A 144179-nucleotide genomic window follows, 5' to 3' on the forward strand; every position below is an offset into this window, starting at 1 on the left:
GGTTTTGGCTCTATTTTACTTAAAAAAAAAAAATCCAAATAACTCTTTTAAACATTTGAGTGTGAATATCATTGAATTCATTTGTTGACTAAATACTGAAATTTTTTACATGGCTTATTTTTTAATGACCCGAATGAGTATGCAATTTCATTCCATTTTGTCTTCATTGACATCAGTAAATGGAGAAAGACAGACACCCCATGTAGTAAGAGTCCATTTTTTAAATTATAGCTGTTCCTATTAAAATTAAAAAGAAAAAGGGCAGTTAAGTAAAAGTTTAAGGTAAAATTCTTCAGCTCCTTGTAGCCTAAAAGTAACATTTGATCAATATTACTAAATGCTAGGACGATTCTTTTCCTGAAGCCCCTTCCAAGTAAACAGTCCTTCCAGGGCTTCAGTTTTCTATAGCAACATGCTTAGAAGAAGCTTAGTTTCTATGCAAAGGACAGCACTGTGACACCCAAATGTTTGCATAGGTAAATATGTTCAGATTCATATTCTACCTACATGCTAAACCTCTTGGTGTTTATACATGCTATTGTGACTGGTCTTCAACTTCTTGTTGGACAGATGTGTAAAACCCACAGTTTGAAGTGGGGTAGTAGGAGATAAAATAAGGAGAATTTTATTTATTATTAGCACTTAAAATCATGCTTAGCTCCTAAGATAAAATTATGAAAAACCAAAGACCCCAGACAGAAGTATTTGTCATTTCAATTTTACCTGTCCTCAGGTTCATATACCAAATTTGTTGGGATCATTTAATTTTCAGCAGGGGTGTCAAAAAAGATGCAGTACCCTGATAGAATATAAAGGATTTATTTTTCTCTCCAACTGAACCAAGCTTAACTCTACCTGTGTATGTGACATCAGGTCTAAGACACCAGAGTCAATGCATATGTGGTGACTTTAAACAGCACATAGACATATCTAATTATATCCAGCTCACCCTAGCAAAAATCCAAGTCCTGAATATTGGGGAACTTTCTAATAAGGTGCGATTTGGCTGTTGCAAATTAATTCCATATTACCTCAGTGCATATGAATTTCCCTGCACAACTACTTTATAAATGACTTACCTGCATAATTTCTTGAAAGGAAGTCATGAATAGCAGTCATTTCATAGATTGAATCATTTGTTTTCCACGGTCCCAAAGAGAGCAGCTATTATTATACATTCCCTGGCCCTTTTTCCAATGTTCATTTTTGGTTCTGTGTTCTTAAAACCCCTTAATTAAGAGTCCAGAGTTAAGACTTCTGTCTGACCCGTGGGCTTCTTTAGGGAAACTGTACCAGTAGGAGAGAGAAATCAGGCACCTCTGTACTTATGTTGGCATGAATTCCTCCACTGAGCTTTCTTCAAAACTTTTCCCTTTGACAGAAAAAAAAAAACCTAATTCTGTTTCTGTCATGCTTCAGCATGTTTTGTGCTGCATGTCTTACTCATTTTTTCATCAAGTATTTTTTTTTGAGCATGTACTCAGTGCCAGGTATTTTGCTGGTGTGAGGCATGAAAGAAAGGTAATATGCTCATCTTGTAAGAGCTTATGGTATGCTTAGATGTGCTAATATGTCTTACATTTATGAACTATTATGCATAATTTTAGGTATGAGAGCCTCCATAAGATAGCTCAGTGTCTTTATAAAGAAGACTTTTGATGTTATGATTTGCTTTTATACCAAATATAGTGGATGTGGCCAAATAAGTCATCCATGTTGACTGTGGAGATTCTGGTGGTGCTGATGGTATATACGGTGGTAGTTACAAATGTGAATGGCAAAGAAATAGAAAAAAAAAAAGAATTGCAGAAAAAGAGAAGTGTACAGAAGCCCTGAACAATCAAAGTGGTGTCTGAAAGGGATGCAGTTGTATTTTAAGGCCACTGAAACTCTTATCAGTCATCAGGAGAGAAAATAAATCGGCACCCTCAGTTTTTAATAGAACTCCTAAAAATCAATCAGTGCCTATTGACACCTGTCAACCCTTTCAAGTTTCCTTATGGTAGGAGTAAGTTCAGTTACAAGCTTAGAGGGCATCTATTGATTGAGTGTCTTTGAAAATGAAAGTTTAGATGGGCATGTTGGAGACCAAGGTTGAGAGGCATATGAGATGGTTGGTTCTATATTCAAAAGAAAGCCCTGTACTTCAGGATGAGTGTTATCTCCTTCAGGAGGGGAGACTGTGACTTGGCACAGCTTCTCTGAAGCTTGCTTGATTTCCAACTACTTTAACTGGAACCTATTGGAATCTGTAATGTCTAGGACCCTGGATTTTGAGGAGATGGCAATTTTCTCAGGAATCAAATAGCAGCCTCCTGCAAATTTAGCTTTTTAGGAATAATAATAGTAATATCCCTCATATTTATTGTACTCTTACAAGGCCTGGGTATTAGAAGTAGAGCCCTTATCAGCATTTTTTGAACCTTTAAACAGTCATGCATGGTTAGTATGATTATTCTTATTTTACAAATTAGAGACTGAGTTTCAGAGGGATCAACAGTTTGTCTAAGATTCCACAGCATCAAAATGTCAGAGTTGGTATTAAAATCCACATGTGTCTCTAAAACCTGTGTTTTCATCATCCTTCCATATTATCAATGATGAGATGAACTTTATGACACAAACTACATGGCTAGACAGTTTTAGACCTAGAGTTCTCTACTTCTGATACTGTCATGTCCCAAATAAACCTCAGTGGTAACAATAAACAATTTAAAAGCTTTAGATGACTGTATGGATAGCAGAGGGACTCAGGATGCCCATAGGGTGATCATTATTCATGATTGCACTTAGAGATTCTGATAGTGACTCATGCCTAGGAAATTTAGCAGCAAATCAAGGGCAGAGCAATTTGTTTGTCATGGAATTGTTGAAACAGAAGGGCAGCTGCAAGAGCAGAGGCGAATCTTCTGAGCAAAGGCTTTTAGCCATGTATTTGATGCTCTGATACCTTTGTCAAATGCTGTGTTCTGAGCGTCTAAGTTCTGGATGATAATTCGTGAGCTGCTGTAAAATGCTTTCAGTCAGAGCCACAGATCCCAGGAACTGTCATAACAAATAATACTGCTGCTACATTTGAAGCTATAAACACTTATATTTTTGATTTTGTTGTTCTTCCCTGATATTGTAGGGACTTAATTTTATCACACTTGCTTGTGCATGATGTTTACCATGAATTGATATATTAGTTATTAAGATTTTATTGTCACATAAAAATTCCCATGTACTCAAGAGGACTGTATATAAATCAGAAGTGCATAAAAAAATGGCTTTAGTGGATGTAATTTATTAGCATTAGGACTTTAATTAACTTGTTCACAATAATGAATATGTGAATTACCCATAGTCCCACATGACAGATGTATTATTCAGTATTTGCTTACCTTGAACATTTTCAATATATTAGACAACAATCCCAATTCAGCAAACCCCAGTATTTCTATATTCATGAAAAGATAGTTATACACAAAATAATTTTTAATTAAATTTACTCATGATGTGTAAGAGAATCATATTATAGTCTGTTATATGGCTTATAGTATGACTTTTCCCTCCCAGCTTTATTGAGCTACATCTTAAATATCATCTAATTCACCCATTTTAAGTACATGTGTACAGTTTGATATATTTTATAAATAGATATAACCATGTAACCACCACGCTGACAAATATATATAACAGTTCCATTATCATCAAATGGTTCTCAATTCTCCCAGGCCTAGGGAACTATTGATATGCACTAATATTCTTTCTGTCATTAACATTTTAATTTTTCTATAATTTTGTATAAATGGAATTTCATGATAGGCAGTCTGCATTAGTGAGGGTTCTCCAGAGAAACAGATTACACATACTTGTAATATACCTAATTCTACATCTTATCTATCTATCTAGATTGAGAGGAGGACAGAGATACTACTTTATTTTTGGAATTGAGTCATTCAGGGATGGAGGTTGGCAAGTCTGAAATGTATTAGGCAGGCCAGCAGGCTGGGTGTTCTGGCAAAAGGTGAAGAGTCAGTGATGAAGTCTGGAGTCCCAAGGCAGTCTGGGGGCAGACGTCCTTCCTCTTCCAGAGACCTCAGTCTTTACTCTTAATGCCTTCAGCAGATTAGACGAGGCTCACCCACAATATGGAGGGTAGTCTGCTTTATTCAAAGTCTGCTGATTTAATTGTTCATCACATCTAAAAAGTACATTCACAGCAACATCTAGACTGGAGTGCAATAAAATGATGGCACCACATCCTAACCAAGTTGATATACAAAATTAACCATCTTACAGCCTTTGTGTGTGATTTCATTCACTCAAGCATGGTATTTGTGAGATTTGTCCATGCTATTGAATGCACTAATATTTTATTCTTTATACTGTTCAGCTGTGTTCCACAGAATGAATATAACACTGTCATCTACTCATTTACCAGCTGATGAGTACTTGGGTTCATTCTGCTTTTTGTCTAGTATGAGAAATGCTATGAACTGTGACAGTAGGACTTTGGAGTCACATTAAAATGGGATCAGTTTGACTCCATATATTGCTGCACAGTGGATAATGGATATACATGGATAATGTTTACAATGTTCCAATAAGTGATCTCACAAAGAATTAGAATGACTGTTCCCCATGCAATGAAGGCACAATCAGTCTTCTCTCAGGATCTCTCTGTGCTTTCCTGAACTGATGTAAGTAAATCATGGCAAGATCACTGGTACATAGTGACGAATCATGTGGGACACGTTATACATTCCCTTTTCCCTGCGATTGCTCTCAGATGACCTACCTGAAGGTCCCTTTCCCTTGACATTACTGGAGCCTGCTTTCCTTCTAGGGAGGATTCCTTCCAGATACTGGAGGAGTTCCTTAGCATTGCTGTGTTCAGTCAGACAGTGGGTACAGACTTGGAGCAGATGACTTTGAATGTTTCAACCTAATTCAGTCTTTGCATGATTCCTTGTCATGGCTTAGAAATTCAGACTATTCATTCATTCAAAAAATACTTAATGAGCATCTACTACAGAGCAATCTATTGTCAGAAGCATTTATTGCTTAGCTGTTTTTTTGTAAGTTAATTTCTGGCAATGTGTTTAAAATTTTATAGAATTGCATAATAGTCTATAATATAAACAGTGTATGTTCATCTGACAGATGTTCTACGCACTGTGTTCTAGGCTTCAGCTTTGTTTGAGGTAGGTACTCATAGCTCCATTTCACAAATAAGGACAAATGAAGCTCACTGAGATTGAATACTTTGCTCCATGCGACATAGCTCACAGTGGTTGAGTGGCAATTAGAACTTACGTCTAACTCCAAAGCGAGTCCTCTAATGCAGGGGACAGCCAGCTTTCTTTGTGAAGGGCCAGGTAGCAAATATGTTAGGACTTGCAGGCTAAATTGAGGGTGGCATAGAAGTACTCGTGTCCTAAATCGTCTCTGGTCAGACTGCTTGGCTCTGTGGTTGCAGCCTGAAAGCAGCTACATGCAGTACACGTCAAGTGGCTTTGTTCGAATAAAACTTCCTCTACAAAATCCAGCACATTTGGCCCATAGACTCAGTTTGCCAACATTTGCTCTAAATTATGCTCCACTGTTCCTTTTATGTGGAGGAGGGAGGTCTCTTTTTTAAGTTAGTTTTAAGTCATTGGGTAAATAGAGGGTTTTAACTTGATGGTTCATTTAGAAAGTTTGATTAAATGCCATGGAATAAAATTACATTTTAGTGCCTCCTGCTCTGGACAGTGTGAAAAGATGGGAAAATTGTCAGTTTAGTGCTGGTAGACTTAAGACCTCAGAACATCGAGGTAGTTGAACAGAGAAAATGGTAACTAGAACACAAAGAAGAAACCTGGTACCATACTTTGGCCCTTAATTCTCTGGAAGAGGAAATATCTCAGTCCCTGTCTGGATAAATCTCTGGTTTGTGCTTTTATTCTGTGAACAGTACATCACTCCTATTGTGTGAGTTTCCTGGCATTGCTGTAACATTGCTATAAGCTTGGTGGCTTCAAATATACAACTTAACTATGTACAGTCTGGAGGTCAGAGGTCTCACCGGGCTACAATCAAGGCATCTGCTGGGCCCTGACCCTTCGGGAGGCTCAGGGGGAGAAGCCACCTTTCTGCCTTTTCCAGTTTCACAGGCTGGAGTCTCGGGGCTCCCGGTCCCTTCTCATCAGTTGGACATCTGTGTCTATATTCCCTTTCCTCCAATTCTGACGTCCTGCCACCCTCTTATAAGGACCCTTGAGATGACCAGCTGGCCTGGGGAATCTAGGATCCTCTCCCATCTCAAGATCCTTAGCTTAAACACATCTGCAATGTCCATTTTGCCAGGTGAGGTGGCATATTGATAGGTTCTGTGGGTTAGAACATCTTGGGGAGCATTATTCTGTCCACCACGATGCACAGTGGGTTTTGGGGGAAGACAATTTTTACAAGATGTTCCTCCAGTTTGAGAATGCCTGCTTAGTAAGATGTCCTTTCAACTGAGGCCTGTGATTTTTCACAAGAAAAAAAAAACTGCATTTCAAAAGAAAAAAAAAAGCATTTCTGAGGCTACTGTACCGCCCCACCGCATAGCAGATATGAAGTGACAGCCACACTGAGTTGAGTTTGAGAGTTTATCAGTATGCTGGCATAGTGCTTGTCTCCTTTAGCCAAGTAATTTGTACCATTCAAACTGTAGCTATTGTTAAGGAAATGATTTAAAGATGATTCACATGTTGATGGTATTCAGCACCTCCTGAAAGGATTTGCTAAATTCCCTTCTTTGCAGGGTTGCACAGAAATATTTAAAGGCTCCCTTTTAAAAGGAGTTATAAAAAAATGCCCTATATTATTACGACTGCATAACTCAAACTTTACGGGCATTATTTATTCACCCTTATAATTGTCAAGAAACACTGCCTTGTTGGTTGATATTAGAACTCTCTGAATTTTGTGGACAACACAAGGTAAAGATCTTTTTTGCCATGAAAAGCAACACTGAGTGATGCTAGCCTGGTCTACACCAGAGGACTTTAAAGCAAACAGAATGCTATTCTTTGCACAGGGCCTTTTAGATGAAGGGAAAGCAAAGTAACGGGCTGAACTCTGATTCCAGAGGCTTCCCAGGAGAAATTCTGGTGACTCTGCAGTAAATAAGCGTCTATACTAGTGTTCTGTTGAGCTCTGAAAAGATGTAAGCATCTCACTACCATACTGAGGGAATCAAAGAGGACAGTAATGAGCCCATATATACTATATTATACAGCAGAAATTGCTTCTCTGAATCACGCTGGCTGAACTGAGGTCACTGTGTTGGTTGGAGCTAGGGCTCTCGGCTGGATCCCAGAGCCAGACTGACTTCCCAAATAGGTTACAGTACAATCTTGTGGCCCTGTCTGGCTGCAGTGAGTTGAATAATGGAATCCTATTTTCAAAAGCATCAGGCTTCAGGTATTTCCAGTGCAGTCAATCACTGGCAGTAATACCTAGGCTGATGAGTTATTTTCTAACTGTAAAACTCCATCAAAGAAGGATGGTCCCCCAACTTAAACACCAGGAAGCAGGATTTAAGTTAGATTGAAGAGCTGGCTGGTTGTAAGGGTTATTAAATACTGAAACCAGCTATTGAAGGAGATGAAGTCTTCTCCAGAGGCCTTTAATAATGGTTTAGGCGTTGTCTTGCCTGCAGGGACAGGATATTTTTAATGTGTTGAATTTGCATATTAGGGATTTCAGGAGATGTGTGAGAAAACCCTAAAGATATCACTGGGGCAGAATGGATATGGCTGAGCCTCGTTAAGCACTGTAGCTCTTTGTGCCTTCTTGTTGAACAGCTGCTCAAAATTTAAAGATGAGCTACTCCACATCTCTCTTCTTAGTTTAGAACTACTAGAAAAAAATGTTCATTAACTTAGACCTTTTGAAGAGCTCTTGAGGTGTTAGGTATTAAATCTAAAGCTGAGAAAGGGAAATTCAGAAATTCCTCCAAGTTTAGGCTCTATAAGTAAGTCTAGGTTCTGGGGCCCATTCTTACCCACAGTTAAACTGGGGAATCTCAGTGTGAGAAAGACAGAAGCTTTAATTAAATGTGTAGAGATCTGAACTCCCTGGCTTGCAGAAAAGGTGTGGTTTACTCTAGAAGAGCACAATTCCAAGCTTCTCCTCGCTCCCCCTACACACACCCCATATTGGTAGGGGTTTGCAGGGCTTCTTAGGAATGTTCCAGCAGCAAAGGAAGTGTTATGGAACCTTAACCATACAGGTTTACTGATAGCAACCCAGCAGGAGGGAACAGCTCCCCCAAAGGAAAGGGTACTGATTGGGGACTGTCTCTTTGAAACTGGAGTTGAGAAGTTCTTTCACTCTTCAGTGCTTATCACCTTTCTGGGCCTTCCTCTGTTTGCTTGGGCAGAATGGCCACCTGTTGGTCTTCAGGGACTTTGGCTGTCCGTGGAGATCATTGGACTTGGATGTTTCCCACTCTTTTAGAGCCCCTGCTTAAAGCCAGGTGCTATTTCTTGCTCTTGGTAATGACTCTGATGAGGAGAGAAGCCCACGCTTATGTCTGTGGGTTGCACAAAATGGGCAGCATATATGTACTGAGGGGCTAGGTAGATGTGTAAATAAATAAGATGATCAGAAAAAGAAAGATTAAATCGATGGCATTAAATGTAATATCTTGTAATTCAACCTTATAACAATCAAGTACATAGCACAAGGCTCTCACTGCAATTTTCCCGGGAGGTGAATCCCAAAGGCATCAGGTGAGAAGCAGCACCTTACCTGAAGGTAAAGCCCCCCCACCCCCACCCCCACCCCTCACAAAGGAAGCTAATGGATTCCACAGTGGCTGGCAATCAGGTGATCAATAAACATTTATGCAAAGATTGAATACCAGATCTAAACTACAGGTTTCTGAAGATTTCTTTAATGTATCTCTTTTTTCCTCTCCAATAATATCTCTTTGAACTTGCAAGAGATTTTTCTCAGTCTGCATGTCCTTCCCTGAACCTATTGTGTTTTTGTGTATCTTCCATTTTTATGGAAGCACAATTCTCACTCGGAGTTAGCTTTATCTGTATTTCCCTGGTTATTAAATAATGTAATCACTCAGCTCCACACCACAGTTCTCTCCTGCAACCTCACCCCACCTCCAGAGGAAAGGAAATTGTTTTTCCCCAAGGAAAATTCTTTAGCTATAATTTTATTTTAATCTGATCAGTCATAATTTTCTTCAGTTTATACAGTTATATGTTCACTTTAAGCATAGTGACACTAATAATTGTTTAGTTCCTGCATTATCTTATTTTACACTTATAGACATATAGTTTTATAATGATGTTATGCTGTATGCTTAATTTTGTGAGTAACACAGTACAGAAGTTATATTTTGAGGAATATGAAATTAACATCAGTAATGTTAATCATTGATATTCCTCAAATTTTATTAATTCATACATTATTAATGTTCCGTGAAGTGTTACAATATTGGGTAGAAGAGAGGAAAGAATGATTCCAAATGGAATCACGTGTTTAACACAGTATTCTGAAGTTTGATAACATGATCTTGTTTCTAGAAAATCAGACTTAAGTGATGGCCATCTTTGGTAAAAAACAAAACTTGCCACAAATGTGCTAATTACAAACTCATGTGTTGGTTTATACAAATAACATATTGTAACTTTGCAGACTGTTACTGGTGCACTTATAAAGCATGTTATGCAAGAGCTCTGGCCTGCAGGCTTAGAATCTATCAGTCAACAAAATTTGGGTATAAATAAATATTGACAACAGGACGAGATTGTTGATTTCTAGGTTATTGCTAGGAATCTACAGAGGATTTGTGAAATTAGGTTCCTGCTTAAGTTAGATCACCTGTAATATGAGAAGGAAATCATTATTGTGTACACATATGTAAGCAAAGAAGGGAATGGAGAGAAATGAGACGTGGTTTGGGAACATTCAAAGAACCTGCGGAAGGATCGCTGCTGACCTCGGGGTACAGTCTAATCCGTGGTTTAAATGCTCGAGCCTGGAGTGGCTCCGGATGCGAGGTCTGTGCCCAAGTCTCGGGGGCCTGCGAGGCGTGAGGACACAGGGATGCACGCGCCGGGGCTTCCCGCGGCACACCGCGTGCAATGGCTCATTAGGCAGGGTCCCGGGTGCCGGGAGAGGCGTGAGTGCCAGGGCTTCCCGCGCCCATGGGCGCCCTGCAGCCCCAGCCGGGCGAGGAGCCCGGGAGTGGAGCGCGCAGTCAGGGAGGGAGCCGTGCCCGGGGCAGGGGAGCAGCCTGCACCATTACCCAGAGACGAGCACAAGCGCGAATGTTCACGCCTGCAAGTGGGGTGCGAGCTGTGGGCCCCGCGGTGATGGCCACCCCGGGACCCGGCGGGGGGTGTCCACGAGGGCAGGTGGGACGAAGGTGCAGGCGAGCAGGCCTCGCGTGGCCCGCGCGGGCCCGGGGGAGCACTGGCGGACCGAGAGGCGGCGGCGTCTGGTTCGGCGCGCCCCGCTCCGCGCGCGGGGTGCAGGAGGCGGGCCGCGGCCTCGGCGAGCCGGGACGGCGCGGGGGCGGCCTCTGTCCTCGGCCTCCGGCGGGAACCGGCCCAGCGGACCCCGGCGGGTAAGGTCACGGGCCCTCGGGGAGGGGCGGGGAGGCCGCGGAGACCTGAGCGCGGGGCGGCGGGGAGGCACTGGGCCCTCTGGGCTTTGGGCTGGGCCCGGGGAGGGCAGGGCGCGGCCCGGGTGGGGCCTCCAGGCCCGTCTCCTAGGCACCAAGGGACTAGTGGCTGCAGGCTAACGAGGGGCTGCAGGCGGGAGGGCGCTTCCTCGGGAAACCCATCAGAACCGACGCCGTTCGCCGAGTGGGTTCTAGGGGAGGGAGAGGACGGGTCGGGAGCGACAGCCGCGGGGTGACCGGCGGGAGGGAGTGGTGGCCTCCTGGAGGCCGGGGCCAGGCGCCGAGGTGAGTGGCCGCCCGGCGGCAGGCCACTGCTGGGGTCCCCTTGGTGTCTTGGGCGGTAGGAGGTGGAATTCTCAGCGGAAAGGGGCACGGGTTAGAGGTGCGGGAGAGCTCTGGGGAACGAGGGTGCCGCATTCCTGCGAGTGCTAATGGGGACTTCTCGTAGGGGCTGTGGGAGAATAACGGGCCTCTGCAGGCATCACCTCCTACACCTGAGATGGGGTGCCCCTATTCTCAGCCTGGCCAGGTACCAGCTTCTGTAAACCCCAGCCCTGCTAAGCTCTTCCTGGACGCCTGTTCGCCCTGTCTGTCTGCTGCTACTTCCCCCTTTTTCTGAACGTCTCTTCACGAATTAACGTGGGCCCTGAGCAAGTGGGCCTGGAAGTGCCCCCACCTGCTGGGCTGGTAGGAGTGGGGCGCCTGAGGAGGAACCAGAGGTGAATTGAGCCTGGAGTCCCCTCAGGGCCCTGGATCCCAGCCTGCCTGTGACATCTGCTTCATTTAGTTGGGGTTGCCTTCTGTCATTAGGAAGCAAAAAATGAATTCCCTGTGGCCTGGAATTCCCTTGCACCACCTGCCATGCTTCACCATTATTTGTCCACTTGATGTACTGGCTTCCTAGGGCCGCCCTAAAGTAACAAAAGCTGTGTGTGTCTTAAAAGCATACTCATATACTTATGGAGTCTAGAAGTCCCAAAGCCAAGATACCGACAGGGTCATGTCCTCTAAGGGGGGAAGCTCTCCACACCCTCCTCCTGGCTTCTGGTGTTGCCAGCACTGCTTGCTGCCCTCTGGCTCATCAGTATCACTCCTTGTTCACGTGGTGTTCCCCCAGTGTCTTCATGTCTTTCCTCTGCCTGTCTTCACCTGGCATTCCCCTGTGTCTGGGTCCAATTTAAGCTGATACCCAAATCCACTTAGAAGGCCAGTTATTGGCTCGCCCTACCTCAGTATGACCGCATTGTAATCTGCATCTTAATCTGTAAAGACGCTATTACCCAATAAGCTCACATTCACGGTGGGGTTAGAACTCGAGCATAGCTTTCTGGGAGACACAGTTTACCCAATGCTTGTACATGCTGTTTGCCGAGTTGTAAACTGCTGCAGAAAATGCATACATCTTCAGAGCTGTGCTCAAGGGCTAGCTCAGGGCCTGGCCCCCAGAGTTAAAAAAAAAGTAGTGAATTCTCACTGAAGCAGAAGGGAAAAGAGCATTTTCAGAGAGAGTGTGGTCAGCAATGGCACGTGCTCAGGATATCAGCAACTGTGAAGCTTCCAGATCAAACAGACGTGGTCTGTAGCATGAACAGAATAGAGCAGATGGAAAACTAGAAGTTAATCATTCAAATGTTCCCTGTGTGCCAATAGAACGATGCTTTTGGAAGAGAATATAGTTGTAGGAAGATAATGTGTAATGTGAAAAAAAGGTTACTGAGAAGTTTAAAGATCTGTGCAAAGAGAAAGGAAAACACGTGGACAGGTGGCTAGCGGATCTCTTAAAATTAAGACTGGATTTGCGGGGTGCCTGGGTTGAGTGCCTGCCCCACCAGAGATGTGGTTCTGGTGGCTGGGGCCCTTGGTCTTCCCTCAGTGATCTTATTCTGAAGCCTGTTACAAGATGGCCTTCCCTAGCATTTCGCTGCTCTCTTTTGTGACAGTAGGAATGTAAAAAGCATTTACTTCTTTCCTTTCCTCTCCGTTTAAAACATTTAAAAGACTCAAATGTGTCCTGTGGCTTTTAACTGATTACTCTTATTTGTCCTAAGACTTTTCTCTCATGTTTATTTCTTTGTCTTCCCTGTGATTTACGGAAAGGATTTTCCCTGGGGATGTTGTCCACTGGACTCCACCGGAGAACTGCTTGCGACCCTAACAGTCTCCTGCGGCCGCAGCACGCATGCTGGTTTGCCAGCTCTGCCTTTGGACACACTCCCCTTCAGGCTTTCTGTAGAAATCGGTAATCTAGAAGTTTGATGGAACCTTGGTTGTCTGGGCAAAGATAGTGAACTCATGCTCATAATGGGGAATACTGGAGTTTAGGGTGACTTCATCCAGACAAGTATTTGAGTTCTGGGTGCTTGGAATTGCGTGTCTACCATGCAGTCATCTCTGTTTTCAGATGGTTCAAATCTCTAGAAAGTTCATCCTTATATTGACCTAAAACCAACCTCTCCAATTTTCTCAAGGTGGTTTGATTTCTGGAGCAACAAAGAGAATTTAGTCCCTCTTAAGTCTGACAGCTGTGTTTGAAGACAGCAGGTATGTACCTCTAAATCTTTTCTTTCCTAGGCTAAGCAGTGTCAGTTTTTTAACATGACCAGTTTTTTTAAACTGTACTTCCAATGTCAAGCTTCCTTGCTTTCTCTATCTAGGCTGTATTTCTCTTAAAGCCCCATATATCTTTGTCTTGAAGTGTGGGAACCAAAGAGTTGGAACAAAGCCCTCCAGGTGTTTGGCAAAACAGAGAGCAGAACATCCTCTCCATTTTCTATAATCAGAGAAAATTGCTGGCAATTGCACTCCTAAGATACCCTTTTCTCTACAAGCTCCTCTTCCCAACCTCAGCTTAGCCTTCACTATTCTCACCTCACTCTTGGCACGATTGATTTTTTCATTCAATACAAATCTATTGTGCGTGTTCCTTTAAGTATTCTGCACATTGGGCTTCGGAATGATAAACTGATCTCTGCCATAAAGGGGATCAGAGCCTAGAGTGTAACAAATGGTATTCAGGGGAATCAGAACTTCACCTGAAGAAGGGAATATATGAAGGTTAGTAGAAATAGAAGGTATTATATTGGATTGATTCATCCCATGAATGTTGAAGTTGGTGCCAGTTCTTAGCGGTTTAAATAGAGTAGTGATCAAAATGTGCCTTTTCTCAGAGTTTGCAATTCAGTAATGGAGGATAAAAGGGAAACCTAGATAATATGTAACAGCCTTCATCTAGAATGGGAGTCTGCAGACTGGCATACTGGGCCAGTCCAGGCTGTGCCTTCTCATGTAGACAGTCCTGCTGGAGCAGAGCTATGCTCATTTATATATGGCCTGCAGTTGCTTTCAGGCTACTGTGGCAGCTGAAACACCATATGCATGGACCGTATTGCTAAGATATTTGCTCTGACCTCTTTAAGGAAAAAGTTTGCTAAATGCAGGCTAGAAAAATACGGCAAGTTGGGGAGGAGTGAAAGGGAGAAGGTTCATCTTTAGGGAGGTCGGTCAGAGGAAGCCATGCTGGTGAGGTGGCATTTGAGCAGAGACCTCAAAAATGGCTGTAGCTAAACTATGTGGATATCTGGGGGAAGAATGTTCTAGGCAGAAAGAAAAGCAAAACAGTGGCCATGAGGAGGGAGTAAGGATGATGTGCCCCACAGTGCCTGCAGCTGTGTAACATGAGGCTCACAGGGTGTTGCCAGGTCCTGATGAGAGCAGGCTTTTGCTTAGGCAACACGGGGGCCTCGGGCAGACTGGGAGCAGAGCAGTGACAGCCTCCAGGTGCTGTCAGAGGCGGTGGGGGTGGGCTCTGCAGAAGGGGAGGGGTTGGGAAAGGGTATGGCAGAAGGAGGGGTGAGGGCTGGTGGGCATGGGTAGAGGAGACGAGGTCGTGGGTGTTAGCTGGAAGTTCCATCAGCGTGATTTCCTGATGACCTGGGTAGAGGGTGAAAGTAGAGTCAACAATAATTCCATTTTTTTTTAAATTTAGGAAGTGTCAAATTTACAAAAAGCTGTACAATTTGTTCAAAGAACACAGGTTATATCCCCATTACCTAGACTGACTTGTTAACATTTTAACCTATCAGCTTCATTTGTCCCCTCCCTGTCTTAGCATGTGCACACGTGTGGATAATACACATGTGTAATATATCTTATCCTGAATCCACTGAGCATAAACTACACTTATTTGGCTCTTTATTCTTAAATATATCAGTGTATTTTCTAATAGGTATTCTCAAAGCATAGTTTTCCTTCCTCCCCTATATTATGTATGCATTCATGTGTATATACATTTATATATATATATAAATCAATATAAATCATAGTATGTGCCTGCCAATCCCTTAACATGGAATATGTACAGTAAAGAGAAGCAGAATTTACCCGATAGGCAGGAAGAAATTATGCTTTTGGTGTGTAGAATTGTTTACCAGACACTCAAGAATGTAACTTAGGCAACTGGATGAGAGTCCGAAGGTTCCTGACACTTGATATCAGGAAGATTAGGAAGAGAAGATGCTAGGAAAGATTGCTATGAAACTAAGCATAGAACTGATGGAGTAGTTGAGGTTGTGGGAATACTGGAGTTGATTCTAGGATGGCTTCACCCAGTGTGCCCTGATGGGAAACCTCTAGAGAGGGGATGGTTGGGGGGAGAAGTGCTCGCATGATGCCCTGGAGTAGAGAAGAGACAGGACCAAATTTCTGGTGGAGGCCTGGCCTTCAGGGTGCTCAGAAGTTCTGCTAACTTCAGGCAGTGAGAAACAATGTGAGCACAGATGAAGCCGGCTCAAAAGTTTGGTTGAGACCGAGTGGAAGCTCTCTCTTCTGTGTGCCTTTATTTTCTCATAGACATTAGACTCACTGGAGATGAGACTGGAGGGGAGGTGAATTGCTCTCCGCTGGAGGAGAAAGAAGGTGAAATGCTTTTAGGAGTTAGAAAAAGGGAGGGGCCAGGACAGGTTGCCAGTAGCACTGAGGGTGCTCATGAGCTTAGGGGCTGTTAGTGAAAACCAAGACTGGTCCCCATGCTTGCATTCCCTTCACCAGCCTCCGGCCTTCCTGGTGGGCACATCCCCTCGGACTGAGCCACGGCTGGGGTTTCACCAGCAAGTGTGGGGGAGGGCAGGAAGTTCTGGTTTAGTCAGGCAATGTCCATAAGGAAGGAGCTTGACTCTAAGCTGAAGAAGGAGACAGACAAGGTGGGGTGATTCAGGGGTCCTGAGTCCCTGGTTTGGGTGGGGGGCACAGCATTGAAGATGGGCTATTAGACATGGAAAGACGAGGTGTTCCAAGGCTGGACTCCTTCCATTGACTTGAGCAGGGGAGACGGCTTGGGTCACAGGGCAGGCCACAACCTCTGAGCACTGTGGTGTGGTGACTGGTATTGGGCAGGATGTTCTGAGCACATGGGGACAGACCATGATCCAGGTGGTGGGGAGGGAAACCGTGTCAGAGAAAGCTCCTCGCTGGGACCCACATCTGAGTTCTGAGGATGTCCTCATATGCATTTGACCTTGAGGTATTCCTGGATCTTGCTACTACCTCTGAAATAGTTGAAAAAATAAAGGAAGATCATTTCATTTTATCAAACAGGTTATTTTTTCATTTCATTCACTTTGTTCAATCCTTCAGTCTGCTGTGTGTCCTAACTTTCAGATTGTTATATGTTATAGTACATCTCTATTCAGTGTATTGCTGTTAGTGTCAGATTGTTATATTTTATAGTACATGTCTATTCAGTGTTTTGCTGTTAGTGTTGTGTGCCTATTGTGGAGGAATTGCATAATCCCAGAGATCTTTCCATCTTTAAGCATCCTACTCGACTAAATCCACATATTATTTTAACTTTTTAAGGTGACATCATAAATGCTAAAAAGCTAGAGACATGTCTTTAAAAGAAGAGCAGTAGATAATGCCTCAAACTTGAAACTATTAATGATACTTGACAACTAGGCACATTGACAGAGCCTCAGTAAACTTTTGGTCTTTAAGTACTTAATCTCAAAATTGGAGAGCTTTATGCTATTGGCCTGACCACTGAGAACTTTATTTCATAAAACTTCCAACTGAACAAGTGGAAAGAAAAGTAAGGAAGACTTGGTTTACCTGGTTAACCCATTTCAGAGACCGTAAAAGAATGTTACTGATTACAGAGAATAAAGACCAGGAGTAAGATAAGATAAAAAAAAAGATTACTTTTTGGTTTTAATTTAACTCGGTTCTCTGCTTGAAACCAAACTGTCCTAAAATAATGGATGGATTCCTGTGAAACTCCTAATTACTTAGTAGTTCTCTCAGAACAGAATCCGGTTCAGGGTTTTGCCTCGTCATCCCTGGGTGAAGGCAAACAGGATCCTCCTGAGAGAGGAGGCTTTTGAAGGAAAAAGCATGTGTAGTTGGTTGTGTGGTTTCGATGAGGAGGAAAGAAACTTAAAGTCGGTCGGCCTCATTTAAGGTTAAAAATGAGAGTTTTAATTGAGCACGGATCTCAAAAAGCAGCAGGGTGACTGCCAACGACAGGTTGTAGTACAGCTCAGAGAATGGATTTCAAGTGTTACATTATCTCCAGGGTTCTTTCCTTTAGCCAGGTTTAATGTGACTTAAGGCAGGGGGAAATATCAATTGAAACATCTATTCAGCTAAGGTGTTTTCTTTGCATACAAATGGAAACAACCCATTAATATCCTGACTCCTCTTAATATTCTGACTCTTCATTGCCTGTCTTCCCACTAAAATAACATACTCCTATAACTTTATAGAGTTATTGTCTCAAGCAGAAACTCTTTTGCAATCAACTGAGTCATTTTATTTCCTTTCATGAGCCTACAGTATCATGTATAAAGGATGACCTATTGATAGTTAGTGTCCTCTCAAGGTCAGATAGCTGATTCAGAAGGCTTTGGGTATCAGCTATTTGATAAACATCATTCAAAAAACATGCATTGAGCCCTTGTGCTTCCACAGCATGTGCTGGGGGTGACGAGCTTTAAGTGAGACCTGTAGTCTAGAACGGGTTTATTTTATTGGGTTGTAGCAATGTGAGTTACTTCTAGACCAGCATTTCTAAGCCCTCCTAAATAAAGCCTCCTCTTAGTAGAGGCTTGAATGTGGAGTAGGGATTCGCGGACAGGTGGGTTTCCTAGTGTCAGAAACTTCATATGCAAAGTCATAGGAGCTACGACATATTTGGGAGTGACCCAGTTAATACAGCTGGAGCTTAGATCCACACAAGAATGATACAAAATAAAGCTTTGCATCCAGGTGAGGGGGACACGTGGTAAAGAGCCTGGCTTGGCTTGTCTGCCAGTGGAGAACCATTCTGATGAGCAGGGCGACTGACACGATTACACCGAGTCTCAGGTCCTCTTGACAGTTGCGTGGAACATGGCCTGGAGTCATGATCCTCACAACCAGGTAACTGCCCAGAGCAGGTGAGAGATAATGAGGCAGCCAAAGAATCTTTGGAGATATTTAGGTCGCAGAAATAGAGTTCTGTGACAAATTTATTGCAATGAGTGTAGAGAAGAGAGAAGTTCAAAACATCCCTGATGCTTTTGGTTTAAAATTCTGAGCCCTTTATTTATTACATGAAATCAAGTGCTGAGAAAGATGGTTCAGGTGGTGGTTTGCTGCCTGTTGGTTATCTGGTCAGAAGTAGCAGGTCCGGGAAAGGAAACTACAGGATTGTCCCGGAGAGTGCTCCAGCTTGCTTCATGAATTGAGAAGAAGGCTTCAGTGCCGGGGATCCGGGGTGCAGAGGGCTCATAGGTGGGCCTGTGGAAGAAGCGAAGGACCGCAGAATTCGTGCGTTGGACTTGACCTCCAGTGTGGGAGTGAGTGGTTAGGTCGTAGGGAGAAGCTCTCCTGAATGGGATTGATGCCCTTACGAGAGGCACCCCAGAGCTTTCTTGCCGCTCTGCTGTGTAAGGACGCAGGGAGAAGACGGAAGCAGCAAGCAGGTTTTCACTAGACACAATATCAGCACCTTGACCCTAAAATTCCACTGTCTAGAACTGTAAGGAATTTCTGAGGCCCCCACCCCAGCCTATGACTTACAGCAGCCCAAGTGGACTGTCAGGGGGTCCAATGAGGACAGTTTCAGGGAGGGTACTTTCATCAGTGTCCCAGATACAGTGTCAAAGATGATAGAAATCAACTTGGAGCCCACTGAGCTGGGCATAGAGGTCACCAGGCATCAGTGGTTGAGGTGGGGTGTGTCCGATGACAGAGGGGTTGGGGGGGGTGAGGGTGGCATATGTGACACAGTGAGTGCAGTGCACTTTAAGAAGACTTGTCTGAAAATAGCTATAGAGGAAATAGCCACATTCAAAGCTGGGATTGGAGTGGGCGTGCTTAACTGATGAGATGCAAGGCCAGCCTTATTATCTCCAGGTTTTTTGAATGGTTTATTGCTATTTCTGAGATTATAATTGTTACTAAGACTATATTGAACCATCGACCTCTGCTAGACATACCAAAAGCATAAAAGGGATATAGATTTGATTGCAAACATACAACATTTCGGTCTTTTACAACAAAAGGGATATATTTTTAGATTAGATGAACCTTGGGTGGGAAAGTTGTTCATGGTGGGAGACAAGCAGCTGAGGAGTGTGGGTGCAGTTTTCCGTGAGGGGTGTTTTTTTTTGGGGGGGGGGCACTGAAGGACAAAGAGGTCGACAGTGAATTGTGCTGCAGGTGGTGAGATGGAAAGTACGTTGTCTGGCAACTTTAGCTAGTTTTAGCAACAGAGTGAACGAAATGAAAAGCAGACAGCCAGACCAGAAAGTCACTCCAGTGTTTGGCTGGGGGACTGTCGTGGTTTCATGGAAACATCTTCACCTAAAAGGATAAAGAAATAGAAATGGTTGCAAAGACTTTTGTGATTGGGTGCTCATCATGTAGTTGTTAGAAGGAATTGTGTTGTCTTCTACAATGTAGCTCTTACCCATCCTACAACATTGCTGCAGCTTTTCAGTAAGTCTTTAATGTTGTTCCACTGACTGCTCAGACTCTTATGCAATGCTTTCCCTATCCCAGTGATTTTCCATATTTAACAACATCTATCGAAGTGCTAGAGACATTAGAGGGCAGCCAAAATATGTTTGACCTGAAATATACTCACTAGAGGACGTACTAAATAATGGAGAAGCAATCCAGGTAAAATGAGGTCACTGGACACATTCATAAAATGAATGTACACATCTGGTATGATTTCAGTAAAACAAGTATCTGTGGGCTCATTTACATGGGTTGTCAAGAAAAACATCCAGGGAATCAGCATTTGGTTACTGGGTGTGAGTTAAATTCCCCAAAGAAACTAGTAATTTGAGGCTTTCAGAGTAGATTCAAGAGTAACTCCTGCCTGGTTACTCATAACATTCCCTAATTGGTTCATCTCTAAAATGGGTGAAACAGCACCTGCTTCACAGGGATGATAAAGTGGAAACCAATATGAATGTTTGCTGCTTTGAGGGGTTAAAGTTGCTTATTTTATAAGGTATTTTGGAAAACAGTTGAGACTGTTTTTGCATATTGATAGAGGAGCAGTGTTGACAATTCATTATCCTCAGGTGGAAAATAGCAATCTATGGCAACAGGCTAAAAGTGACTAGACATATTATAATTTCACTATATTCAGAATCTTTTAAAACTGGGTCAAACCATTTGAAGTCATAAAAAAAATCGAGTATTGGCAATTTCATCTAGTTGAATCTAACACGGAAGCTACGCCTTAGAAAAATCATATTTCAAGTTGTAACGTACTAACAGAAATGGTGGGCTTGTATGCACTCTCTCCTTAGGCCAAAAGTCACTGGCCTAAATGGCATCCTTTCAATGTGGAGGTAGGCATTTTATCTATGGCTTTAAAATAGTTGTTAGAAATTGTGTAACCCTTCCATAAATTGGGATGTGATGGGGACGACTCTTTTAGGTGGAGCTAAAGTTGGATCAGATTAACATTTGAGAATATATAAACCAGGCCACAGGTACTGTAGCAGAGTTCACCAGAAGGCCCAGGGCCAAGTTTCTTTGGGAGTTAGAATGGCTTTTAGAGTGGCACTAATTTAAAAAAAGACCAGCCTTATCTTAGTAGACACTGTCTCCTTTGAGAAATACTATTATTGTTTATTCATTAAATAGAACAAATCAAGTTCCAAAAGCCATATTGAAATGACTGCACTTTTGTTTATTATAAGAATAGAAGACTCTGTTCTCTCTCTTTGCCTTTTGAGTGGTACTTTATAGAGGAAGTTGGCATTATTTTGTTTATAATTAAAGACTGTACTAAAGCACAATTTGAATAAGCAACTTTAATTAAGGGAAAACCCCACAACCTTCTACACCCATATTTCAGTCTCTAAGAATGAGCAGAAAGGGTTTTCTTTTTTCCCCTCTGAGGTTAGAAGCAGGTCAGGTCAGTAATTGGAGCTGCCTAGTCATCGGCTGGTTTGACCTGCTAGGCTAGAATTTTCTTTACTATGGGAAAGTGTAATCAGAAAACCAGATGTATCCCCATCCTGAGGCTGGAGCGTAATGAAAAGCAGGCAGTTCATTTATTTTCTCCAAGCATTTCAAATCTTCATTCAGCCATTTGGGGCTTGGCTTTGCACTGGGCTGAGGAACTACAGTGGGAGGCATTATTTAACTGAATCACAGTCCAGAGATGTAGAAATTGAGATTCAAACACTCTCATTGTCTTGAATCCCCTATTTCCTTCAAAAGTTGATAGCTATTACGCGCTTTTCACCTGGAAGATGAGGGATGAGCTAGAGATTTCAAACAAATGAGGCTAGGGATCTGTCTATTATAGGCTTATTCTGATTATCAGCGTGTTCTCCTGAGGTCCTACAGATGATCTGTGATTGGGGTGCGGGGACGGGAGAGCACCCCCTCTGAGCAGGGGATGTGGGGTTGAGTGCAGTTTGAACAAGCCCAGGTAATGTAGCTCTTGTTCTCATGACATCCTCATTCAGCATTCAGCTCTGTACATTGTATTTGTCCTATTTTCATCCTAAAGCTTCCTGCATGTTTCCCAACTCCATTTTCTATTAAAATTAATCTGTGTATCCCAGTTTTCATCAAAAAGAGGTCATCTAAATTTTTATAGACATATATCACACTGTTGGAATGTCTTATAAATGGGTTTGAACTGTTTTGGGCATTAACTGCTCAAAGACACTGAAATACAATATTTTCTAGAATCATAAATGAATAAAGAAAATTCAGTTCATGAAGCTATTACTCTATAGGAAGATATTTTAAAGGTCACAGTTGAGGATTCCTTGTCACAAACTGCAGGAGGGACTTCTGTGTACTTCTGAAGGGCTTTGTCATGTAGGGTGAAAGCATCTACACTGTTAAGCATCCAGATGCTTAAGTATCATGCATGTATGAATTAAAGCTGGGATTTTGCCTAGGATACAGAAATCCCAGATTTCTTATATAGTCCAGTGGAGGTGTTGAAGTAGGTAAAGCCTGTTGGAATCTAGTCTTTTATGTGGCTTGGATATGATTTAATAGTTGAGAGAGATGGGATATATAGTGATCCAGATAAGAGATCTGTAGAAATAGATCGCAAAGACATGCATTCTCTTTGAAGTGTGCCATTGCAGATAGTTACTGAAATACTTTAAGCACTTGACACAGTGGATCTCTGCTCATGAAGAGGTGGAGATGATCTGTCTCACCTGTTGAAATACCTTGTCAGTAAACATCCCTGAAAGTACAGAAGTGGGGGTTAATGCCCCTCCATTCTTCCCATCTTTCTAGCATCAAAAGCCTGGCCGCTTCTCCCAGATCCAAGATGGGAGAGGGACTTTTTTTTCTCAGGACCATTTAAGTCCATTTTATCTTGTGATTGAAGTCTTAAATGGCACTGGATTGTGACAGGATAGAATCTTACCCCACCGAAGTCCTTCTGTGAAGGGAAAAATGGTTCTCCATGTGACAGAGGCATTTGGAATGAAGGGAGAAGAAAATGAGGCGATGTTCCAGATGGATTTTGGGGGATGCCCATTCTTAGTGCAAGCTGCTCGTACAGCACTCGTCGGCAACCTGACCTTTGCTCAGCTTCTCCCTGTCCATGATTTTTTAACACTCCCCCCATCCCCCATCCCACACACAAATACACCTACCAGTCTTTCCAATGTTTAAAAATGGGGGGGAAGGAGTGGGTGCGATATTAGTAGCTGTGAGTGGGATTCACTTACCAACTTCAGGACCTGGGTCAGTAAAGATTCCACCTACGTGATAAAACTGGCTTATTCCAGGGAATAGGTTTGGTTAATATGCCTGCTCCTAACCTGAAGAACTTAAAAAGGTCAGCTAGTTCCTAGACAAATTTCCTTACTTTCTTACTTGGAATACTGACTTGACTCAGCAAATTCCCACTTTCAGTTTGTCAAATGTATGTTAAGAAAAAGTGAAAGGCCAGGGGAAAAGAATGGCTATGAGAAAAGCCGGTGTCCTGAGTAACAGTTCTTGTTCTCTGCACGTCCCTTCCAGGCCCAATTCCTGGGCTGGGTCACATCGTGGCCCAGGACCCGTGACCATCACATGAAATGTGTCCTCAAGCACCCAGGCAACTGCATCCTCTTCACGTAGGCTCTCCTCTCCTCGCTGGACCCAAGCCCCATATACTTTCCTCATCACCATCTAAGAGGTGCCTGTCCTGTGTACCATTTCCTTAATTTCCTGCTTCCTAAGATGACCGCTGAACCCTGAAACTCACCTGGGCTAATGCAGCCGCAGAAAGTCAGATCCCTGATTTAGGTCTCAGCCTAAGGAAAATTCCTAATAGTCCGTTAACCCTTTGTCAAGTGGCGGTAAAAATGTTACTGTAACCCCTGTGACTTTGTTCAATTTCTATCTGATGTACTTGCTAACTTGAGCCACCATAATTCACTTTACCTTGTCAATGCTTTTTCCTTTAATATTCTCTTTACTATGTTGCAATTGAAACCTTTTTCTTGCAAGCATACAAAAAATACAGAGACTGTCAAAGTTTTTAATCAAAATCGCTTAACGTGCAGTTGAGGTCTCTAAAAGATGGCAGATGTATATATCAGACATCATGAGAGCTACATTCTATTAGAAAACCATGAACTGGTGAAGTTCATATTAGAACTTAGAAAGTCTATGCAGGGCTTCTGGTTTGCCTGTTTAAGAATGTTTCAGAGATCTTACATGAATGTTTTAACTGCAAATACACTAATGTCAGGCAGTCTGAGCCAGGATAATCTTAAGGATGTTTATTAATTCTTGGGTGTTTAAAAGTAATTCTGTATCAGTGTGTGGGTTTTGAAGCAGGAATATTCTTGGAAAATGATTATAAACTTAAGGGATGACCAAGTGGAGACAGACTGGGAAAATGCACAATTAATATTATAATGGTGTATGACTGAATGTTAATTTCATGTAGGATTAAGCTTGAGCAGTTTGAAAATGTACACCCTAATATACACAGAAAACTAATCAGAAAAGTTCTTTGCTTTAAAATCTGTTGAGTGGCTATAATAAACTTTTGGCCAAAGAGTGTATTTAGCTTCAGTGTAAAACCCCCCTTGATAGTCCATGCACAGGAGATTCAGTAAGGTTCTATGTTCCTTCCTGACAGTGGTGATGAGTTGCTTTTTCTAGTTGAAAACTATAACTTATTTTCCTTTTAGAACTTTATCGAGGCATTGTTTTGGCTTCCTTTTTAAATCAACATAGATGGCTGTCATTTACTGAATGAGTAATAACATTTGTATCACTAGCATTTGAGTGATATGTACTAAAGTTATGTATCTAGATAAATTGCATAATTTCAGTAAATATAGAAAAGGGGCTCCATTACTGTCGAAGGAGAAGGTATAATGCCATAAACTGAATTCCCATATTTATTTTATATATGTCAGAATTAAAAATAAAAAAAAACAGAAATAAAGGGTGAAGGCATCATTGTACTGAATAGCTTAGGGACTTCAAGGGTACTGAACTGAAATTCTGAATCTTCTCCATTGAAATATTTTCCTTAGGGAATATTAATCTATTCACTTAGAAGTGGCTGAGTATCAAATATTAGCTATTAATATCACTTCTGCTTTGGATGACTTATTAATCATATTGCAGTTGACTTGCCTCTCCATGTTCCCCCATCCCCTGCTCCTTGGGGTCCCATTTCCTAGAAAACCACAGAAGGGGGAATACAGTGGAGAACTTCAGAAAAGTTGAGTCTAGAGCCTCCTCTGCTTTTCAGGGCTGGGATCGAGGGACTACGGAACCCCAAGTGGAACAGCGAGCAGGCTTGTGTGCTGCGTCAGCAACCAGGAGGCAACTGGTCGACCGGCTTGCTCACTTCCCTGACTTGTGTGAAATGTAGCTTCACATACAGTGGGAAATTCTTAAATATTATTGATGGGCTTGTCACCTGTTTGTGCTTGGACTTATTCAAACAGGTTCAGAAAGTATTACCTGGAACGGTCATAAATCTTGGGCTTATAGGATTTGGTAAGAGCAATATTTCCGATGTGTTTTTGGCCTACAGCCTCATGATTCAATATTGAGTCCTATTTTAATGTTCTGACGTATCAGCATTTTCTGTTCACTAAGCAGACAGGTATATGGAAGTTCTCATAGGTAGATGCAATTGGAAGAGTTGAAAATAGTTAATCCGTGTTATGTCTCTGCAATGTGGCTAGAATCTATTCAGTTTAAACAAAATCTCAACTTATTCATGCAGAGCAGTACTGTCTTTCAAATACATTCCTTTGGAGACTTGGAATTTGACGGTTGAAAGAAATTCTGAGATTTGAGTAAGTTGGTTTATGAACCAAATAACATAATCCATCTATTTTTTTAGAGAATGACACTTAGTTCAACCAAATATCATTATGCAGCTTGATTAATCTTATTCACTAAATTTGGCTCTGAACAGCCATTGTCTTTCTTCCCCCCTTTCCAGACATAAGACCTGAAGTATAAAGGTTGTCCACCACTGATAATATTCCAGAGAAAAGCTTAGGAAATGATTGAAAAGGGGAATTCAAACATGGAAGTGCATTTGAATAATGGCAGCATCATGGAAATGATATTGTCACGAAGCCACAGTGAATGTGTAAGCAGCCTGCTGTGTGTGTGTGTGTGGGTGGGTGGGTGGGTGGGTGTAGGGGGGTGGATTGCTCCAAATACTTAGACTGGAGCAGCAGAAGGGTGTGGGGCTTTGCAGCATTCTAGGCCAGTGCCTGAGGGCCTGGCATGGCCAGCATCAGACCCCAACACAGGGATGCTGGAGGAGGGACCCCAACATTGGATGGTGTAACTAGTGATGCCCCAGCCCCTACGGGCATGAACAGGGACTAGGATGCAGGGCTTATGGTGGAAGAAACTGGCTTGAGTTGCTAGCTCAGCGCTGGACCTGGTCTGGATGCCTAAACAATGGTCTAGACTGACTGCCATCGTGTGCTCTTCCTCCAGGAGATCAGCCTGCAGGGAATCGGTCCCCAACTTTACCTCCTTCTTCGCTCTGTCCTAAGTAACCACTTTGAAGGGGACAGCATGGGCCTATCTAAAGTCACTACATTGAGTGGCAAGTCTTGGACGTAACTATACGTAGCTCTGTGACCTTGGATATGTCACTTGACCTGTCTGTGTCTTAGTTTGTAAATTCATCAAACAATCCAGAAACTTTTCCTTCTGCAATGTTAAGTTCCTAAAGATTCTCCATACTGTTACTCATTGTTTTTCCTCCTCACATGAGTTTCTTGAAATAGTCTCTTAACTTTAGCACAGTTGCTACTACATCACTTAGAGGTTCCAGGTGTTTATCACTGAGGTAAGAGCAGCCTAGACTAACTAGAGCATGTTTACTGTTCATTATGGCAGTGATTTTAAATTCCACATGAGCTCTCTTTTACTTTGTTTTTAAATTCCTGCCTTGTAATCTCTTTAGGTTATCAAATAGTTGAAGGAAAAGTATTTGATTCATAAAAACTCACAGTGGGCCTAAATACATGACATCTGTATACTCTGGTCAGAAGAGCTTTCTGTTCAAGGTTTCAATTTTCATACCTTTTTTTGTGGTGCTTGCTTTGTATGTGGCAAGTTTCTCTACACGTCATGTAGATTGGTATTTCTTTTTTGAGCTTTGTCTGGATCGCACACCCTGACGCGCTTATAAACCAAAGCAGAAACATCACCGCGAGTAAGTATTCCATGCATAGCATCCGCCTCTGATTTCACTGTTTGACCCCACACACTGTTCTCATTTCCAGTCTTCACAACACATTTGCTCTTTTCACTGTTCTCTACTTTAAGTGGACGGGGTTCATCTGGTTTGTTGATGTTATGAAATATGGATTTCTCATATTAATGGTTCTGAAATCATATGGGAATACTTTGCACCGTGTCTTTGCCATGGTGCAGCGTTCCCTTGTATCATATAGAATGAGTTAACATGGTATTACATTACTCCTTTTTATGTCATATTTTTTATTTTCTGAGGACCTTTGTCTTCCTATGTGTGAAATGTGCAAATGATGCTGAAAAAAGAAATCTGGCATTTAGAGCTTGACCTTCACACAGAACTACGTAGATCAGTCGGTCTGTTTTCCTTCGGGTTTGGGAGAAGGGATGTGGACAAGTAGCAGCAGAGGATGTTTATTTATCCTGCTTGATCAATGCAGTCAGGTTTCGCTTAAGCCCATTGATCCATTTTATCTATCAGAAAGTGATCCGAGCCTTTCACACGGTGCCCATTGACTTTTCTAGACTATCAGTTTTGCCTAAGACAATGGGGGTCAGGGATTCCTTAAATGAAAAGATTATCTTGGTTAAATTCTTATTTGAACCAACTATGATCTAGCATACTCAAAGATCATCTAAGAGGCAAGTTATTATTTACCTCATTTTATTTTTCTTATTAAAATCTTAACATTTAATAAAACATGGAAAGGCTAGAGCTCTAGCTTTCGAACTTGAGTGTGCAACATAATCACACGGAGAGCTCGTTAAAACGCAGACCACTGGGTCCTGCCGCAGAGTGTATGGGGCATTGGGCCAAGGCTTTGCATGTCTAACAAGTTCCCAGGCGATGAGGTGGCCAGCCTGGGGATGGTACTCGGAACACCCCTGGGGGGACTATGAGAGGCAGAAGGGAAAACCGGAAGGGCAGGCTACTGATTGCAGCTCGTGAATATCCCTTCTACTTTTGTATTTCACTATTCAAGAAGTCAGCAGCTGGACTCAAACCTAAATCCAAATGTAAGGACGTGGACCTAAAAACCATAAGCTGATGAGAATAGAATCTCCCTTTTATTTCCTTCCCCATAATCACTCATTCTCAGGGTCCCTGCTCTGAGAACCCTCCAGGCTTAGAGTTGGAAAGGACAACTGAGCAAAGTAATTCCAGCATGCCTAATCAGAGCAAATGAGCCGCTTCAGAGGGAAGAACACAGCACATGAGGCTTTGCGTCTCGATTCCAGTGCTTAAGATTTAGGAGTAAGACACTCTCCCTTCCCTCAGCGAGAAAGGAGACAAAGTTGTCCTTTGCCTGTTCAGCTGTAATACCAATACCTGGTGAAGCCAGGTGCAAATGGCAAAATGACTGGGGACACCCACGGCGCCTCTGAGCCTGTGGAACACAACCATAAGCCAGACAACTGGCGAGTCCATGCTGGACTCCAAGTCATACATATGTTGTCAGGGTCACTCCAGAGAAGAGAGAGATGCTAGCTGAGGAACTTCCAGCGCCCATTTAAACTGATGAGAGTCCCAGTATGATGCCCATGGTGGTGAGGTTAGCCAAGTAGCCTCTGGTATTGTGGTCCAAATGGTGGAAGCTCTCCTTTCTGTGAGTAAACATCTCTGTGCAAGCTTGCCTAATGCCATTAAAATATCCAATTCTTCTAACCCCTCGGTTCCAGTCTGTGCTCACAAAGAATGTTGTGATCATGCCGTGGCTTCTGTTGGTAGGTCTGCCAATTTCAAGTATTTTGGTTTCTGCAACAGTAAGTTCCCAGAGTTAATGAGTAAATTGGCTTATTTTATAGAGAGCTGAACACAGCATTTAATATCTCAATGAAGGGGCTCCTGATTATGACTTGGTTTTTCTTCTAGCTTAACCTTAGAGACAGAATGTGCTGGTCATGCTGAGTCTGTGTGGCAGTTCTGTTTCTCTGAAATCATTAAATTGGCATTCTTTATACTTTAATAAGCTTGGAAAACATGTCTCTGCCCCCAAGTAGCGGCTTATAAAGCTGAGGATGAAACCTCGCATGGCAGCAAATCTTCCAAGTCTTTTATGCCCTGTGGAGGGTCTTTTGAGAGCTGGACCACTGCCCTGGGTCCTCCTTGGAAACAACAGATGTGATTGGTGAGAATCGGCATTTAGTTTTCTACATATACTAGCTGTCATAGTACATGTTGCTGAAGCTTCCTGGATGGCTCCAAGAAGGGGTCTGATGTCTGTTACGACTTGGAATTGAATAAACTCCATAATCAAGGTTTTGATGAAACTCAAGGGAGAATATGCCCTTATTTAGGACCCTAAAGACTTTTGCCCACATATGACTTCTTGACTGTACTTTAGTTCACTGCCATTACGACCTCCTTACCCACCACGCTTTCTTTGCCGTTTGCCTTCCCTGCGTCTGTTCTGTCAGCATCTCTCCTCACCAGGATGGTTTCCTGAGATGTGACCCGTCCAGGTCCACGGGGACCCACTCCCTGAAGGGCTCTGTGCTTCAGCCAGTGTCCGTTGTCACCTTGGCATTCCTTGTGACTTTTGCACCAGGGGCTACCCTGGCTCCCACAGATACACGCTGATGACTTCAAAATCTATCTTGATTTCAAAAGTTACCTCTGACCTCCAGGCGGAATCTATAGAACTGTTCAAAGAGTTGCTCTCTAGACGGTAACATTTCATGATGAGTATTCATTTCCTTTCTCCAGCTCTAGACAGTCTTTCCCAACTCAATGGAAGACACTCATTGTAAAACGGGCACAGGAGTAGCACCGTTAAAAGGTTGCTATGAGGATTCTCACTTGTGCAGAATTCAAGCCAGAAATCTTGCGTGTTTCCTCACTTCTTCCTTTTATGGACAGGCATTTAGTCACAAGGTCAGATAATTCATCCTCTGAGCAAACTGATTTCTGGTCCCTCTTCCCATTCCTGCTGTTGTGCAAGGCGGCAGGTGCCCCCCACCCCACCCCACGCCCCCTGCCCCTGGGTGAGTTCCTGCACCCATGTCCCTGTGTTTCTGTCTCAGGTGACACAGCTGAAGTACATACAGCTGTACATAATGAGAGGGAACCCTGTTCCTCTGAGTTTCAGTGTCGAGAACAGTATCTGGGAGCTGGTATCCGCTCAGTTATAACCTGTTGACTGAGTGGAAGAAGGAGCTTTGAAAGTTTCTCTAAAGAATCTGACATGTTTTCTCAGAGTAGTTTCATGACTGTACTTTCATAGTAGGACAGAACAGAGGCAGGGTTTTAATTAGACTGACCCTGAGGAGGTATAAAGAATGAATTCATGATTGGAGACCAGGACATAAATGCAATGATGTGGAAACTGTTACAATAACTGAGGGGTTTTGGATTGGGGTAGATGCTGGGGAGGATGGGGAAAGAGTATAGAAAATGTAATGAGACCACAGGCATTTGCACTTTTAAAACATCAAGAGAACCACGTTTAAAGTGGCAGTAAGGCTGAAAACAGGCAAAGTCAACATGTGGGCTGGGGGAGAAGCCACCACGGAGGTGCGGTGGTGGAAGGAGGGGAGAGAGCCCGCCCTGAGAGCACACACCTTCTTTGTTGTTGTGCTGGGGTGTGAGGTCGGGGTGGTGACTCCTATGGGGCCTGGTGTGCAGGGTGGGGCTACACTGGGGGCTTAAGGTGTGGCCCCTGCCTGTTAAGATCATTCCTCGGACTGGATGTCCAGGCCCCACTGGGACTGAATGCTTTTGATATAGTCTTTGTGCCATGGTCTTATTTTTTCCTCAGCTACTTTCTCAAAGTGCGTGCCTCACTTTCTCCACTCTGACTTGTATGTATGATGGTTTCTTATTAGAAGAAAGTAATAAAATGTCCCTACTAGTACATACCAAACATCTTTTCCAGTATCGACATGTGCCAGACCAGAAAATGTTTCTAAGATTGGAGGTAGGTGGGAGGTAAGGGAAAAGAATAGGTATACAAAAGATGAGCTACTGTAAAGCCATCTGGGGACACAGTGGCTTGAAAGAACAAAGAAATCAACATATGAAAGGCATGGACTTCTTGTTTCACTGGGGAAAAGATCAGGGTCTGGCTGAAACAGAGAATAAAAATGAGTGTGAGTGGGTCTTCTTTCTACTTATTTTGCAGACGGAATGTTTGTGTTTCCCCCACCCCCGTATCTATGTTGAAGCCCTAACCCCCAGCTGGTATGGTATTTGGTGATGAGAGCTTTGCTAGGTAACTATGTTAGAGGAGGTCATGGGACCTCGTGATGGGATCGGTGTGTTTTTTAAGAATAAAGCATAAAGGAAAGGCCAGGAGACAACACAGGGTAGGGTGACCATCTGCCAACCAGTAAGAGTCCTCAACAGACTCCAACCAGGCTGGCACCCTGAGCTCAGACTGCTGACCTCCAGAGCTGTGAGGAAATAAATTTCTGCTGTTTAAGCCACTCAGTGTGGGAGTCTGCAGTGTTTTGTCATAGCAGCCTAAGGAGGCAGACACCCTGTTGTCATTAAGAGTGAGATCTGCTAATGATACAATCTGCCTAGAGAAAATGTATTTAAAGTAGATGATGGTATAGTAACCAGTATGTACACACATTTGGCATCTTCTTGAAATCTTGAAAGTATATGACAATTTTCTGGCAGAGGAGGTTGTTTATACATGTATCTATTCAATGGCTATTTGGTTCCCTGAGTGAGACAACATGCCAGGCCCTCAGATATATTGTGGGGAAGACAATTTCTGCCCTCAGACAGACAGTCGAGTGGGGCAGAGGTCATGGCCCAAAGGAGGGCAATGTTTCTTTAAAGTGTGAGTTTCCTTTTATAAATTCACATAAGGCACATTATTGCTTGCTTTAAAATACTCTACAGTTGATCCTTGGGCAACACGGGTTTGAACTGTGCAAGTTCATACACAGCTATTTATCAATATGCATATTGGACATTTTTGTGGAGACTGACAAAAAACACTTTTTCTCTAACTTTGTTGTAAGAATACAGTATATAATACATGCAACATACAAAATGGGGTAATTGACTACCCGTAAAACTTCTTTGTCAGTAGTGGGCTAATTAAGGCTTTGAGATGTCAAAAGTTATACATGGTGTTTGCACAGGGGTCAGTACCCCTAACCCCCAAGTTTTTCAAGGGTCATCTGTGTTTGGAGTGATTCTCAGTTCACAAACTCACCCTGTGCAGGAAAGAACACTTAATTTCTTATAGACCAGTTCCAGGGCCACCTCTTGCATAGCTGGCAGGGCATCTTCACATTGGTGTTTGAATCCCCTTCCCACCTTTCTAGACCTGTATCTAAGAAGTACCCAGGTATTGAAAGTGGGGACCATGTTTAAATCAATTCCTACCATCTATCCTGAGGGTCGTGTGCACAGGGCAGACCCAGGTGACTAGGGCTTCCATGGAATATTTTTTGTTTGGGTGTCTTCCATAGGCTGCCCATGGTATCCTCAAAGTAGAACCATCTCCAGCAGTCTGCCCTTGGGCTCCTGGCCAGCTCCACAGTTCTGCCCCAGGATACACAGAACTCTTACCAGCCTGCCTCCAGCCAGCTTAGAGACTCTAATCTCAAGAAAATCTTTCTCCATGCATTGTTGCAAGGATATTTTGCCTGCATTGTGTGTTGAAACAAATGGAAACAAAATGCATTTTTTTTTTTTTTTTACTAGAATATGACCTGTTCCAGTCTTAATAGGCTTGGCCCATGCTACTGACTTGAATGGAGGAAAGAAAAGGGAGCTGATTGGTGAAATAAATTAATACCTTAAATTTAAAAAATCCCCACACAGATGTTTTTCTCCTCAAAAATACCAGGAAGCTGTAGCATGGTTTATCTTGTGATTTAGATCCCTCTGTACAAATAATTCCATTTCTTTCTTTCAATATTTGGTGAGCACCTCTTGTGGTGGCAGGTACTGTGTTAGACATGGTGATACTTTGGGAGAAACTCCCAGTTGATGGGGTTTGTTTTCTACAGTTGAGCAATGACAGTGACAGGCTGGTTGAGGTGGCCTCAGTTCTAATGTCATTAACTGGTCGCTTAAGGAGCTTAAACTTTTCTGAGGTTGAGCAGAAAGCCAAGCATGGTCTACTTGACCGATTTTTCAGCCAGTTAATGAGATTTTGAGTAGTTCAATGATTAGTTGTTCACCTAGCAGAGTAACAAAATTAAATTTGAAAAAGGGTCAGGCCACAGACAATTTAAAAAAGAGCTTTTTTTAAGTTACTTATTAGAAAACATGTGAAATAATAGCTAGAAAAATATTTGGGTTCAAGAGAATTGTCTGTTTTTTCCTTCCCACCCTGGGGGCCACGTACTTTCCACTTTGCAGTATTTAAGCAGTTAATTGCATTGCTAATGCCCCAAACACAGCTTTAAGTAAAGCAAACATCTAAAAGGCACTGAGTACAGAAAGAAAATATTCTCCGCGTACCCCTCATGCAGATTCGGTTGGCCACTGAGGGAAACGGACTTCAAAATCAGGTCATCTGCTTAGAAACCCTAAGAAGCAACGTGTTCTCTCTCCTGAAATGGAGAAGTAAAATCTGGGCCACTGTGAGCCTGCAGGGAGAGAGTGGGACTTGTGACTTCAGTGTGACAGGCGGTGCATCGCAGTGACGCCCCCCGCCCCCAGGGTGTGTGTGCTTCACAAACAAGTGCTGCCCCCCCTGACACTGCCACCCCCACCCTGCCTGGTCCTGAAGAGGGGGGGGGCAAGTCGGCCTTTTATCTTCAAGCTCCCCAGGCCCTGGGAAGGCCAAACACAAAGGAGGGCTGGTCTTCTGTGCTTACCCAGCCTGCCAGAGGCGGGGTTCCGCACGCCTCCCTTCCTGCCCTCGCCCCCGCCCCACCCCGTCCCCTGATCCTGCTGGCGTCTGTCCCCCACCCCCCACCCCAGTCGGGCAGGTGGACCGCAGCAGGGCATCCCTTAGCACGTCCCCAGAGCCAGCCTCTGCTGCTGGGTGATGGCCGCCTGCCGGTTCTCTAAGTCAGCCTCCACGCTTTAGGGAGGGATTTGCGGGTGGGCTGTAGGTCCTCTCCTTCCATATCCTGCTTCCGCCCCACCAGCAACTGGGGGGGGGGGATGGGGGGGATGGGCGTGTGTGTGGCATGTGGGACACATTAACTCTGACAGGTTCCGTTTTTACCTTTACTGTGGAAAGGAACAAGCCGTGTAGGAAGACACACACTGAGATGGGTCAAGTGAGAACGCAAAGACAGACCATCAAAAACCTGCAGTCGGACTGTCTGTGACTCCTCTGCAAGGGCTGGGAGGCTTGGCCTTAGTCACCATGGCTGAATTACCCTCGAGTTTCTGGTTTGCTTTTGCTGAGCTTCAAGCGCAGTGATCTGTGTGAAAGGCATCATCAGTGTAAGAAGATCGAACTTGTCTTCCCGAATGGGAACCTGCTCCCCGCACGCGGTCTGCTCCTGGGGCAGGGCTGCGGGCAAATCCACTGGCCACGCACCTCCACTCTCCAGCCCACCACCCCACCCCGACCCTTTCCCCCTTGCAGTCTGGCCGCCTTACGTGCAGAGCCTGTTTCCTTGTCAGACTGTCGGAATGCAAAATGATGAAAATTAATGCTGCTATTAAAGGATTTTTCAATTAACTGTGCCGTTTAGAGCCAGATGCTGCCTTCTTAAAGGAAGAAAAGTTTAAGTAAAAAAATCTGACAGATATTTGTTCCGTCTAGCGTGGCAGCATTTATAGGGGATCACAGCTTTGATTTCCGTGGGCTTGGGTCGTCAGGTCCGCTTGCAAATGGGCTGTGGGAAAGGCTTGCACTTTGGTAATTCGAAAACATCTGGGACATATGGTAAATATTACACCCATCACCATTATGATTCTTTGCTTCCTTTACAGTCCTTTCTTCTTTGTCTCCAGTGGGATATTTTCAGGAGCCCCATTGCCTTTCTACCTCAGTTTGCCTTGGAGTACAATTTGCTTTATTCTGCTTTAGAATCCCAGTGAAAGATCTAGAAATTAAGGGTCTCTTTTCCATGTGTGACAATCTGATATTCTACTGCCTCGGATCCCCTCTTGAGCTAATGACCATACTGATTTTCCAGCTTTGTGTGCCCAAAGACACAGGAGGTTCTGGTACTTTTTTGTTATATGTAGAGTTCAGGAAGGTGGCACAGAATAACCCCGAAAGCCACTGACATTTAAAATATGTATTGGAATATTGCACAAGCAACAGACAGATACTTACATTTACCTTACAGGAGCCTGCCTGTTTTAGAAGTGAGTTTGGACGTTTCCTGAAGCTGTCCTTCCCCTTACGTCTCAAGTGGATCAGCTGACTATTGCCAAGTGCTTATTAAAGGGAAAAAACGAAAACAAAGGACAGGATACAAGCCTCAGGATTTGAGAACTTCTACCTATAGTTAACATTTTAAAGTGAACAATATATTAAGAGGATAGATCTTAATTGTTCTTACCACAAAACAAACACAAGGATATTTTTGGAGGGGATAGATATGTTTAGTAATTTGATTGGGATATCATGGGTATAGGCGTATGTATACACCAAACATGTGGAAATCTTTGTAGGTTAACTATACCTCAATCAAGCTTAAAAACACTTCTCTGGAAAATGATAAAGGTTATGAGAATACAAAGTTCTTTGGGAACACGAAAGAGATCGTCTGACTAGAATGATTAAGAAAAAATTTATTATAGAAGATGCATTTTGGGCTGAGCCAATTAAGGGTGTTGAGAGGCAGAGATGGCTAATTTGGGCTTCCTGCTGGGAAGGGCTGCCGGATGAATGTGCAGGCTGCTCTGTGACATTGCCCACTGTGAGATGGCCAGGAGTGGACCAGGATGGGCTGGTGGTCTACTCGACTATAAATTCATCAGTATTTTAGTGATCAATAAATAATGCAAGGGTACAGCATGGTGGTGGGCCATTTCTCCAGTTCCATCACTTGATTACTGATGGCTTTGAGAACCACAGATACTGAAGTTTACCTACTACAATTTGGAGAACTATCCAGCCCCTCTAAGGCCAGGGCTGTCCACCAACATGGCACATCATCTGGTGGCCACCATCTCTCACAGAGATTACTAGCAGCAGTGAGAAAATTTTCTTTTATACATTATGAAATATTTGTCCATCCCACCCAGTCCCTTTTCTTCATTGAAGTCAGAGTGATTTTCCAAGAGTCACAAATCAGCATGTGACTTCCTGGCATAAGGACACCTCTGAAGCCCCCCTTTGCCTCTAGGAAAATGAGCTCTTTAACATGGCCCACAAGATGCTCATGATCAGATCCTTGCCTGTTTCCCCACCTTGTCTCTCCCCTTACAAGGATGCAGCAATGCTGAGGCTTCTCTTCCCTTCTCTCTCCTGTCCACCTTCCTCCATCACAGAGTGTCAGGTGGACCTACTACACCGCACACCACTTCGATTCTTCCTCCAGGACCCCTCTAGGCGCCTCTTCGTATACAGGGACTTCCCTAATATCATAATCCAGCCCAGAAGCCTGCCTTTTGTGATCTCATAGTCATTATGCTTTTAAAATAATTGACAACTTACCTTCCTCAACTTTGTATGTATTTCTAGAACCAAGTGCTGTGTCAATACAAAGTAAGCTGCTTTGAAACATTCTTAAAAGAATGATTAAATCAAGCAATGAATATGGGAAACTAAATATATCCCTTTCGAAGTTGCTACAATAAATAAAAACTGAAAAACACATTTTACAAATAAGATTCTAGCAGGATTTGCAGACTTTTACTTGGTAGAGTATAATGGATTGCTTAAGTAGAATTTTTACTTTATAACTTGAAGTTATAATTTTTACAGAATAAATGGTTTTTATTGCCTTTCTGACTCCGTTTAAGTATATCCTTCAAATTCAAGAGGATATCCTAAAAATCAAATCCTTTAAGTAACATTCAAATTTTTGGATATAAAATATTTTTACCTGCTTTTAGAGACTCAGTGTATGTATTAGCTGATGAGGATGGATTAATATAAACTACCCACAAATAGTTAAGGAAATGTGTTGGAAACTGAAATAGCATACAAGAATCACATTGTTTTTGTAAAGTTTCATAATGTATAAAAAATTTTCTAGAATTCTAGTGGAAGGGTAACTTATACAGCAGCTCCTGATGTTTCAGGACATTTCTAAATCATACTGCTTAATTTTTTATGGTCATTGGTTTTAAGTGGCTTTAGGAAATTTGTTTGCATTTACAGTTCTAATAACTGTAAACATCCCCCTGGTTCGAGGATTCTCAGCTGAGGTTCACTGCCTCTGAGTTGTCTGGTCCATAGCATTTAAGGAAGGGGATGTGTGGAAGCCTTCTGAAGTCATGTGTGAAGGTTTGTGTGTTCACTTAGGTACTTTGCCTGGGGAGGGGGTCAGTTTTGTGAGCTTTCCAAGGAAATGTCCTGGCGCCAGGATGGCTGAGTCCTGGAATTTGCCTAATTCATTGTAAAATATCTGACCACAAAGTAAATATATGTGATCAGGAAGTAAGTACAGTAAAAGTGACTAGGCTACAAAGAAAAGTACAGAAAGTACAGGTTTTATTGCTTCTAATGGCTATGGTGAGATAAGAACAGGTGAGTTGGGATTGGCAGGGAATAAGCACTTAGCAGGGTCCTCCATCAAATTCTTAAATACCTCATCTTGTGAAAAGCACTGGGTGACGTGTGTGATAGACGTAAGACATAGAATCCCTCTCTCAGAATCCTCCTCTCAAGTGTGTAAATTTTAAAGACCTGTTACAGATTCATAGAGTTCAGTTCCAAATGCCAGTGGGTGGAGGCGAGGCTTTGAGCATGGAGAAGCCAAGAAGAAAAAATTTATTCCAACCAGGAGATTCGGAAGAGCTTCTGGAAAAGCTGTGATCTGAGCTGTTTGTTTCTCTGCTAGATACGCGGAGGGAGAGACAAAGAGAGATGAGGCTTGTGGGGAAAGTGACTTGCTGGCTGCATGGTGGAGAGGAGCAAGATTCTACTGGGATCCTGGAGTGGAGCATTATGGCAAACCTAGATGGTTCTGGGGAGTGGAATGTAGTACTTGAAAGATAAGTAGAGGCCAAATATTTGAATGTTGGGCTGGGCATTTGTACTTTACTCTGTACCTGTTAGGGAGTCATCAAAACTTTGAGAGAATAATGTCAGATTCTTATTCGGGAACATGGTCTTTGAAAGAGTGTGTGGGATGGATTGGACACAGAATATGAGACCTGTGGTACAGAGGACCATAGCCCAGGTAGGACAAGATGAAGGGCCTTACTGATGAAAGTACACCCATAAGTGGGTAGAAGGGCTATCATTTTGGAGAGATTTGCCAGATTTCGTGTACGATTGGGTGTAGGTGTGAAATAAAAAGATACATCAAAGATGATTATCCAGTTTTGACTTTAATCTCTTGGGCAGTTACTGAAGCCATTAGCTAAAGAACAGAATAGAGTTAAAACAATTTTTTTTGAAGGGGAGGCAGCTGTGTTTTATTTTGAGCATGTTGTTCAGAGTCATATGGAAAAGCCTAGTCCACAGCTGGAAATGAGTGTGGAAAGATGAGGACTCACAATGTGGCCAGAAAAGTCATTTGCAAACTGGTGATAGTTGAGTCATATAATAAAAACGTTAGGAAAAGAAGAGGGCCAGGCCAGAGGGTGGTAAATACTGCAGAGGTTTGCCTGAGTGAGAAGGAGGGGAGGCCAGTGTGATTGGAAGGCACTGGCTTGCTCTCCTGAAAGAATTTCGGTACAATTGGGGCCGAGATGCTGATTTCCTCCAATGTAGGGATAATGAGGAAGTAAGTTGAGGTAATGAGCATGGATACATCTTTAAAAAATAGTGGTTTGGTGAAAGGAAGAATTAACACATAAGGGCCAGTGAGGTCCTGTGCATTGTACAGCGTTTGGCTGAAATAAATTCTGACCTGGCTGTGGGTTGACAAAAAGTCAGCTCAGGGGGATTGGAGACGTGGGCGAAGAGCTGGAGGAATGGATGAAACCCAGTGCTGGAGCAGTGTGTAGGTGCTCCAAGGAAAGGGCAGAAACAGACAGTGTAAGAGGGGACAGGCTGAGCTGTGTCAACGGCATCACCAGAGGGCAAGCGCCAAGACTGTGTGCGACTCTGACACTCTAGAACAAGCCACTTCTGGCCAAGCTTGACAACAACTGACTTCACTGCCAGTCATTCCTCATTCAGGATTTTACAAGTGCTGCCACATCAAATTTCTCTCAGTGTGTAGAGAAATCATGTCAAGTTGGTTCTTTTTGACTCAGGACATCTGCTTTATAAGCATATGCTCTTTTAGCATTTGTGTTTTGATGAGTGGGCCTCAGAGCATCCTACAGATCTAGAAACATTTTTAAACAGAAAATATTTATTCAGACTCAAGGTAATTCCATCAGGCCTCTTTCTTTTGGTAAACTGTGAAACAAAGTTTGCACCCAACACCACCTGTTAGAAAATGAAACTTGGGAACACGGTGCTGTTTTCCATAAACACATCTCACTGAGTTTAATACAGCAGTCTCCTGGATTGGGTTTGCAGGTCCCCACACTGACCTGCCCTAAGAGCAAAATGAAGGTGGCCCCTGCACCCCGGGGGTATTCCTGTTCAGTTCTCATTCCTAAAGTGTGCCCACTAAGATGGCTAGGAATAAAATGTGTAGCATCCAATTTAATTTATCCAGCAGAGATAAATATTAAGCTCTTATTGTAAATAAAATACAGTATTAAGAGCTGTGGGGCTGCAGAGAATGGAACCAATACCATTTTTTTTGAGACCTAACCATCTGTGACACATGGTCTTAAACATTTTATCCTTTCAATAACTTAATATTGTATCACCATATTTCAGATGAGAAAAATGAAGGCTGCCTGAGCAAAGTAATTCAAGGTCACACAAAGCTGCTCAGGGGTAGAAAAGGGATTTCTGTGCTGGAGTTTTATACCAACTCACAACAGATTTTTTAAATTCCAGGAATTTTGCAGCTGATCCTTAGGCATAGCTATTAAAGGGCAAGTGATATAAATTTAGAATTATATGAACATCTTAAAGAGAAAAATGCTCTAAAGTCATCGCTTTCTAATTAGTATGTTGTGGTATTATGTCTGCTTTTGAAGTCACGACCACTTTACATAATGAAAATAATGCATCATGGTGGACTTTTCTTACGCATTTCTGATTTGGAGGTATCACTTGGGGTGCTTGAAAAAAATCAGTGATGTTGGGAATACTCACATAGCAGAAATCGGCAAGCACTGCACATTGGGGCTCCCCACTCCCTTCCCAGGAGCTAGCTGCTAAGCACTTCCCAGCACACTACTGCACCAGCACATGCCTGCTAACAGCCGAGTCCATGTTTATCTGGTGGGGCAGAGGGAGGTAGGGACTTGTACGCGGGTACCCACACCTCCCTTCCTTGGGAGCCTGCGGTGTGCCTGAAGTGCCACATAAAGCTTCCTGACACTTCAGGCCAGGCAGGGACCTGGACAGCAAGGGCAGGCTCAGAAAAGTTGAAGTTGGTAGCATTCGCCATTGGCCTTCAAAGAGTGGGCCAATTCAGTCATGTGAAGCTCTGTGGGGGGGGTGGGGGGAGGGTACAGAGGAACAGGAGATGCAGGCAGGGGAGACAACAAGCCCTTCTGGGGAAGGATGAGGTCTAGGAGGGGAGAAATGAGCGGGAGAAGGTGGGTCCAGACTGTATGATGTAAGGCCCTGTGACCGTCTAAGTACATAGAATTTTCCCATCAGGTGTTTGAAGGGGTTTGGTCAGGAAGGACCAGATCCAAGCTTTGATGGCAGCACAGGGACGATTGGAAGGGATGATGCCTTGACGGTCGTTCTGGTGTTAGAAGAAATTTGAGGTCTAAAGGCACTAGTTGTGGAAATCAGAAGGCAGTGGGAGACTCCTGAGAGGGTTTGGTGGCTGTTGAGAAGTGAAGACTCAGAATTCTAAGTGAGGAGGACTCTGCACATGGCGTTTGAGAAACTTAGAGCCTGCGACCCTCGTGTAGAAATGTCTCCTCAAACAGCCTGATCGTAGAAGCTGGGAGCCGCCCCTTCCAGCAGGCCCAAGAAGCGCGGCCCTCCCGGGTTACAGCTGCTTGCCATTCGACTGAAGACAGTTCATTACACGTGCTCTGAATATTTGTCTTTGAACTTTATACTTTTGAACTATCCAGGAACTGGCAACTGAATTACTCCAGTTTGATTATTTTGTCCGTTTCATTTGGTAGATTTTTCTTATTGGGACATAACATTTGATTCTGTCTCCCATTTACTTGAATATGTATATATATGTGTACTAAAAGCCCCCATTCTGAGAAAGCGTCCATTTGCATTTAGTGAACCGTTTGTGCTGACGGTCACATACTGCACACCGATCATGTGCCGAGAAGCGTCCACAGTGTATATATACTCAGTATTATTTGATCTCATGTCTGTTTTTTCTTCCTCTTAAGCTTGGATGTGCAATCATAGAATATCATCTTGTCACAACTCTGCAACTTTGATATTGTGGACGAATACATTTCAGTTCTCTGAAACCTAGGGCAGGTATCTGGAAAATGAGGATAAACAAAATGCCTGTGTCCTACTATGTACTATTTTATATATAACATTTTTCTGTATATTTTAGTACGCCATTTAAAAAGTATTATCCCAAACTTCAAAGAAACAGTATTGTTGAAATGTATTTTTAAATTTTGACATGTGAGAGACTCACTGATGTGAACTTTCAACGTGTTCTGCAAACATTTTCAAACCTGCATTTTGAAATATTCTTCTTAGTTCTCTGAGCCGGGTAGCCTTTACTTTATGATGGGCAGTGGCCTGTGTATCTTCAGGCTATTTCAAGCTTATTTCTATTTAAAATTTGTGTTAGGAAAGGTCACTCTGCCCCTTCTGCCTTGACTTTTGGAAGCTCTTTTGCACATGTGCCGAGGGAAGAGCGCCGTGGACGGGCATCAGCTCTCACGCTCAAGCGTCTGCTGTCCTGAAGAGCATGTGCAGCCGACTTCCCCCTAGCCACGCCCCTCTGTACAAGCCTGTGCTGCACATGGCATTTTGACACAAGCTGGGATTAATTTAGGATCAAAGTTGTCCCTCCATCTGCCTCTTTCCAGTGATGCAGCATAGTCTATAAGCCCGTTGGTTCACCGTTGTACGTTCAAAATCTTACCCCTATTTGGGAGCATTTTGGTTCTAAAGCGAGTGTCACTCAGGATAATGTTATTCTGGAGTCAGATCTGTTTATCTTTTCGCCTTGTAAAGTTGGCGGCAGGGCCTTTCAGTCTTTGTGCCGTGGATAACAAAGATATGTTGAGGGAGATGCTCTGTGGCTTTGCCAGTAGCATCTGCTTTACAGACTTTAATTGATTCCCCTCCTGCCTACCAGAGTAGTATGTTACTTTGGTTAAATTATTTCTCAAAATTGGGTGATTCAGCTACTTTAACATTTGAAATCCCTTTAGATGATGGATTTTCCTCTTCCTTTCTGAATTATGCTTTTTGAAATAGGGCTGATGTCTTTGTTGTTTAGCTTATTGTTAAGCTGCATTTTAACTGCTAATATATTTTTTTGAGGCAAGCAATTGCCAAGCAACTGAAAGCATAAAGGGAAATTTGTACTATGCAAATGAGGGACTTAATGCATTAATTAGATGGATTGGAACATTGTATTTCCATGTGTTTCATGCCTTAATTCTTAAACTGAGAGTTGGAACCGCTGGGAGGGGAAGCTCTGACGGAGTTCCAAGTGAATTTTGGAAACGGAGGACTGGAGTCTTGAAAAGCTGTGGTCATGGTAGCAGCCAAAGGAAGTAGGGAAGAGTGATAGATTCTCTTGAAACTGCATCATGTTATAATGAGACTGTACTATGTGGTAGATGTGGTCTGTAATAAATGAAAACTGTATTTATTTTCACGTTCCAGAGTGGTAGGACGAACGAGCAAACCCCTTTCCTCCTTTCTCTGTCAGAGAGAAGCCCAGAATCAAAAGAATTTAATCAGAGCTGGCATTCTAAGCTGGCGCTATTCCTTCTGGATAGCAAAGACGGTAACCAGTGACAGCTCCCAAAGTGTGTCTTGTAACACAGCCAAGCCTCAGTCAGGACAAGAAGGAGCGAGGCTAATGTGGAGGGAAGGTGGTTGGGGGAAAGCTTTTCTCACACGGCAAGGCTAAACTCATAAAAGGAAATACTAACTTTTTCACTCACTTACTATTTACTTAAAAGGTTTATCAGCCCTCCTGTGTGTTATATGCTAGGGAATAAATTGGTCATCTAAACAGCTGTATTCTTGTGAGGCTTAGTCTGATGCTAAATAATGTCAGTTGAATGTATAGTCACACATTGTGGAAGTTACTTCCAAGGAGAGGAATGCAGGTCTATGAAAATACAGTTTCAAGAAAACTGGCAGGGGGTCAGGGTGCGCGGTCAAGGAAAGATTCTCTGAGAGAGTGGTCAGAACAGGAGCTGAAGGGTGAGTTCATGTTCACAGAGAACACGGTTGAATATTTGGGGTAAATGTGCTGGGGGGTACATGGCAGTGGAATCGGTAAAGCAATTTTGAAAAACCGACAAAATCATCAGTGTAGGAATTAGAAAGCAGGGGCTGGGTGGCCAGGTGGAGAAACGGAGGCAAGACTCTCAGCATCCTGTAGGCCCCCCAAGGATGTAAGTCTGTACCCAAAGAGCAAGGGAAGGCATGAGTGGTTATTTCTGTAGGGGGAGATGCTGTAAATTATGGGATTAGCTTTAGGGGAAAGTAATATTCCTTTTGAAGGTATATTAGTGTATTTATAGACATATAATCTATATATCATTTATTTTGGGTTAAATGGGTTGAAACTCAGTTTCTGTCATGTTGAGTGCCTGTGGATAGAACTACGTACCTGGTCACCAAGGTAGGCCCCTCAGAGGCACCTCGGACTCCTCATTCTCCACCCACATCCACTGTCACCCAGCTGACAACACCTGCAGAATGTGACAGATCCTTTTCCCCTTAGTACCACACTCGCTTCCTATCAGCAGCATCACCTTTGGCAAACCCTCATTTCAGTCTTTGCTCTTTAAAGAAAATAAAGGCTTACTTTCTTTAAATACAAGCATATTCATTGAATGCAGTAAGATTGACGTCAGTCCTCTGAAGACCTCATCTGAAGTGCTGCTTTGTGAGGGGACAGGTTGAGCCATCAAAGTTGTCTTCCTTCTTCCTCTCCTTTTATTGTCCGGGGATAACTTTCGGCAGACACCCTGTTGTGACCCTGAGCCCTACCTGTCCTTGATTAAGACACCCCTGTCCATCCCGTCCCCTCCTGCCCTACACCTTATCCTGATTAGCCCACCCTGGCTTCATCCGGGAAATCTCATTTGCTCTGTTTCTGCCATGAACCTCATCATTGTTCCCTGGATGATGCCACCTTCTTTCCTTAGGGTAAATTTTCAAACTCCTAAATGCAGTGTGAGGATCTTCTGCCACTGCCGATACTCACGTCCTCTCCTCATTTACACTCTCACATCCGAATTTATCCAAATCATTCTGTTTTGCTGACCTATCTCTGCCTCTACTGATGCCCCTTCCATTGTCTGCCTGTGTTGTTGTCCGTCTCGGTGCGTCTGTCCCCTCCACTAGGTGGGGAGTGCCTAGGGAGTGGGGGGCCTCGGTCCTCGATCTTTGGGTATCTTCGTGTGCTAGAAACTATAGTGTTTCTTCCAAAGATTTTACTTCCAGAAAATAATGCTTAGGGACCACCGCCTATGATAATTTTAGTAAAACAAACAATTTATGTCTAGAAAGATCCTCCAGTACTTTGGTCAAGCGAACTTCGGGCAGATTAATGTCATCATACACATCTAAGAAAATGCTGTTCCTTCCTCCCTGAATGAGGTAAACACCAAATGGGTCTGTTATACTATGGCTGGGAAATGTTGTACTGTTTTTGTTAATATGAAGCCTGCCAGGCTATCTCCCTTTATTTCTTTTCCACTGTTTGTACAATTTCCCCCACAATCTGAGAGAGAGTAAGGAGGAGAAGTACTATGTAAGATATCAATACAAAAAAACTCTGTGCCATTGATAATTACAAAGGATTTTTATAAAGAAAATCTTTAATATAGGCATGATTTATGTAGGCTTCATCATTTGAAAAACACATACAGTTGTTTGGGAGTACTTAATTCCTATTTTTTGGTGTAGAAAGAGGCTTTGCCTAAGATAGTATTGTATTACTTTTGGTGTTGTAACTTAATATCAACCTTTTTCTGAACTGGAAGTACAGAACTAAATCATCACACTGGACAAGTCAGTCATACCAAGTAATCCAATGATAGCTGTTTTCAGAGCTAATGACATCTTAAGGCACAAGGAACACGCTCCCGTTCTTCCGAAATTCCCCAGGCGGTCACGCCCCCAGCACCCTCTGGCCATCGCACGGGCCACCGGTTCAGCACCAGGTTAACTACACATATAATTTCCTTAGTCTTGCCACCACAAACGTACATACCCCGAAGGCATACCCTGCCATCCCAGTATAAAATTGTCTGTTAACATTTCATACGATTTGTACTTTTACCTTTCACTTATAATCAGAAAATGTCTACTTTGTAGATGAATAAATCTATTTGATATATACTGTTCAGGAAGCTATTCAGTAATCATAAAAATGGGCATTCTATTTTAGTGAATTATTTTAGTATAAGCATTCAAATATTAGGTAATTTTTGTATAGTCTTACGTAGTCACAAAGTGTTCTAGTGGAACTCAAGTGACTTTGGTACTAGCATGCAAGGCAGTGTAATTATGAATATTGAAATTAAAACCATAAGTGGTATAAAATGTCATTTAATTCATACCCTTGGTAATCATCATGATGGCCTAATAGGCAGCTGACATTTCAGTTGGGGTGAGGGTGTGTACACTGCCTTTTGAAGCTGCCTGACCACGTATTTCCCACTATTCCTTTGCCCTAATTGATGGAGGATGTCATTCATTCATACTCTTAAATACTTCAGTTACCTCAACTGAAACTGGAAAAATCTTATGCAGTTCTTGGAAACAACTAGATTGGGAAAATAAAAAGGAATTAAGAAGACCCCAGAAATTTGATATTGGGGCACTCTCCTTTTTTTTTTGGTCTGAGACCACTACATTTTTATGACATTAATGTGTTTTGAGTTGCAAGTTCAATAATGAACACAGTGCTTTGGGAGTCCAAGTCTGTTGTTACTTCACCAGAACCGATCTACTCAGGGATAATGACAAAATGTGCTATTGTTTAGATCTAGGTTAACAAGGAGACTTTTTGACCTCATTGGATTATGTCACTGTCATGCAGACAGAATTTGATGATCCGATTTGTGGGGTCTTGATGCGGAGAAAGGAACACAGAGTAATATATGTTTACATTAGTTTGGCCACATTTTATCCTACCTGAATTAATATGCCCTTCAAAGTAGTGAAGAATTTTGTGTTATAGCCAGACTAGTTACTAAGGAATATAATGGGTCTGTTGGTTTATGGGTTATGAACGGAAGTCATCTGCAACATTTTGTCAATTGAACATGTGCTGGTCCATCCTGTGGTATGATACTTCTCGCTGCAAAAATTCAAACCCTTAAAATCTGATTTAGTCAGTTTTTAAAAGATATTCTTCAGGAAGATTCTTAAGAATCATTTGAGGAGGACAATTGGGAAGTGTAAAGATTGTTTTGTTAGAATTCATGTAAAACCCAGTGAGATCCTGTGGAGGTGGGTTTCTGCGTAAAGAGAAGCAACTTGGGTTTTCCTTTTTCCTTTTTTTTTTCTTTTTTGCTCAGAAATAAAAGCAAAGGGTTATCCAGTGCTCTTTGAACTATCTGCATTAGAGGAGTGGTTAAAAATGCAGCTTCCTGGAACCTACCCAGCCCTAAGCTAATAATCTTGGGGTTAGGGCTTGGGAACCTGCATTTTAATTCAATTACTCAAGAGTCGATTAAGTTAGAGAACCACCAGTGAAACAGCTTACAGAATCAGAGCTAGATTTAAAAATAACACCCTTCCTCTTTGAAGGCTCACCTAAATGTCTGTTGAACTAACACCTTCCATCTAGCTTGGTGGGGTTGTTTTTTTTCTTTTTAAGAAAGTAACTTGGCTATTTCTGGAATCCCCCAAATGTATCTTGAAGCAGATGTGCACAGACAGTCCAGCTGATGTGGTCCCCGTGAGATGGCACCCCGTCCTCCTTCCTCTCTGGCATTCTCTCACCTGCCCGTTTTATTGCCCGCTCCATCCCGGGGAAGTGCCTCACTGCCATCCCGATCACAGCAACTCTAGTGTTCAAGGTGAGGGAGTGGTGTGTGCTGGGACCCCATTCACAGGGCACTGAACTCTGGGCATAGGCCCAAGTGATCTCCTACGTCTCCCAGAGCCACTCAACAGCCTTGATCACAGTAGCTCTGTGGGCTCAAAGGCCGATTGTCTCCCTGAGTGGCTCCACGGGCAGGGGTCCTGCCGAGCACAAGGAACTTGAACCCAGGCTGCAGGGTCGAGCATGGAGGGGAAATGATTCTCGCCTCTTCATTTTATTCCCTGCCTGTTAAAGAGGTTCCGTCTTCACCAAAATACCTCATCATCACTTAGATTTTTAAGAACTTTTTTACGTATGACTGGAGCTCTGTGTGTGTGGTTAAAAGTAGATTTTAATCAGTGCCTTAAAAAGAAAATGAACAAAGGGCAATTTTCATACCTTGAAATTAAGGGTTAGGTTTTCAGTCATGGAGGCCAAGTAGGGGTCTAGTGCCTTCTGACATAATTTATTGCAAAAGAAACATGGATTGTATGAGAGTAATATTGCTCAATCTTATCAGTCAAGAGAATGAATGCATGTGCTACAAGGAATGGGAACTTGAATATGAAAAACTGACAATATGAGGAAGTTGCCAAAGGTCCTTCAGATAAAATCTGTTAAATATTTACCAATTGGACCCGCCCCCCACAAAATGAGCCCTGATTTGTAAGCATTTGCCAATTTCTGTTGTATAAATATTCCCATCACGGTCGATTTAAACCACTAACATGACTTCTATTGGTTTGCAAAGTGTCTAAATATTTAATAATCATCCCTTGCTAGCTGGTAGGAACACACCAGTGTGTTTGGAGAAAAGGAAATACGGAAATGATGGAGGTAAATGTCCACTTATAACATTCCAGGCACAAGGACAATTGGCTTATGGGCTTATTCCTAAGGCAATGTGGGGTCAAAATGGGTGGCTTCCCCAGGAAGCCCAGCTGGAGCAGCCATCTCAGTGGGGTAGTACTGCCTCCCAGAGGATTTCACTTCTAGGAAATTTGTGGGAGACACTGTCATCACAGTGAACCACGGATGATCATTGGATGGAGGCCAAGTATTAGACAACTTGTGAAGGTCAGGTCCCTATTGCAAGGCCAGAATTATCCTGAGTTTTGCATAGATTTATCTTACCAGATAATCTTCCAGGTTTAAAAAAAAAAACCGAAAGTGCTTGAAACGACGGAAGCCTGGACTAGAGCTCTGTTTTATGTCTTATTTCTGCTGGGGCTTTAATATGTATAGTGGACTTTTTTTTAGGGATGCAGCTCTCATGTAAACTGAGGTATGTTTGTATTTTTTGGTTTAAAACTTTACCAAAAGTCATTCATCATCCAAGCCAGGGATGGCGACACTCTGGGATCGGAGTCTCAGGGGGCACACCTGCGTGGGGCTGGATTTGCAGCTCTGTGGCCACCATGTTCCTTTGTAGAGTATAAATGTCTTAGAGTTTTAATAGTGCTATATATGCAAGTATGGAGGAGTATGGACTTTATGTCAGGATGGGGAAAACAGGTTTTAGATAGTATAGTAGAATTTATACCAGGAATAGTACTGAATCTAAGCAGATCGGTAGGAGGCTGGGGGCGAATATAGTGAAAAATTGTGCTCTCTTCTAAGCTGAAGTGCAAAAGGTAACCAGAGGTTAGCTTATTGCCTAAGCTCTTAAACTTTTGAGAATGCGATGTGACACAGAAACGTAGTAAAAACATATATTTTGTATCACTAGAAGGAACCATGCCCACTAATCATCATAGGGATTAAGACGGTACATGAGAATGAAACAGATGCATACATATAATTATATGAATGTTACATAAAGTTACCATAATAGGGTGGAAAAGCAAGAAAGAAATTGAATTTGGTCATGCAGGGTTATATCTTGTGCAAGTATGTGAATATCAATATGAATCTGTGAGCTCCTTAAGACTGTTTGTATCCCTAAGCAGTTAATGTACCTGACACAGAGTAGGAATTCAAGAAATGCTTCATGTATTCACATGTTTGAATGATTAATACTCAAGTGCTATAAACAGTATTTGGATGCAATAAAGATTATAACTATGTTTTGCTTTACTAAATAATGACTACATCTACTGTAGGGCAGACCTTCTCAAACCTTAATGTGCATGTAAGTCTTGTTAAAATAGAGACTGCGACCCAGTAGGTCTGAGATGGGACCAGCGGTTTTGCATTTTTATCAGGTTCCCAGCTTCTGGTCTTGGCCCACAGTTCGATCAGTAAGGCTCGGGGTTTCGTGCTGAGCATTTTGGCTGCTCTGTATCTACAGATCGGGGCTAGTACTCCCAGGAGAAGAGAAATTGTGGTGAATAATTTGCTTTCTATTATGTAATACTTCAAATTATGTGAATGTACTCCAGGTTATCCATTATATTGAAAATATTTGGGCTGTCTGCACATGTTTTTCTTTATCATATCACAAGCAGCCGTAACGATCTGTGTGTCTGTCAGATACACGTGCAAGGGTTTCTCTAGGATATATATACACATCAGAGAAATCTTGCTGGGGTCATAGGATAAGTAAATGTTAAGAGCTATGGCAAATCGTGTTCCAAAGTGGTTGTCCTGAATTCTACTCCCACCTGCAATGCGCTGGTATTTCCACTGGAGTATAGTCTCTATACTCCAACACTTAATATTATAAAACTAAATGATATTTTGCAATCTAAGGGGTATAAAATAGTATCTTGTTATTTTCTTAATTTACTTCTGAGGGATTACTAATGAGGTGAATATTTTCAAAATATATAGCCATGTTCTTAGGCTATTTGCAGGATGGCTATTCATGACCAATGCTATAGGATTCTATAGGGGTGTCTTTTTTTCTTCTTGAGATCTTGGATTCTCTCACACATTACAGAAACTAATGTTTTTTGTTATATGTGTTGCAAATATCATCTCAGTTTGTTTTGTCTTCCACATTCTGGTGACTTCTAATGGAAAGTCTTAGTTTTTATTGGAGGCTGATTTTTAAAGGGAATGCTTCAAATGTTTATCACCAGGAGTTCATTTGCTCTAGGTTGGTCATAGGTGCCTTTATCCTAAGGGATCTTTCATTTCTTGTTTGGCAGCATTTTTGTATCACAAATGGGTGTTATCAAGTATACTTCTTAACAGAGGCAGAAAATATATGTGCTCTTTTGCTTTGACCTTTTGATGTGGTGAGTTACAACCTCTCCTTTCCCAGGATAAACCCAGTTTGACCATCTTTCTCCGCATGGGCTCAATTTGGTTTGCTATTACATTATTTAGGAAACAGATTCTAAGTTCCTGAGTCAAATGGTTCTGAACTTCTTGCCCTGTCCCCTTTGGGATCAAGGTTGTATGAGCCTCAGGGTATGAGTTGGAGAGTGATTTCTCTTTTTCTACTTTCTGGAAGAGTTTATATGAAAGTAGAAATATATAGAAAAGTCCTAGAGAACTATTTAGGCCAAATGTTTTCTCATGCAAACATTTTAAGCTACTTATGAAAGGTTTTTAAAAATAACTCTGGGTTTTCAAAACCTATTTTGAAAAACTTTTTCTAATAACTTGTTCATTTAGTCTATTTTCCAATTTATTAACATAGATTGTTCACCATGTTCTCATCCCTTTTAGTCTTTATCTGTGGGTTTATCTCCTTTTCCACTCATGGCATGGAGTGTTTTTGCCTTTGTTCAGTTCATCCTTATCAGAATATTATCTTTTATTTCTTGAGAGCCAATTTTTGGTTTTGTCAATTCTCTGTAATATGTATTTCTATTTTATTTCTACATCATTAAAAGAAAATAGTTTGGATTGATTCTATTATATTGTTTCTAACTTGTGAGTTAAGATTTCCATCCCATCATTTCTGTTGTTAATAATTTAAAGATCTAATGTTCATTGAAATACCACTTTGTTGAATCCCACAAGTGGTAAAATGTATTTTCATTGTCAGTTTTAAACTTATTCTTTTTTTCCTTTCTCTAGTGTGTTCTTTTTACCAATTACTTAGAAGTATCTTAGATTTTCCAAATGGGGGGATTTAATTTACCTTTTTGTTAATGTTATCTTTGGGATGTAAATCTTTTGAAATTTTTGACCTTATGAACTCTAGTATATGCAATTAAAAGAAATCTATGTTTACATGAGAGAAGTGTGTATTCTTTCTGTCAAAGGTTCTAGGTAAGTTCATTATAGTAGGCTTTTTATTTACCTTTTTACAAGATTTGAGTCTTTACTAATATTTTTGTCTTCTTGACCTGTCAGTGATAGAGATGACACTACTGTGAATTTGCCCATATCTCCCTAGAGTTTTGTAGGTTTTTCCCACGTACTTTTTATAAACCCTGCTATAGGCATGATGTCTTTACTGGGTTTTGAAGGCAAGTCGCATAACTGTTACCTCCCTACCCCCCAGGGCGGCCACTGCTGAATGAATGAATATTCTGGGAAGGCTGAACAGATTTATTAATCTGGCTTTTTGTGCAAAATGGAATACCACAGTCACAGATAATCTGAAAGACTGTACAGGGATAGATCATGTCTGACAGAGCTTTCCATTAACTATCATTGAACAATAAGGCAAAGATCTTGTAACATTTGAAGGACGGTCCGTCGAATCGTGTTTACCGTCTTCATGGGCTAGGGCTTCAGATGAAAGCTGTGGGAGTTCTAGAATTTGGAGTCATGCCTGTTAGTTAAGTGAAAGGCATTTCACACATTTGCTTTTATCAGTTTATTCATGCTGATAGGTGCTTTTAGAGGGAATTCACAGCTCATGAAAGGCTCTGAATGAAAAGACCCAGTGAACAAAGTCTTCTGTTTATCTATAGAATGTGCCTTAGGATGGCTATCAGCAGCCGCACAAATTTCTCCTCTGCCTTTAAACACATAAATGGAGGAAGAGTAACTGAGATTAGTTTTTGTGTAACTTGAGTTCACTAGATTAAATCAGTATTGGGGCCCATACACAGCTTCAAGGCACATTTCTAATACTTTGGCTCATTTTGCAGGGGAAGCTAATTTTTAGAATCATTTGAAGTATGTTAAACATTTTCAGAGACATTCAACTTAACTGTGATCCAGCTTAAAATCATTGTAATTCTGAGCATGGCTCTGTTTGAAAGTTTCAAAACCAGTAACATAACTGCTTAAGAAATGAAAACTGGGCCCTTCATTTATCATTCTTAGCATATGTGCACGAATAATCTTACAAAATATTCAATAAATGATGCGGTGTTTCAGAATTTCTCACTGCACATTGTCACTGTTCAGCAGCCCCTAACCTCTGGATTTGCCAGTAGATGCCTTCTTTCAACACCCAGGAGTCCCTGGAGCTGTTCTTTATTGACTTGAAGGAAGAGTGACTCAAATAGTAACACAGTAGTTACTTGAAATAGGTACTAAATGTATGCAAATTCTTTTTTGAATGAGACACAAGAACTAGTAAAATAGAGCTGAGAGCTGTTCTCTATTGGTTGTCCTCTCGCCCTGAAAAAAAAAAAAAATTCCACACTGGGTCCTTAAAATTTCCTTTTCATTTTTCTGCTGAAGTTTCACAATGTCCTCTAAAGAGTGAAGGGATTGCTGGTGTATTTGTGGGAAATGCTGACATACTGTGTACTATTCCCTTAGGGAGATTTGATGCTTCTATAGTGTCTGAATTTCTTTTGATAGAACATCAGCCAGTTTGGTTGTTACTTTGAGTTGAAAGTTCCTTGATAATAAATGATGGCGACTAATCATAGTAAGTGACAAGTTTCTGACTTTAATGTCTCCTAAACCTCTTAAATTATTGTCTGAAATGCAGGATAGTTTGACTAAAACATTAGACAAATAGCAATGGTATTTTACTGGCTTGGCTTTATCCTTGGATAGGTAGTAATCAAATATTAAAAACCTTTAGGTTTTATAATACAAAAGCTACATATATTTTTAAATGACATATATGTTATCCTAAAATTCTATAGAAATACAAGAAAATTTTTTCTGAAAAACTTAGGCTAATTTGGAGTTAATTATAATGCTAATATAGAAATTTAGTGAGAGTTATCTTTTTTCTTGATAATGTCAAGTGCTTTTTCATGTGTTCCCCTTTCCAAACAATTTTTTTTTTATTTTGGACGTGTTTCACATAAAGTTATAAAACTTAAAAATAAGCACAGAGTATATATTATTTCACTTTACCTTATTTTAATCTCTTTACATGTTATGCTTTTATGACCAGGACATACAGAAAGTTACAATCTACGCCAAACAAATCTACATGAATGAACTATTTTATAAAGTTTTATGAGTTTCTTTCTTCCTTATGCTCTTAAGTTTTCTTCTTCCTGTCTGTAGGATGGTCATCATTTTTAATTCCTCCCCTCCGTTTACTTAAAATTGTTGCTGGGTCTTTGGTCCTGTCTCATTTCTGATGTTTGCTGTTGCAGCTGGACCCCGGTACGTGAACTCCCAGGGCAGTAATTGTCTGACTTCCGCTCTTCCCGTCCTTCCTGCCCTGTGCTGACGTCTCAGCCCCCTCTCCTCCTGAGGACACTTCTGCATTCACGCCGTCATTGCACTTCTCCCTTCACTCTTTGATCTCCCGATTTCCGCTCTTAATTGCTTTCAGAAGTCTCAGGTCCCTGGCCATTTTTAAGTTTTCTTTAAGTGTTTGAGTCTCTTCTCACATATGTATTAGAAATTGTCCGGTATCTGACTTCTCAGAAGATGATGGGCAGATTTTAAGTTGTGAGAATGTTAACTTCTTGCATTTTATTGTAAACATCAAGCTTCCTATTACTTGTCAACTTTCATCTTAACTTTATTTTTGAGGTATAATTGACATTAATTTCTGACATACAAGACAAAGGTCTAATATTTGTATAGGTTTGCATAATGTATATTTGCAAAGTCATCACAACTCTAGTTAACATGTGTCACCATACAGTTGTACATTTTTTTCTTGTGATGACAGTTACTTTATTATTAATACATTTAATTATGTTCTTAAACTTTTTTCTACTTCTTAAACACACATTTCTTTTAATATGTGACCTTCCATTTACAGAGAGTCATAACTTGATAGATCCTGAACCATGTTCTCATGTATTTAGAACTCTTGTCTCAACCTTTCTCATTTTTGTCCTATTGAGATATTAAGTCCTCTCTCTTCCAATGCATAGTGATCATTCCTGACAATTCTTTCTTATTCTTCGTGGTTGTGTTGGAGATGGATTGGGTAGGGCAACCAACATAGGACTGAGTGCCCCGAGGACCAGGGCTGTCCTGATGGGCAAATGCGCGGAGGTGGTGTGGTCTGTAGCTCATAGCAAGGATGCAGTGGTTCATCAGCAGAACCAAGAAGGTGATAGAAGGCCAGTCGTTCTTTCCCATCTCTGCAAACAGTATGTTACTTCTTTCTTAATGCTTTGAAAATATCTGAGTGATTTAAACAAGAAAGCCTGAGTAAATAAAAGGCAAGCAAAAGAGGTAATATACCAAAGAGGGGCGGGAACCTTGATTCCCACTTAGAATAAGCAGATCGGATCGATGCCTTATTTAGGGTCACCCGCCAGGGGCAGAGCAGGATCAAATGGGGTGGGGGATGGTTATGGGCAAACTGATTTGTCTGTCTCTCCTGTGATTCTCTCTGGTGTGCCTCCCCCATGCCTATAAGATAACTGGGTTCCTTGTGGAGATGTAAGTTTTGTTCTTGCCTTAGATTTTTACAAACCTCAAAGTAAATGCTGCTTAAATACAACTCTTCCTGTCTTTTGTAACAGCTTAAATGTTTTAGAGATGTTAGGCAGAAATGCTTTTGAGGACCAGTGGAAGGGAGGTGGGCCCCTCTGAGATGAGAGGTAAGGGTTTCCTAGGGGCGTCGTGTGGGAAATGGCAAGACCCCATGTGGGGTCAGTGACTCGTGCATCTAGCAGGCTAACCTCTGGACAGTCTCTCTGGCTTTCCAAAGACTTCCAGTGCCTCAGCAGTGGCTTGGATGGTAGCAGAGCTGCCAGATCTAAAGGGCCAGGCAGCGTGAGACTCATGATAACTCAGTGATAACAGGAGAGGGTTGATAAGCCTTTTCAAAACTGGTCTCCAGGTCTTTAGTAGTGCATAGAACTCTGGGATTTTCACAAATCCCTGAGGCATCCCCAGAATTAGTAGGATTAAATTTCCTGCCAGTGAGTTCAGATGGAGGATTAGATTCAGGTATAAGTTTATTGAAGAAAAAAAAATAGCAGAAATGGGACTTGTAGGGGCATAATTTATCGCTAAATTAATTTGTACATTCTTCGTGTATTTTCTTACATGGCACACGTTCTGTATAAGGATTCATACCTGCTCTATTAATAGCTACATTTTCTGATTCACCAGAAGTTCTCAGAATCAAAGTCAGCACCTATTGGCATATTTATAAAAATTCCAGCCCTAAGATTTCTCTTTATGAAATGTTTAGGTTGTGGCTATGCCAAATGTATTCTCTGTCTGGTTGCCAATGTGAAGTATAGCACGTTCTGAGAGGAAAGCAACTTTAAGTCGACATTTTTCAAGAGAATGCCCTGCGGGTCTGTGGACCCATAGCAGTTGATTTTGTTAGGTGAAACGCACCTATTCCAATTAATTATTTTTAGTATAAAGCAACTTGTATAGCTGTCACTTTGTCTAATCATTTCATCATATTCCCGATGATTCCATCCTATGGGATGGGATCTCCACACCTTCTACGATCTACGACCTTATGTATAACCATGTAGTCACTTAGTGCGGCCACCATGCACTGCAGGCATGTGGCCCAGCCCCATCTGCCTTCTGCAGGGGTTCCTGAGACCTTTTACCAGGTGTGCCTCAGAGAATTAGTTCTCCCTCCTCCTCAGGTATCCCCTCTGTGGTCTGCTCCATCATTCCAGATCGAGGGATGCACTCTTGCTGGTATCCAGGCATTTAGTGAAATTTCAGAAGTGTTTTCTGTTTATCAAAGTATGGTACATTGTTACGGAGTCTTCATTCACTTTAACTTGCTTTCCTCCAAGATGCTCAGGCTGACACTTCTGCATCAGCCTTGTTCTGGGCCTGCTTTCATCTGTCCTTCCTGGGATGGGAGAGGCAGCAAAGGTGGGGGCCTGTCCAGGCTGAGTTTGACAGTGTGAAGGGTCCCTCCTCAGAGAGATACTGTCTTGGCAACTCTCTCTATATATCCTTGTGAAATAGCCTGTCTGACATTTAGTCATTTTATTTTCCTTTATTTAGTTTTAGCAGTATCATTTTTTTCAACCTTTCTTTCAGAACACTTTAGGACTAAAAAGACAACCTATCAAGAAATCAACTAGTTATAAAAGAGAAAAATCAATGCATCACTAGATCCAGTGGCATGGGATTTCCGTAAACAAATAGATTGGTGTCTGTCAATCATGTCCTGCAGTGGACAACCTGAGCACACTTGACCAAGGTTTCTATACCCTGTAACTGTCGCTTTTATTTTTCAAACAAACAGCATTCCTCCTCCTCTTTGGGTTCTAACAGTGTTCACCGGATTCGTACATCAGGTAGAATGTCACACATTCCCTTTGCAGAGCGAATCATTTGCAACTAGTTATCCATGTTCCTAGTAAATACGAACTTCATTCTAAGGACTAAGGTCCATAATGGTTTTCAACCCCAGGCACAATCTAATACAGGCCAGAAAACAACCACTTAGGTTCACTCAGAATTCCCTCCACGAGAGAAACACCACCATGGGTAAGAATGTTCTAACGTAGTCACACCCAAGGAATAAACCAACTCACCAGGAGCAGTGGAGGAAAGAGGCTGCGTCAGGGAGCTCCCAGGCTGACTTAGCTACGCGGCGCCACAAGTCGGTAGAACCCAAGAGCAGACCGAGTCAGAAATTGCTCGATTGGTGGTTCCTGGGCTGGTTAGCGCTTGCTTCTGCTTTCTCACAGGTGCGTCTCAGGCCAGGTCAGCAGGAATTCTGCTGCACTCCCCTCTCCTCTGCACTTCATAAGCCATTCCAACTACTCGTCACTTCCTAGATAAAAGCCAGAAGTTCTGGGACTGTCACTCCCACCTCATGCTGTATACAATACCGGATGGTTCTTGTTGCCCAGATGTTTGCAGCCAGAGGTCGAATAGACACTGCACTTGAAAAGAATTTCTCAAGGTTCACGTTTTTGAAGAAGAAATCAGGGTATTTCCTTTTATTTTTTTATTATAGCATGTTCTACTTTAGTAATTGAAAGTTCATCAGTAATTGAATGTTAAAGTATACATTTTTCTTCATAGCTGGGTTTTTCAGAGTGAAAATATTTGTATGATTGAATGTGTTCATTCAAACCTTATAAAAAATCTTTGCCAATAGCTACCAAATTATGTGTTCACATAATTAATACATAACGACAATCTAACTGAAAAATGTTACACTTCAAAACTTCAGAAAAGTCCTTTAGAAAACATTTTCCTCTAGAATTGACCTGTGTGGTGGTTGTGTCTGTAGACCAACTGATTCTGAAGCTCTTGGGGCGTTGCTGAATTGTCTTGTACACCATCATGTAGTCTCATCAATTGTAACAAGGCTTCCGAGGGAAGCTCGTTTGGGGTTCCTGTGTGAGGCCCCCAGAACATCTGTCAGCTGTATCCATGGCTTGTGTGCCCTCTTCTGACCCTCTTTTGGGGGGGTACAGAAGGGGGCTTACAATCCCCCAAATAGCTGGGCTAGTTTCAAAGCAGGGGCTCCTAGGTTACGGGGTTGGGGAGGCAGAGTGAAGCTGAGAAACCCTAGGACAGACAGGGAAGAGAGACGCCTGGTGTGTGTGCCTTCAAAGAAAACGGGACGTTTTTGTTTTCATCAGCATTTAAAAATCTCCTTTTCTTTCCTCTTCCTCGCACTCCTAGTAATGCCAAGGTCCATGTGCTTTAGTTTTGACTACCCACAGCGGCTGCCCTGACCATCTGTGCAGATCCACGTCAAGACAGTCCAGCGCAGGGGCCCGCTCTTCTTTCCCTGTCCCCGACACCGGCATATGGCCTAGGTGGAATTTCTAAGGCTTTTTTTTTATTCTCAACTCCCATGATGGACTCATCTGAGGCAAGAGGGTCGCTGCCCAGGTTTCTCTTCTGTCCCTGTGAGTGACAACAGTGTCCTGGTGTGAGGGGAGGCACCTCTCCGAGGGTTTGACTGCGCGCCCTTTGAGAGAGGTACTGGCCACCCATGGTTGTGGACTGCATTTTCATGGGTGTTTGTGCAGGAACAGCTGGAAGACGGCCAGTGTTCCCCTTGGAGCAAAGGGTAGGGATGCTTCCTGCGTAGTGTGCCGTCTCTCCAGGCACACTCACTGCCTGTTAGAGAAGATGCGGATCCTCTCAGCTCAGCGCTCCTCTCCTGTGGGCACTCCCGCATCTGGGCAGGCACTGTTTGGCCTCTTTACCCCTCCTGGGGGCACAGGGGCTTGGGAACCAGCACAACTGCAGATGACCGAGCTGCAGCAACTGTTACAAAGAATCTGGTGCCCTTTGCCAGCACCCATGAAACTGTCGCTGACTAACTTACTTTAAAAGCAGGGTTAAAGCTCAGACGTCCGTGATTCTTGTGCCGTCTGGGGGAACTATGCTGCCGCCATGGATGAGGGTGGCCACAGTCAGGGAGGGAAGGAGGATGCGGTCGTCTGCTGCAGAGTGACATGAGAAACGGGGGCCAGGATTAGTGTGGCCTGGGAAGGACTAGGGACAACACAGGGAATCCTAAGTGGCTGCCGCAGGGCATGGGAGGGCTTTGCTCACCCGACCCTGCTGGGACCACGTGGCGGGACCCCTTGCTCTACTTCTTCCAACAAGATCTCTTATTTATAAGGATCCTTATGTGCTGTTCATCGCTTGTTTTCAGCTGCAGACCATGAGTAGAAACTGAATAAGTGACACTTTTTAGAGCAGGGGGAGTATTATGGGGAATAATTGGAGCATTTAAAAAACACATTGGCCCTGGACTCTGGGGCCTTGACTGTACTTACATAGTGCAGTTTTAAATGTGATTTAAAAAATTTTTTTTTCTTGATACAGGTGGTTGTCTGTATACCAAGGTCAGAGCAAGTCCTTGGTCAAGGTCCATGTTTAGACAACAGTGAATTCACGATAGTTTACTTTTGTGGGTTTTCTCAAGTTTAGGAACATTTTTCCAAATATGACAATCCATTTATTGTTCCCCTTGGGCCCTGTAAGCCAAGGAGGGGGGATTTTCTTTTTGTTTATATCCAAGAAGGAAGTTCTAAACTTTTCTTTTCTTCCCTGTATATAAATTTCTTGATTCTAATATTTGTGTAAAGAAAGCAAAGGAAGTTGATTCGGAAATAGACATAATCCAGGGATTTAAAAATATTCCGATTTCCCTCCACCACTTTAAACAGGAAAATGTTGGTTTTGAGTAGGTGCCTAAATTGAGAATAAAGCCTATGGAAAAGCAGTAGCATCATCATTTACGGGTGGCCAGTGTGTGTACAGCTTCGGGGCAAATTGTCTGCTTTTTATGGTCTATTCACTTCAGGTAAAGTGACCAGCTTCATGTACCCCCTTATCTTTGTTTTTAAATTCTCTCAAGTTGAGTTTTTGCCTCTGTGTAATAGCTTCTGAGCGTGGTGATAAATAGAAGCGCTATTTAACTCTGTGGTTTTGCGTTACGACGGCAGTTCCTGAAGAATCCTGTCACCTCTGTCAGCGTGGAATTTTTGTTTCCAATTATAATGGTTCTCCAAATAATTTGAAAGAACAATAATTAGATCTGGGTTTATTTTTTCCTTGCTGTGTGGTCTCCTCATCCTGTCATCTTCTAATTTAATCAAGTTATTTCTAAGCTTCGAATTTGTACATTTTCTGTACTGAAATGCTGACATTTTATTGACCTCATTCTGTAACTTTTGCCATCACAGGTTTATCTACCTTAGACTTTGTTTCTTTTTGTCCTGTCATTCTCTCTGTACAGCTGGTCCTGTCTCGAGACCACCCATCTGGATTTGAGGTTTCAGATTTTATGTTCTGTGACTGTCTAGGAACTGGAATGAACATTTAATAGGCTACATTATATTAAGTTTGCATATTGATCAATTCAAATATACTTAAATGAACCCTAGGATGACCTCACATGCACTCCAAGCATCATTTAATACTCCAAGCATTGATTATTTTACCTGTCAGCAGGAATCAGCACGAATAGGAAAAATTTCTGGGTCCATCAGCTGGATGGGTCCAATTTCTGAAAAACTCTATCACAAGGTAGTGTGGCATTGGACCAATAGTGGAGCCACGTATGAAGCTATACACTTACGTGTGGATGGAGCTATTTGTGATCTTTCATGGGTTGTAGTATACCAGCTTAGGCTTAGCAAATGGCTCCATCCCAGACTCACTTGCTGGTCTATACGGAAATAATATGTATTATTTCTTTGCATCTGTCAAATAAGGACTATAATATGCATTTTGCTCAATAGATGGCTATCAAAAAATGCACAAAAGAAAAACATAAGCAAAGCTTCCAAGTAGTTTGTAAATTTCAATGAAAATTCATGAAAGCAATATTTTTAACAATAGTTTTGAGATCACATTTCACACACTATATCATTCCTTATTTAAAGTATAAAATGTAGTGGTTTTCAGTAAATCTACAAATACAAGCAATCATCAACACCTAATTTCAGGCCATTTTTATCACCACAGAAAGAAACCTCATACCCATTAGTAGTCGCACTCCACTGTCCTGCCCCAACTTTTGGCAACCTAGTTTGTCTCTATGGATTTTCCTACCCAGGGCATTTCATATAAATGAAATCATACAGCATGTATCTTTTGTGACTAGCTTCTTTAGCATAACGTTTTCAGGATTTATCCATGTTGAATATCTTTATTGTTGTGTGGCATAGCGTAATTATGGATATACCTCTATTTATCGATTCACCTACTGATGGACATTTGGATTGATTCCAGTTTTGGCTCTTACAAATAAAGCCGCACACATCTATGGATGAATACATCCATTTCTCTTAGTAAATGCGTAAGAGTTAAATCATGTAGCTTAATACACAGTTGGTGCACACTTGCCTATTTAAAAACTGCCATTGTATCATATTCACAGGTCTCATTCCCCTCGAGGAGAAGGAATTATACAGGACATTTGTCAGAGGACGGGAATCTATCTCAGGGTCCACCTCAGACTTCTGTCTAACACAAGATATATTATCCTTCAAAAATTTTTGGGTTCTGCTTGCTAAAATTCTCTTTAGAATTTAGGCCTCTATGTTTGAGATATGTTGTTCTATCATTATTTTCTCTTGTATCTTCATCTTTTTGTTATCAAGGTAATTCTAGACTCAAAAAATTATTTTAATTTCCTCTTTAATTTTCTATAAAACAGAATTATTTCCTCCTTAAACACTTAGTGGAATTCACTATCTAGATCTGGAGTTTTTTTGTGTGAAAATATTTAATTACACATTTAATTTCTCTAATAGATACAGGTTTCTTGAGTTTGTGTGTGCATGTAGTTTGTTGACTAGAGATTTTTCTCAAATAGCTTGTACTTTCACTGATTCTATTGGTTTTCTATTTCACTAATTTCTACTACTTGGAATACTATTTTTCTCTTTTTGTTTTATAAGGTGAAGGCTTAGATTTCTGACTGGAGATTGCCCCCCATTTCTTATAAAGGTTTTTGTTATAAATTTTTCCCTAAGTATATCTGTAGCATTTTGTGTATTGTGATGTCTTATTTTAATTTTTCTTCAGAGTATTTTCTAATGTTGTTTTTGGCATCTTCTTTGAGTCATAGATTTACTTAGGAGTGAGTTTCTAAATATTTAGAGTCTCAAACATCTTTTTTATTGATTTTTAATTCCATTGTGCTCAGAGAAAGTATCTCCTATGATTAAATCTTCCTAAGTGCACTGAGACATGTTTTACAGCCCAGAAAGTGATCTATCTTAGTAAATGTTCTGTGTGCACTTAAAAATAATGTATATTCTGATATTGTCGGGAGAAGTATTCTACAAATGTCAATTAGATCAGGTTGATTGATAATATTATGCAAATCTTTGTTCATGTATATTCTATCCATTATTGAGAGGATATTCAAATTTCTCTAATTGGGAACTCATGCATTTCTCATTGCAGTTCTAGGAGTTCTTTTGAAGTTCGGTTACTGTGTATATAGACATTTAGGATATGATTATGATGTACACTATTGTTGTTTTCTCCATGTTTTTTGTGTAGGGTTAATTGAGTTTCTTAGATATGCAGGTTGATAGCTCTTATCAAATTTAGAAAAATTGTAGCCATCAAACCTTTTTTCTTTCACCCCTCTCAATCTTCTCACCTTGAAGGATTCCAAATGCACAAGTCCGGATGCTTGAATACACATGTCCCCAGGTTACAGATTCTCTTTTTATGTAATTAGATTCTCTTACTGTTTCATTTTGGTTAGTTTTTATTGCTGTGTAGTTAAGTAAACAAATCTTTTCTTGTGCAATATCCAATCAGCTATTCATTCTATCTAGTGTTTTAGGATTTTTTCGCTGATCACAGGTATTGTCATTTTATTCTGTGAAAGTTCGAATTGGGTCTTTAAATTATTTTATTGAAGTACAGTTGACATATATCATATTCATTTTAAGTGTACAGCATTGTGATTCAAAAATTACATACATTGTGAAATGTTTAACATAATGATAATTGGATCTTTTAAAAATATGCCCTATTTCTCTCCTTCTAAACATGTGGAACATACTTGTAATTTCTGTTTTAACGCTGTTCTCTGCTAATCCTAATACCAGTGTCAATTCTGGAGTGTGTTTTGATTGATTTTTGTCCCCTCATTATGGGTAACTTTTCCTGCTTCTTTGCTGTTATGGCAGTTTCCTTAGATGCCAGACATTGTGAACTTTATTTTCCTGGGTGATACTGTTTATAAGACTCATTAGGCAGCTCTAGAACAATGTTTAGTTGAAAACTAATTATTCCTCATGACCGAGACAATGCTCTTTTGTGCATTTTACTCAGTGCCTGGAGATCTTCAGGTATTGGCAGGAATAGGCATCCTTCCTGCTCCCGGGTCTGTGCTGGCTTCCGTCGTCAACAGTCAGTTCCAGGGGTTCTTTCCTCCCAGGTAGTGTCCTCACCTGCGTGTGCTGAACAAGCCAGGCAGTTAAAGCATTGTACAACCTACCTAGTTTCCTGACTCCCAGAGATCGTTATTCTTTGTGAACTGATACCCAGTGTCTTGCAGACTGCTTCATATTTTTTTCCTTTTTTTGTTTGAAACAGGAGGATAAGTCACATTTGTATTACTTCATCATGGCTGGAAGTGAAATTACTTTCCCAAAGCTGAATTTTATTTATGCAGCTTTACTATAGTGTATTTAGTTAGTTCCCTGTTTCTAGGCCTGTATATCCTGAGTTTTCTCTATGTGCAAGTATAACTATAGGACAGAGTCTAAAAGTGGGATGATTGAATCACAGGGTAAGTGCATCCATGGTTTTGGTATTTAATGGATTCCCCTCTATAGGTTAGGTTTCGCAGCATTTTTGCATTCCCTCTAGCAGTGTTTGTGACTGAATACCTTTTATAGGTCTGAGGAGATATACCAGAAGGAAGAAAGATTCAGTGTTTAATAAATATTTCACCAGATTTTATTCATAATTCACTCTCCTGACAGTTTTGTGAGACAATGGCAAAATAATCACAAGTCTGTTGGTACTTGATGAGCAACTCTTTATTAGTTCTAAGAATTAGGACAGCTACACCACTTCATTTTCCTATTTTTTATGTCAGTTTTTTAAGAAGCAATGGATGCTGTATTTTCTTCTTTTAAAGACATTGAGAGTTGATTTCTACTTCATAGAAAGTTCTATTTTTTTATCATTTTTAAGGATAGATACTTAGCTATACTCCCCCTTCCAAGAATCAAGGGAGAATCGTAGTTTGCCATGTCAAGTTCAAAATCTTCTACTATAATTATATATCCCTCTTTACTATATGACCTTATGTTGTATTGGCCAATTCAAACTTTATATGTGATCTATGTTGTGGGGTGGTATAGAAATGTAGTAGAAAAAAAACAAGTGCTTAAAACTTAAGACTTGGGCAATACTGTCCTGATTTACTGTTTACATATCCAAGTTCATATCTTCACTTACCTTGTCTGCTACATTTGAAATATTTTTTATGCTTCTCATAATCCTGTCCAGGTGAACTCAAATCCTATCATTGGCACTGACTACCCAATAGTATATAATGAGAGGTGATTATTCAAGCTGATGCTTAGATGTTTATGCAAAGTGGGAAAAGTTCACATTCACTTGTTTCTTGTGATCTGAGTAGTCACATTTTAAAGGCTGCACTTTCCACATATTAAGTTTCTCTATGGTTCTGCTGGTTGTGACCCATCTTTTCTGTATTGGACCATGTGTTGGCAGGCTCCTTCTCTCCCTTTTTCCCCCCTCCAAAAACATAAAATTACATTATCATGAATGGAGAAGAAACAGGAGAACTGATCAAGAACAATTTTAACATTATTCTTTACCCATGCCTATGTAGGCTGGAATGTTATTCAGGCACAGAGTTAAATCATCAAATTTTTTCTCTTTAAATGATTCACTTTATGGGGAAAATGATTACTTTTTTTTCCAACTGTCTTTTTCAAGTTATAATTTTAACCCAAAATATAAACTTAAATTTAAATAGTATGCACAATAATTTTCTGCATATATAACCTAGGGAAATGCCTTTGAAGCATATTACTGAGAAATTAGCAAGGCAGTCTTTTTTGTGGCAATAAAGATAAGAATTTTCCAAGTAGTTGAGTAAGAATCAGTGACGACATAAAAATGAAAAAAAGAAAAACACAGGCAATCACTGGGAGGTGGTTATAGAATGCCTGCTGCTCATAGGATCACTGGATGACTTATCACTTCCAGGGGATAAAGGAACTAATCTAAAAGCGTTTTTAAAATTGTATTCTTAGAATTGAGACGGATAAATTTGTAGGAGAGTTTAGTGCATATATATGAACATAACTGAATTAATTTCCCATTATCCAATCACTATATTGGAAAAATATTTAATAGGTCAAGTCCATTTTTCATGACAGATGATTCTATCAAGGTTATATATCCCAATTTCTCATCATTATCTTAGCCTCCATAATGTATTTGCATTTTTAAAGTGACTTCAGTATTCTAATTTAGAAGATGTGTCTTATATTATCAATAGTAACACTGAAAACAATGATTTATAGTGTATTCATATGATCAATGACCAACCTAGAAACTATTAGCCAATCACCATACACTGAACATTGCATGTCACTGACATCTGAGTGGAGCTAGAGGTGAATCAGCCAGTATGTTGGTTACTAACTGATCTGTAAGGTACAGTGGTGCAGGCAAAGAAATAGACAAGTCTGTGATTACCCAGAGGATCATTTTTGTTTTAAGAAACAGGACAAATTTACCTGAACATGTAGGACAGGTGCAAAGGACAGCATAGGTGGACCACAGAGCATGATGAAAGTGGTACATCCAGGAAGTGTGAGATCAGGGACTCTAATAAAAGTCACTTTGGAGTGATGGAAGGGATCAGAGGGGGCTTCTAGGGGAGTCAGAGCTGGGCTTTGAAGGACAGCAGTTAACCTGAGGAAGGTGTTCTGGCTCCTGGGAGAGTGAGTGCTGGGTGGCACAGAGCTGACTTGAGTTCGGAGAGTAAGGGAGGAGTCCAGTTAGCCTGATGTTAAGACTTGGAAAATGGGTGGTCCTAGACAAAGCTTGCAGGCAGGGGTGCCAGAATGGAAAGGTCCTCAAGCGTACCACAGGCAGGGCTTGAACTTAAATGTCAGTGATGAATGATGACAGTTGAAGTACAAGTTGTCAAATTCCTAATGCTTCAACAGTCTTTATCAACCACCCTTTTCCTTTACTCATAAAGCCAGAATGGGCCCAGAACGGGTCAGAAGTGTCTCCAGACTGAAGGTCGGCGCTCTAAACTCCAGTACTATGCCTATGAGACAGTTATTTACTCTCTGCGGGTGTCTGTGGCAGCTATGCTAGATTACACCAAGGCCCCTTAGAGGCATTTCTTTCCTGTTCTACCCAAGCCCACCTCCACCTCAGAGGGTTGGGAACCAGCTAGCCACTTAGGGGTACAGCGGGACTGCATGACCACAGCCCTGAGTCAGGCCTGGCGAGGGCAGGGCGGGCAAGCCTCAGCCTAAGCAAAGTTTAAAATTTTGATGATTCTAAGGGAGGAGAGATCTTAATTAAGGGAAAGAGAATGTTCCTGTGACCAGAACAAGTAGATATATTAGCTGAGATTAACCAGAAATACCATGAGACTGGCCTGGGCTCTGTTTTAAAGGAGGGGAAGAGGAGACAGAACAATACAGCCTTGCATTTTATTTAGACCACCTGTTACTCTCTTCGAGCTTTTCCAGTGGCGTCAGTATATAGCTCTATTTAAGAATAAAAGCTATAAATGAACAACGCTCCTAACAATGACAGTGAAAGCAGACTCTGAGAGGAAACACTTGCTATTTTAAATTGAAATTTCCTACCCTGTATAGTCAGGATCAGAAAAAAAATGTACTGCTTTGTGTATTCACTTAATCTCTCTTAGTGTTTAACATTGTTATATCTAAAGTCACCATGTTATAATTTGTAAATCTTCAAATATTTATTGGGACTTGTTGAGTCTGTAAACACAGTTGACACTGAAGTTTCTGTAGTTTTTTGAGAACTAGTTGTCTTGACAACATTTGCCGGCATTTTTAGGTGATGCATCAATGGGGTACACAAAATTATATCTTCATAAACATACCAACTATGGACATACTTACGTTCATTTTCTAAAAAGATGAGAATTCCCTTCTTTTCACCTATATTTCATTCAAGTCGGTTTTTCCAACAGTTCTCACATGCATAACTTAGTGTCATGCAGCATACTTAAAACTTCTCATTTGACTTCTTTTATCAAAGCTTTATTTTTATTCTCTGGTTTGCCAGTTTTAACTTTTTGATTTTAAACTTTCAGTGGCATTAAGGAAAAATACATCATAGATTTTGAGCATTTTTAGGACACAAGCCATTGAGTCATACTTCCAGCCAATTAAGAAACTTAATTGCACCCATTGAATAACAAGCCTATTTTAAGGTAACATATTCCACTTTTATGAATTGGGTTTTGTTAGAGAGGTAGGGTAGGGAAGAGAGAGGGACTGTTGACTTAGAGATCAATCTGTTGACTCTTTGAAATCTGGAATGAACTTAGAATTTTGAGGTGTTTGCTCCCTTGACTTAGCTATTTGAATATCACTGTAAATGCACATTTTGCCAGTGCTCATTTATGTCCTTTAAGTCACGAAATCAGTTAAGAAATTATGATCACTGGTCTCCCTCTGAAGTTTAAAAGTTCAATAATTTAAAAAGCACTAATTACCCGTTCAGCTTGGGGTTCCTGAAGCTTGATGTATTCTAGAATCTCTTGGGCATTCTCAAAAGTCTCACACCCACATCATAATCAATACTGACTAAATCAGAATGTCTGCAGATGGGAGTCAGGCATCAGTCATTTTTTATCTAATGGACTTTATTTTTTTAGAGAAGTTTTGGGTTCATAGAAAAACTGAGCAGAAAGTTGAATTTTCTATATTCAGACAAGGTCAAATGACCATTTTTCACAACAGGACTTGTCTATGTTCCATCTTATCAGATAATGCACACAGTTTCCGATATACTGAAATATGTTCCTACTAATGCTATTTGATTTTCCTGGCAATTAATAGGATTTAAATATTAGCAATAATTTATATTATTACCTTAGTATTGCCTGTAAGTCCCACTCATTCAGCCAATCTTCCTTTCTTCCATTCTTTCAGGAATGTTCTGGATGCCTCTTGCTCCTGAGGCAGGGTGTCAGTCACTGAGACTTTAGAAAGGAGCGAGGCATCTGCTGGCCTCCAGGCTGCACACAGCTGGCTGGGGGTTCACAAGGCAATCGTGGTGATGTTGAGGTCAGACCTGCCTTGCCACAGCTTGCACTGGCTTTGTAAAAGATGCCATCCAACTGCGGGTGACTGGGGAGCATGCACACATTTTAGCCTAAGGAGTGAGCTGGTGGGTGTTTTCATTGAGTGCCTGCTTCCTCATAGATCACATTCCCTGCTGACAGTGTGAAGGAGGGGATTGGAAGCAGGGGTGCTAGAAATAGAGGCAGAAGTCATGTTTCAATGAAAATAGGAAAATACAAGGTTCAGAATATCCTCATGACCAAGAGAGGAAGTAGGGATGCACATAGAAAATTTAGGGAGATGGAATTAAAGGATCTGTTGGTTGGATAAAGGAATGAGGGAAAAGAAGGCAGGGACAGGCTGTGACTTGGGCAAATGGTGGTATATTAGCTCACGGAGGTGACAAGTGTTGCTATGACACCATTTCAGATCCTTTATTTTCTTACTTTGAATAAATGGTTTCTCTGATCTATTTCTGCCACATCTGTTTACAATTTATTTAGTACTTGCTCTATACCAGGCTCTATTCTATAGGAATTAGCTCATTTGATAACCTTATGAAGTGGTTTTTACTTCCATTCTAAAGAGGGGGGAAACTGAGGCATAATGAGACGTGAAGCAAGCTTCCTTGGGTCAGGCATCATTCAGACCAAGCAGAACTGGGCCACCATGTTGCGCAGTACTGTCTGGTTAGCACCGTGGGTGCCATGCAGAGATGACAATGTGAACGGTGCCCCCTGGAGCTGACCAGTGTGGCAGCTCCTTCCCATCCCGACTGCATGTCTGCACCCTGGTCATCCATCTCTGGGGGGAGCACATTCTAGGGAGAAGCCTTGAACCTGAGGCTCCTACAATGCCTGCAGGCAGGAGCATTCTCCCGGGGATCTTACCATGTGCGAGGGACTTCAGATGGGGTGTCATGGTTGAGTTGAGGCAAGGAAGAGATGAGATTCCACAGGGAAAATGTAGTTCCTAACACTGTAAGAGACAGGTAGCAAATCCTCATGAAGGTGTACAGCAGTTCTATCTGGATCACCTGGGAGCTTTAAAAGTTCCTGGTGCCTAAGCTTTACTTCCAGCCAATCAAACCAGGATGCTGGGTATGAGACCCAATGTGGATAAAGTGAAGGCTCCTGTGGCCAGGGTTCTCACCTGGCCCTGGTTGGCTAGCTCACTACACACGGGTGGGCAATATGTTGCTATTGACTCTACACAAAGAGCTCTGCCCACTTCTCTGGGCGACACAGTGGCATGGCTGCAAGGCTGCAGGAGAGCAGAGACTAGAGTGGTGGCAGCGCCAAGGACAGAGACTGAGACGGCTGTGCGGGCAGAGGGGCCCAGAGGCAGAGACTGGCTTGCTGCATGTGGACTCGCTCTGAGTGAATGGGATTCTAGAAACTGACCTGCCACCTGGAAATAAAGTTGAGTATAACCCTTTCACCCCAAAAATGTTCTACTGTCATTTCTTTGGTCACATTGAATCCATAGTGAACTTCCCCGGGCTGACACCCCTTGTCAAGACACCCAGGCATGGGCATCTTTAGAATCTGTTCCAGTGAATATAAGATGCAGTTAAGTTTGTCACTGACCTAGAACCACGGTTCTGAAACCCCAGCATGTGTCACAGTCCTCTGGGGACTGCCTCACACAGCATATGAGTGAGTACATGCTCAATCTCCAGTCCCTTTGCGTAAGGTCACTCATCGCAATGTGAGGGCCCCACTCATCACCTCTTGTGAACCTAGTCACTTCCCAAGGACTCATCTCCAAATGCCATTATATCGCGGGTACACAGCACCCACTGTTCTAAGAGCTGTACTCCTGCTGTGAAAACAGGTGAATAAGACTCACGTGGTTCCTGTGTTTACGGAGCTCAGCCCCGAGAGGCGGGGAGGCAGCGGAAGCCTGTGACTACATGGAGATGATTCCACTTGGCTTCTCTATTGATAGACAAGGATCTCATTTTCCTGTTTAGTTCTAGTCAGCAGTTTAATAAAGCATTCTAGTGCTCATAAAATACTTTGTATGTAGTAGGTTATGTTTTGGGATTATATGCAATTTAATTCCATGTTTATGCACATGTCTAATTTGGAGTGGCTATTATGACAGCAGTTAAGTGAAGATAGGAAACTCAATGATGCTCTGAAACATGAAAAGTGTTAGGAAAGTTAACAGATTATTTTTAAAATGTGTGAATTAAAGAACTAGCTTAAAGTTGGTATACTGATTTTGCTAATACCTCTGGGATAGTGATTGAACTAGGTGTGATTTAGGCTTTATATCCCAAAAGGCTAGTTTTGAAAGCAATGTGTGCCTGAATGCCTCAAGTTGGCAAGACTACAGTCTGTAGACCGGTATTTTCACAAGGCTTGTTTCAGGGTGGAATGTCATATCATAGACAGACGAGGTTGATGAAGGCCTTACAGTTTTCCTAATTGTCTCCACGAATGCCCAGCAGTTGGGCATCTGGCTTTGGAGAAAACTGTGATTCCAGAGTGCCAGTGTCATGAGATGATGATTTCACTGTTTATCTCGCTCACCGGATTAAACAGTGCTGGAGAAGAGAAGAAATATGAGCTCATTAATACTGTTTTCTTTATGCCCTTTCTTCACCTCTTCAGTGTTCTCTCCAAGAGCACAGTTTTCAGTTTTTTTCTTTACATCTTTGTTTTCTATTCTACAAGATTTGAGACTTTTGCCAATTATGCCCCCTTCTGAATCAGATACATACTATGCATCGGTAGGAAGATAGGTAGATATGGATATGAATATTCAGATACACACATGTCCACATGCATTTCTCTTACTTTTGCTCAGAATTGCTGGCTGTGCTGAGGAGTGGCATCAGCTTTTCTCCTCTCAGGTCTCGCTGTTTTGAATGCCCCCCTCACCCCGGCTGGCTTAGAGTAGGGCTGCTTGGGAGTAGTCACTCTGTTCCCACAATGATAAGAAATCCCATTAGAGGCATTTCTCAGTGTTTTCTCTTTTCTCTGTTGGTGGGTAGATATGACTCCAAAGGAATTCATAGCCAAAGTGGTCATGGACTCCAAGGATAGGTTGCAAAGGGTCTGTGAGTCCTTTCACAAGTGAAAACACTTGTGAAAGATTTTGATATGTGCATATTTCTGGAGATAGGATCATAGATTCAGCCAGAATCTTGAAGTGCCCATGACCCAAAGAATATTAAGAATCACTGATTTGCAGTCACTTATTTCTGGAAGATGGCAAATATTTGCCTCTTCATCTATTTACTGTTGCTTTTTATCAGCCTCCCCAGATCCATTTTCATGTAAGGCAGAAGATAAATATACAATGACCCTGGTGAATTTTAACTAGTAGCTTGAGTTGTTCTGAACATTGTTTAGCAAGAGTTATAGAAAATGCATTCTCTCCATAGATAGTTGCGGGCCTGTTGGCTTTTGATGGGTCATTTGGTTACCCTCTTATGCCTCAGATTTATTACCTTTAAAATAGGAATGATGTTATCCTCATGTTTGTCCAGGAAGTTAAGGAATGTGCATGAAAGTGCTGTTGACTTGAGGTCTCATTTTTATTTATTTTTGGCCTGAATAAATATTCTGTGCTAGACACTTTTCCAAGTCCTTTAAAAGTTTTCATGCATTAAGTCTCATAACCCTATGGAGTAGGTGGCTTTTTCAGCAATTTCTAATTTTTAAGAGGGGATATTGAAGCATAAACAAGGCTGTGGCTTTTCCACATCTGGGGAAAGAGGAATTGAACTCTCTCTTGGTAGAGCTCATGGGGTTTTCTTTAAGAGCAGTGATCTATTGTACTACCTTCCAACAGCTGGGGAAACGAGTTCTAGAAAGGGGACGTCTGAAGAAGACGTAAGAACCTTTTGCTATGCTTGGATCCTGGAATCCCTGCAAGGCTCAGTCCTGGACTGATGGGATCATTACTCTAGAGCCAGTGGCCCCACAGCTGTTGGTAATTCAGCTTTCTACAACCCTCTCGGAGAGATGGTTAGAAGGACTGTTAGAAGGACTGCTGAGGTAGGAACACCTCCCTGCATGTGACAGGGTGACAAGGCTTATCCTGTGTAGCAGGCCGGCACTGACAAGGGGGACAGAGCAAGGCAGTCTATCTACCCCCTTTGTGGGATATTTTTATTTTCCAGGGAAAGGTTTTGGAAGTGATTCCAAAACATGGGAGTGCTAAGGCATCTTGGTGTTTATAAAAAAATCACCCAGAAGCACATGTGTGCTCTTCAAATGGGGATTTAATTCAAAGCTGGTGATTAATGAGTATCTTAGACTCTGTATGTGTAACAGTCATGTAAACTCTATATGGGGTGAACAAAACAGTCATTAATTTGGAGATACATGTTCTTTCTCAGTCAAACTTTCCAGTGTTCCTTAAACATGTTGTTTATGTAAAATTTATTTATAGCGGATTTTTACCCTCACTCAGTAATCACTGAAGAGAGATATATATAAACAGGAAATGTCTCCCTTTAATTCCAGCTAACACCTTTGTTATTTATACCAGCATGCATAAGTCTTTTTATGACATAACATCTGTTGCTGGAAGAATGGTTTTGGCAGAAATGAGTAGTTTTGAACCAAGCAAGAGAAGAGATCAATCATTCAAGAGAAATAAGCTTGTTCCATACATTGAATATAACTCAGGCCAAACTTACACACGTGCACACAAGTTGACATGGCTATTTAAAGTTCTTCCTAAATTGCTCATAGATGGCAGTGCAAGCTGAGAACTGGGGCTCTGTGTCCCCTCCTGTAGCTCTTAGGAGCTCTTAGGGGTTGATAGTTTATCCCATTCTCAACAAAGACATTTCTTATAAGAAGTTTGTATTTATAACATTTCATATTTTCCCTTAATTATGCTATTTCCTGAAATTGTAAATATTTGCTATGAAATTACAATTTCTATCTTTTTTTAATATAAACATCTTCCAAGTTGTATTACTTTAGTGAATAAACTATTTCTTAATAGAATTTATATTTTTTTCCCTTGGCTGTATTCTGCTAATAGGCAAACTGATACAAATGTGCTTTGAATGAAAATTCAGTTTATGTAAACAAACAAGTATTCTCCTTTTGGGGATTAGGTTTATTTTTTTAAATGAATAATATACATGCACTGCAGAATATTTTGAAAATATGTAAAAGCAGAAAGAGAAAAATATGCTTATAATCTACTTCTTGGACCTTCCCCTGACATCAACAATCTTTTTATTATAGTTCATTCATTAGCCCAAGATTTACAGCTTTGGGCAAAAAAGTATAAATATCTGGGGAAAAAGGAGAAGCAGTGTGTGTCTTCCAAGTCACCATTTTATAGATCATCCATATTTTACATTTGTCACTATAAAACTTTTCCAAAGATTTACAAATCCCATTAAGATTGCAAGAGCATCTGTAATTTCAAAGTGAGAGGCTAACTCATTTGAAGAATGTAGAAGTTTAGAGTGATGTCTACAGTTCCGTCAAGGCACAAGTTTATTAGTGCTGATAAATGAATTAGAGCTATCTATGCCAGTGAGGGTAAAGGCATGAACAAAACATGTTTTCAGATTCCCAAGATTATGGAAACATTAAAGCAGATTCTAAAATGATGAAGGATAATTATACTTGATTTCATGTTGACATAGATAATGTGTCCTTTAGGCTAAAATTGTAATAACGATTTAAATTCGCATTCTATTTGAAAATTTTTTTCATCCTGGAAAACAAAGTCATGCATTTGTGTCCATCAGGGATTAAAGGTGGAGAGTGGTTCCCAGGGAAGAGGGATGCACAGGCTCCAGGGCTGCATGCTCCTCTTCTACTGATTGTTCAGGAGCCAGTGGCTTTCTGTTGTTGGTTCCAGCATCTTGGACGACATCTTTCTCTTCTTCAAAAGCTCCATGTGTTCCACTCTTTAAAAGTAGGTGCTCCACAAGATTCAGTTCTTAGACTTCTGCTCTTCCCATTGTGCATACCTTCCCTTATAAGTCTCATCCAGTCCAACACAGCAGTGATATCAGCAAACTGATTTTTCCCGCATGTGCAGCTCTGCTGTTCTCTATTCCCTGTGCTTCGCTCCTTCATTTCCATCTGTGAGTTGACAGCATTCTCAAAGATGTCCTGAGACCACCTCAAGTGCCTCATGTATTAGGATTCTTTTTAAAATCCAAAACTGTTTGATCTGCTTGTAAATGTTTAACAACCAATTTTCTCCACCCCTGATATATATTATATATATTGATTGCCATGGGGTAAATATTCCCAGTTGGCTGACTTAACCTACCAGTGAGAATTGCTGACTGTAAGTTGCAAAGAGGTGGTTACAGTTGGCTGTGAGCTGGTACAAGCTGGCTGTAGGACCCTGGACAACCCTGAGGTTCTGATCACCTGGGAAGAACTGATGTGGGCAATCAAGTGTTAGTTGAAAGGGTAAATAACTCAATAGGAAAATGTAGAAATATTCAGTGTAAGTTTTGTTTCCAGAGGACATAGTCCCACACAGAACATGGGCACGAAAGAGCAAGCTTTCTTCAAGAATTTAATTCAGAAAGTATCTCATGAAACTTGTGTAGAAGTTGGAGAAATACAGACTGGATAACCAGACAGCTGCATGGATAAATAGCTCATCAAGTTAACGCTTCTGATGGCACACTCAGTCTGGCTGGAGTCCCTAGTGGCATGACACCCGGTTTAGTCTTTGGTCCTCTCAAAATGTATGGTGTGATTGTAGATTTTGTCATTACCCAAAGCATGGAGTAACTATTACAGAGGATGACACAGGAGCCAAACAACATTTTGAGAAAATAATCACCGTAACAGCAAAAAAGCATAACGGCAGTGTCAGACTCTGTATTATGTTTTTGTAAATGATTCTTTTAAGTTTGGCCGAGCTTGACAATACTTGTTGAGAGAAAGATATACAGGTTTTAACTGGTTGGAAATGCAATACAAACCAGTAAAGAATGATTCCTAAACCAGCTAAAGTTTTTTTAGGTGATTTTAATAGAAATGCAGCAATCCTGCGACTTGCCAGTCTAGGAGGTTTGAAGAGGGGCTCTGCTGCCGGTTATTCCAGGCAATTCTACATCCTGCCAGTCCACTGCACTATAGCCCAAGGGATCATCTCCTCTTTCCTAAGGCATCCTGCAACTTCATGTCCTTTCCATAGATCTGCCAACACTGCACCATTTGCTAAAAGTTCTTTCTCCCCAGTGAAAATTCATCTATGTTTTAATTTAACTTCTTTGTGTTCAATGTCAAAATCGGAAGTGTTTAGGTCTTTGGCCCTGCTTGGTCAAAGATGCTCAGACTCTACTGAGTATTTTTTCAGCCTTGGCTTACAGTTGTCTTGTGCATCAAGTAAAAGTTTACTGGCTAACTCTATGCCAGGCACTGTGCGTGCCCTGTCACATTCTTGATTTCTGCTTAGAAGTTAGTACTTTGAGGACAGAGATTATCTTGTTGGACTTTTAGTGGCTAACAGTGCTTAAGAAAGGGAGTTATCTCGAATGAACATAAACTAAACACACAAAAAAATATGAACTAAACTCATAATAGAATCGCCACCAAGAATCAGGTTTTTCCGAGATTTGGGTTTTTTTTCCGTACCAGTGAAGGCAGCCTGGCAGGAATTGTGTCATTGACCTTGGATTCTCACAAGCACCTTTGGTTCATGCACACATGGGCTAAGTACTGTGCTGGACTGTGCAGAGTCAAAATGTTTTATTGGAGACTTTTTTTTCTTCTGGAGATACACCTTTCAATTGTCAGACCTTGACAAGATGCTGATGGTTACCTGTGAGTCCTCCTTAGTGTAAGACAATCATTATTAGTCATATACTCGTGCTTTAGTTTGTTCTTGGGGGTTCCTAAGAGTCAAAACCCTCGGCAACAAATCGTAACTGTATTTTTGATGTTTACCAGTGATAAAGTCAGTTGAGAGTCCTCAGTCTTGGCTGGCATCTCCCTTGACTTTTCTAGTTATGCCAAAGGAAATCACAGCTTGGGTGAAGAAACTTCTTCTCATGGGCCTCTTTGGATTTGACTCCAGGAAAGCAGGAGGCCCGGGGGGAAGTTCCACAGTAATCTGTCCACCAGCGTGTCAGCCCAGGACCAACGAATATATGGTGATGAGCCAAGTGCTTACATTTTCTCTCTGTTCTATTGAAGTGAATGCATACAACAAAAAAGGAGGAAAAGAGAAGTCCTTAGTGAAAATCTTGAATTTATTTACACTTGTTCATTATGAGAGCTCCATAAGATTTTTTTGAATGGTACTTTTGATGATATTTCATTCATACAGAACTGACCTACTACTACTTTTGAGATGGTCAGGTTAAGTATTTTAATATACCTCTGAACAATAAAGCAGTCCTTCATTAAATATATATACTGCACAACAGAACTTGGATTAATGAAAATGCCAAGGTTTCTCTTAGCCTAGTAAGTTAGATGCTCCTTATTAAGTCATGGTAGGTGGACTGGCATCTCTCCATTCCCCTGTGGTATATGCTAACATTCTTTTAACTCTGGAGTCCAACATGTCTTTATCCATAGTATCTCTGTAATATTCATTGTGCCACTTATAGGAAGATGTCAGATGGGATTTCTGCCAATTGAGCATCTGAGCAGTTGAGTCACAAAGCAGTTCAGTGACTTGGCCAAGGTGGTGACCCAACTCGGCAGGAAAGCAACTAAGTCCTTTAAAGTCAGTGCTAACCTTTCCTTGCAGGAAGCTGTAATTTCTATTACTTTGTACTGTTAGGTTCACTATAAAACATGACTGGGGACTGTTCTGTTGGGCAGCCTTCCTTTCTCTTGCTGATAGCAGCTTAACTCCTGGCGCTTATCTCGGAACAGAATTTAGCTGTAATATTTATAGGATTTGCCATTGCAGGGTGGCTCCCATCCCCCACATTTACTCATGTACTTTGACTAATATTTGAAATGGGGGGAAAATTATGCTGGGGAAGAATGAAGAAGATTGAGGGACGATATCATTCTTAGTGCGCAAAAGGCAAGCTGACATGAGGAAAAAGGAGAATGCAAGTTTGATTGTTAATAGATGCTTGAAGACTCAGATCATTGTTAAACAGAATTCTGGTTTGCACGTGCACTTTCGTTTTTAAGATTCATTCAAATGAAATGTGGATGTGCTGGTGTGTGTGTGTGTGTGCACATGAGACGTATGTGCATGTTGGTTTATGTGACCATCTCTGGCTTTTCTTGGTGTTTGGAATATCTTAATAAATCAAGCTGCTCTGTCACTTTATTATATAAACCCCTCCATAAATGTAAATGCATTCAACTTCAGTTTTTTTAATATTGAGGTGAAACATATGAAATAATCCATAGTTAATGTAAAGGACATAATCACAATTTTAGGCAACAAATGGGTGTTTATAAAACCCAAAAACACCTTTGTATAAGAAACAGACAATTGGGACATTTAAGAAATCTAGTTCTCTTCAGAACGAAGAATTTACAAGTTGTTACTAAGAACCAAACTTCTATTTAAAATGGAGAATAAATTATAGCAAGCTGAAAGTATAAATTTTAGAAGAGTAGTTGAGAAAAAATCAGTCCTGGCAAGACACAAACACACACACAACTTCAATTTTTAAACAGTGAGGTATGTGGAAGTACTGATGGTAGTATTTGTAATCTAATTTTGTAAATTTTTATGAAGAAACCTAACATGCCCAATAATACTAATCAGTAAATCCTACACTCTGAATAACAAATGATATTCTTGACTTTTGCATTTTCTGATTGCAGTTACTCAAAGTTGTCCTTTCTGGCTCTTCTGGGATAGGATTTTACTGGGGGATGCATATGGGTGTGGTATTCCTATGTTTGTAATTTAAATACAGTCTTGCTCAGCCATCCCTCTAGCTTATTTTCCACTGTCACACTGAAGACGCATGTGAAGCCCTATATTTTATCACTCATTAAGTCTAAACAATGACTCTTGGTCTTTGAGTTCGTTCGTAATTGAACGCAGGTTGTTTTTGTTGCACTGGCAAGTCTAATAGTGTAATTTTTCATAAAAGAAAATCCTTGTAGAAGTGTAAGTAGTTTGCAATATATCACAATCATGGGGTTCCATAATAAAGTGCTAATTGTGACTTGGCTTTAAATGCTACATTTTGTATGCAAAGTGGCCTGCAGGGAGTTACTTTGTGTACCATTGGGAAGAACACTAACATTAGTTTGTAATTTGTTTGAAGTGGCACACCATTATTACTAATATATTAAATGTAGTTTATAGAAAAATATTGCTTTCTCATGGAAGAGAAAAATACTTTGCTGTACTTTGAAGGAAAACAATGACGGGCTAGACTGAGAACCCCAGCGTTTCACACAGACAGATGAGCATGACATCTGCAGCACATTAGTTAATTAAAATCTTCATTCACACAGGACTTTGTGTTTCATATACTCATAGCAAAGACTGTTTCTTTAAAAAAAAAAAATCCTCATGCTGGTATTTCCCCCCCTTATAAGTACTTAATGTGAAAAATACAGACAGGTACCATGGCCTCCTTATTGTCGTAGGTGGGTGGTGGAGCTGAAATTTGCTTGAAGAGTAACAGTTTTATTTAGAGTTGCTAATGGTAACTGAGTGATTTGAAGTGTGTATATACATGAGCTATTAGACAAAGGATGACAATGGAATACTTAACCATTATCTGGCCTAGTTACAAGCGGTATATGGAGTGTAGACAGAGCAGGGATCCACATTTGTCTCTGTTCCACTTGGTTTCTGAATTTAAGGAAAAGCGGTCATTTTATTCCTTGATATTTATTACATGCCATGATTGTAAAAAGGCAAAGAACAAACACAACAAAAAATCGAAGTAGTCCATCACATTTCCTAAAAGAGCCTGCAAGAGCTTTTCTCCTCCGACCCAGGGGGTGAGGATGAACTAGGGCAAGATGGATGAGCATCAAAGCAGTTTACCAATGTTTGGCTTGACTGAACTTGGAACCCCACCACTGACAAGATGCCACTCGGCTGGAATTAACTTTCTGTGGACACTTGGAAATGCTCATGTCCTAGTTGTTAACAGGTCCAGAGAGTCAGTAAATCATGAAACACCTTGCAAACACTAGCTGGCAAGACATAAAGGCCATTCAAAGTGGTTTCAGTGGCTTTGTTTTATTTTTATCTAAGATAATGTTTATATACTGCTTGAGCCATTGATTCAGAGGGCTCATGATAACTGTTTCAACACTACTGTTACTTCTAAAAAATTAGTTTCAGATACTATAAGGCACAATAAAAATCCTGTTCACCCAAGGTATATCTTCTACTCTAACATATTTGTGTTCTACACAGACATGGTGGCCAGGCAAGCACACCCAGTCTCATGTGTCACAAGATCACTTAGAAGTGTGTGGTATGGGACGCTGTTAGCCAACAGTCTGAAGGCAGGGGAGTTCAAGAGGGTAATTGCTTTGAAGAATAAATCAGCAAGTTCACACTGGGGCTGGAAAACAAAGCCTCCCTCAGCATTTTAATAGATAGGCAATCATTAATTTTATCCCAAATTACAAGCATGCTTATAATGTTTCAACCGCTGTTGATTAATTGTTGTGCAGCAATAATGGGAGGATGAGAAAATTTTGTTGATGGAAAGTTCATAAGGGTCAGCAAATTTACATGGAACACAGCTGTCCCTTCTAACCTCTAGTGAAACTGGCAGACCATAGCTCTGCCATGAACTTGCTCTTATAGGTTATAGGATGCAATATTTTGATTCTTTTCCTCCACTTTTTAAAAAATAAAGCAGGCTGACTAACCATTACAGCTGTTGCATTTTTTAAAAATGTGAATGCACTTTGTAACTAATATTTCAAGGGAGTTCAAAGAGTAGGGAACAATGGTGAATCTATATGCTCTTTATGCATAAAGTCTGAGGTCGTGGAGATCTGTATTGTTGTCATTAGACACCATATTTAAAGAGGGTGCATGGGAGTGCTACCTACTAGATTGACATTTTTTAGACCTTCATCTTCTTTGAGCCTTAGTTTTACTGTCTTGAAAATAAGAGTTCTTACTTTGTCACAATGTTGGAATAATTGGAGAAAATACATATCTGAATATAGAGACTGGTCCATTAAAGATAGGCAGTAAATATTCCCCTCTCCTTCCCTTTCTCTGACCTCCAAATGAATGTAAGATTAAAGAGACTGGTTTCCTCAGCTGAAAAGCAAAAGAAATTAAACAATAGTTACCTTTTATTTCTAAGTTGTATTATTTCTTTATCTGCAATGCATTCTGATCTAAGGGCAATTGAACAAAATTATGGGTATTTCATGGCAAAGACCAGAAATAATGTTTCACTGAAGTTTTTCCATGAATATGTGTACATATGTGTTTAAGACATAGCAATTCATGTAGTAAGGTTAAACCTGCATCTAAGACTTCTGAATCATTATAAGAAGTAAAGAAAAAAATCAAACCTGGAAATAGTATTTTTTTAAATCTCATAGCTGTGTCAAAACAGTATCTGGTGCAATTACTGTTTAAGAGTATTTTAAATGGACTACTGAGCAGCTGAAAGGTAACATGTAGCATGTGGACCAATTCGAACTTTAAGTCTCTGGGACAAAAGATTATTCTGATAATCACAGCTACAACTTTGTTAGGGAGAGAGGAGCTGCCTGTATGGCCTTAGCCAATGTGGATTCCTATACCCCACAATCATGAGAGCTCCAGTATTTCTCTACCCATCGTGAGTTTGTAGGATGGCGTGAAAAACACCTGGACAAGCAGTCAATCAGTCACGTGATTGCTGCTGTGGCGGCTGTCTTGAGATTCCTGGTAACTGAAGAGTCAGTTTACTGCCATTGTTTTTTTTTTTTTTTTGATTCTTAGAGTTGGCTATTGTCAGGGGATCACATAAATCAGTTTTGCTTCAAATTGGAAAGGTGGAAATGCAGGATCTCAGTTTATTGAGAACACAATAGCAATAAAGGGAACCAGTATTCAAATCTCCTGCTTTAGAAGATGCTCCGTTAGCGTTTACTAAGGCCAGCTGTGTCAAAGCAGAGGTTCTGTCTATAAGCAAACATTGCCTGTTTAACTATCCAGCAAGAAATGGCTAAATTCCACATGGTTTCAGTGACTCTATGTCTCTAACTTTGGGAATGTCCTCATTAGGATCCCCAGAGCCTTACAGTTTAGACTTCTTCAATATATATTTTTAATTTTTGTCTTTAATGTATGAAGGATTCCCTATAATAAGCTTCCAAAGCAATTTGAGTATGCCCCTCTTGTAGCACTGAATACATTTTACTTTGGGAACATCACAGGAAACAATGTGAGACTCTAAAGTACACCACCAAAATGCCTACCATTATTTGATGCCATTTTCTTATCTGCCTGCCCTGTTTCTTACTGGATTTTAAGTTACATAAAGGCAGGAATTTAATTTTTGCCTTGAACATAATAGATACTCAGTAAAGACACTGAATGTATAGCTCTTCTGACCCAGGGGGTGAGGATGAACTGGGGCAATGAATGGCTGGCGCACGGCAGGAGGGAGGCCACAGGAACAGGCTCCTCAAACACTTACTGCCAGCTTGGGACTTTCATCCTGCTCTTTCTCTTCTTTGCCCTCTTTTCAAAGCATAAGGGATTCCTCCTGCCCCCGATCCTGCTTGCGTTTGGTACCATTCATCTCCCTTTACCACACAATGAGGTGGGACAGTTGATATTCTTAGGTACCATCTTGATCAAATCTACTCAACTAAAGATATCTGCTTGCAACTTGAATTTTGTCTCTAATTTTTATGGAATCTCCTTAGGACAGGGAGAACCTAGTGTTTGTATCTGACCCTTAAGCGGGGTATCTTGCGTGCCTGAATTGGTTTCCTGGATTACCTCTGTGCTCAACCAAATGCTGACCTCTGGCAACTGCCCGGTTGGAAAGGCCCCAGCCTCCATTGATGAAGACTCCAGAAGTGGCCTCCACCCTTGCATTACTAAGTGGAGGGCCCAAATGTTAATATGTAATTTCAGAACATACAGAAAAATGTAAATTACTATAAGCTTCAGGACAGATGTCAAAAACAAAGGATGTGGGTAAGCTAGCTTATACTGGAGGATAGGGGAGGCCTGGTTGAGAAGTAGCATTTTAAATGGAGACCTGAATCTGAAGAAACAACAGAAAGTGATACGACATTCCAGGCAGAGAGGGGGCAATGCTTGGGATGGGCCTGGACCAGGCAAGGGCTTAGCTGCTTCCATAACTGCAGACCCAAAACTGCTGGAAAGGAAGATAACAGGATGATTTATAGGACCAGCCTAATCCTTCAGGTCCAACTCTAAGCAAGACATCTCATATAGCATTCTAAAAGGGAAGCCACAGATGGGGCTTGATTCTGAAATTGGCATGTTCCCAAACATCTCTTGAAAAGGTAAATAAATTGTTGTGGGAAGATGAAGAGAGGCTGGTTTTCCGATGTAGAGGTCAGAGTTGTTGGGGTGGGGGGCGGAAGGTACGATAAGAGAAGAGGTAGAAAGAGATGTGCAGAGCTGAGATTCTTCAGTCGGAATGAAGAGTACTGTGTGTGTGGCTGGGTGTAGTGTGCACGGGAGAGGAAGTGTCAGAGGCTATCTGGGTTCTCAGTCTGAGCAATCAGAGGTAAAGAAGTATGTTAAAGAGTGAAACAGGTAGGGAGGTTGTGGGTCCAGAAGCTGGTTTCAGATATGCTAAAGTTGAAATAAACATAGCACCCTACGTGAGGTATCCAATAAGCTTAAAAACTGTCTAGGCTGGAGACACGGGGCACATGGATCACTCAGAGACATGGTGCCTGGCAGCTATTGCTTGTGCCAAGTGGTCAGCATCTGAATCCCTGTCCCCGTTTGGATGTTCTTCCCTTTGTCTTAGCACAGTGTAAAAATCTCTCTCCCACAGGAATGGATACTCGATCCATTCCCAGCCTCTCTTGCCACCAAAGCTTTGGGATCTGCCCATCAGATTCACCCACTTGAGACCTTTATTCAGAAGCTAGAGATGAGAAGGGAAATGTCAGAGCTCTTGCTCCTGACGGGTCAGCAATAGTCAGAGCTACAGGCTTGAGGTGTGGCTGCAGAAGCGACAGTGGTGCTGGTGGCGGGTGCAGTAGAGTTTGAGCCGTGGAGCAGCAGCGATAGGAAAATTGGTGTCAGTATTGGGTCTGACCAACTCCATGGTGTGGTCTGGGGCACCAATCCTGGCAGCTTAGCCTCATGTTTGCTTCTCCCTCACCCCCAATAATTTGGTGACCTTCCCTAAATCCTTTTAACAAATTTATTTTTTTAGCTTTACCAGAGTTTTCTTCTGTTATTTGCTTCTAACAACCTCATCTAATATACAGTGGGGCTGAGTGGGATTTCTTTGAGAGAGAATAAAATGTGAGCAGAGGTTTGTAAGAGCTCTTTGTATATTGGAAATTGCAAATATTTATGGGTTTTTTTGGTCAATGAACCTGTTTCTTTTTTGTATGAAATTTTTTTTTGTTTTCATCTCCTGATATTTTATTGCTGGTTTGATAAGTTTGTTCTTGTGTATTAGTGTTTGTGCAAAGCCAGCATTTAAACTGACATCCTCTCTTCTGTACTTTTCTGGTTTATAACTGGACAACTACACAATTAAACATTGGCTCTTTAAGTGGGACTGGTTCTCAGTGGTATCCTGAGTGTGACGGACAGTGGTTTGGGGAGAGAGCATAAGTCAGAAAATTATATGATCACTACTTCAAGGTGTTCTCTGCTAACCTGAGGGTGGGTGGAAGCTTTAGATTTTTAGAAGGGTGGTTTTATTGCAAAGTTGACTGCCTAGTGTTTAGGAGGGAAGGGAGCATTATCTGTCTATTGACCAACTGTTGATAAGCTAACCAGCTTTCCTATTTTAAATAACATCTACTTGGTGATATTTAGTTGGGCATTGCTAGATCTATGTAGTGTTTTAATAGAGGACTAGGGAATTCTTGGTTTATCCCTGTATCTTAAAGTACCCTAATAATGTTCAGGGATACCCGGTACTTGCACTGGTAAACATGTCTGGTATTTGCCTACTGCAGCTCTATTCCTAGGTTATTCTCTAGGTGTGCAGAGGAAAAAGTCAGACAGCTTCACATTTCTCTGTCCTACCTGCATGCTGGTTGTTTATAAGACATTATAAACAACTCTTTGCAAACCTCTGGGAGAAAATGGTCATAAGAGTTCAACGTGGTGCATTCTCTATATCCTTGAGATTTGCAGCAGCTGCTCTAGGAAATAAAAGGTAGTCTTGGCATCAGAGAATTCACCAGAAACTTCAATATTTTCTGACGGTTAGAAATTTTTGGCTACCAAGTGGGAAATATTTCTCTAAAGCATAGCACTTGAGAAAATGCGACATGTCATGAGAAAACTGGCAAGCAGCAGTCACCCAGATTCTCCAAAGTGTGGTGAGAGTGGCTGATGGTGACGTGCGCACCGCCTGCCCGAGTCTGAAATCTGCAAACTGAACCACTCCGGTGACTCAGAATTGCCTCCAAATTTGTATTTCCAGGGTGGGTGGATTCCTTTTTGTGTGTGGAAAAGGAATTCCCACCTAGGACAGGAAGAGAAAACGGATGATCCAAGATTTTATCAAAAAACAGAAATGGGCAGGTACCAACATTCAGTGCTTTTTGGTGAACCTGTTGCGCTGACTGGTGTTTTGAAGGCTGGAAGACTGTCAGAGCAGTTGCTGGTTAAACATTTAGCCATTTCAGTCAAAATGACATGGGAGATGATGCCATTTCTCCATTTTACCACTTTAAAGATTTTAAACATCATACATTTTAAGATTTTATGTCTGTGTCCATGGCTGTAGATTACATTTGTTTAATATTCAATGCTGTCTGACCTATACCCACTCACATTGATATATATATATATAAAAGAAAACAGGCCATTTGTAAAAGTAACTATCTTTTCTCCTCTTCATATTTCTTAACTTTGCAATAACACTTAGACGTCTGTGTATACTTACAATCTAGAATCATTACATGTTATAAAAGATGGATGGCTATGTTTCAGTAGGAGTTGTGGGAGATTTCCAGGTCTTCTGGTATCCATTATTTTCTTAGAAATAAATCTGACAATCAAACATTGGGCCTAAATTCAACATATTTTGATTTTTCATGGTAATTAAAACTTAAATGAATGTTAATATTCAGATTTCGTTCTTAAAAAAATCTCCATGTAAACATGGATTGGTTTGTATCTCTTTTGGGTACATGTCCATGTGTGCTTCCATTATAAAAATGCTAGAAAGGCTATGCAGCAAATGAAAAATGAGCCACAGAGGTATATATTAGAACAATGTAAGTGTACTAAATAACTGACAGCCTCTTTTAGCAATTATGTTGAAACCAAAGCACACACTTAGAAAGGTGGAACACGAGGATATGCGTGTGTCAATTTTCATTAGAGATTTTCCCTTCGGCACTGCTGGTTTAGAGAAAGCCTGTGCTTGGTAGACCCAGTCACCTGCCCAAACAGGAGACCTGGTCTCAGATGGGAGGAAATGAATCCTGTGCCCACTGTATCAGCTGGCATCATAGCAGAGACTAGCAGTGCCTTGCAAAATGAAGTTTTGATGCCCTTGCCCTAAGATAACTTCAGGCCTGTATCCTGTTTGCCAGGTCTGGTTAGAAGTGATGTTCCTGCCCGTTTTCTGATCACATGTTTCATGAAGACATGAACAACCATGGTTGTCAGTTGATTTGTTTAGTGCTGACCTCTTAACTCCAAGTTCACATAGTATATTTGACCTGGATTTTATTAGGAAGGTGGATGGTAGTAAAAACATACTTTTTCATATATTCTTGAATTCAGATTTCCTTAAAAGGAAAAGAAAATCTGCCTCTGTGGCTTAATTTTCTTCTGTTAATTACTATTTTCCTCTGTTAGTAGCAGGTATAGGCTATTAGTTCAACTCTTCTCAGTTAAATATTGTTTAAGTCTAAACTTGAGATTGTTTCTCTAAACTTTTCTAACATTAAAAAGAAAATTACGCAGAAAAAGTTTGATATAATTTAAAATGGGATAAGGACAGGGAAAAGGTAGCAAAGAGACTATCTTTTTTTATTCTGGTTCCTTCTGTGACCTCTTCTTCCCAGTCATGACTTGCATGCGAATCAGTGAGACAGCTCCGGCAGCTCCCACCGTTTTGCTTAAGACGGTTTACAACAAAATTGAGGGGAAGGCATAGAGCTCAGCCGTATTCTCCACTGATCAGTCCCCTACATTAGACAACCCACGGTGGGGGTGGGGGGTTCACATGAGAACGGCTCTGGGGAATCCTACCAGCACAGTAACTGGGGATGCGATTAGGTGAGAGCCAAGCGCCCCCTATCCCAGGGCGCAGGGGGAGGGATAAAAACTGTAGTGATTCTTTGATCTGTCTGAGTTTGAAGTTTGAATGGAACAACAAGTCCATTTATAAATCAATTCAGTGTGTTTTCTGTAGGAAGCACAAAGCATTTCATGTCTAGCACACTAGACATATTCATCCAGGAATTTTTTTTCGTTTTTTTTATTCCTACCCAAATATTTCAAATGCAAACTTCCAAGACGTTAGAATGTCATATGAATAATTGATGTCAATGCTGCTTTCCAAGAAATCCTCTTTTATTTAATGTTTGATCCCTGTTTCAGTCTTTCCTCCCCATCTGGCAGTTGTCACTTAGGCAGATGGCCACCAGCTGGGAGGGCAGCCCGCATGTCTCCGCCCAGGATCCATGGGGCTCAGCAGACCTGATGCGAACATACACCACGTCACAGCATTAGACGGCCACAGGCTCCGACGCTGCTTTGTCAACCTGTCACCACCTGAACACTCCTGCAGGGACCTCCTTTATGAATCTGGAGCTTGTCGCCTTTTTCTGATGTCATGGTATCCGGGTACTGGCTTCATCCATGAGAATGTAGCTAATACTCCTACACAGTTCTATCCTCCCCTTTAGGAGGGGGCACACACAAAACACAAAACAGGAAGAGTTGCAGTAATAAAAAGGGTGGGAAGAGAAAAATTCTTTAAAGAAAAATATTTTGACCAAAGTCCAGACATAGTTTAATGTTGAAAGAATAGGCTTATTCTACTCTAATAAATGTCTATATTATGACCGCTTTGTCCCAAATTTCAAATCTTCATGATCTGTGAAGTACATACTTCGCTGCTGGGCTTCTGAAACAGATTCCTGCCTGTGTCAGAGGTTTTCCTGTTACTCTGGGATCTTACTGCCCAAGTCACACGTGAAAATTACTCTTCATTGGTGTCATCATGGCAGCTGCTCTGTGAGAAGCCTGTTGTTGGTCTTCATCCCTGAGCTCCTGGGTCAACCAGAGGGAAGAGATTCTACAGGAGAAGCTGTTCTTTTTATAAACACCACCACTGCTTTTCTCTTCCTTTCCTCTTTATTATAGGTGTGTATTCATGGAGTGGGGGCAGGGCAGAGCTGGAATAAAATTAAGATGCAGAGTTAGTCCATCCCAGTATATTTGTGCATTTCTTTGTATATATCCACACCTGAGACAGACCTAGGTGCAGGTAGCTGAGGTGCTTGGATTTTTCTGAATCCAAATCAAACTATGTATAATTTCCCCCATGTGTTCTTATGCAACGAGCATGTTATGTTTCAAAACGTCCTGTTTTTTAATGGCTGCATGCTTTAAAAGTTTACAGCTAGACCATACTTATTTAAATATTCTTTTAGCATTAGGCATCTAAGTTGTTTCTGATTTTTTTAAAATTATAAATAACATTTCAAAATAAAACACATTTAGCCATTTTATTTTAAGCATGTGTTTGAAATTTCAATTCCCAAGAGTGGAAATTCTGGACTCAAGGAAGTGTACGGTTGTAAGATGTAAAAAATTGTACCCTGTTAAATGTCTCAGAAACATCTACCAATGGTGAATGAATGCTTGAAAGTCCCATTCGATTGCTTTCTGTGAGGCCGGCCAGTCTGCCTTTTTTATCTCTGGCCCTTGGCCCTGCCATAGCTTTGACCTTCTCTGTCAGAGCATCCTTGGGGTTTTTTTTCTTTTGCTTAGGTGCCCTTAGATTGCAACATTCAAGGCCAGCAGATCACACGTGCATCCTATGGGAACCTTACCCCTCTCTGTTGTCTGCACACTTTAAGGCCAGAATTTGATAAGAATAATTCCACAGCAGGTAGAATGGTCATCATAAAACAATCCAGTTTCTCATTCTTTTTGGTTGTGGTTGATGAGGCTGACTTTAAATGTACGTTGATCTTTCTCAACCACAGTTTCCTTGCCCATGTAACCAGGGTGTGGCATAGTGACATGTGTGTCCTTCCTACCATGTGGTACAATGTAATTTTAGATTTATCCAAGTCAGTATTTGAGTAAGCTCTGTCACACAAATTGGGCCATAACTAAGGACTGTCTAGTCATTTCTCACCTATTCCTCCAGCACCCAGCACAGTGCCTGATGCTCAATCACTGCAGGTTTTAACGAATGAATGGATCGATGACTCCCTCCCTGCCATGTAAGGATCAGATGAATGTGAATGTGTTTATAGTCTTCTCCATTATTTAAAGTGCTTTCAAAGTACATTTGACTTCCCTCAGCCAAGACAGTCGGTCCTCAAATGTTTGGTGTGTGGGCGTCAGGTTAATTCGGTTGGACAGCTGTGCCGGTGACCGGGTCATCCTGGAGGTTCTGCATCTGGTGTAGATGTGTCCTCCTCGAAAGTTTTGAAATCCCATTTTAAGGTCTTCCAGTCTGGAATATACATTCTTGCTCTTTTGTGTCTGGTGCTGCAGTTTTCATGTGCAACTCTGAAATTTTCTGAGATGAAATCAGGATGTGCAAGGTTAGAGTAACTAAACCCACCTAAAGGTGAAGAAACTGAGGTTTAGGAGAGTCAGCATCTTGCCAGAGGTCTTACAGAAATTAGTGTCAGAAGCAGGACACCTGTCAGTCTTACCTATTCCAAAGCTCCTATTCATCTGACTAATAGGTGGTTTCATCCATCGTTATTGCTTAGAAATAACTGACAAATATCAGAAAGTCTTAAAATGTTAGCCATTCAATTATTGAGTTAAAGTATAAAATACAGCTTTGGTAAGTGAGTTAATTCATGAAGTCATTGCACAAATATTCATTGTTGCTGCTAGTCTTAGATTCCCTACAAGCTTATTATTATACAGGCACATGTTTTTATTTTCCAGAGCCTAAACTGGAAAAAAAAAAATAAGCGCTTTTTGCTCCTAATGTTCTGTATTTTTCTTCTTCTAGTTTTGGATATTGTATGCTTCAAAGGTTTTCATTATAAAGTTCTCTTGGTTTTCATTCAAGAATCATTCATTGATCATTAACTCTTTGTCATGTCAATTTGGGAATTCAACTACGAACAAAACATGCCTCCTATTTTCCATGACTTCAAGCTCTTCAGTCACCGGTGTGTTACTGCTTGAAAAAAGACTCCCACTAACCAGGACGAGAAATACAGGAGCATAAATGTGTGTGGAGGGCTGTGGAAGGAAGTGATGTTGAAACTGTTCTCATGGGGCTCTGCTGGATATTTCCAGCAGCAGTGGGACTAACAGTTTGAGACTAGGAAAGATACCTTGTCTGGAGATAAAGAATTAGGCGATCATAGTGAGATGGCTCAGACGGAGGACAGACCTCTAGGGAATCCTCCACCCGCACGGACCAAGCAGAAGAGAGGAGGCAGCTGAGAAAGAATTGACACTCCATTGAGTGATGTCCCAGAAATATTAGAGAAAAGGTTTCTAGGAAAGCAGATGCTGAGAGATGAATTGAAGTCAGGATGGAAGTGGGGGAGGGGGCGAGATGAGCAGACTCACCTCATGATGCTTGGTTGTGAGAACAGTGAGTAAAATGGTCATGCGTAGAGGGCGACCTTCTGCAGTCTTGGGTAGGGTGATATTTGAGCTCAATCCAGAGCCCATAAATAAATGGCTCATGCTGAAAAAGTCATTTTATTTATATATATTGTTTCAGAAAAAAAGTCATCAGAAAGCAGTAATTTTGGGTTTCTCCTTACTGATCTTTTGATGTTGTTCTTTGCTATAAAACTGGAAGAATTCTCCAGGTATCCCAAAAACATACTTATTACCCTGCTTGTATCCTGTGGTTCATCTGCCTAAGCAATTCCCTCTTGTATTGAGGAGATGAACTGTTGAAGACATTATTAAACACAGGTACCCATTTCAATCACAATGGAGGTCTTATCGTAGCATGAAGGAAAATTCAATGGAACAACCTGTCTACCAGCTTTTAAAGTGCAATTGGCATAGGAATCATGAAGTTCTCTTTACATTTCTTACATGTGGTAAGCAGCATGTCTCCACTATACTCTTGGTGAAAACGGCATTGCAAACATTTGTATATAAATGTCCTAAAGGGGTTATAATCAGTCTTTCCAGTGATCAAAACCTTTAGCCCTGTGACTTTCACACCCATCATTGGTTACGCAGAAGTTGTAATGAACATCATAGTCCACAGATCTGTTATTTGTATATATACTTTTGTAATTTTAGAGATGCATAAATGAAGTGTTGAACATTTATTTTATATTAATATAAAGTGGCTTATATGTTATGTGTAATAAAACAGGAATAAATAAATGACATGGTCATAGTCTGAATCGGCAAACAACTTGTAGATACTTTTGAATCTGTCTTGGTAGACGAAGAAGTGGCAATCTGGTCACTATGTTGACCGTTGTAGATTCTTGGATACCTAAAAATATGTAGGGAAGGATTATTTACTAGAGAGAAACTCTTCAGCAACTGTTTGATTAGCTACATTAGGCTATAGTAATGTGTAGATGCCACTAAGAGGTCAAGCCGGAGTCATTCTTGGCCGCTGTCTGCCTTGGGGACCTGATCACCTCGTCTCCCATGCCATCCGTGGTTAACAAGGTTTTAGTGGAATTTATTAAACATTGAGACATTTTTACTTGTACTTTCACAAAATGTAGAACTTGTTTTAAGAATTTTTCCAGGCTTCACTTTTTACTGTATTTGGGAACCTACTAATCTGCTTTATTTACCTATTTTGCTTAATTTTCATAGCTGGCTTATTTTATCAGTAAGTGTTTGATATGCAGATTTATTTATTATTGCCATCTGTTTCTGTGAAAGCTATTTAAGTGCTAAACAGTTGCCTGAATGACGTTCAGGTCTGTATGGGGGGTAATTTTGGAAATCAGAAACCCATAAAGACAAATACTCTATTACTTGAGACAAAGATCACACACAAATTGGCTTATTTAGCATTTCACTATGTTCCCCCCGCAAGGGTGCCATCTGTAGCTGGAAGAGTCCAGAGGATGTTCTGTCTTTTCAAAATTGTTAATAAGCGTTTTCTTTTACTACATTCTTTTCAACATATCTAGAGTATTACCAGATTAAGATTATAGCTCAGCAAAATTTATTTAGAAATGCTAATTAATGTCTGTTATCTCCTCCACATCAATACTCGTAAGCTATGTGTACAAAGTTACAGCAAAATTAGATATAACCACACATTTCACTGGGTTCAATTTCCAGGAGTCCAAGTTGAGTGGGAACTAGGGTGTCCTGACTTGGTCAGAGGTGGTCATTTGGACAGTAAATTGGAAGGAATGAATCTTTCAATCCAGTCTCATTTTGCCTTATTCAGCCATTCCTACCTTCTGCCTCTGTCTTTATTTGGTCTAGAATATTCCTCGGAGAGTATGACAAAATATAAGCATTCTACCTTTCCAGTTCAAATTTAACATTCCCCCTACCCCCACCTCCCTTGATATTTCTATGTGTTTTTAGTAATAGTGTGTGCCTCCTAATGAGTACTTATTCCATTTTAAGCTGCTAGAATGCAAACTTGAAGTCATTTCAATATCTTCTTTGCCATTATTTTTCAAAATTGTTAATTTTTATTCAATTAAAAAGTAAACATGAACAGCTATTGCTTACATAACAAAATTTTATGAAGCAAAAATCAATCAGGAGGTCAAACAAGTCCTCCAATCTCTCCCACTTCCTTTTCTCATTTAACAATAGACCATGGACTTCCAGGTCACCATTAGAGATCTAATTTATTATTTTTAATGTTCAAGCTTTTTATCTATTTCCCAATGATGAATATCAGAAATTTTCCTGGATCTGTTGTAATTGTTACTGTTGTCATTTTTATAGTATAAAAATACTGCAATAAATACTTTATACGTATATCTTATGTTTAATATACTGCAATGGATAAATACCTTATGTATATATCTTATGTTTATCTCTGGAGGCTAGCCTTCTAAAAGGCTACCGCTGACTCAAAGGCTCTTTGTGGTTTTAATTTAAGTATTTTCAGAATATTTTTCAAAGCTATAGCAGTTCACTTATGTACCAGAAATATGTCAGAGAACCATTCCCCTTCATCCATATCAGAATTGGATCTTATTTCTTATCTAAAAATTTTTATTCTTGTACTTAGGACAGAGTTATACATATTCCACCAAGATCTGAGCATGCACTAAGTCACTTTAATATTCTGAAGTTATGTTTTCCTTTCAGTCAACACTAATTTCCCTTATTCATATATAGATTCATAGTTTTTATTTGTAATATAATTAATTATAAAGTTGAATCCAGATTTAGATCAAATTATGTCAGTGTGTATTTGTACACTTGAACACGAACATCTTTGACTTTTCTTGGTTCTCATCCCTACTTACTGATACCTTGATCCCTCCCCTGACGTTTGCTACCATAGTTACTAAAAACAGCGCTTTGTATTAGTGGGACGCTTTTGTCATTGTTCCACTTGTATCAACAAAATGCAACGTCAGACAGGTGTAAAGTGCTTATGATAAATCTGGATTCTTAAAGATAGGTATTTTCTGATATTTCCCAACCCTGCACAGTTATTTCTTTGCAAGGCTCCTTGCTGAAAAGCAAATGCTCAAGTCCCTTTCACCATTACTGCTGAACGATCAGATCATTTATGGTTTACATATAGGCCGAAACACTGGTCAAAGTAGTTAAACTTTTAACACTAATACGTTCCTGGAGTTTATATGTGGTATAAAACAGATTTTCAAAAGTTTTGATCCTTACAATCCCCCTGTGATATTGGCATGATGGTGTCCTTGATTTTACTGGCATAAAGACTGAGGGTCCTCGAAGAGGGTTTCAATGGGTTTGTTAAGGATTTACAGCCAGTAAACACAAGAACTAAGATTGACAGCAGGATTTCTTGATTCTAAACCAAATGGTCTGAAACTGGTTCTCAGAATTATCAGTGCACACAGATCCTTTCCATACTTCAATGTGATGAGACTTACATAATCTGTGTATCTATTGACCATGTGCTCTGTTTAATGCAGTTTCAGTTAAACTTGTCTTTTATTAATAATGGAAACTGAATTCTACATACAATTTGTTTTGAAAATTAAAAACCATTTAAACCATGAAGTTCATAGTACAATAAAGGAATTCCGTAACTGTTAGAATGTTAGGAATTTTTCTCTATGATCAAATTTTAGTTTGAAAATAAATGTCACTTCAAGATCAACCCTGGGGGACATTATACTAAGTGGAAAAAGGCAGATACAGGAGGACAAATACCACATTGTGCTACTTATATAAGCCATCTCAAATGGCCAAACTCATAGAAACAGTGTGGAATGGTGGTTACCAGGGGCCGGGGGAAGGGGAAATTAGGAAGGACTACAGGGCACAAAGTTTCAGTTCTGCAAGATGCAAAATGTCGTAGAGCATCATGCCTGTGGCTGACGGTACTGTTGCATATATGTAAGATCTGCCCTCACAGCAAGTTTTTAAGTGTTTTTATAATAGGGCAGGAGGGAACTTGAAGGTGATAGGTATGTTTACGACATGGATTGTGGTTTCACGGGTGTGTATTTATCTCCAAACTCATCAAGGTAAATATGTAGTTTTTCAAACGTCAATCATATGTCAATAAAGAGGTGTAAAAAAAAAATGAGAAGAAATAATCAGCCATGGAAAATGTTCCTGACTTTCAAAATGTTTGCGTGTGCATATACATACTCACTTTTCATCTCTATTCCTATTCCCTACTAGTTTTTTCGTAGCTTTTGTACATAATAATAAATTCTATCTTTTTAGAGAGGTATGTATCTAGATTCAGATATCCACTATAATTACACATTTGTAGTGCGGAAGGCTACACTGTCAATGTATTCCCGTGCTTCCCGAGTTCCTTGAGGCTAACCATAGTGTTAAGATGCATTTTTCAATATGTTATCAGTTTCCTGTATTAAGTGAGCCCCCTATTCTGCTTGGTAATATATCTTAAATACAGGAGGATTGTAGCATCTTGAAGTTTCTCTGAAGAAGCTCAGTGCTGTTTTCGTGAATCCATGTAATGCAATTTTCAAATGAAGGATCTCCTGTAAGAAAGAAAGGGAAACATCTACCATTTTGCTTACCTCGGTTCTACCTACCTCAATAATATTTCTCCATGTGTAATTTTACAGGCTCTTAAATTGACACTTAACTCTTGTTGCTGTTTGAGCAATGGCAGCCTCTCCCTGGTCTTGTGTTTCAGCCTTGCTATGTCTGTTTCGTCTAGTCTGTAGTTTGGCTTTGGTCTTGAATAAGCACTTGCTTCGTTTTTTGCTGTTGATACTAACACCAATTTATTAAAGGGTAAGACACCATATGTTCATTTCAGAAATATCAGTTCCATTTTGTTCATTTAAAAATTCCAGTGTTTGTGAAGCAGTGTATTATTTACTTCTTGCTTGCAGTAATTTGTATCCATTCCATTTTTACGTTTTGACTTAAATTGTTTTCATTTTCAAAGAATTTTATCACTTAAGATTTTTAAGATTTTGTTAAAGGGATATATTTTTATTTTAATTACACTCATTTATTTCAAAACAGAGAAAAAGTGGAAAAGATGAACAACAGAAACTTTTGTACTTAAGCATAACTGAAGAAATTTGGCATTACTTTTTAAGACCTACCACAACAAGGGTCAAGAATTGCTATTTGAGTCTAACAAAAGGTGATGGAAAATAACATATAATGAGCAGAATCATGTATCAGTTAATGGCCATATATTAGTGTAATTGTTTATCTTGTACAGTTATGTTTGATTTTTACTGGTGTGTATTTCAGATCTTAGAGTCAAGTCCAGGTAACCCTGTCCCATGGAATTTTCTACAGGCAAAAACAAATTTAACTGATCCCACTTACATTTTAGTATTGAGTTACAGGTGTGAAGTATGGTGCCATTGAAGTTTAAATGTCTAGTAATAAGGTTGACGCATTGTTTCCCCTTACTTGAGACTTTTATGCCTAAGAGTGGCTCCTCCATACCCTTAAAACTGCTCATCAGGAAGGTCAAATTGCAAGTCACAGAGAGGATAAAATTGGTAAACTGGATAATCTTTGAGGAAATTCTTGGTCTTTCTAAAACCTGCAGTGATGTTGTTTGATCCTTAAGCTAGTCAACTGGATAAAATGGGAATTTTTTTGCATAGATGGTACACCTGAAGCATAAGTTTTGTTTGTGACGAATATCAAATATCAGATCTACATTGCATACCTAAGAAATGTTCTTGAAGAAAACATATGGCTCCATCTGAAGTACTGGAGTCTCATTCTGTTGTTTGAGTAGCTAGTCCAGGAAGTGGGCGGCGTGGGGAAGGAGGAAGCCTGTAGCCATTTCTTAGCGTCATGGTTATAGGAGGATAGATAGCAAAGGACCTTAGAATAGAAGACATTTGCAGTAAGTTGTTTTTTTTCCCCAGAGAGCAAAATACTAATAATGGAGTAGGAAAGTCAATGTTAAAGGTCAACTCCAAATACTTATGTTTTTTACCAAGATTCTTGGTAGGCATAGTGATGTTGCATCTCCCTAAATTCTTAATTTTCTAAGAAATACACAAGTGTTAGGCAGAAATGGAGTGAAGCATTGTTTCCCATTACTTGAGACTTTATGAATCTACATTAACTTGGACACCTTGATAAAAAGGATGAATGCTATACATTAAGTATAGATGTTGAAATAGAGAAATTACAAAGTTTTTGGTCAAATTGGTGATTAGAAACTAACTTAAAAGCCATTGTGAATTAGTTGCTGTACTTTACCCTCCGTGGTTTCATTAAGGCAAACCTGATAACATTTCCTATTTCTAGAATTGGCATGTTCTATATCAGATTGCCATTTTTAATATTTTTACTTTGGCAGGTGATATCATTTGATCCATATTGGACATAGACTTTCATGATAAAAGTACTTTTTTCAGTATTTAATTTTTGAAAGCACACTTGCAAATATTTCATCACTATTAGTCATTGTCTGGATCTTACATACCAGTTATTGAAAACTTTCTTCCTCTGCAGAAAAACAGTAAAACAGTTACTACATGAAAACCTTTCACTTTGAGTATTTGAAACAGAGCATCAGTTAGCTGAGCCAGGATGAATTCCTTGAGCTTGAAGCAACCATAGAACTCACAAAGTCCAGCCCAGTTATCAGCTACCCACTGTAACTGAGATGCTTGACCACTTAACTGAAGGATTCCTGTAGAATGGCAGCCACTAGTCAGCCATCACCCAGCCTTACCGAATTTGTACCAAAAGTTGCAAAGATAAATACCAGATTGTGTCTATGGTATGCTGTGGTGTGACACTAGCAGAATTCCAGTGTAATAGGAGATATTATAGAGAGCAGGCTACAACCGAGACTCCATTTCCAATTTTTAGATGGAATATTTCTGATCATTTACTAAAAAGGAAGAAGGTATGTATATCTTAGGTGTATGGTGAGTTGATATTTAATATATGTACAAACGCAAATGTATGGACAGAACACACTAACATATTTCCATTTTCTTAGAAAAGAGAATGAAAACAAAGTAGTGACCAGAATGTGCATGCACGTGCGTACACACACACACACACACACACAGTCATGACGTCAAAGGCAAACAATTGCCTGTGTCTTTTTTCCAACTCTGCAGGATGTATTGCTTCGTAACTTACTGGTTACAGGATTGGCCTGGGTGTGCAAATTTTAGTGGACACCTTGATAAAATGGATGAATGCTATTTTATTAATGTGGCTATTGAATCTTAATGACAGAATTCACAATTTTTTTCCCCTCAATTCAGTTCAACCAAAATTACATGATATTCCAATCTCTATGCAACACAATGCAGGGTATGCAAAAATGAAAATCCTTAAGGAGTTTGGGAGTCAATTGAAGAGGTAGAAAGTGTTTATAGAACATATTCAGTGTTCTAATAGAGATACAGACACATACACATGATCAGGTTTTATGGAGAAGGGAGACTGCAATGTCTGTTTGGTAGAACAGATCATACGAGCCACCAGTCAAGCAGTGGCATGTTAACTGAATCTGACTGGTGGAGATGGGAGGAAAGGGCAGTTCAGGTGGGGACGGTGTCGGGAGAGGCGTGGAAAGCAGGCTTTGTGGGGAGGGCGGGAGACTTTGGGAGGGGTCTGAGGCAGTATACTAGGAGGTGACAGTAGGAGAGCAGGGATTGGTCTTTGGAGACCTTTGCTCAAGATTTTTCCTTTGATCTGAGTATAGGCGATAATCCTTAAGCCTTCTGAGCAAGAAAATAAGAGTCAAGCTGCACAATGAGGAAAATCTCATTTCAATACAAAGGATAAAGAGGTGAATGGGATCAGAGCCCTAAAGCCAGCAATCGTTAGTCATTCTATTTGAGAGACAATTACCAATCACTGGTTTATTGAGGGCTAAGTGGGGTCAGTAATGTTGGGAATTATATCAGTTTCCTACTGTTGCGATGAAAAACCGCAAACTGGGTGGCTAAAAATAACATTTTTTCATAGTTCTTAAGTATCACCGGTTTTATGTTCTCTCCAAAACCCCTGTCGGAGGGTCCTTGCTTGCCTCTTGCAGCTCTGGTGGCCTTAAGCATCCCCTGGCTTGCGGCTCTGTAACTCCAAGCTCGGCTTCTGTTTCCACAGGGTCACCTTCCCCTGTGTCCCTGTCCCCTCTCTTGTAAGAGCACCGTCATGTTTGTTTGGAGCCAACCCTTAATCACGTCTGCAATGACCTGTTTACAAAAGAGGTGTCCTTCACAGGCATAAGAGGTAAGAATTCCATATGACTTTGGGGGACATAATTCAACCCATAACAAGAACGGACAGTAGAGCCTGGTGGGAAAGGCAGTGCCGGGCAGGGCTGTTCCATGATGTAAAGGGTCAAGAGGAGGCCTCCAGGTGGGGAGGGGAGAGAATACACAACCCCAAGCGTCAGGCCTTTGGGAAGGACAGAGAAGGAAGACTGGGTGATCTCAACTACGTGACTTCAATATTAGTGAAGTTTTGATGGCAATTGTGAGCTGATCCACACCAATTACGTCAGTCAGTGAGGGTGAAGGGACCCCTAGCAACTGACTTGTAGGCAGAAGCTATACACAGTCTTGACCACAGCTTAACTACCACAACCACGTTGTGTTTATATCTTAACACAGATACTTAACGATTAAAGCAACTAGCTTTAAAGGAAACCAGTCTTCCTAGTCAGGTCAGGAAATAGTCCTCTATTTCTAGCTGATGGAGGGGGGACAGGGATGGGGGAGGAAGACGGGAGAGGGTTTAGGAGATGGAAGTACTGCTGACCACGGCTCTAGGTATGAGGCCCTGCACATCGCCACCGTGATGCTGAATTCCTGGACCTTATACCTCATCATGTGCGGACACGAACTCTGTGAAATCTTTAATGAGTACTGGTCATTTCAACAAAGAAAAATTATTTCTGGCATAATTTATCCAAAAAAGCCTATGTAACTTGGTATTAACATATCTGCTGTAGCTACTGTGCAGATTATGGGTCACTGATTAATATATTAATTATATATAAATGCTAACAAAGCAACTCAAATCAAAATTACACAGGAACATGACCCTGTTTATCCTGAATCATTTTAATTACCAAATAGACAATCTGCATCCTTCTGAAAACCATCATCTCTCAAGCAGTCGGTGGTGTGGCTCTCCAGGAAGGGCAGAGGTCAGGGCTTCGGAAGAACAGGTGAGTTCTGAGGACGGGGCCGGAGCGAGCTCACTTTAGAGAGTACAGCGTAGGCAGAGAGGCCAGGCGGGGGCCTGGGAAAGGCCATCAGAGCAGAAGACAGAAAAGCTGGAAGTAGCAGAGGATTGAGTGTTGGAATGCCAAGCATCAGAGAGGATGGGGAGCTGTCTTTGAAGCCGATGAGGAAGACAGTCATAATCTTCAAGAAAGAAGATACTGCTGTATAAAGATGACAGTCCCATTAAAATTACATTACGTTTATTTAAAAATTAAAATTATTTTGCTATTCAAGTAACTGAGCTCTCTTAAAGAGGGACTGTCCTTAGATGGGCTGAGAGGGTCGGGTTGTGAATAGTCACATATCAAGCCTACAGGGATCATGAGAATTAGTTAGCACTAATCCTTTGAGGGCGATGCCCTTCCTCCACCGCATCCCCTTTAATCATGGTTTGCAGTGTATTTTGAAATTGTGATTTTGTTTGCTAAGTACTCTCCTCTCACATTCCCCTCAGCCCCCTCCTAATGCTGCAGGGGCCCCTCTCTCACATTGCTTCCCGTTTTTCCTGGTCCTTGCCCAAAACACCTGGACCAGCCAGGCTCAGAGACATTCTGCGCTCTCTGCCCTGCGTCAGTGGAGGCGTGAACATGAGTTAGCTTAGGTCATACTTCTCTTTATTCATCATTTCCCGGACTTGTTTATTTGTCCACACTGCCCAGATCCTCTGGAATGATCTTTCCACAATGAGATCTTCCCCTTCTCTTTAGAGAAAATCCAATTCTTCTCAAAAGGGTTGGTCTTCTCCAAGAAACCAAGGCCCCATGGACTCAGTCCCCAGCAATCCACTTCCCAAACTTTGACAGGATTAACGTCACAAGCAGGAGGGTGAAGTTTGCCAGGGTTTCAGCAGACCAAGCGTGGGGTGAACTGGGCTGTCCACCCTCTTACTTTCCTTGTGGGCTGATGTGGAAAATAAGGAGTGTTTTTATTGTCAAGCAGAAAGTTTATTTAAATGCACACATATCTAACAATAATAGTCCTCAGAGGCAATTTAGCCTAGGAATATTTTGAGAATAAAATTAATTTTTGAAGACAATTATCAACACGAACCCTATGTTCAAAGAGAATCTATCAAGTTTATGATACCATGGAGACCTAAAGCCATGTCCTTATTTTTCCTATTTTTGAGAATGTTCCTCTGGACTTCTATAGAAAGAAGTGGGTCCAGTTACTAAGCTGTTTATGATGGCAATATAGAAACTTTACAGTTGTGAAATTTGAAATTATAGTTGTCTGCTCTGCCCAGATTACATTCCTTGTCAGGTGGCTCTCCACCGTTTCTCAGTGAAGAAAAGCGACAGAGCTTTATGGTCACCCTAACACGCAGCCGTCTGTGGGTTGAGGGTGAGGGTGGAGGTAGTTGTTTTCTTCACATTGCACAAGCATTCATCTTGGACTGAGGTATTTGACCATAACCTGAGCTGGCTGCCTTTCTAGAGTAAACAGATCCATTTGCTCTGTGGTGAAAGCTTCCTGCATTGCATGGCCAACTGATGGCAGGTCAGGGGGATCACTTTTACAGATGCATCAATAATATAATGTAAATGGAGCACATCAAAACAAATAGCCATCTGCAGTGAGCTCCATGCACTGAGTTCTGAAAGTTAATGATGCCTTGTTGAAGAAGTAACATGTGAAACTCTGTGGCATATGCCTGGTGGTGTTACATGATTTCATAGCCCACAAACTATGATGATTCAGGGTTCTCAGAGGTATATTTCTCTGTCTACATCTGGTATTGATCCCTTTGTACTGTCTACTAGTTTGGAGATTAAGTACTTGTTTACATGAACCAGAAAATGACCAAGAGAGGAAAAGATCATTGAACATGGAACATTCAAGCTATCTTTTTCCAGTTTTATGGAGAAATAATTAGCATAGATCTTTGGATAAGTTCAAGGTGTACAGCATGATGGTTTGGTTTACATATGTTGTGAAATGATTACCACAGTAAGTTCAGCTTTTATCTTAGATAAAATAGACAAAAGAAAAATTCTTCCTGTGATGAGAATTTGTAGGATTTACTCTTAACAACTTTCCTCTGTCACAGAGCAGTGTCACAGTGCTCATGGCATTGCACATTACATCCCTAGCACTTATTATCTTAGACCTGGAGTCTGCACCTTGTGACTGCCTGCCTTCAATTTCTCCTTCCCACAGTCTCTGCTTCTGACAGCCACAAGAGTGATCTCTTTGAGTTTTTATTTTTTAGACTCCTCACGTGAGATCATAGGGTGTTTGTCTTTCTCTGTCTGACTTATTTCACCACTTAGCATAATGCTTCAAGACCCACCAGGCTGTTGCAAATGGCAGGATCTCTTTTTTATGGCTGGATAATATTCCATTGTGTGTCTATACCACAACTTCCTTACGCATTCATTGACAGGCACTTGGGTTGTTTCCATGTCTTGGCTACTGTAAATAAGCAATCTTCTAATTTTATAACGAAATTTACTTTTTGAAAGTCTGGGTGCAGGTTTGCTTTTAAAGTAGACTTCTGTATGCATCTTTAATCAACTGGTTCATCATACAGTTGCATGAATTGGTAAGAACTGGCAAGCATACACCTTTTACCAGGCACAGTGCTGAATACAAAGGTGAATTTTTAAAAATGTTGCCATACAGGGCTTTATACTTTAATTGAACAGATGAGTTATACAATCTCCCATACCACAAAGCTCCTAGTATATGTCAACATACAGATGTTGAAATTAACCTGCTGTATAATTTGGTTGAGGGTTTGCAACTGAATTTAGCTGTGTGACACTGGGAAGGAGGCAGGCAGGGCAGCCCTGCCACAGCCTGGCTTCTTGTTTGGTCTGTACATGAGCAGGAAGTTGGTTGGACCACATGACCTCTAAGGGTGTCTCCTTAAAATATGTTTTTCAGAGCTGTTCTACATCCTTTTAGACTGAATTTTCATGAGCACAGCTTCCCTCCTTCAATGCCATACTTTTGACGGTTCATATTTTTCTGTTAGAATGGCCTGTGTTTATCCCTAATGCATTCCCGGGCACTTCCTGCCCCTCCATGGCTCTTACAGCCCAGGCAGCTGCCATGTACTGTGATTAAAGAAGTGAAATATGCTAGAAAGCACGGAGGCTTCCCAAGCTTGCGCTCAGCTCTGCTCAAACAGTGTGTGCTTCAGTACTTTGGCATGCTAGCTTTCAGAACTGAGACTTCAGAGCTTAGAACACGTGGCTCTAAAGGATAAAAATGCTCTCTACCATTAAGTTGTGTATATTTTCTGAATCAGGGAGTTGTTTGGGGGAGCTTCAGTTATCAGGATGCCTTTTAGGCAAGGGAAGCTGGTTGATTGGTGAGTCTGGGGGAATGCTAATAAACCACAAAAGTCAGATACCCAAATCTGGAGCTCTGAAATCACTACTTTATAAAATATTTGTACTTACGGAAATATCAAGTCTGAGGAAACAGGTTATTTATCTCCCATTAAATTTCTGGTCAGACTGAATGTTTTATGCAAGTATGTGTATGTGATACCTGCATCGACAGTGGGTATCCTGTAGTAGGAATGCCACGTGGAGTGTGATTCTGCTTTGGAAAGAAAGACATGAGAATGGAGGTTATTTCCCAGAGTGAGATTGCAGTTGCTGCCTTGCTGCAGTTCACAGAAACTATTCCAGGGATTTGTTTCCATCCACCTCTAAAGGTCCACAGGGAGGAATTCTATACTCCTACTAGTCGCAGAGACAATTTCTTCTTTGTCAGGAAGTTCCTGATAAGTTATCTCCTGCTTCTGTTTAATCCTCTTCTTACAGTCTTGAGTGGGAGAACAAAACCAAAGGAAAGTTCACCATTCTTTCAATCGTGATCCCACACACAAGAAAGCAATCTTGGGAAAATGAATACTTATCCAGCAACTTGAGAAATTTTAGCTTAGAGGCAGAGCAATTAAAAGAAAAAGGAAATGGGAAAAAAATAGACAGTTTCAGAATTAATGACTGCATGATCCTTTAATACTTTCAGGAAGAAATATGACTTGAAAAAGTTTGTCTAAGGGGTATGGGCCTTGGATATGCACCTCCTGGGGGGTGGCAAGACACACAGGAAATATGAATAGCTGGAATGGGAGAAAGAAAATTGGCTGGGTAATAGTTTGGAAGAAATAAACTGTGGGGAGGAAAGGGAGAAAGAAGTGTGTACTTGAGAACCATAAATGAGATGGTTGACATGTCTTTAAAAGAGGAAAGCCATGGCAGGGATGGGAAAGGCCAGGAATTTGGCAGGAATATTGCACATGAACTTGTGGAGTGAAATCCTTTCATGTTGAGTTGCATTACATTTCTGTACACCTCAAGGAATTTGGATATGGCTGTGATGATTGTCACATTCTCTTTTCTAAAACCAGAAAATGGAAACCATGTAATGCAAAAGGATCTGGAGTAATTATTTTTTACATCATTAACTTTTCCTTAATTAGTACCTCCCCCACTTCCACATCTCTTGAGCCAATTATGTATTACACAGTAGGCGATGTCTAAGCAACAGTGGGCAAATTGGCAGGACTATAAGGTTTTTCTTATCTTTACACTGTAGCCAACTATTCGTTTGCAAGGTGGGTCTGTGGTGCAACCCTCTTGGGATAACTCATGTGTGTGAATGATCCTTTCCACACATTTGCACTTACCCTTTCATTCATATCTCAGGCTTTGTTCTAGCCGGCGATAAAGCTTAAATACCCTTGTCTGATGTCTTCAAATGATCAATGCTTAAACATTTATAAAAAAGTTGTAATATGAAGATCTTGAATTTCCATGACATAAAGCACATTTAATCATGTTAGTCCATTGTTAATTTACACATTTGGTAAATGTTTACTGAATATGTCTTAGATGCCAAGAACTGGTTTGGTGGTAGAAACTCAGCACAGAGCAAAACAGAAGTTTCTGGCGCTCCTGGTGGTTGTGATTCTGGCATATGTGATTGAGGCTTTAAATGGGAGACAAGGCTTGCGAGCATTGGTTTAGTTTATGAGTATGAGTGATAGGATGCAGGTGAGTGGGAGTGGTGGGAATGCTGTTCTTTAAGTCCAGACGTTTTGTAACTCATGTGCTCATCTCAGTGAACCTCTGGCCAGGCAAATATTCACTATATTCTGTGGAACAGCTCAGACTCAGAGTGGAGTATACTTTAAAATGCCAGATTAGGTCTATTGAATAAAAATCAGTTCATGGATCTCAGTCTCCCTATGGAAAGACACTTTAAGTTAGCTAGTCCATTCTGTGTCTTTCCAAGCTATCACTGTCTCTGTTATTTCAAGACACTTAATACTAAACATCTAATATTGTAATCTGTGTTAGGTGCAGCAGCATTCAGTGTCCTCTGGCCCCGAGCTGAGAGAATATTGGAGCTCTGGAGCTAATCATTCAGACATCTTAATCAACTGTAGATCCTGCTTAATGAGGGATCAGCTCCTGGCTCTGATCGTCAAATATGTTTTCAAGTCTCTCCTCTTATTTTGGTATATTTTTAGACAAGTTTCAGTTTCTCTATTGGCAATGGGGATAATTATATTTGCTTTGCAAGAATCTTGTGAGAGAGAGCAGAGAATAACTATGTGAAACGACTAATCCAGGCTGTTGATAGTGAAAAATCAGTTTGTTAGAATGCAGGTCCTGTGAGAGTACAGGTGGGGCTGTAATTTACTGACATCCTTAGGCAAAGAATTCAATGCTGTGCAACTCTAAGGCTCAAAGTGAATACAATAATTAATTTGTGACATCCTCATAATGAAGAATATTGCTTTCATTTTATTGTTGAGTGTGCAAGATTAACCTCTAACCCGGGAAAGTTTATGCTAGTTAACTGATGCAGAGCATGTATTTGGGTTTGAGTCAGTGCATACAGACCCATAAATCACACTCATTTTGTTGTAAGGCAGGATGAAAAGGGCCACACAGAGAGGATTCAGATGAAGGATGGAAAAGAAAATCCTTCAACATCTAGGCTGCTCCTCTCTCACCAGTTAGATCCAGTTCTCTTTAGACATTTGGAAGAGGATAGAAGTTGTCATCACTCATGTATTCCTGGGAAGTCACCTCACATTAACATCTAGGTCGGTTTGGAAAAAAAACAAAACAAAATCTTACTTCAGAAATAAACCCAGAATATTGCTTCTGCCTGAGCCTACCCAGGCCTCCTAAAACCTGATTAGCAAAATGAACACTTAATTGGACCTGCAATGGCAACGTCCAGTGCACTTTACAGTAAACACATTCAGTGTCTGGGCCTCCGCTGACCACACTGTCAATCAGGCCGAAGATGCAGCCCACTTAGGAGCCCAGTAAATTTGTTTATTTTTTCTTAATGGGCAGATGTACGCTAAGGAGAAATTTCCATACCCTGCCATGATGCTTAATGGGTCAAAAGTCCAAATTGGATGTTTCTCCTTGCCTTTCTTGAAGCAACAAAATAAGCATGCGTGTTTTAGTTACAAATGATAGCTGATTAGCCTTTCGGAGTCTTCATTTCCCAGTCTAGGCACCAAACTTTGTGGTTAAAGTACCATTAGAGAACTCTTATTTTTTCCTTTTTAGTGTATGTGGGCTGTTTATAAGACACTATATAGTCGTGCATGACCAAGAAAATACCAAGTTACATGGGCACAACAGGAAATTAGCAATGCAGGAGATAATCATGCTTGGTTATAGACAATCCATTCAGTGCTTAAAATAGCAATTTTCCACCCATGTGTCACTTCACACCAGATGGTTGGAAGAGCACAGGACATGTTTTTTTTTTATTAGAAGGGTACATATAAAAATCTGTTAATAGCAGTATACCATATAAGGAAAAAAATCTATAATTTAGGCTAAGTGAATGTCAAATTGCCTTCATCTATATCAGCTCAAAGCTATTTTTATGTATTCAGTAAATAAAAATATCCTGTTCACAGAAACACCAAAATTGTGATAGTAAGCTTTTCTGGAAATTTCAGTAGAGACCCGCTTTTGAGTCCAGGTCCCAGTATGAACAGGTTAACTGAGACTTCTGGAACAAATTTCATCTCTGGTTATATTATTTCATTTTTAATTCAGGAGAAAAGTCATTGTTACTCCAGTGAGAGAGAGTACAAAACAACATCAAGAAGATAGAACTCATTTTTTTTTTTATTACTTAGGAAGACTGCTCCCACCCAAAGGCTTACACGTCCTGCCCACTATAGACTTACAAGAACATTAATTAAGTGCCTTAACTGTCCAGGTGTTGATAGAATCTGAGTGAAAACATCTGAGTGGGCAAGAGTCTGAAAACACAAGCATTATTCTTTGGGTTCTACACCAGCTGTTCATGGGGTGACACAGGAAAGCCAGTTCTTTACCTCGTGGCTTAGACAGGTGGTCCTTCTGGGACTTTCAGAAATACCTGGAGGCACCGTGTTTGACAGGACGTGGGGTGGGCGCTGACTGGCGTCCAGTGGGTTGAATTCAAGGATACTGCTAGACATTCTGCAGGGAACAAGATAGTCGCCGCCCTCGGCAGAGAATGACCGCCAGTCCCAGTGCATCCACTTGGCTAGTCTGTGGAGCCCAGTTGTCTAGTCCAACTCCCGCTGTTCTGTAGATGTGGGTGATCTCTATCGTTAGGTGACCTCAAGCAGGTTAGCCTCCGTCATGTGGGTGGGCCTCACCCAGTCAGCTGAAGGCCTTCAGAGCAAACAGCTTTCCCAGCAGTGGGAAACCAGTGGAATTATTGGGAGACATATGTATCTCCTGTTGGTTCTCTTTCTCTGGGCACCCTGTTTTGGACTGATGTAACCCCCCAAATTCCTATGTGGAAGTCTACATCCCCAGTGTAATGGTATTTAGAGACAGGGGCTTTGGGATGTGAGTAGGTCATGAGGGTGGAGCCCTCACGAATGAGGTGAATGCCCTGAGCGGTGACACGAGAGATGATCTCACTCTGCTACATGAAGATGCAGCAAGAAGACAGCCATCTGCAAATAAAAAGCAGGCCCTCCGCAAAAAGATATCTGCGGGCACCTTGGTACTCGGACTTCCGGTCTCCAAAACTGAAACACGCATTTGTTTAAGCCCTGCAGACCGTGGTAGTGGCTATGCAGCCCATGCTACCTAAGGCTGGCTCTGACCCGTCACAGTCCCAAGTGTAAGAGTGCCACAGTGAGGCTCCCTGGTCTAGGCACGAAAATAAACCTTTAGTCTGTGAGAAGATGGTACAGAGCCCTGGCCAGCCTTTGTATGCCTGTAGCAGGTCATCAGCCCTGGGGGTCTCCAGAACTTTCTGGGGGCTTCACAGAGGCTGTCTTCCTCCTTGTTACCACTGTGTCCTAAGTTCTGCTTAAAGATCTAGGATCTTCCCCGGATCTGACTGTTCGTGGCAGATGCCCTCAACTCACTGCCCCCTGAGGCTGCAGGTGCCACTCCCACTGCCCTGGGCATCTTCTCTCTTGTCTGGAAAGGGTTACGTAGCAGAAGGAGCTCAAATCCAATCTCCCCTGCCTTTCTTCTCCCTTTAATACTGGGACTCCTGTTCTCCAAGCCCCTGGCCACTCACTGAAATCGCCCTCTGCAGTAGTCTGACGTAGCTTCCAGATGTTGCCTTATGTGTCATTCCTGACGGAAGGGGGTGTGGCTCTTCATCCTGACAGTCTGGTCCTTAGTGTCCTCCACCTATTTTTATAAAGAGCAACCCCTACTACACATACAACTTACAACATCTGAGAATGTAGGGACATTATCTTTAAGCCGTGAACTTTACATTAGTGGTCAAAGATGCTACATAAAAAGCTTGGAGACTAGTGGGATGATTTTTGAACCTTTGGGATTTTCCTTGAGCAGTAATTAAGAGGAGCTGACCTTGCTCAGATGGGTGCGGATGAATGCTGCTTTGTCTACTGAGTCTCCTAAGTTCTCCCATTGTCTAGGAGGCATCTGAGTGGGGAGGCTGGGGACAAGAGGATCAAACATTTGTACCGCTGCTTTCATGGTGATCCACGTACCCCCGCCACCACTCACCCTCCCACCCCCTTCATGCTGCTGCCAGAGGCACAGTCCTGACAGCTGCCTATTGCGGTGAGCACCAGCCCTCAGTGAATCAAAGCCCAGCTGTCAAAGGGCCTTCACTGGGGTTAAAGGCAACTGGCCTTTTCGAGCTCAGTGGCCCACTTGGAAGCAGAAATGTAATTCCCCTCAGGCTCTCTTTGGCTGCCAAAGTGAGTAGAAAGCCTTCAACTGGCCAGCAGTGGGTGTGGCCTGGGACCAGGATCCTGCTGGAACCTGCTGGGCTGGCATCAGGCAGCCTCAGAGTGTTTGCAGCAGGGGACACAGCATGGTTGGCATGGCCCTCTGCCAGGGAGCATGTTGCGCCCAGTCCCCTGTGGGCCACTGGCTCACCCTCCAGAAGGCGCTGCGTCCTCCATGAGAAGCTTTGTTTCATGCTTTTCCCCTTCCCTGGGTGTCATCCAGTCATTACTCCCACACATTTCTTGCAGCTGTACTTTGTGGATGACAAACATTTTTGCTTTTTAGTTCTGGGAAAGCTACAAACATGAAAACCAGCTGATAATTTATCAAGTGGTTTGATTACAAAAATATGCATCAAGGGCCCAGAGTAGCTTTGGAGGTGACAGGGCACAGCACTGGGGCCTCCTGTTCCTTAGGTGTGAACTGTGTGTGAGCTCAACCGTAGGCTTGGGGGCACAGACTGTTTTGTGAAACAGCAAAAAGTATTGAGTTTTTTAATGCTGTTCCAGAAAGGCTTCATGAAAGTAACAGGTGAAAATTATTCACCGTGCTTACAGCCTGTGAAATTGAAGAGGGAAGGGCTGTTGCAAGTAGATTGCTCCACTTCTGGGGTGACCAGCCATCTACTGTGCTCAGCACCGAGTGTCCCAGGATGGGAGACTTGCAGTTCTAAAACAGGACAGTCCCTGGCCAACCAGGAGAGTTGGTCACCCTGTAACTTTCCCTGAGCTGGGGTTGGGGGAGGCTTATATTCTGGTTTGAATGAGATGAAACACAGCCTCTAAGCAAGGCAGCTGTAGGGTAAACAGCTTTTGCAGAGTGCCTCCATGGGAGACCTGGCATAAATAGCACTAAAAATTTTTTGAAAGCACATCCTGGAAGCAGTCTGCTTGCTCCTAAGTTCAGAATCTCTGCGTCACATAGCTGAATATTTGCATAAGGCTCAGAATAATTTAGAGAAGGAAAACTGCCCTTGGAGTTTTGGGGGGAGGGAAATATCACTTGCCGGAGAAGTAAGCATGTGTTAATTGGCAGTGATGTTTGCATTTGGTTCCCATTCCTTGTGTCCCGTAGAAAACACAACAGGCAAGCACGGTGACAAGTGGGGTTGAAGGAGGGGAGTGGTCAGAACATACTGTTTTGCTTTCGAAAGATAAATCATCAACATGCATGGGAAAGGAGCGGAGGGTCAGCGGGAGGGTAATCTAGTTAAAGGCGGAATAATATTAGCCTGACTGCCCAGCTATGCCGTTTTTGGAAAGAGAACATGACACAGCTGTTGGAAGGCCCAAGCCAGAGATTCAAGGAGGCAGAAATCACAGCAGCGTGTGTGTGCACTGCTTTACCATTTGCGAAGCATTTTCACTTATTTTATCCTCCCGGGTCCTCACAAGGTATCCTGAGAGGGGCAGTACAAAGATACTAACCTTGCTCACGGAAATAGGGACGTGGGCTGGGCAAGGGTAAGTGACCTGCTTAAGACCACACAATTAAACAGGACCAGAGCTGAGTCCCTGGCCTTCCAGCCTCTGCAGCAAGGAGTCTGTCTGGCTTTTTAAAGGTGGTCAGAGTGAATACAAAAACCATGGAAAATGCAGAGCGCTTGAACCTTCCTGACGTATGGCTCTATCTTCCCATGGCGAGGCATAAGAATAAGAAAAGGGTCAGTTTCACGTGGGGGAAGATCCATAGCTTAAAACTGAAGCAAGCTCTGCCATGCCTGGGTTGGTGGCCTGGAGAAAAGTTTCTTTAAACCTCGGTTTCCTTGCTTGAAAAATGGAGTGCCAGCTTCCAGAAAGGTGGTTGTGAGGATTAAATACTGTGGGTAAAATGCCAAATGCACTCAAAAAATGGTTAATGGTTACTATTCTTACTGTGAGGACTAGTGATAATGTGACAGAGATAAGTGTGGACAAATTAGTTGAAAACGACTGCCATGGTAACGAGAGAGGCCCCAGGTTCCTGCGGCAGAGCCCTACTCCCGCCGGCACTTGGCCGACAGCCGGAGTGGTCCTGCCCAGACTGAGCATTTGCCTCCAAGAAGAACGGATCCATCTTTCCCAAGTGGCCTCTAATTTACCTGATGAGGAAACATCAGAGATTTTGAAGGCAGAATGTCAGAACAGCAGGGCCACTAGGGGAAAGTGACAGTTGACAATGATACTAATATCTTGAAAGTCACTGTGACATTCAGATGACCCCCCGCAGTGAAAATGGCTCTGACAGAGGAGACCCAGAGTTAGCAGTTAGCCACGCGATCAAATTAAATTGAGTCACTCATCAGCTATGAAAAATGTTACCTGTCTACTTTATTCTATGTTGAATCTGGATGTGGGTGGCAGTAACCTCCTGCAGGTTTTTCATAAAGGATCTATTTTAGACAAATGAATGCTAAGGATCTGTTTGCTTTTAATTTTATTCAGCCTTGACACCACTATAAAGGACAATCAAGATTTCTTTTAAGAAAGCAATCATCAAATGTATTTACTTTAGCTATCTGGTTTCTTTCGGAGTCACGTAAAAGCCTAGAAACAGAAGATGGCTTGGAAGGTTAACTGGCCAGCCTAGTTCATTCAAGAAAAATGATTGGCTCTGCTGTTTTGAATAATTTTCCAAATTTATAGAGGGCTTTATAATTTGTAGGGTACATGTTTGCTAGCAAATTTCCGGAAGGTCCATTGTATAGCATTTTTTATTATGAAGTCTATTTACATAGTATACATTTTCAAGACTTCTACCCAATGAAAAACTTTTAAAAATGCATTAATAGGAGAAGGGTAATCCTTTTGCAATGCATGCATATATCAAGTCAGCAAATCATACTTTTAAAATATATTACAATTTTACTTGTGATTTAGATTTTGAAGTTGGAAAAACAAACTATCCGGACATAAGAAATTAGTAACATGTAAAATGTAAGTGCTATAAGCTCATATTTTCACAAGTGACCCTTATTCATCCTTTTATTCTGTCCATCAGTGCTTGACCCTCCTGGCCAGATGACTTGTTTTCTTTTTGCAAAGTTAGAGGCATGTGCTTCAGGACTTGGGCTGTCAGTGTGGTTTCTCCCTGTGATTCTACTGTTGGTTTTGATTCCTTTTCCTTTCTTTTTTTTCATTTGGACTTTCTATTTCATCTCTTTAAAGTTGTAGTGTCTCTCTACTTTCTTTGACATGTCACTTGCCAGTTGAATTTCAGGCTCTCGTGATCTGACCCATTGTGGACCTTTCTACTACAGCTGTTGAAAGGCTGGTGCTAGCGTCGGGTAGGTCTCACTGGAATCCAAGCTTTTAGCAGCTGGTGACCTTTTACGAGTGACTTAATCTCATCTACAGTGCGGTAGATGGATTGCATCAAGGGGCCCGTTCTGTACCCCTGTGGATAAAGTGAAGGTTCCTGTGGCCAGAATGCTCCCCTGGCCCTGATCGGCTAGCTCACTGCACACGTGTGGGCAATATGTTGTTACTGACTTTATATAAAGAGCTCTGCCCAGTGCTCTGGGTGACACGGTGGCACTGCTGCAAGGCTGCAGGAGAGCAGAGGCTGGAGTGGTGGCAGCACCGAGGACAGAGACTGAGATGGCTGTGTGGTCAGAGAGGCCCAGAGGCAGAGACCAGCTTGCTGCATGCAGACTCGCTCTGTGTGGATGGGATTCTAGTGACTGACTTGCCACCATGGAAATAAAGTTGGGTATAACCCTTTCACCCCAAGAAAGTTCTACTGTCATTTCTTTGGTCACACCGAATCCATAGAAAATTTGTCCAGGGCTGAGACCCATGGGCAAGACAACCCCGTTCTCTTCACACCCTTGGAAAGGTAACCTTGTTTTGTCTACCCAACTCTGACTCCGGGCCTGGTCAGCTGACTTTCCTTGCCTAGGGGGATGCTGGTGGACACTTGAAGAAGCACCTGGATAGTGGTGCTTGCAGTCCTGCACTCTGCCATCACCACAGGGGGACATGCCTGAGTGCGTGGACCTGAGGAGCCCATCTGAGTTGCTCCAGCTCTAGCTGAGGCCATCCTAGATCAGCTAGCCCACCCCCAAACATGGGGGTGTAGCTTACCTGCATTTGGCCATTTACACCTGCGCAGGCACAGCTGAGATATGCACTAAGATTGTATACCACTGAGATTTTTTTGTGTATTTGTATATTCTTGTGACAATAAAAGAATCGCTTGAGTTCCTTATCTTAGGTGAAATATTTGCAACTCTCTCGGAACTTGCTGTGAAGGGGCGTCAGTCTGCCTTGGGCCTGCAAGAGCATATGCCCAGGCAATGTTACTGGCATTCAGACCCCAGGAACTGCACGACTCCTTCCATTCTTGACTTTGTGGGGTTCTTCTGCACAGAGTCCTTTCCCTGAACTTGTATTTCCTTTCATGATTAGCAAGCAAATTATTTTGTTAAGGATGTTCAGGTAGTTTTTCTGTCCCCTTAAAAACAATTGAGATACTTCTGTGATCTAACACACTGGCTTTTCTGCTGTGTTCTGACAACAACCTGGAGTCACAAAAAGTTACAGGTGAGAGGTAAAGGGTCAAGAAGTGTTAAGGTGCCAAGTATAGTGGTGCCCTCTGCAGCTACCCTAGCAGGGTGAGAAGTCATAGCTGTTGGCAAGGCAGGGGATGGAGAAGAGGCAGGCTTTCTGGTGCTTCTCAGGAGAGCGCTCTTCTTTTATGGTATGTGTGGACATAAATTGGTTAAAACACACATGGAAATTCATTCTCATACTGATAATGCCAGTGTAGAAAGGGAGTGAAATTATTCCCTGAATTTCCTGTTGCCCAAGCCAGGAAAATATATAAATACAATTTAGAATTAAAATATAAAACTGAGAAATGGCAGTAAACTGGAAAATTGACTCGTTCGGATTATCTCCCCTCTTTATGTTGCCAGATACTCAGGTCTTACAAAATAGATTTTTCTGGTTGATGGCATTTTATATACTGACTTCCTACTCTCGTAATCAATAACTAAAATAGGCCTATTTTCTGGTTTGTATTAATCTATCCAGTGGTCACCCAGCGAGACAGTTCTCATTAACTTCCTTCATTGTTAGGTACCATTCTAGGGATCAGGAAGACAAAATTCTACAGAAGCGCAGTGCATTCGCTCTGTGGGCTTATCGTGCAGGACTGGGTTTTGGGCTTGTGAAAAGTAAGCCCAGCACAGTGTCACAGGAGCTGTGAGAGAGACAAGGGTGTAGTGGGTGTCCGAAGAAGGGAGAAGTTCATTGTGGGTGGACAGGGGTTCTCCTTGAATGGCGGGGGATGGGTGAGGCCATGCTTCAGGCGGATATGGCTGGGGAAAGGCATTCCTGGCAGAAGCATATGGGCGAAGGTGTGGAAGACTTGGGGAGGGAAGGCCGGTGTGACGGCTGGAGCTGGAGACCCACCAGCGTGTCTCAAGGGTAGGGCTGGAGGTCAGACTGCTGGGACAAACCAGTGTAGCCAGAACACAGACGGCTTTGCATGCCACACAAAGGAGTTCACATCTGTCCTGTGTCAGTGGGAGCTCTGCTAATTCAGGGTCAGCGTGATCAGGCTTGTGTTTGGAAAGGTTACTTCTGAGCAGGCAGAGAGTGAGTTCAAGAGGGTAAGAGTCAGAATGCCAGGTGAGAGACCAATTAAGAGAACAGTGAGGAACTGTCCTAAGACAGTAGGCAAGTACGTTCACTTTTGTTACTCATTTAAGCAAATAAGTAAGAACATCTCAGATGTACGTGGCTGCTCGGTGCTGTATATGAAGGGCATGGTCAAACCTATGCCACAATAAAGTTGCAGTCTGGCAGAGAAGATGCTATTAGCACCACAAATAAGACATCAAGTGATGATGGACATGTGACCTAACAGGAGGCATGAACAGTTAGAGGGATTCAGAGGGGAAAGTGAGCATTGCGTTGGGTCAACCATAAAATGATTTGTGAGCAGCGTGGAACTTCAGATTGGCCTTGAAAGAAGAGCAAGCCTTTTCTAAGGGAAAAATGTGGAGGAGTCATCAGCAACTGAGCTTACAGAATGAGTGAATGGCATCAGGCCACATGCCTAAACCATTTCTGATGAGCAATGAGCAACCATGTTGGTACTTGTAGAGGGGAATTGTGAAATAAGGCTGGAAAGGAGGTGGTGCCATATGGTGGAGGCCCCCGAAAAGCAAGGGTGAGCAATTTGTACTTAATTGGGCTGATGACTGGGAGGTGCTGAGGGTTCTAATAAAAGAAGGGACATAATGTGAGCTACCTTTGAGAAAGCTTTATCCAGTGTCATTGGATAAGACCAACTAATGTAAGAAAATGTAGAACAGTACAATGTAATGTTTGAATTAGTGGAGAGAAATTAGGGATGAAAGAAGAGAGCAGGCACTGAAGTCATTGCTTTGTGTCTTAGGGGTTGCTTGGTGGGTAGGGGCTGAAGCAGACTTGAATAGTATGGAGGTCAGAGCTTGAAGGACTGAGGGAAAAATAGACCCACTAACAGAAATTAGGAAGTGAGGAGATTTTGGGGAAAGACTATGAGGTTGATGGAGTTTCAGGGGTTGGTAACACATTTAGAATTCAGTGGTCCTCAAGTGGGGCCTTTTACGCACATACACTGAAGATATATGATATCCTGGAATGTCTGGGAACATTTTTGGTTGCAATATCTGGGAGCAGGGGCTGCCACTGGCATCTAGAAGGTGGGCATCCTACAATACAACCCTCACAACCAAGAAAACCTAGTCCAAAATGTTATTAGCACTGAGGCTAAGTCTGAACTATGTGGTTCTAGTAGAAAAATAGGAATTATACCCAAGAAAGTATGGATTTTAGAAATTACTTACTGAAAAGAATACAAATTTTAAATTGTTTTGAATGTAGACTCAAGGAGTTATCTACTTAGAAGTAGTAGTTGAAGCCAGAAAGAAGAGTGTGACTTTACAGGGAATTCCACCCTTTGAAACTCCACTTCTGGAGGTAGGGGTCAGAATAAATCCACATGACAGACAGAGGTAGACACATCAAAGACGTGATAATGGCAGGTCACCGTGGTGCTGCAGGAGATGGCACGGTGTCTCAGGAGAGGCAGCAAGGACATGTGGAACCAGGCAGCAGAACAATCTCCCCTGTGGTCACCTACTGGTGGCATCATCTTGAATGAGCCTAGAGGACCTCTGTGTCAGCTTCCCCATCCAGAAATAGCAGTGACAACAGTCACCTTGAAGGATGTGAAGATTAGAGCTGCTTTATGTAAGGTTTCCAACAGATCACTTGCCACATGTAGATACTCAAGAAATCCTTTTAAAGAAGGAAAAAAACAAAGGCAGCTGGAGAGTAGATTGCAGAAACGTCAGAGAAAATAGGTGATTAAAATAGCACTCGGGGATTTGGAACATTTATAGTTGACATAAAGTTTAGGTACTAATAAATTAAGAGAACTTAGAATTAATGGAGTATAACCAGCACTCATGGTTATCTTTGAAAGTGCAGATATCTGGGCCATGGATCGTTAGGATTTTGTATTTGTAGGTGCTTGTACATGTAATTCTGATGCTCAGCTGAAATCAGCTAAAGCATTTGCCAGATGCTGGGGTAGATTCATCAAAGAATACAAGATCTGTGCCCACAGCTGCAACAGGAAGGATGAAGATGCAAACAGAAAGACTAACTCCTGCAAGTCCTCACAGACTGGCAAGCGAGGTCTTGAAGGATGCATGAGTTCATGAGTCTAAGAAGGAGCCCACACTGGGAAGGAACAGCATTTGTGATGGTGCAGAGAATCACGGCGAGGTGCAGTTTCAGTGAGGATATGGAGTGAGCAGGTAAAACAGAAGTAAAAACAACATGAAACTTAGAAACAGCATGACCAGGGGAGCTGAAGTGCTGAAAGGTAGTGTCAGGGAACAGAGTAGAGGAAACAGCATTAGTGCAGTTCCATGTACTTTCATGCTAATCACTTATTTTATGGGATTTAATGTATTATTGAAAAAAAAGTAATTCATGCACGTGTTGAAAAAAAAGCATCACAAAAATTTAAATGTGAAAATCAAGTCAATCGTCTTCCCTGGTTTGCTTCATGTGAGACAATTAAGTTTCCAGTGTTTCATTAGAGAACATTTCCGTGAATGCACAGGCGTTCCTTTCCATCCATACATGCACCTATGATCTATCAGCCTTTTGTCAATCATCTGTCTATCCAGCCATCTATCTACCCAGACAACCAGCCTATTGATTCTTGTTCTCTGGATAACCCTACATCATCATCTATTACCTACACAACCTTTTAAAAAAGCTATAATAATGCTGTACTCATGGCTTTTTACTTCTGCCTTAATTCTCAAGTATGTAAGCATGCTTCATGTATGTGTATATATACACACACACACACAATGGGGTGTCTCTCTTACTGATGGTCATTTAGGTGGATTGAATACTTCAGCTGCACTGAACACCCTGTTCATACTCTTTGTGCATACATGGGAGTATATCCATGGTAGAACTTTCTGATAGTAGCGTTGCTGGGACAACAGGTACAAGTGCTTTACATTTTGGTAGGAATTACTAAATTGCTCTCTAAAAAGTTTACACCAACTTTCAAAACTGACAACAGGGAAGGTTTGTTTTTCTACACTTTTGCCACCATTTATCAGTCAGGTAGAATCCCATTGTTTTTGAAACACATCTAACTATGTGTGAATATTGAAATTCAAAATTGCCAGTTTTAGTTAACGTAAACTGGTGTCCATTTATTACTTGGTCTGCAAATCTTCTGTAGTATTTTAATGGTAGTGATCCACACTGCTAATGCAAATTTGGATAAAATGCAATAGGCAGTTGGCTTCCAGTAGTTGCATCCTTGATCTCCAGAGCCACTGGCTCCACAGGTTCCATCAGTCATTGGATTAACCTCACAGTAACAGGAGTTTGCATTTGATGTGTTGTGGCACTGGAACCCACTTTAGAGCGTTATGGCTGGAATCTATTCTTCAAAATGTAACATTTTATCAAATATCTGTAAAATTTGAATATTACTGATTTGTTAAACAAAGACATAATTTATAACATCATGAATATGTATCCTATAGAAATAAATCCAACAATGGAATTAAAAGTTGTAAAAAGAAACTTATTTATAAAAGATATTACAAAGCCTCATGGATAGCCATTAATGATGGTTCAAGTAAATGGAAAGATGGTCCATATCTATAGAGATTGGAAGACTCAGTGCTTCAACGCTATGAAATTTCTCAAATTGAATTACACATTTGATGCAATCCATTCAAAACCCAAATAGGTTTTTGGTAGAACTTAATAAGCTAAATCTGAAATTTACATAAACTGTAAAAGCTTACTAATAGCTAAGATACTCAAATAGAACAACCAAGTAAGAGGATCAATCTAACAAAATCATAAATTATTATAGGACTACAGTAATAAGGACACTGTAGTATAGAGACAGGGATATATAGGTCATGGAAAAAACATGTATGTACACACACAGAAGTGACACTGTAGAAATAGCTGACCACGGACATAGTTACTTAACACAAATTTATTCTCTTACAATGATAGAGTGAGACACGTCGCTAATGCAAATTTGGATAAAATCCAATAGGCAACTGGCTTCCAGTCCAATTCTTTTTTCGTAGACCAAAAGTTCAAACTCAACTTCACAGGCTAATGTCAAGGTGTCAGCAGATCTGGTCCCCTCTGGAGTCTCTAGGGTGGGCTTAGTTTTATTGTTTTCTATTTACATTTTAGATTGGTAGTTTTATTCCCATTAGGTAAAAACAGTATTTAGACTGATGGGAGTGGCTGAAGAAATTAAGTGTGCTATTGAAAGCTGATTAGCCATCAAAGTACAGGATGCCATTTTGATATATAGGAATATAAATGAGAGGTTCTGTGGTTTGTAGGTTACAAGAATACAACAGTTCTTTATCCTTATCTCCCTTCCTGAGGAAAGACAAGATAAGAGTAGGCTTCATCTGCGGAGGACCCACGTCAGACCAGCTTTTCATTTGGTTAACAAAGGGCCAATCATTTCATGCTCCTGCTGAGCATACGTAGTTGAAATATAGCATGACATCACTGTGTTTTCAGTAATAACTCTATCATAGGATGTAGTAAGTCATACCAAGAAGGATACGAAGGAAGCTGTAATTCCCGGACATCACAAGGTAATTCCAGCCAACTCGACTGGTGAGGCATATCCTGAGGAGGTGTGATGCTTTGCAAATGAAGAGATGCCATCAAAGAGACAGAGATTAGCTTTGCAGAGTGTGGCCTGGCTGAGTTCAGATAACTGGGTTCCTGGGGGTTGGCCAGGCAACACAATCATAAATTCCCACGTGAAGGTTCCAATGTTTATGGCTGAGAAGAGGATGCTGCCTGACCCCCTGATGTTGCCACTTAATTGTGCTGTGAGCAAGCTCACTGGGTCTCTCCCCTTAGGCAATCAGCTTCAGACGGAAAGGCGTGGAGCTCTCAAAACCGCTATCCCCAAATCTCAGCTGCTCCTCCATCCTGAGGTCAGACACACACTGGCAGCAGGCATTCTGGCCCCTCCAGTTCCTTGAATAAAGAGCATGTGGACTGCTGCGGGGGCCGAGTAAAAGGCATGTGACCCATCCACGCAGGAGATATAGCTCTGCCACTAATGTCAGAGCAGCATGAAGTCAAACAGCCAGTTAGGGGAAACAAAAAAATATATTGTTCTTGTCGAGTCATTTCTCAGGGTTGAATGATCTTGTGTTCAAGCTTCTTGCAGAAAAGTTGAGGATCTTTGGCTCAAAAATTCTGAAATGGCTTCAGGTAGTATTGGTGCCCTTCCACCTTTATCAGGAAGGGATTTATTTTGGTTCTGAAGTCCCCTTTGTCAATGCCAAGGAATTAACAATGAGAAAACCACTTCACAAGACCAAAGAGTTGGAAACTCACCTTTTTTTTTCTTTTAGAAGTATAGTTGATATGCAGTATTGGTTTCAAGTATAAAACATGGTGGTCTGACAGTTATCTACATTATTAAATACCCCAACTCCCATAGTTACTGTCAATGTAGAAAAATGTTATAGAATTATTGACTATATTTTCTATGCTGTAACTTGATCCCCATGACTATATTATGATTGATATTTTTTTCCTCTTTATCCCTTTCACCTATTCCACCCACCCTAACACCTCCCTCATGGTAGTCACTTCTCAGTGTCTATGAGACTACTGCTGTTTTGTTCATTTTGTTTTGTTTTTATTCCACATATAAGTTAAATCATATGGTACTTGTCTACCTCTGCCTGGCTTAATCCATTAAGCATAATACCCTCTAGGTCCATCCATGTTGTTAGAAATGGCAAGATTTCCTTTTTTATGGCTGAATAATATTCCATTGTATGTATCATGGCATTTTTATCCATTTATTTGTTGATAGACACTTTGGATGCTTCCATATCTTGACTATTATAAATAATGAAGCAATAAACATGGTGAATGTATCTTTTTGAATCATAATTTTTCTTCGGGTAAATTCCTAGAAGTAGAATTACTGTGTTGTATGGTATTTCTATTTTTAGTTTTTTGAGGAACCTCCGTACTGATTTCCACAGTGGCTGCACCAATTTACGTTCCTACCAACAGTGTAGGAGGGCTCCCTTTTCTCTACACCCTCACCAACACTTGTCATTTCTTGTCTTTTGGATGGTGGCCATTCTGACTGGTGTGAGGAAGTATCTCATTGTGGTTTTGATTTGCATTTCGCTGATGATTAATGGTGTTGAGCATCTATTCATATGCCTGTCGGCCATCTGTATGTCGTCTTCGGAAAATGTCTATTCAAGTCCTTTGCCCATTTTTCAATTAGGTTATTTAATTTTTTGGTGGTGTTTGTGTTTTTGATCATATGAGCTCTTTATGTATTTTGGATGTTAGCCCCTTATTAGACATATCATTTGTGAATATATCCTCCCACACTTATGTTGCCTTTTCATTTTGTTGTTTCCCCTTGCTGTACAGAGGCGTTTAGTTTGATGCAGTCCCACTTGTTTGCTTTTGCTTTCCTTACCCAGGGAGATGTGCCCAGAAAAAAATTACTCATGAGTATGTTCAAGAGATTTTTGACTATGTTTCCTTCTAAGGTTCTTATGGTTCCATGTCTTTATTTAGGTGTTTAATCCATTTTGAGTTTACTTTCATGTGCAGTGTTAGATAGCACTTCGATTTCAGTAACTTGCATGTAGCTGTCCAGTTTTCTCGACACCATTTATTGAGGAGACTGTTTTTTCCCCACTGTGTTTCCTTGCCTCCTTTGTCATATATTAATGGACCTTATATGCATGGGTTTATTTCTGGGCTCTGTATTCTGTCCCAGTGATCTGTCTGTCTGTTTTTACGGCAGTGCCATACTCTTTTAATCACTGTAGCTTTGTAGTGTAGTTTGAAATCAGGGAACATGATGATGCCAGTTTATTCTTTCTCAAGATCACTTTGGCTTTTTGGGGTGTTTCATGGTTCCATATCAATTTTAGAAGTATTTGCTCTAGTTCATTGAAAAAATGCCCTTGGTGTTTTGAAAAGGATTGCATTTAATCAGTAAATTGCTTTGGACAATTTGGCCATTTTACCCATATTCTCACCTATTTTGAAATCTACCTGATACTGAGTGACAAATTACAAGATCTCAGAAAGCTAATTATCAATAAGGCAGTAAACATGCACCCAAAGAATTTATTTTTCTTTGCAGAGATTGATGTATTGTCAAGATTTGATAGATCATTGAGCTTATTTAATCAGTATTAGAAGCTTCACTCATTTATAGTCCTGACAAAGGTTATTTAAAATACTCAAAGCTTTGGCATGTAGCCAAAAGTAAAACAATTCCAAATCATCCATCTACCTGATTATGTTGTAGAAATATAGGCAAACCCAAATTTTATAATTTGGAGAATTGTAGTCATCCACAGACTAAAAATGAATTGGCAAGTATAGTTTAGTTGTTAAAAGAAGATAATATCTCAATGCTTGCTATGAATAAATCATGTAGAATGCATATAGGCGGCCAAGCTTTAATGCCAGGGTATCACTGATAACTGGCGGCTGGCTGTTTTGTTGAATCCCCCCTCTTTGGCATATGCACGTCTTCTCTTACTCCTTGCCTTGAATTTCCATATTGAAACTATTTTGTTATTGTTGTTGTTTCATCTGTGAACTCAAAACTAATCTGTGCTTTTCTAAAAATCTTCTATATTGAACTTAAAGCTTACTTTGGATGTATAGAGATGTTCTCAATCATGTGTGTGCATGTCACATCTCGTAAAAAGGGCATTCAGGCAGAGTGGGTGATTCTTAGCATCCAATTTGGTGTGCATGCAGTGTCTTTTTTCTTTTCTAATGAATCCTGCGCTAATGACCATTCCTTGTGTGGTAATTTCCACTGGTCTGTAGATTGCTGCCTGTCTAGACATTTATCCCGTGCAGCAGGTTTAATCTGATGAATAGGAAATAGGCAAATTTCTACGTAATGTGACTTGAAGGTAGTCCCTGCTCCTGAAACTCTGCCAGTATTCCATAACAACGACCAATAATGACCTCTTATTGAGCATTGTCTATGTGCCAGTCATTACATGTGTCCATTTGGGAACCTAAAATATGCATTTCTATGCATACCCATGCTTCCTTTCTTCACGCATGTCAGTTGGTATGGGATTAGGTCCTAGGCTTCCTCTTTTATCTACTTCCTCACTTGCAAAACATGGGCTGCTTTTCCTCTTGGAGGTCAGAATAGCATTTACTAAAATGAATGAGATTACTGCTTGCTGCAGGAGGTGCAGAGGACTTACATCAGTGCATCCTACAGCTCACCCTGGACCTTCTCTCTTCTCTCGGTAGTAATCTTCATTCAGCACCCACTGAGCATCTAATCCAGGAAAGGTCTGACCTGCTGGTGAGGTGATACATGCACGTCAAATCCCTGGCAGCTGTCACTCAAATCTTTGTTCAGAGCCAGAAAGCAGTTTGTAGTTCCTACAGAAATTGCACCTGCAATCCACATGGCACATACATGGGAGAGCCTAGACTTCACCTCTAAAGTGCTTGACATCAGAGTCCAGGTTTCCTCCACTGCACAACCCTACCTCCCATCATTCCTCTGAGCCCTTACAAGGATTTTAGTTTTGAGTGATTTTTCACTGTGGAAATCTTGGTTCAAAAGAAATCTCAGGCAGAAGTCTAATATGTAAAAGAAATTAAATTAGAGCTTCTTTGGTTGGATCTCAAATACCTGAGGACTGGCCCTCTAGACAGTTCTCTTTTCTCCCACAGGAGGTCTCTCGTAGGGGGCTTGCTGAGTGTGGCTGTGCAGGGGGTGTGGTGCACACCTCCAGTGGGTGCTGTTGGCATCATGGAAATGGGAACTGCCATCAGAAGTGCTCTGGGACACCCCAGTGATTGTGCAAAAGAGGCCTGTGTCATCTTTCGGCATATAATCTGAAGCCATTCTTATTCTGCAAATGTCAATAATGGTGGCCGGTGTCGCTTCTTGCGTCTTCATCACGAATATGCTGACTGTAGTTTATCCTTCAGCTCATGGAGCAGGAAGGAAACAGGTCCCAGGAGTTCAAGTGTATAGAAGTGGGACAGATAATTGGAGGAGGGGGTGTTGTGGAGCAGTAGGTCTGTCTGGTGTCAGAGAAAAGAGAACAACCAGGGAGCCATCCCAGATGAGCTTTCTCTCCTTCAAACTTTTCCAACGCAATCCTGGTGAGGGGTGCTTCTTATTCTTCTGAACTCTTATAACCACAATTCCAGAACCAGCCACCAGAATAGAGAAAGAGCAGCTCCCAAGGGCTCAGGAACAGTCAAGAAGGAATTATAAACATATTTTAAATTACCTTTAATAATGTTATGATTACTTTCATAAACTGAGAATTTATAAAGCCCTAAAACAGATAACAAATAATATTTTTCTCCTTCATAACCTCCCCAAATGAAAACAAAATTCTTAGAAAAATTATTTTTCCATCAGTTTTCTTTCTCCCCTATTGGCCTTTGTTATCTTTCAGTTTACGGAACTTGAGTCTGTGGTCTAATAACTCCACGAAATCCTAGGCTTTTTATAGAGCAGTTGTATTAGGGTAATATCTTGGTCAGTGATCTTTGGTGTACACGATTTTAATTAAAGTTATCAAAATTCTCTGTTAGGATCCCTGTCGCATTAATCTCTTCCCATACACACATGAGTTGTAGTTAGTGGAAATTTTTATGACCTCAAAATTTTTGGTTTATGATATATTCACGTAACACAAGTCCGTTAACTAAATTATATTTAACTTATTTAAGTGTTTGAGTCTTCACTTATAAAAGTAATTTGAAGCTAGTCTGAATACCTAGAATTCATTCTGGATTTACTTCAGACCTTTCAGGATTTAATAATGCAATTTGTATTTCATGCCAGCCCACCCAAGGTGTTAGCAGAGATGGAATCTCTGATATGGTGTAATTTTTCAAGACTTGTTATATTATCCTTTTCTATTAGGCTCTATAAATATTTCAATGCATATCCAAATAGAACACCACTTGAGAAAAAACCATTGGTTTGACCTAAGGTGATATTATTTCTTATGAAATAATATTTAATGTGAAAAAATGCACGATAAATGCAGTTAATACTTCAAATACCTTTAAGATGACAGCCAAGCAAAACTTAATACAAGTTTATAATAAAAGCTTAAAATACCATCTATTTTATTATGATCATTTTGGCACAGCATGTGTCAGCAACATATCTATATGGAAACTTCTGTAAGCCAGTTGTATTTTACTGCTAAATTATATAGTTTAAAGAGCAATAGAATGGGAATGAAATATTTAAAGGGATGTGGAATAGGTATTAATGTTCTTACTTGACTGGAAGCCTTCGATGCTGCTTTTATAAAAACTTGATTTTTATATGGTATTAACATTACTCTAAAGGAAGAATGATTAATAAATTCTTTTAGTCCACACTGCCAGAATTGAGAGCTCGATTTTTGAAAAAAATAGAATGCCTAATAAAGTGAGATTTTTGTTGGGCTGGGATATAAAATGACCAAGGTAACTACACAGCCTTGAGAGTGGCACCTCTGTGTCCTCTGATCCATCTCAGGCAGGAGCTCCACCTTCCCACGAACCCTTTTCCAGATATTTCACTGTCAGCCTTTAGGGTAACACTGTCTTCTGTGGGTATAGGTTCCCCTGGTGTGAATTAAGCATTTAATCATGTCTTTTTAATTTTGCCCTTTTTAATTTTAACTTAGCTGTCTCCTCTTTCTCTTTGGTCACAGAATGAGAAATTGGGTGGGAGGGAAGAAAGCACCCCTCTCTGTCAGGGGGCTCTGAGCAGCCAGACACCAGCGTGAGGCCTTGGGGGTACTGGAGAGGGCAGTGAAGTCGGAGATGCCATAGAATGACAGGCAGCTTGACGCTAGCAACGGAGTGGAAATTTTGAGAGAATTCTCCCGATTTTATATTTTCTTCTAGAACTGTCCCTGAAACTGTGATTATATGTTCTCAAAATGTCTGAGCATATTGTGGTACCTAAAAACAAAAGCATTTGGTATCTCATATGCCAGATTTTATACTTTCAAATCTGATATTCTAAAGGGTTTTTTTCCCCCTAAAATTAACACAACAAAAACAAACTCAGCAGTGCACACAAAGAGAAACAAAAGGAAGAAATTGCAAAGCATCAAAGGAATTTGTTTTTGTTAACAGAAAAGCAGGAAAAATAAGAAAATAATTCACCAAATTTTATTCTACTCGATTCAGTTCTTGTAATTTTTTTTTTCCCCACACTGAAACTGCAGAATGCAATGAAGGTTTCTCAACTCTTCCATTTGTTCCAGAGATTTATTGCTACGAGGATTTCTCCTCTCTTTTGATTCAGTGTCTGGGTGGTGACATTCCCCTGGAGAAGGAATCCCTTGACAAGCCCAGGCAGTCCTGGCCCCGGGGAGGACTTCAGTGAGGCAGTCAAGCAAAGGCGGGAGGAAGCCCATGAGCCTTGGGAAGGGGTCTTTGTGTCTCTGTCCTCTGCACACTCGGAGTTGCTCTGCAAAGCTCTCCGTGTGTCAGGAAGTCCATTTGCTCGCTGCTGAAACTAAGAACTGTGGAGATGCAGGGCCTGGATGTCGGCTAGGAATGCTGGGAGGTCGGGGGAGCACCCTAGAGCGGTGAGCTGCAGGTTTTTGTAAGTAGTCGCAGGCAGCCTTCAGCACGGTGATTGTGGGGCTGCTCTCTCAGGTGAGTAAAGGATGTGGGAGGAAGTTGCAGGTGGCTTTCAGGAGGCAGAAACACCATTTTCAGGTTCCTGCTGTTCCGTTTGATGCAGTTGTTCTGCGGGTCTCCAGTGGCATCAGATGGTGTGAGAGCATCATTTTCCTCTTCTGGGATTCCATCCTGCAGGGTGAGAGCCCAGCCAGTGTGTGTCTAGGTGCTGTGCATGCTAAGACAATTCCAGCCACATTGCGTAATAGCTACAGTTAGGAAGACATTTGATAAAATCAAAACTTCCAGGAACCCTGAGGCAGATTGTACTACTGGAAAAAACCTTGCAGGGAATCATGCCGGTTTATCCAGAGCAAGCAAGACGCAGATCCCAGTGGCTTTGGTATTCTATGTATTAATGGGCCCCTCACTGGCCTCCCCAGCTTTCTGTACTCCTCCAAAGATACCTTCTGCCCTGGTGATGCCAGCCTCAGGCCTGTGGAATTACCCCTCACTTTGGGTCTTTGCTCATATATGAAATGTATTCCATTCATCCAGGGTTTTATTTATTTTACTATTCAGTTATTTCCTAGGATTGAGGTGATCTTTTACAGTAAGCTGTGAAATTTTTTCTTCTAATCAACATCTTAAACCTGGACAGACATGTACATTTTATGAATCTCTAATTAGAAAAAAATTCCTAAATTTTTCTCAAAACCATTTGAAGGGATGGTAGGCTGCTAACCCTCACACAATGTGTTCTCTGTCGACACAGAGAATCATACACAGCGGTTTGGATGTTATCTTGAATTTTCTTCCCTCTGGAGGAAGACCAATAGATTCTTTGGTGTCAATCCACGTAAAGCTCTCAGAAAGGTGTCCGCCACTTAGGCTGTGTTAGCCCTGTTTCCTTCACTGTCTGGTTTGACAGTCAAGATGGCTGGGCAGCCCCAGATCCTTTCAAGTCACCAACATGAAGAGGCAGGTGTGGTGATTTTAGCGTTGCTTTTCCACCTCTCTTCTGAGACCACTGCTGACCTGCCCTCTTACATCTGTTCATGCACGTGTTGCAGAGGAAAGGAGAGAAATGCACTGCTTTCCACTTGCTGGGAGCCCAGTCTGACCACCGAGTTCCAGCTGGCAGCAGTGGATAGCCTCAGCCTGTGAGCATCGGTGTTGCCTTTTTGCTGGGATTCATGAAGCAGCTGCCCACGCCCTTCAGTAGCACTGGGTGCCTCGCCCTTAGGGCCACCCCTCAGAGCAGATCTGAACAGAGGTTTCCTTTTCAGCCAACTGCGAAGCTAGTGAACTGGAAACACAATAAAAGATGCACAGTGAATTGAAAACACACAAAATGGATGGAGAATATTTCCATATAAGTCTTCAAGCCAGGCAGCTAAAATGCCTAATGTGCATAATTTGTTAAAGACGTGTTAGTGGCAGTAGATGTGGTCATTGGCCAAAACACCCATCTGCCAAGCAGGTGATCAGTGAAATACAGACCCATCTCACATTTCCTCCCAGATTCTTCTTGCCCGTTCTCTCCATGGCAAAGGCAAGATTTTTCCCATCAAAAACAGGTGCATTCAGGATTCTACCATAATCTTCCCTCAAAATTGGGTGAAATAAGTATCGTTAGGCTAGGTCTAGCTTCCTGCATACTTTAGGATACAACTTTATTTTCATTAGAGACAGATACACCCCACTGTTGTGTCCTTTCCACATTGTCTGCTCATTTTCATGAATGAGTTTATCCATTTCACTTGCTCTGATTGTTTTGGAAGACTGATCTCTTTCCAAAACCACAAAAATAAGCACAAAAATCACTAGAAAGTTATTTCAGGATATTACTATTTAATATGTAATGTAGGAGAGAAACACAGTAGGTAATTAGTAATGTTCCTACGTGGAGGCACAAACATGTAGGTGTTTATTTCCAAGCTTCTTGATCACTTTTTGAGAGGGAGAATGATGGTCCGCCTCTTCCTAAGAATCCAGGGGTGCCCCCAGGGCAAGCGCCATCCTTGTGTGCTCCTCCGGGTGTTCTGGTGCACTAGGGATGAAGATACTGAGAAGTATAGATTGTACTAAGAATGCCCCATGGAAGAAATGGGAGAAGTCCCTTCTGGGACCCAACAAGTGGAAGGTGAGCGGGGGCTGCTCCCTAGACTCTGTGGCCATCACGGAAAGGACATGTCAGCTCGAGGGCTGTGTGACTAGTATCAGTGGGGAACTTGCTGTGGAAAGAGGACTTCTCTCTGCTCTCCATGCTCCCTGCCTGCATCGCTCATCCTCTGTGTGCCTGCCTTGGCTTTCATCGTCACATTCTCTTGCAAAATGTACACAGTATTAGGTTGCCATGGAGCCTTCCTCTGCCCCCAAATGCCCTGGTCCATTTGCCAAAGTAGAGAGAGAAGGGTTCATTAACTTATTTAAATCCTGATCCTCCCAAATGTTCTTAGGTCGATGTCTCAACCTGTTTATGCAAATGTACATGTTGGTTTACGTTCCAACATTAATTGGTTGTTATCTTTCTGCATATTTCTGTACTAGTCCATTTGAACTGTTTAGCAGAATAAGCAAAAACTGAGTGGCTTATAAAGAACAGATTTATTTCTCACAGTTCTGGAGGTGCAAAATCAGTGCCTGGAGAATACTCTGCCTGCATCACAGAACGCTGTCTTCTCACTGTGTCCTCATCTGGTAGAAGAGATGAGACCAGGGGTCTCTTTGAAAAGTGCACTAACCCCATTCATGAGGGCTGCGTCCTCCTGCCCTAAGCACCCCCAAATCCCTATACCCGGAGGACGGGCTTTCAGTATGAATTCTCAGTTGGCAGCAGTTGCTATTGTGCTGTTTTCACCACTGAGTGTCCTTGTGGCTGTAGGTAAATAACCCCTTTGTACCTCTGCCTACATGGCTGTGGAATGGGGCTAATTATAGTACTTATTTTATGTGCAAATTATGAGGTTTATATGCGCTTCACAGAAAGCATCTTGCATGTGCCTGGCACATAGCAAACACTCAGTGTGTGACTAGGCAATGTAATTCTTTTTATTTGACCTTAATTATTAGCCATTCCAAATCTTCTCTTCCACTGAACAGGCATCAGAATCCAAAAGTAATGATACATATATTGCAGTTTCTTCAAGAACATGGAAGTGATTTGCCCATTTTAGAGAGGAGGTGGTGCTATGCTGGCAGCTTCTGTTTTAAGAAGTGGTGCAGGTCTAGATGACATCTTTCTTTCTGGGTAGCACTTGAATTTCTGTTCAAGGAGGATGGTCAGAAAAGAGAAGGGTGGGTAGCCATGAGGGACCAGGAATATCTATACCCAATTTGTGATGGTGGAAAGAACACTGAGCATTTGAGGATCTGTGGTCTTGGTAAAAATAACTTCCCTTTCGGTTTTGCATATCAAGAAAATGGAGATCATATCTTAATTAGTCAGGGTTATTTTGGAGACCAAAGGCACTGGTCTGTTTGAGTAATCTGCAGAGACTCTACATATGTAAGTTATGATTGTTCTTAGTGTGTTTCTGGTTAAGCTCCAGGGAGTGCTGTGGGACTCCAGAAACTGGAAAGAAATATTTTCTCCCTTCAGTTCTAGTAAGGCATCTTGCTAGTTTCCATGTACTCAGATAACTAGAGATCCATTCGGGTTTCTACTATTTTTCTTTTTTAAATCTGGAACATGAATGCTCCCTAGGGAAAGTTGCTGTCCCAATTAAGAAATTTATTCATGCATGTATTTATGTAAAACACATTCAAAACAAAAACTTTGATGTTTTTCTCACAACTCTAGAAAATTCTCACAAATTATAAGTCAAGAATAAAATTTATCTTCTAATTTCTCCTCACATTTTCTGCTTAGTGGCAATTTGCTCTGAGCACATGTCTGATTCCCATATCAAATGCCAGGGATATGAGCACCTGCCTTTGTCAAGCACACCCACAGTGAGTAGGGGAGACCACGGGGGCTCCCTGGCGGGTCCCGGGGCCTTGTGAGCTCCTGCAGAGTGGAACCCATGCCACTCATTAGCTTCCAGTGCCACCCTTGGCTCTCAGTAGGCAGTTAGTAACAGTGTGATTGCTGAACTCAGTCCCTCGGTCCCCCCGCACGATGCTACCAGCAAAGCAGAGTGAGTGCCAGAGGCCACCACGGGGATGGACAGCGACAACGAAGTTCAGTGCCAGGCAAATGTCGTTCTGGGGTGATACATTCACTTGCATTCCCATTAATGCTCCATCCTAGGACTAATCTGCCTCGTCTCTCAGCCACCTGACTGTCCACTTCTCAGCGGAGACTGACTCCTAGATACTAAATCCCTCAGAAGAACAATTAAAAAAAAAAAGATTAGAAAATGTAACCATCGGTAATCTGCTGCCGTGCCTCTGATCGTCCTGCCTAGTGCCCTCTTGTCCCCCAAGATTTCTTTCGGGTTCTCAGTATAGAAGGAAAATATGTTTTCAAGGCAGACTTAACTAGCATCCCACAAATGGGTGCTGGAATGTGCGTTCATGTCGACACCTGTGAAGATCTCACTTGAATGTTTCCACATTTATATTTCATATGGCAAAGCTTTTCGCCGCAGGGAGATAGTCAGAGCTATCTGTCCCAAGGCAGGCAGGGGTATGACTACTTTCACTGAATGGAAAACTTTTAGTGTGTATTTTAGGGAGAGCTAACACTGGCAGCTGAGGACCACATGGGTGTTTATTCTGGTTATGGACATTGCAGATGAAGTAATTCCATGACAATCGGTGTCGCAAAGTCGCTTTTCCTAGGGAGCCTTCCTTTTGGATGTTTGCTCTTGGAAATATTAAACATCCTCCCAGGGCAAATAGCTAAATAGCTGCAATTTTCTAGCCCATTCCTATTTTTGGCTGTCAGCGCTGGAGGCATTTGAACACCCATGTTGGAGGCTGGAGTCTTGGGAACATAGGAGGGCCAAGCTGTTTCAGATCAATTGCTCCCCATGCTTAAAGGGCTAGTAAAAACAGGTTATAATGTTTACATGACTTTTTATGGGTCAGAGTTTATTACAGTTCTATTCTATGGCCTACAGCAGAGGAACGTTTTACAAGGTTTTGCTGCATTTGACAGTTCTGTTTCAGTGTATCTGGCAAGGGGAACTGCTCTTTACTTTTTTTTTCCTTCTTTTCTCTTTTGCCCTCCATTTAATTTATTTTTCTTTTGAAAATACATTGTAAGTCTCCATGTTCTTGCACAATCTTTCTCTTACTTGGGAGGCTGTCAGTCAAGTTTAACCCAAGGTTCTATGGGTAGTTCAGAGACGCCTTCCAGTTTCAGATGGTTTCTGGTGGTTCCTCTATGTAATGCTCATGAACAGAACGGACCGTTTTACCCAGAGACATCTGACTTTGCATCAGCATCAGTGATTTTGCTCACCTCTGCATGAATCAGCAGAGTTGGATGGGCCAGAGCCCAGGCTCTGGAAGTTGGCATGCCAGCGTTTGCATCACTGTTTCACCATTTGGTGGGTTATTTCTCAGGCAAGTTTCCTAACCTTTCTGAGTGTGGGATAATAGTACTGACTCACAAGGTCATTACAGGAGCTCAAATGAACCTGTGTGAGCTATGCACATGGGGATTGCTGTTTTACTCATTTCACCTGTTACTAGACACCTGCTATGTGTTGGACTCTGATGGGTCTTACGACAGGAAGTGCAAAGGCCCTGGGGCGGGAGGCGGCGGGAGGTGCTGTGGAACAGGTGGGAGGTCAGAGTGCTGGAGCTCTAGGGGGATTGATGGAGATAGCACCACTGAGGCATCCCAACCAGATCAGGTAGGGCCTTCTGGCCATTGTAAAGGCTTGCCATTTAGTTGGGGAGAAGCAGGGAGCCGTGAAGGCCAGATACAAGCTGGTTTATGTGCTGAGAGGATCCTTTAGACTTCTGTTTGGAGAATACACTCTAAGTGGGAAAGGGAAGAAGCCGGGACCAGCAGGGGTTGAGGGGGAGAAAAATTATGTAGACACAGCTGGAGACAGTGCAAAGCCAGCATCCTAGACCTCTGGGTGCTAAGATTTTATTCTTTGAGTGGTTATCTTGCTTTTACTAATACGTGGCTTAGTTTCTAGTCTTGAGAGCATATTTTATTTCTGTCTCCCTCTTTTTCCTATACCCAGCTTTGTTTTAAACATTCTGAACAGCAGAAAGTCCCCTTAAATGTTGCATGTAGCCTTTTGTTTCAGAAGACTCTGATACAGTGTATTTCTTCCATATATATTGTGAGCTTAAAACCTCAGTCCACATGGTCCAGCGTGGCTATAACAGGGTGACTGGGTCTGCCTGGTGAGTCGGGCACATTTAGCTCATCTAGGGTTGTATCCGGACCAGGGTATTTGGCCCCTGGAGAAACTCAGCCTCCATCCCAGGTCAAATCCAGCCACACACGGTGGGACGGAGCTCCAGAGGGTGGTTCATGGTGTGTCTGCAGATCAAATTTGGAGCTTTGGAAAACAGAGGCCAGAGTGCCAGGCAGCTGTACTGACGATCTGCTTCCTGATAGCCAGGGTGCAGGGGCTCCTGACCCCCCGCGAATAATGTAACGTCCGGTACATGTTTGTGGGAGGAAGGGAGTGTTTCAGTGATACACTATGGCGGAATCTCTCTGTCCATCCCTAAAACCTACAGTAACTGCTTTTATCTTATGAATCTCATGGAACAAGAGTCTTCAGAGTCATCCTTACTTGCAAGCAAGCTGGGAGCTGTCTGTGGGGTGTGACGTGAAGGGGACAAAGACCTCATTCTGCCCTGCCAATCACTCCTAAAACCCCACCCCCAGGTGACTGTTCTACACAAATGACCCCTATAAAAATGCAAGCAGTGCTGGGAGGGATAATAAATAATTAATACTCTGAGTTTACTGGCTCCCTCCTTTCAGTGTTGTAGTAGGAAGAAAGTAAAATACGCTTCCCTTGTGTTGGGGGTGGCAGGGAAGCTGAAATGGCATGAGGAACTGTAGCTGCTTCACCATGGGGTCTGGACAGGGGCCTCACTCTCAGGCCAGTGAAAGTTTGAAGTTCCAAACCTCACTTGCCATTTCTCTGTGTCCAGAAAGCTCGCAGTAGCAGCTGTCAGTGTGATAACACCGAAATCATTGTTCTGTGGTCCCCACTTATGCCGGGGTAATTAAAATCATTTATATGATTGGCTTCAGAGAGGCAGTTAGGGAGCTGGATTTATACTTCCAAGTTGTTATAATACAGCTGTTTGAAAGAGCAGGCCACCACATCTGTTAAAAAATATATGTGTGTGTATCCCCCTGAATTTTTATGAGTTGGACTCATCACATCTCTGCTTTGGTTTAAAAAAAATAGAATAATAGAATATATAACTGGTTTCCATCCCCAAGAGTGGGTACACATATCATGTTATGTGATCCTTGGAAAAAGTCCCTTCCACTGCAAAATCGAGCCACACTTGGGTGTTTTCTTATGCTCACATGGACTCTCTTTGCCAACTGTCGGGCTCGCCTCACGGTGCAGGTGGCCAAATCAAAATCAGAAACGAACACATGGCACCAATTTTTATTTTTACCTTATCATATGTAGGACAAATATTAAAAGATAGCCTTTGTGTATTTGCTCTCCATACAGGCCACACACACATACTAAGCAATGTATTCTTTGTTTTAGTATATAGGACATGCTTAAAACTTTCACTGCGATTTTTTATAGAATATTAGTTTTTCTTGGAACTTTTGACTAACCACATGTTTTTTGGAGAAATTCTCAGACCCACATAATTCAAAGTTGGCTTTCACACCTGACATTGTCCAGATAAAAATAAACGATCTGAGATCCCCAGTGCAAATATAAGGGAATAATGGCATAGAAATAAAGAAGTCTGCTTTGCTAGTAAATCACCTGTCTTCTTGCATATCCTACTCAGGTTGGACCCTAAATCTTGCAAACTCCTAAGTAAATGAGTGCTAAATGAATAAACAAAATAAGGTATGATAGGACAGTTGACCAGAATGAGATGTGGTATGGACAAGGTGTTATGACTATGGAAGAAAGGAGGGTTTTTCTTAAACACAGTCACTGTCTTAATAGTTTTGAAAGCATTTAGTGGAAATACCCCATAATGTCCTTATATCTAGAGATATAGGACTGGAAATAAAATTTGACTAGTTTCAAGTATGTAAGGATGGCATTTACAGTTGTTTGGATTCTGTAAGTAACCTAAAGTGTTCCTGTAATGACTGTTGTCTTCTTACTGCTGAAAATGTGCCAGAAAAAGTTGGAAGATGACTCACCAAATTTTTGAAAAACAGAATCTCTAGCCTGAGGGAAGAAATGTAACAATTGTTAGAATCTACTTCAATTCTATCATGACATGATTTATTTAAGCCCATATATTTTATTTATTTATTAAGGTATTTTTGATATACACTCTTATGAAGGTTTCACATAAAGGACAATATGGTTACTACATTCACCCTTATTATTGAGTCCCCCCCATACCTCATTGCAGTCACTGCCCATCAGTGTAGTAAGATGCCAGAGTCCCTATTTGCCTTCTCTGTGCTACACTGTCTTCCCCATGATCCCACCCACACTGTGTGTGCCAATCATAATACCCCTCAGTCTCCTTCTCCCTCCCTCCCCACCTCCCCTACCCCAACCCCCCTACTTTGGTAACCTCTAGTCCCTTCTTGGAGTCTGTGAGTCTGTTGCTATTTTGTTCTTTCAGTTTTTCTTTATTATTATACTCCACAAATGAGGGAAATCATTTGGTACTTGTTTTTCTCCACGTGGCTTATTTCACTGAGCACAATACCCTCTAGCTCCATCCATGTTGCTGCAAATGGTAGGATTTGTTTTCTTCTTATGGCTGAATAATATTCTATTGTGTATATGTACCACATCTTCTTTATCCATTCCTCTACTGATGGACACTTAGGTTGCTTCCATTTCTTGGCTATTGTAAATAGTGCTGCAATAAACATAGTGGTGCATATGTCCTTTTGAATCTAAGAGCTTGTATTCTCTGGGTAATTCATAGGAGTAGAATTCCTGGGTCAAATGGTATTTCTAATTTTAGTTTTTTGAGGAACCTCCATATTTCTTTCCACAATGTTTGAACTGGTTTACATTTCCACCAGCAGTGTAGGAGGGTTCCCCTTTCTCCACATCCTTGCCAGCATTTGTTGTTCTTAGTCTTTTCCATACTGACCATCCTAACTGCTGTGAGGTGATATCTCATTGTGGTTTTAATTTGCATTTCCCTGATGATTAGCGATGTGGAGCATCTTTTCATGTGCCTGTTGGCCATCTGAATTTCTTCTTTGGTGAAGTGTCCATTCAGAACTTCTCACTTTTTAATCAGGTTATTTGCTTTTTGGGTGTTGAGACATGTGAGTTCTTCATATATTTTGGATGTTAACCCCTTGTCGGATATGTCATTTACAAATATATTCTCCCATACTGTAGGATGCCTTTTTGTTCTGATGGTGCCCTTTGCTGTACAGAAGTTTTTAGTTTGATGTAATCCCATGTGCTCATTTTTGGTTTTGTTTCCCTTGCCTGGAGGAGACACATTCAGGAAAAAGTTGCTCATGTTTATATTCAGGAGATTTTTGCCTATGTTGTCTTCTAAGAGTTTTATGGTTTCATGACTTACATTCAGGTCTTTGATCCATTTTGAGTTTACTGTTGTGTATTGGGTTAGACAATCATCCAGTTTCATTTACTTGTCCAGTTTTGCCAACACCAGCTGTTGAAGAGGCTGTCATTTCCCCATTGTATGTCCATGGCTCCTTTATCATATATTAATTGACCATATATATGCTTGGGTTTATATCTGTTGAGTCCATATATTTTAGTACTTCATTTCCTTCCCATATGGCTGTTTCTATTCAATATTGTTTTTGTCCTTCACTTAATCTCTTAATCACAGTAGTTGATGATGTTTTGGTATCATTTGTTATATGCCCATTAAATAATGATTCCAATTTGCCTATTTGACCTGTGGAATCTCAAAATTTTAAGGTCATGCTTGGTAAAACATGGGACATAACAAGTGAAGTCTCAGGCAGACCAAAGTACCCTGAGTTTTATGTGAAAATGCCAGTAGGTTTTCTATTTATCACAGCTGTATGGATCAATTAAGGCCCTACAGGTGTTTTTCTTTCAGTGGACTAAATACTTCTGATAATAGATGTTGAATCAACCTCTATGAAAATATTTATTCCTTGTTATAGCTAAAAATAAAAATGGACTAAATATATGAAAAAGATTATCTTTAACTCAAACAATTTCTTTAGTTTCTAAGATCAATGGGGCATGAAAATGAAGAAGATGCTGTCTTTCAAGAAGTTGATGTTCTGGTAGGAGGAACACGAAATTCCTACAGAAATGCCTATGGCGCAAGGTGGGGAATGTTAAATAACAGAAGTACCATTACAGGGCTATCTCAGTTCAGTAAAGGGAGCCATTTAGGACTGTAAGGTTGATGGAAAAGGTAGCATCTGAGCAGGGCCTGTAGCGGCTGGAGAACTTGGGTATCTACAGATGCTGAGGACACGTGGTTCAACATTTCCACCAGCAAAGCCACCATGTGGAGGCGGGAAAGTGAGACAGGAGAAGCTGGGGCCTCAAACATGTGAAGGGAAGTCACAGGAGAGGACTCGGGCTGTGGTGGCTTGTCTGGTCCCACATGGGGACTGCAGAATACCTCTTAACAGGTAAATAGACAGAAAGTTCTGATTTTAAAGATGACCTGAAGGAGAGGGGTAGGATTGATTGGAACAGGAATGAAGTTAGGCAGCTGATCTCAGAAAACACTCTTCTAACAGAGATGAGGAGTGACAGAAACAGGAAGTGGTGTGGAAACAGGGAGATGGTGGGTACGTGAGACACGTGGGATCTGGACCACAGTGGACTGGCTGTTGAACCTGGGCTTGGAAAGCAGGTGTGACAAGACCTAGCGAGGAAGCCATCTGGTGTGGGTGATACAGTCAGGCTTCAGTGGTACTGTGCAGCTGGAAATGGGGTGACAGTTTATGGAGGGCAGTCTGTGCATCAGAGATCAATTTCAGGGTTACCTGCAAAGAAGCCTTAGCTGCTATTATAAAAGGATGAAATAACTAGGGAACACATAATGCATATGGTAGGAATTATTTAGGTTTTTCAAATTGTCAATGCATGCTATTTTTAAAGGTGTATTTATTTCCTTAAAATAATAGGTAGACCTAGTGATTAGAGCACATTTGACTTAGTGATAAGAGCACATATTCCTCTAAGTACATGCTGGTTCAAAGAAAAAAAGATTTCCTGTATTAACCCTTGTGTTTATTTAGTGTTTAATTTAGCAATTAAATGGATCCTAAGCAAGGTCTTTAACAAAATATTTATACTGTTTAATATTTACTTTGTATTCTGTAGCTAAAAACTGATGATTTTTTTAAAAATAAACCACAATGCACAATATTTTCCTGGGATTCAAGAAGCTTGCCTTTTTAACTGCATTTAAGCAAGGATTCTCTCCAGTCTTCTCCCAGGAACAATTAGCATGAAAGCAAATGCTGATCTGTGCTCGGCCCTCTAGAACTGCAATGTGCCAAAAATTCATTGGTCTTTCCAATATTGATAATAACCATGGGCTACATTGAATTTGCATCGCCCTCGATCTGTAGTTATTAATCTCTTACTCTGTTCTCAGTGATAGAATATACTGGAAAGCAGGAAGATTACCATTCATATAATCTATGTGGACTGGGTGCCCCAAACAGAATGATCCCATGAGATTGTGAGTCCTTGAGCAACAGATCTCAAGTCTTTTGTAACATGGAAGAAAAGTGAGCCACTTTGCCTTTTTGAACAACTGTGCATTTTGAACACTCTTCCTGTACAGTGTAACCTCAGAGGGCTCCTCTAATTAGTCAAGGAATCTGTCCTGCTGGCTGTGACATTTTCGCAGACATGATGTCACCTTCCGACATTTCTTGCCTCACTCAGGGAAATATGAAACATGTTGACGTTATGCTAAAGATTAATTGGGTTCTAATTTTTAATTTTGAAAATCATCTTGGTCCTTTTGACTGGCAGCTGAGATCAAACTTGTGAATGTATTGGAATATGTTGCCTGAGGGGATACTGTCCTCAGGGAATTTACAGTCTCAACAGAGATGTCACAAGTAGGGGATGGCTAGTAGGCCACATATGGCTGGCAGACAGAGCTTTGTGTCAGGTTTCACTCAAAGAAGAGATTAAAGTAAATTTAGATAAAACTAAGCTAAATTATCTAAATTACTGTAGTATCATTGATTCAAGGCTATTTTAACTGATGTTTTTTAGACCATTTCAAGTGTCTGGCAGTACTTCGAAAGCATCTGGCTTTGTGATTGTTACTTTTTAAGCTTTTAAGGATTATTTTTTTATCTTAGTCCAAAATAGATTGGTAGGTATTTTCTATTTTTAAACCTATTGTTGACTATGGATTAGTCCATTAAATAATGCACGTATTTCTAAATTAAGCCACACAACTTTAAATTGATTTTGTTTTTCTAAGTTCAGAAGATATGTATGGATCGGTTTAATTTGGAATTGAAAATTAATACTTGGTATTACTTAGCACTTAATACTACCTTAGCATAAATATAGTGTTTATCCATAGGAAACATCATGCTTTAAGAAAATGTTTCACTCCCCAGTTTGTTGCAAAACATGATTGTACATTAATATTGAGAGTATAACTCAACCTAGTTGTAACTATCTTTTAAGAGTTCAAATAAATTGATTCTTAGATTTAGTGTTAAGTATATCTAAAAATATATTATTAGAAAAACTATTACAATAATAAAAATAGTTTTAAGAAGAATAGCATATTGAGATCAGCAAGAGAGTAAAGTCTAGTTTGGAAGTTCTAGAGAATATCGGGATATTGAAGTCAAGGCCAAACACTGGCAGGCAGCCGTTGTCTGGAAGCAGGCACAGAACTGGGCTCAAGGGAGAAGGCTGTGTGCCAGGCAGGAAGCACATTGTGACCTGGCTGAGGAGCAGAGCACATGACTGCAGTCCAGGAGCTCTGGGCTTTGTGAGGCTCTCTTAGCTCCTGGACACAGAGGTGTACCCAAGTCTAGAATGAAGGTCAAGGGAATCCTGCAAATGGCAAAAGAAGGGATGTGAATATGAGTGTCCAGGGAGATTTTAAAACCCACTAGACCAGAGACAGAGAATCTAAGTGTTTGCAGTGAACAGTTGCACAGAGCAAGCCTATGTAAGGAAGTAGGAATTGAACCATTCTGCTGTGAGGAAGAATGGTGTCTGCTTTTGGGGCTGTTGCATAGGCACTCACATGGTTGCCAACTCTGATGAGAAGGCCAGGCCCAGAGACCACTGTGGCCAGACCAAGTATGCCCTTGTGAGACTTGATAAGGAGTCTGGATTTCATCCTATACTGTATGGAAAACATTTGGAGGTTGAAGCGGATAGTGGCACAATCGGTTTGTGTTTGAAGGGACCATTATGGCTTCCGGGTAGAGAATGGCAGGGAAGGAGTCAGGGGTGAAATTGTCTGGACCAATTAGGAGGCATGACCAGCTCAGGTGATGCAAGATGATAGCTGGAGTGGGTGGCACCCTCGCTTGGGAAAAGAGAAGACCCAGGTGTAGATGTAGTTGGGAGGTGGCGTCAGCAGGACTTGCTGCAGGGGGATGTGGGATTGAGAGAAATCCAACATGGCCTCTGGCTTCCGGCTTGAGTAATGGGGCAGATGCTGCAGGCATGCCTCATATACAGGTTCTGAGGTTCTAAACCATTTCATTGTTTTAGATCATCTCTGTTTATCTCTTTGTCACTGTATTCCCGTGAAAACCTCACGTAACCATCTCTCAGTTAATGCACCCTTCTTTCCAGCCAACATATGTTCCCACAGTGAGAAAACCTAGACATGTCTGCAAATAACCCTTTAAGAATATATAGACATCTTGTCCCAGTGTCTTAAGTTTCTGTTGAATATTTTACATGTTTTGTTCAAAGCATACATTAATAGTGAGAAAGGCCAGGCCGTATATGACTTCAAAGTGCTAAAAACAGTGGGGCTTTGAAGGGCCAGGTGTGCGTGTATGCAGCACTGTTAAGAGACAGCCATGCTGATCTCGAGTGTGTGCCCGCGTCCAAAACCAAATTTGGAATGTCTTGAAGAAAGTTGAGAGTTGGCAGTGAGGACATTTGACTCCAGGGTATAAACTGTAGTAAGAACGGTGGTGGGAGTATGCAGGCACTGAAGGCCACACGCCAGGGCAGAGGTTCCTCGCCCACCTTGAGAAACAGACTGAGTCAGGAGTGAACCTAGCTTTCGATTCCAACTTTGCTATTTATTTGTCCTGTGGCCTCAGGAAAATCACTCATTTTTCTGAGCTTCAATTTATTTGTAGAAGGTAAAGGATAGTACCTATTCTGTGGGATTGCTATGACATTTACAAGTACTCAGTTTGAAGTGGCTAACATTTATTTTGCTGAAGGTAATTTCTTATTATGAATATCTTTAATAAGATTATTCACTCATGTATTATTTTATTCATTGACCTGTTTAAGGATTCCTAGCAGCTTCTAGGGACCAAGCTAGTTGCTGGCCATATATGATAAATGAAAACATCCCTGTCTTGGCCTAATGTCATATAAGAAACTCTAAATTGATGTGCTATTGGAACTAAAATTTAAAAATAAAACATGACTTGGGAAGATGCCAAGAAAGATGGGAAGTACATATGAACCTTGTTCATAGCAGAGAAAGTCAGACAAAGGTGGTGGAAGCAGGATATGAACAAACTGAAGGTGTGAAATTACATCATATGTCTTAGGAAACAGGCATAGTTAAATGCATGTACAATGCAGGTTGTATGTAAGTTGGAAATAAGTGGTGGTAGATAAAATGTAAAAGGGAATAAGGAATTCAGGCTAGAAATGATGAGATGCAGATAAATATCAAGTCATAAACTAAATTTCAAACACTTAACACACACACATATGCACCTTCATCCACAAAATCCCAGCATTTGCCATTTTAAATGCGTGGAGAATATTTTCACCTGCCGTTTACTCGGGTACGTAGCTCTTTCTGAACAGCTTTAATGAGGTGCACCTGGTGTACAGTAAACAGCACATTTTTACAGTGTATGGTAGGTAGATTTTGACATACAAACCTATGGAAACATGAAACAGAGAACCTGGCCGTTGTCCCCAAGTTTCCCCAGGCCCCTTGTCATGCTGGGCTCTTGTCCTTTTACATCCTCTCCTTGGGCAGCCACTGACTGATCTGTTCCTTGTCACTATTAGTTAGTTTGCATTTTCCAGAGTTTTCTACAAATGGACTAGTACAATGTCCTTTGTGTGGATTTATTTCACTCAGCATGAATATTTTGAGATTCATCCAGATTGTTGCATTTATTAACCATCCCATCTCCCTTATCACTGAGTAATGCTCTGCAGGGCACGTGAGTCAGACATACTGACCTGTTCCCCTGCTGCCAAACATTTGTCTTGTTTCCGGCCTCGGGGGAACCATTACTTCCTCTCGCTTTCATTGATTGATGCCAGTCACATCGTCACCGTGTATCTCAGAAAAAAAGGGGCCACCTCTTCAAGCTCATTTCCCCTGAACTAGGATGAAGAGGATTCAGTGGGTTGTTAGGTCAACCCTAAGGAGTTAACTTGACCCATTTGATTACCTAATTACGTTCAGCTTCTTGTGGGTGTATGACATGGTGGCATATGGCAGGATGTGACGTGGTAGGACCTTGTGTGTCCAGAGCATTGAAACCCTCTGGTAGAGCAACCTGGGCTAGTAGCTGTTCCCACTAGGCGCCCACCACTGTTTCTGCCTCAAGGAAATTCCTGCCAGATACATAAAGCAAATTCAGAATTTGAAAATCATTCTATGGTGTGTTCTCTCAAGGCTTGTTCCATTTTTATGATGTATTAAAATTAATTCTGACTTAATTGACAATGTAAATCTCCTTTTATCATCCACCGGCAATCCTGTGAAGGAGAATGTCCGCATGTGCACAGAATGTGAGTGTGACCTAGAATGGCATGTCCCCTGTTACTTCAGATACATTATTCAAACATGAGTCACATCAACTTCAAAATAAAAGTGTTCTTGAGGGCCTTTTTAAAAATTAAAACTTCAAGATAGTGATCGAAATCGAAATCTTCACATCTTTTAGAGATATGATGTCAAAAACCATCCAATATAGTAGTTTAAAAATTAGCATGTCTGTTACAGTAAAATCCCCAAAAGGAATATTAAAATGTATTCATATTTTCAGTTTTTGCAAATTAAATCCTTGTTCTTGGTCCACCCTCACCACCTCCCACCCAGTGATTAAAGCATTCAGAGATGTGTCAATGCCGGTTAATACTAGAATATGGTGGCGGGTGGTGGGGCCGGGGGAAGGAAGGTGTTTGAATGGTAGGCTCAGAAACAGCAGTATAGTGCTTATCACAACAAAACCTCCTTTAAAATGTCTGTGGTTCCAAATCCTTTCTCAAGAAACTGAGATATTTTTGCCTTGTTCATTTTGTACAATTCAGTAAACTACTTTAAGGAAAAGGATAAAATTAAAAATCATTTCTAGGATTCCATTTAGTGGCGTGAGAGTGATGATGAGTCTTTTCCATTAAGTCCCGGGGATGCAGTGAATATATTAACTGGTCCGTGCTGCGGCCGCCCATCAGCGTGAAGCGGCACCGGTGGGAACAGGGTTGTTTGCCCAGCCTGTCGTAGTTGGCCTCCTTGGGCTCTTGCTAACAGAACTGGCTCTCTGATTCCGATGAATAATGAAGGTCCTCCGTATCTCACGCCAGTATCTGAACGATGGCCCCGCCTGGTGCTGGCCGGAACAAGCAGTGGTAGTGTGTGACCTGTCGCTGAGCATCTGCACAGAGCACCACCCTGAAATGGACTCTGCAATCACAACTTAGCCTAACCACTCCACGTCAGGAGTATTAACAAATGTTGGAAATTATATTGAACTATTCGTGTAAGTGATTACTCAAGGCTTTGTATTTAGCACGCTTTATCCAGTGAATGGAAGACTGTTGCATCCAGATAGTAAAAGAATAGAGTCCTCAAATGTAGATGTCGTATTGGCTGGAGGTGTGAGAGTAGTTGTCAAACCTACCTCCAGGTTTTTTCTATACAGGGAGGATCTCTGAAGCTTTGGGCTGTGGCCCCAATTCTCTGCCATGCTGTAGCACTGAGACTCCATGAGGTGCAGAGATGCCCTTGGAAACTGAATACCCAACCGCTCACATTCCACTTCATCACTGCCTTCACGCCCCAGCCCATGCATTTGATAGCCTGCTTATATGTTTGCAGGACACAGCAGTGCACTAGGCATGCAAATATTTGACTTCCTTGACTTCAAATGACTTTTCTCTCCTCTCTCCTTTCAACCTCTTTCCGTATTAAAATCTGCATTTTTGTCCTGACCTGAAACTGTTGGAAACCTTATCTCTCTGCCTGTTCGTTTCCCTTCCTCTCTGAACTTATTTTTTCAATTCCAAGGTTTCCACTCCGTCGGCTCACCCCTCTCCTCCCAGCCCACCATTCTGTGCTTGGCTCCTTTATAGCTCCTTTCCATTTCCCCTGGAGGCTTTAGAAAATAATTTCGATTGCACGCTCATTAGAAGATTCAAGCTTCCCATCCATTTATATTACCTAACTTTTAAAAATCAGTATTAAACTCAGCCTAAACATTCTCTCCTCAGGGTTGCTTCTAGTTGAAAAAAGTCACTTAGTGGAGGCTCTTGAGCCCATTCATTACAAGTATCCTCACTTGAGAAGCAGATTGTAGCTGCAATGGAATACCTCCGCACACCTACTAGCATGGCTAGAATTTGTAAAAAAAAAAAAAAGTGACACCAAATGTTGGTGAAACTCTGGAACACACGTTGTGCTAGTACAAATGTGTACAATCACTTTTCAAAGCTCTTGGGCTGTTTCTTTAAAAAAATAAACATTCACCTACCTTATCCTCCAAGAATTTTACTCCAAGGTATTAAGAAAAATGAAAATAGATGAGAATAAGATTTACACATAAATGTTCATAGCAACTTTATTTGTAATAGTAAAAAGTTAGAAGCAATCCAAGATAATGGGTAATGGGTGAGTGGTGGTATGACTCTACAGGGGGGCAAAGCCCTGCCCAGGAAGGCAAAATGACAGGCAACACCCTGGGCAGATCTCGAACACAGCACGTGGAACTGAAGAACCAGGCAGAGGAGAGCACATATTGTGTGATACCATCTGTATGAATTCTAAAACCAATTTTGTTAAAAACATGTTAGAATAGTGGGTTCCTCTGTAGGAAGCAGAGGAAAGTTTCTGGGGTGAAAGACATTTTTATAGCTGAATTAGGGAAATGCATTTGT

The 144179-nt window shown here is 41.3% G+C and overlaps 1 long non-coding RNA gene across 1 annotated transcript; it reads left to right on the forward strand.

Moving 5' to 3' along the window:
• Nucleotides 1-10409: 10409 nt before the first annotated feature.
• LOC140843488 (uncharacterized) lies at nucleotides 10410-98328 on the forward strand. The gene is made up of 3 exons (XR_012121315.1): nucleotides 10410-10609; nucleotides 13135-13207; nucleotides 98209-98328. It is a non-coding gene; the product is annotated as an uncharacterized lncRNA (long non-coding RNA).
• Nucleotides 98329-144179: the final 45851 nt, after the last annotated feature.

The sequence above is a fragment of the Manis javanica genome, chromosome 9, assembly GCF_040802235.1.
Source record: "Manis javanica isolate MJ-LG chromosome 9, MJ_LKY, whole genome shotgun sequence".
NCBI classification, from domain to species: Eukaryota; Metazoa; Chordata; class Mammalia; order Pholidota; family Manidae; genus Manis; species Manis javanica.